General features: G+C 33.1%; 18 protein-coding genes and 1 pseudogene across 27 annotated transcripts in view; 16 read left to right on the forward strand and 3 right to left on the reverse strand.

Moving 5' to 3' along the window:
* Positions 1–13,695: 13,695 nt before the first annotated feature.
* On the forward strand, positions 13,696–16,180 carry LOC114731066 (bark storage protein A-like). Its single transcript, XM_028918198.1, has 5 exons — positions 13,696–13,912; positions 14,045–14,112; positions 14,287–14,442; positions 14,972–15,214; positions 15,694–16,180. The coding sequence occupies exons 1-5, from the start codon at positions 13,696–13,698 to the stop codon at positions 16,030–16,032; spliced, it is 1,023 nt and encodes a 340-aa protein (XP_028774031.1). The 3' UTR covers positions 16,033–16,180.
* On the forward strand, positions 16,100–18,440 carry LOC114731046 (bark storage protein B-like). The gene is made up of 3 exons (XM_028918174.1): positions 16,100–16,135; positions 17,336–17,578; positions 18,102–18,440. The coding sequence occupies exons 1-3, from the start codon at positions 16,100–16,102 to the stop codon at positions 18,438–18,440; spliced, it is 618 nt and encodes a 205-aa protein (XP_028774007.1).
* Positions 18,441–22,099: 3,659 nt separating this feature from the next.
* Positions 22,100–25,760, forward strand: LOC114731048 (protein NRT1/ PTR FAMILY 1.1-like). The gene is made up of 4 exons (XM_028918175.1): positions 22,100–22,184; positions 23,016–23,233; positions 24,131–24,681; positions 24,860–25,760. Exons 1-4 carry the CDS (start codon positions 22,100–22,102, stop codon positions 25,758–25,760), a joined length of 1,755 nt encoding a protein of 584 aa, XP_028774008.1.
* Positions 25,761–27,372: 1,612 nt separating this feature from the next.
* LOC114731049 (protein NRT1/ PTR FAMILY 1.1-like) lies at positions 27,373–29,273 on the forward strand. Its single transcript, XM_028918176.1, has 5 exons — positions 27,373–27,607; positions 27,701–27,918; positions 28,290–28,660; positions 28,745–28,828; positions 29,039–29,273. Exons 1-5 carry the CDS (start codon positions 27,373–27,375, stop codon positions 29,271–29,273), a joined length of 1,143 nt encoding a protein of 380 aa, XP_028774009.1.
* A 40-nt stretch (positions 29,274–29,313) lies between these two features.
* Positions 29,314–29,928, forward strand: LOC114731050 (protein NRT1/ PTR FAMILY 1.2-like). Its single transcript, XM_028918177.1, has one exon. It carries the CDS (start codon positions 29,314–29,316, stop codon positions 29,926–29,928), a length of 615 nt encoding a protein of 204 aa, XP_028774010.1.
* Positions 29,929–31,596: 1,668 nt separating this feature from the next.
* On the forward strand, positions 31,597–34,914 carry LOC114731064 (protein NRT1/ PTR FAMILY 1.1-like). The gene is made up of 4 exons (XM_028918195.1): positions 31,597–31,767; positions 31,875–32,092; positions 32,692–33,239; positions 33,682–34,914. The coding sequence occupies exons 1-4, from the start codon at positions 31,683–31,685 to the stop codon at positions 34,586–34,588; spliced, it is 1,758 nt and encodes a 585-aa protein (XP_028774028.1). The 5' UTR covers positions 31,597–31,682; the 3' UTR covers positions 34,589–34,914.
* Positions 34,915–36,992: 2,078 nt separating this feature from the next.
* On the forward strand, positions 36,993–37,834 carry LOC114731043 (peroxiredoxin-2B-like; annotated as a pseudogene).
* A 3,517-nt stretch (positions 37,835–41,351) lies between these two features.
* LOC114731065 (nucleolar GTP-binding protein 1) lies at positions 41,352–45,097 on the forward strand. 2 transcript variants are annotated; one of them, XM_028918196.1, is made up of 3 exons: positions 41,352–41,451; positions 42,421–44,480; positions 44,799–45,097. In XM_028918196.1, exon 2 carries the CDS (start codon positions 42,435–42,437, stop codon positions 44,466–44,468), a length of 2,034 nt encoding a protein of 677 aa, XP_028774029.1. In that variant the 5' UTR covers positions 41,352–41,451; positions 42,421–42,434; the 3' UTR covers positions 44,469–44,480; positions 44,799–45,097. The 2 variants fall into 2 exon arrangements, with proteins under 2 accessions (XP_028774029.1, XP_028774030.1); XM_028918197.1 differs by having other exon boundaries at positions 42,421–44,476.
* Positions 45,098–50,500: 5,403 nt separating this feature from the next.
* LOC114731061 (rac-like GTP-binding protein ARAC7) lies at positions 50,501–52,517 on the forward strand. Its single transcript, XM_028918192.1, has 8 exons — positions 50,501–50,751; positions 51,043–51,130; positions 51,249–51,358; positions 51,608–51,671; positions 51,756–51,820; positions 51,910–51,975; positions 52,062–52,168; positions 52,259–52,517. The coding sequence occupies exons 1-8, from the start codon at positions 50,653–50,655 to the stop codon at positions 52,287–52,289; spliced, it is 630 nt and encodes a 209-aa protein (XP_028774025.1). The 5' UTR covers positions 50,501–50,652; the 3' UTR covers positions 52,290–52,517.
* On the forward strand, positions 50,865–80,330 carry LOC114731059 (protein tesmin/TSO1-like CXC 5). Of its 3 annotated transcripts, XM_028918188.1 has the most exons (9): positions 50,865–50,876; positions 69,255–69,922; positions 72,037–72,144; positions 72,950–73,127; positions 74,372–74,731; positions 77,028–77,128; positions 77,198–77,292; positions 78,787–79,206; positions 79,705–80,330. In XM_028918188.1, the coding sequence occupies exons 2-9, from the start codon at positions 69,657–69,659 to the stop codon at positions 79,941–79,943; spliced, it is 1,767 nt and encodes a 588-aa protein (XP_028774021.1). In that variant the 5' UTR covers positions 50,865–50,876; positions 69,255–69,656; the 3' UTR covers positions 79,944–80,330. The 3 variants fall into 3 exon arrangements, with proteins under 3 accessions (XP_028774021.1, XP_028774020.1, XP_028774023.1); XM_028918187.1 differs by lacking the exon at positions 50,865–50,876 and having other exon boundaries at positions 69,249–69,922; XM_028918190.1 differs by lacking the exon at positions 50,865–50,876 and having other exon boundaries at positions 69,249–69,922; positions 78,787–79,210; positions 79,705–79,859.
* LOC114731060 (uncharacterized) lies at positions 56,552–62,446 on the forward strand. Its single transcript, XM_028918191.1, has 3 exons — positions 56,552–56,873; positions 60,126–60,420; positions 61,067–62,446. Exons 1-3 carry the CDS (start codon positions 56,669–56,671, stop codon positions 61,677–61,679), a joined length of 1,113 nt encoding a protein of 370 aa, XP_028774024.1. The 5' UTR covers positions 56,552–56,668; the 3' UTR covers positions 61,680–62,446.
* Positions 80,331–82,669: 2,339 nt separating the features above from the next.
* On the forward strand, positions 82,670–84,514 carry LOC114731062 (uncharacterized). The gene is made up of 3 exons (XM_028918193.1): positions 82,670–82,844; positions 83,065–83,183; positions 84,219–84,514. The coding sequence occupies exons 1-3, from the start codon at positions 82,717–82,719 to the stop codon at positions 84,236–84,238; spliced, it is 267 nt and encodes an 88-aa protein (XP_028774026.1). The 5' UTR covers positions 82,670–82,716; the 3' UTR covers positions 84,239–84,514.
* Positions 84,515–87,683: 3,169 nt separating this feature from the next.
* Positions 87,684–92,237, forward strand: LOC114731058 (proteinaceous RNase P 1, chloroplastic/mitochondrial). Its single transcript, XM_028918186.1, has 7 exons — positions 87,684–89,438; positions 89,520–89,609; positions 89,711–89,892; positions 89,993–90,113; positions 90,344–90,412; positions 90,621–90,750; positions 91,784–92,237. The coding sequence occupies exons 1-7, from the start codon at positions 87,690–87,692 to the stop codon at positions 91,999–92,001; spliced, it is 2,559 nt and encodes an 852-aa protein (XP_028774019.1). The 5' UTR covers positions 87,684–87,689; the 3' UTR covers positions 92,002–92,237.
* Positions 92,238–95,715: 3,478 nt separating this feature from the next.
* On the forward strand, positions 95,716–98,247 carry LOC114731051 (protein ABIL2-like). The gene is made up of 8 exons (XM_028918179.1): positions 95,716–95,802; positions 95,905–95,987; positions 96,901–97,048; positions 97,181–97,280; positions 97,406–97,442; positions 97,568–97,716; positions 97,894–97,961; positions 98,049–98,247. Exons 1-8 carry the CDS (start codon positions 95,716–95,718, stop codon positions 98,133–98,135), a joined length of 759 nt encoding a protein of 252 aa, XP_028774012.1. The 3' UTR covers positions 98,136–98,247.
* Positions 98,248–98,746: 499 nt separating this feature from the next.
* LOC114731052 (rho guanine nucleotide exchange factor 8-like) lies at positions 98,747–101,189 on the reverse strand. Its single transcript, XM_028918180.1, has 7 exons — positions 100,907–101,189; positions 100,645–100,785; positions 100,373–100,527; positions 100,191–100,265; positions 99,699–99,959; positions 99,279–99,599; positions 98,747–99,172 (listed from the first exon to the last, which is right to left on the reverse strand). Exons 1-7 carry the CDS (start codon positions 101,187–101,189, stop codon positions 98,747–98,749), a joined length of 1,662 nt encoding a protein of 553 aa, XP_028774013.1.
* Positions 101,190–118,332: 17,143 nt separating this feature from the next.
* LOC114731044 (uncharacterized) lies at positions 118,333–122,714 on the forward strand. 5 transcript variants are annotated; one of them, XM_028918168.1, is made up of 5 exons: positions 118,333–118,738; positions 119,046–119,114; positions 119,215–120,890; positions 121,048–121,189; positions 121,755–122,714. In XM_028918168.1, the coding sequence occupies exons 3-5, from the start codon at positions 119,238–119,240 to the stop codon at positions 122,372–122,374; spliced, it is 2,415 nt and encodes an 804-aa protein (XP_028774001.1). In that variant the 5' UTR covers positions 118,333–118,738; positions 119,046–119,114; positions 119,215–119,237; the 3' UTR covers positions 122,375–122,714. The 5 variants fall into 5 exon arrangements, with proteins under 5 accessions (XP_028774001.1, XP_028774004.1, XP_028774005.1 ...); XM_028918171.1 differs by having other exon boundaries at positions 121,758–122,714; XM_028918172.1 differs by having other exon boundaries at positions 121,048–121,177.
* Positions 122,715–123,634: 920 nt separating this feature from the next.
* LOC114731045 (dynein light chain LC6, flagellar outer arm-like) lies at positions 123,635–124,399 on the reverse strand. Its single transcript, XM_028918173.1, has 2 exons — positions 124,178–124,399; positions 123,635–124,072 (listed from the first exon to the last, which is right to left on the reverse strand). The coding sequence occupies exons 1-2, from the start codon at positions 124,313–124,315 to the stop codon at positions 123,929–123,931; spliced, it is 282 nt and encodes a 93-aa protein (XP_028774006.1). The 5' UTR covers positions 124,316–124,399; the 3' UTR covers positions 123,635–123,928.
* A 9,347-nt stretch (positions 124,400–133,746) lies between these two features.
* On the forward strand, positions 133,747–137,730 carry LOC114731055 (protein LIKE COV 1-like). The gene is made up of 7 exons (XM_028918182.1): positions 133,747–134,067; positions 134,550–134,602; positions 135,317–135,426; positions 135,881–136,048; positions 136,130–136,227; positions 136,866–136,992; positions 137,240–137,730. Exons 1-7 carry the CDS (start codon positions 133,927–133,929, stop codon positions 137,341–137,343), a joined length of 801 nt encoding a protein of 266 aa, XP_028774015.1. The 5' UTR covers positions 133,747–133,926; the 3' UTR covers positions 137,344–137,730.
* A 1,137-nt stretch (positions 137,731–138,867) lies between these two features.
* LOC114731056 (50S ribosomal protein L24-like) overlaps positions 138,868–140,574 on the reverse strand; it is a 3,574-nt gene continuing 1,867 nt past the window's right edge. For all 3 annotated transcript variants that reach the window (XM_028918184.1, XM_028918183.1, XM_028918185.1), the window contains exons 4-6: positions 140,057–140,160; positions 139,830–139,966; positions 138,868–139,322 (exon numbers count right to left, since the gene is read on the reverse strand). In XM_028918184.1, the coding sequence (XP_028774017.1) occupies positions 139,240–139,322; positions 139,830–139,966; positions 140,057–140,160 (324 nt within the window). In that variant the 3' untranslated portion in view covers positions 138,868–139,239. The remainder of the gene's footprint in view (positions 139,323–139,829; positions 139,967–140,056; positions 140,161–140,574) is intronic.

Here is a 140,574-nt window from a genome sequence, read left to right on the forward strand (position 1 = left end):
ATATTTGTTTCTGACCATTGATTCTTGATAGCTTTACGTCGTCAAATTTGTCTAAGTTGGCTCTAACTTTATTAACCTATGATATGGCATTTGACTTGGCAACTAAAACTTGATGATGTGGCATGAGCAATGGAAGGCTACGGTCGAAGAGAATCTATGCAATCTGGGATTCACTTTTGTTAAAACACAGAGCTTCTGCTCCTATATTAGTGTGGAGGATGCATTCTCAGCTAAACCTTCTACCTCCTTTGCTACCTTTAGCCAAAAAGGTGACTTAACAGTTCATGAGAAGAAGAAGCCAGCTTCAGATACAAAACCACTCCCATTGAAGCCATCTTCTTCTAGTACAGACGATGATGAACCTCCCAAGAAAAAAGAGAAGCCCATTACCAGAGTAAGAAGCTTGAGAAGAAGCAACAAGAACCTCACCGGCAACTCTAACAAAAAGGCAGGCACGACCAGCAAGCCACCAGAGCCGCTGAGACCAGATAACAGCAAAGCAGAGGGTTCTACAGGAACAGATAAAAAGAAGAGGGCCTAAAGCTATCAGGGACCAAAGGCCAGAAACAGATATAATTTGAAGGACCAATACCATCAGTTTTAAATTTCAGAGACCAACACCAAAATGGTCCCAAATTTGAGGGACCAATATCATGTCCAGGTCATATGCCAACTCATCAGTTTAACGGTGTTAACGCCACGTCAGCAAAATTTAACGGTGCTAAGATGCCAGGGACCAACGGTCTGAAACGGACATAATTTCAGGAACTAATATCACACATTTTAAATTTCAGGGACCAATACCAAATTGGGCCCAAATTTGAGGGACTAAAATTTGTATTAACCCTATATTATATATAATTTTATGTAAAATAGAATAATATATATTTATTGGGTAGGGCCACATGACAGGGCAACACACCTAGCCTAATGCTTAGCTTGACCTGAACATCCCCAAATTATTTTCGGGCTGGACAACACATTTTATATGCAGGCTCGGGTGGATAAACTGGGCTACTAGGCTACACGAACACCCCTAACCTCTTCTTTCGTTGTCATTTTTAACTTTTAGGTGTTTGATCTGAAATATTATATTTTTCAGCTTTTTTATTTGTCATTTTCTTGAAAATCTAAATCAAAAAAATTTTGTAATAATATTTTGATACACATAATGGAATACAATATAGAAATATGACATAAAACAATGATTTTGCGAAATAAATATAGAATTTTCTTGGTACACAGAATAAAATTGAGTGAAAAAATAAAATTTATAGATAAAAAATGCATTTGGATATTATTACATGGTTTAACTAAAATTTTTTTCAATAATACGATAGTTATTAATAAATGATTATATACTTATTAAAGATCAAAATGGAAATAAAGCACATGCATCATCTTGTTTTTTTTTTTTTTGGTTGCAGTATACATCATCTTCGGTATCACATTTCCCCATCCATGAGACAGGGAAAAGGATATAAAGTTGTCCATGGGCCATAGATTAATGGAGTCCTAGTCCAAGTAAAGTGAATGGGTTGGCCCATATTCCATATGTGGGCCTAAAGAAAATCGACATGTCGAATTGACGATGATGCTCTGGCCCCTTTTCTATTAATTTTGTCTCTACCACTTTTGCAAATTAACTTTGTTTATTTATTTGGCCGAAGAAAATTAATCAGTTTTATTTTGACCAGTCTAATCTTTTGAGTTTAATCTTTACTTTTTTGGTGGACCAGACTCCTTGATATGTTTTTTTTTTGGTAAACCACTGCTGTTAAGACATTTCTTCAATTGGTTATTATTAAATCAGTGTACTTTTAATTTGATAAATTACAATATTAAAAAAAGGTTAAAATAACTACGAGTATTATTTAAGGTCACGATTTACTTTTTTTTTTAGTAAAAACGCATATTATATCAATAAAAAAAGGCAAACATTACAATTTATTTTATTATTTTAATTTTTCCGTACAAATTTATATAAATTTGTTTATTTGGTAATTTTGTAAAATTTAAACACACGTTAGTTTTTTTTTTTTTTTTTCCCGTTGCATTTGGATGATTTGGTGTATCTCTTTTTTCTGGTTTCATCTCATCCATTTGTTCAAATAGATAGGGTAAGCCAATAGACCTGGTAATATAGGTTGAGCCTGTGCTAACCTGCTATAAGGTAGCGGATTGGATTAAAGAAAATAGAAATTATTTTGATGTGATCTTTTTCAGCTTGCATCCGCTAACCCGTAGCTTGCCAACCCACAAGCTAACCCGCCGGTCCTTTTTTTTTTTAATTTAATTTTTAAAAATTTTTATTTTAATTTTAATAGGAAAAAGTTTTACTCCTTCGGTCCTTAATATAAGACCCATTTAATTAATTTGATTAGATTAAGGAAGTTAGGTAAGTTAGTTAATTATAAGAAATGTAACACATTTTTCCTAAAATACCATAATTATCTTTCTTAATACCCTATCTTCCTCTTCTACTTGATTATGGTTGAAGGAGTATTCATAGGGGTAATTTAGAGAAAATTGACAAATATGAGAAATGGGTCTTATATTTAGGACCAAAACCAACTCAACAATTGGGTCCTATATTAAGGACCGGAGGAGTATCATTTTTACTTAATATACATATAACTTTGTATTTTGTCAGAGATTTTAATTATAAATTTAATTTCTTATTTTTTTTTTATTATTTTACTATTTTTATACTAATAAAATAACTATTAACAATGATTTATATGTTTATATTTCAACTTTTGAGACTAATTTAATTATATAATTATATAAAAATATAAAAATAAGAAGGATTTGATCTGTAAAATTTTATAATCTAATTTAAAAAATTTTAAATATATGTGTAAAATTTTTTTTAAAAAAGGACGGAGGTTGGCGAGCCGAGCTGGCACAATAGGAGCTCGTCAGGAGGCAGTTCTTTTAGGATCAGCTTGTATGGTCTTGAGCCTGGTTATGGGCCAACCTGTTTTACCACCTCTACCAATAAGCTTGGAATTAAATGGAGCATCTAATTTATAGATCTATCGTCGTAACTATTAGTTTCGGTTTCGAATCTGCTGGTAAAAAAAGTTTAGGTTTCGAATTAAGGGTTTTTAAAGCCCGTAGGAACCAGAATAATATTCAAAGGTTACGTTGCAAAATAGCTTTATAATTTTTTTTGAGAGAAAAACCAACATTACAATATATAAAAACATTTTTTTTCCAAACAAGAAAAGGCAAAATGGTACATAAATCAGATCGGAATCACTGCATCGTGTGCTAATAGAAAGCATGCATGGGACCTCAGGTTGTAGACTACACAAACACATAAATCCCAAATTTATAATTTTTTTTTGGGCCAAAAAAATTTATAATTTTGAAAGTTTTTTCCTATTAATTGTGTATATTAAGAGGGAATAGTGTCTAATAGTTTTTTTTGTGCCGTTAGTGTCTAATAATAATTAAAACAGATACAGTCCTCCTGAATGCATAAAACACTTTTAGTAAAGCTATTGCCAGTTGTGCAAACAAACTCAATCAATCAAATAACCATATAAAAAGGAGATATTTTATGGAAAAAAAAAACAACATATCTTTTTAACAAATTGTTCCCTCTCATCCTTATGATAGGGCATTATCAACTAATTCTTACATAATGATAATTAAAACACTAAATCTGCCCTAAATTCATACTCCTCATGTCCTTAATACATGATCTAATTGTTAAATTAATTTTAATTCTAAATATAAGATTTATTTATCATATTTCTCAATTTTTCTTAAATTACCCCCATGAATACTTATTCAACCATAATTAAGTAAGGGAGGGAAGATATTTAGAAAGATGATTATGATATCTTAAGAAATACATGTTATATTTCTTATAATTAACTAACTCACTTAACTTTTTTAATCTAATTAAATTAGTTAAATAGATCTTATATTAAGGATCATATGATTATTTTTTTAAGATTACCCCTAACCTGAATGATGTAGATCAATAAACACGGAGTTTGATAAGTGTTTTAACATTAAACCTCAATTATTTATTATGATAAAATTGAAAAGTAGTAATTAATGAGTTGGTTAATAACTTATAGAACTGAAAATTTCTTATAAATGATGCCCTATAATTTATAGGAGAAGATGGAGTAACAATTAACTTCATTCAAGGCTTTACTCCAGGTAAGGCCACTCATTCTCAACTCATCAACGGGTCACGTTAGGACTCTCAGCTTTGAATACCAGATCTAGGATAACTGGAAAGATTGTTACTAAACACTCCTTTATGGATCGTGGTCAGATTCTATTTTCTAATGCACATGATCCTCTTAAAGAGGTAAGTGCAGAGCATACTTAGAATCTCTTGGCGACAGAAGAAAGACACTATAAGTGAGGCTTTCAGAAGAAGAGAGAAATTTAGAGAGAGCTCATGAGAAAAGCACACTAGTATTATACAAGGAAGTAGATACAACTCCTTCTGCCCGTAACTGATGGCAGAGTGGGGTTTATATAGACGCTCGAGGTCACTACATGACAAAGTCCTAATAGTACACCTCATTATGACGGGTAGATGTAATAGTAGACGTCATTATGACTTGACAACTACTCACAACTACCAACTACTCTCGTAATGATACCTAATAATGACAACCACTCCATTTATTACAAAAGGACGAAATAGACTATAGGACAAACTACTTTAATAAAGTAAAAGTAGATAACGACATAAAGTAGGATTTTGGCGGGTCCCGCTTTATCTTCAGAGTATCCCAAAAGGATATTTTCTGATAATGATGTTCCCTAGTCTTTATAGATAGGCTCGTGGCTAGGGGATAGGTTCATGATGCCTTCTGGGTCAGGATCATATGAGTCATAGTGTCTCCTTGAGTAGTAGTAGTCTTTGAGCTCTGGATCAGGGTCTTCTTGGTTAGGATCCTGGGATTCTCCTGCAAGGAATAGGAGGTTTGGCTGGAAACTTGGCTGAGGGAGATAGAGTCTTTCAGGCTGAGTGAGTTGGATCTGAGAGTCTTCTTCATAAGGGTCTTCAGAGGCTTCTGTCTGTGGAGGGACCTGTGACCTATTTGGTGGAGGTCTGACAACACTCATGATGAAATCTCTTTGGAATTCTTCAAGTGTTGTATTGCTGGCTCATGGTGAGATTGGAGGGAAAGGTCCAAGAGAAAGGCACAAAGTGTCTTCTCCTGTGTCAGGCTGGTTTAGTGCAGTTAATGTCTTCCCAATTTTTTCCATTAATAATGCTTCCTTTCTTGGCCATGAGGGGGTGGTGACTTGGAGGATCAGACGGTTGTCTGTGTAAAGCCTCTGGTCAGCACTTATACCATAGTTCCTGAAAAAGGTATACAGACAGAAAAATCTTTTTTGTTTGGGAGTTGGTAAGTCCCAGATATTATGTTCCTTGAAAATTTTCCAAAGTTTCCCTCTCCAGTAGGGAAGAGGAGCAAGCATCTCAAAGAGTGTGGTAAGAAGAGAATTTTCATTTCTGAAGTCATTCAGGTGGTCATGAACGACTACAACTGAGAAGGCTATGGCACAGGTATAATTGGCTGAGACAGACCAAATGTACCATAAAAGTTCCTCTGGTATGGGTCCTTTGATGATGGGAACAGTGAGGTAAGGAGCATCGGCATCGAAGTGCTGGGGGTAAGGATGAATTCCGGTGTCTACAAAAACACGGTGAAGCCAGTAGAACATAGTACTCCTGGCAAGGTTTTGGACATCTGCTGGAGATTCAGGACGGGATCCAGGAGGGAAAATGGTGGCTCTCATTCTGTGAGGCATTTCTGGTTCAGAGATAGTTAGGATGAAAAGAAGTTGAGGTCTGGAGAGTGACAAGAGTTTCGGAGGCTGGGAAACTTTATGAGGTCTCGTGAGGAAATCTGCTATGATGTTCTGGTGACCTTTGAGATGATGAACGGTGAATTTATAGCGAGAGAACCAGTCTTTCCATCGGAGTAACTGGCTGTCTGGCAAGGTCTTTCCCTTAGGATTAAGCATTCTGGGAAAAGACGTATTGTCCATTTCTACTCTGAATTGATAAGGACTAAGATGGAAACTGAACTTCTTGATTCCTCTTTTGACAGCAAGGATCTCCTTGTAGGTAGCATGATAATGCTTTTCTGACTCCTTGAATTGTTCGCTTGCATGTCCACAGTAAAATCTCTTTCCATCTATCTCTTCAATTAAGACAGCTCCCCAAAAGTCATCACTGGCATCAGTCTGGAGGATTCGCAGTCCTCTGTTAGGGATCTTTAAAGGAGGTGGTTGCTGTGCAATTCTTTTGAGGGTCTTGACAGCTGAGGTCTGCTCTGTCCCCCACGTGGGAGGATTCTTTTTCAGAAGTTTGGATAGCTGGCTGGTATGATTTGACACATGAGGGATAAAATCCCGAAGGTAATTAATAATCCCCAGAAATTGTTGGATTTGCTTTGTTGTGAGATTATCGTATGGGAATTTGAGTAATTCTTCTGCAATGTGTGGTCCAGGATAATACTGACCATTTTCAAAATGCATTCCAAGAAACTCTATGCTTTTGACACCTATTTCTCCTTTCTTTGCCGACAACATAATCCCATATTTTTCAATTATTTCCCCGAACTGGGTCAATAAAAGTTTATGGGAATCTTCGTCTTTTGAGAAAAGCAAAAGATCATCAATGTAAATGAGAAGGTTATCAAGCATAGGTTCAAAGATTCTAGTCATGGCCTTTTGGAATAGTGATGGGGCGACTTTAAGCCCAAATGGCATGACAGTCCATTGGTACTGGGCATTTAGAATACAGAAAGCAGTTTTGGGTCGATCTTCTGGGTAGATACCCAATTGCCAAAATCCTGCTTTGAGGTCAAACTTGGAAAAGATTTTTGCATCTCTAAGATGGACTGTAAGTGAACTGGGCTTTGGTAAAGGGAATTTGTCATCTTGAAGGAAAATATTAAGAGGCTTATAGTCAATGACTAACCTTTTCTTCCCTCTTTTGATTTCTGATCTTTTTTCAACATAAAATGCCTGGCAAGCCCAATTAGATTTTGTTGGTTCAATAAGGCCTTGTTTGAGAAGTGCAGCACATTCTTCTTTAGCGAGCTTGAGATCCTCTGGATTCATTCCTGGATGAGAGGCTTTTGTAGGACTGATATCCTCATTTTTCTTGAAGGGGAGTTTTATGAAGAACTCTTGATTTTTCCATAATGGAAATGGATGAGAGAACTGTTGATGACTATCAGCGCAAAACTTGAGAAGATGATCTCGAATATTTTCATATCCTGGTGGTGCTTGTTGGATTTCAAAGAGGTTAGGAATTTCAGTATATGCACTAAAGAAATTTTTATATCTAATTCCTTTAGGCAAGACTTGAAGATTCCTAGTATGGTAATAAGCATCGAATCCAATAAGAATATCTTTCCCCGGGAGATCACTACCAAGAACTTTCATCCATAGAACACATCCTGGAAAGAATTGAATACCAATCTTCCTGCGAGTGATCCATTCAATCTTGAATGGTTTTGAATCGGCAGTAAGGAAAAATTGATCACAAGGGATCCATGCTTCGGAAGGAAGAATATCAGGATTCATGATGGTTCTGTATGCTCCAGTATCAATAAAAGCAATAACAGGAATTGGCTTTTCATCTCTTCCTGGAAGGATATGAATTTTGATGTTTGGCTTGGGAGTGACTTTGCTGTGATTTGGCTGAGAAGCCAGGGAACAAAAGAAAGAAGACGGATGCACAGGCTGTTCAAGGGAATATAAATACCCTTGAGGATCATCATCTTCTTGGGATAAGGATTCAGAATCAAATTCTTCATCTTCAGAGAAATGAAGAACATATTGTGTTTCTTCATTCTGAGCATCTTGTTCTTCAATCACAGATTCTATATCTTCATCTTCGTTGATCATGAGAACAGTCTGCAAATGTTCCAGCATCTTCACATCCTTTTTTGTCTTGTTAAGACAATTTTTTGCAAAATGTCCTTTTTTCTTGCATATGTAGCACCTATCAGATTTCTTTGAATAAGGCCTGCGCCTCCTAAAGTATCTCAGGAAAGGCTTTCTGAGTCTTCTCCTGGAGTAAGAACCCTTTGGATATCTGAATCGACGATAGTGAGATTTTCTCTTGGTAGAACAAGAGCAATCTTTATCATCTTTGCAATTTATTTTCAGATGCGGTTTCTTGCAAGCATGCCTGAGCTTTGACTGTCCTTTCAGCATTCCTTTGAAGAACTTCTGTTGTTCACAGAGCTTATCCACAGTTGCTAATGCCAACTGATATATTTCTCTAATGGAAATGTTAGCCATGTTTCTATGGAGTGCATTGATAGCTCTATGAAGTTCTGGTTGTAGTTCATCTGGAAGAGAGGCAATAAAAGTATGCCTGAGATTGACATCATTAGCTCCTCCAAGCATGTAATATTTTTCAGACATTCTCTGAAAATGTTTCTGCAAGTCTCTTTTGTCCAAAGAACAGCATTTTATCTCAATGTATTCTTGACGATGCCTTTTGTTAATGATCTGGAAATCGCCAATGAATTCTTTGTGAATGAGTCCTAGAAGAGTTCCTGCATTATCTACTTTGGCTGCTGCTATCTTTTGGTAATCACTGAGACTTTGATACCATTCTCTTAATGTTCCTGTTAGTCTTGAGAGAAATTCTGTAAGAACTTCCTCAAGAGTTGCATCATGCCTGGCAAGCTGCAGATCAATCCATGCTCCGAACTCATGGAGTCTATCTCTCCATTTTTCTGGAGGGAGATCATCAAAAGTGAACCATGGACCTGTAGTAGGTTTATAGTATGTTCTTCTTGGCTCAGACATATGAGGTACAGATGGTTCTTCATCAATAGGATCTTCAACTGTAGGATCTGGTTGGACCATTGCTACCTTAGAGATGTCAGCATGGTATGTCTCAGGATCAGCGTTAGAACTGTATTCAATAGAGGAATCAGACTCAGTTTCAGAGGTTCCATCTGTTGATGATTGATCTTTGTTCACAGATTGGAAAGTGGCTATGGTTTTGTTTGGGTTAGCAACTTCTTTTCCTTTTTCTCTGTCTAGAAGAGAAGTTTGTTTTGGTGGAGATGATGGTGGAGTTCTTATTACGACTCCTTGAGAAGACAGTGTTGGTTCAATAGGTTTAGTGTATGAGGATGATGGGTAGAAAAATCTTTCAATGAAGGAAGTGAGGTGGTCTTACTGGAGGTTTGGGAGGAGGGTTTGGTTGGACAGGTGAAAGAGTTGGTTGTCGGGATTTTCTCAATTGTCTTAAAATAGGATAAGACATTTTGAAAACCTTGCTGTAATCAGATTCTCTGGGATAAGAAGGAGGTGATGTTGGATATGTGGGAAGTTGGAAACTAGAGGGGTAAGACGGATAAGGGTCATAGATGGTTTGTGAATGATCCTTAGCAATGTCTGACTCGATCCTTTACAAATCCTTTCGGATCTGTGACAGTTCTTGCTCTTTTTTGGTAAATTCTGGTCCAATATACTCTTTCTCGATAAACCGCTTCAAATCTGCATCCAGTTGATAAGCTTGAGAAGTCAGAGTCTTATAAAGCTGCTTGACTTGATTAGAGACTTGGTCAAGCCTGCTCGTCAGAGTATCAGTTCTAAGAGTCAGCAAGTCAAGCTTTGAATCAATCCTTGTCAGAGTTCTATTCTGACCGATCGCATTCTGGGTCTGCCAGTTAAGAACTTCTTCTGCTACTGAGACTGGTCTAACTTCACTAGTAGGAGAGATTTCTGTTGGAATAGAGAAAGGTCTTGCTGTAACCTTTGTTTCCCTGTTGGTTCTTCTTTCAAGAGGAGGAAAGTCCTGTTCATACGGATCCATCATTGCTATACACGGGATGGATTGTTGGATGATAGGAATCACTGGATCTGCCTCTGTTTAGGGAGGAGATTTTCATGACCTGTTTCTTTAAGAAGATCATACAGAGATAATCTGCTAGAAGGAACAGTAGGGACAGGAGGCTTCCAGTTTCTAGCTTTCTGCTTTGGACCATGATCATCATCATCATAGTGGCGATGGTAACATTTGTGGGAACAAGGAGATGTATTCTTCTCCTTTTTCTTCTTTTTTATGGCATATCTGATAGGGTAAGACCATCCATCTTCATCTTCATCGTCAGATGCTTTCCACCAGTAAGGTGTATCACACTCACAGTCAGGATCACATTCTTCTGGTGCATGATCCCAAATGAAGTAGCCATTTATGTGAGACACATAACATGGCTCGGCATTCTGATCTACCCAAGCAATTGGAGGGTCACTCTTGAATGGAACATAGGCTGGAGTGATGGTCAAAATACGTCCAGAAGGTACAGAAGAACCTTCTTGGCTTGGCTTGGTGAAAACAATTTTGACTGTGCCATCTGAAAGCCTTTTTATCTCAGGAGGAGTAGAAGTATGGACATCCCTCTGAACACTATGAAAGTGTTTTTCATAGTTGGTGATCCACTCAAGAGGCATCAACTGAGCAAGCTCTTCTTTTGGGATCTGTCGAGGAATCTGGATGATAGAGGTATCATCAGCTCTATCAGAAACCACATAAAGAGCATCTTTAGTGGAATTTGGAAAATGAAGATCAAGAGCACGGTTCTGGAGTCTGTAGAGGACTTGATGATGAAGAGTTGCGGCAATAGCTTTGGGATCTTGTTCTGCTCCAACTATCTGGACCTAGATTTTTAGTCTGTCAGTCAAAGTTGGATCTGAAAGCTTGATGTTAAAGTCTGGGGCCATGGTAAGGATGACACTACCGTTGCTAAGAGTGGTTAAGACAGCACCAATCAAAGCATTACTGTAGGTAGTATATGTAGTATCGACTAGAGCAACTTTAGCAGTGGCTGGGATTCCTTTTCTCCCATGGAGAGTAAGGATAAGACGTCCAGTACCAATATGGAGATGGGTATAACCTTGAGCTATCCACTCGTTGATCAAAGGTTGAGGTATGTCAATATTGACATATTGTTCAGAGGAAGAGGCAGGAAGACCACAGTTTTCTAGTTTGGTAGATTGGACAACTTCTTTAACATGGGGTCTTCGGGTGGAGATCGGGTTTCTAACATTTCTGGTGACACGGTTGGTACGGTAATAAAGACTATAAGGACTGAGAAGAGGTAGATCTGTTTTCTGAACTCTAGCATCTTCAGGAAGATGATCTATCTCAACAAGGTTCTCTATTTTTCTGGAGAGAGTTCTACGAATAGAGGAAGGAAGTCTTTGTGAGATGAAGGAAGAAGAAAGGCGAACGGGTTCAAGGCTGTTTGAGGTTTCACTCATGATAAGATTATATCTTCTTACTTACCTTCACAAATAATATCTCACTTCTGTCAAAAATGTGCAGGCTCTGATACCACTATTTATTGTTACCATTATTGATATTCGCCCATCGGATGAAAGCCTTGTTCCTCTTCCCATACAAGGAGGCAACTTGATTCGCGTGCCATTTGCGTGAAGCAACACACTTCATCGCAAAACTTTCGGATCAACTCATCAATTACTCTTCTGGTTTTAAATATAAATTTTTTATATTAATATGTATAATAATTTTATATTTAAGATCAAAAGAGTATATTATTTGGAATCTTATACATTTAAGTAATCGAATGAAAGGACAATTGAGGGAGGATAAAAGAAAAGATTCATGCATGCCATTATAAGATTGAAATTCCTTACCACTTGTCGAATTTTTATAAAAAAAGGTGTCTCAACATTTAATGCTTAATTGAATGTGATTGCGTCGAATAACGATACACTTATGCCTAGTAAGAAAAAGTTGAATTCAAAATCAAGGAGTGCTTTTTTGCTTATCCCTACCAATGCATAACGAATATAAAATTAATCATATTATTTATAAATCATAGACAATACAATTTTTGATGAATTTTAAATTTAAATTACATTGAAAATAAACTCTATTTTGAGCGGACCTCTATTTATAAAGATTCCGATAGCCCGTTGGATTCTCCGGGATCCAGAAGCGAAAAGTCAGGGTCTTATGGCGGAAGCAAAGGATACTTAATTTTAGTTTGACCATCCAGCAATTGCTCGCCGCACATTGGTTTAGACTTTTGACTTTTGAGCTTAGACAGATCAAAATACTCACTTTCAACGTGTTCCTACAAATTAATTAAGAATTTTTTTTTAAATTTCATCAATTTTTATTTAAAATTTAATAATTTATCCTTATTTAATATAAATTATACCTTATATAAATAAAATCAATACAATACTACCTCCGGTCCTATAAATAAAAATTTTGTATAATTAGAAAGTCTATAAATAAAATCTTATAATCAGGATAGGAAATAGTAATAAATAAAAGGTAAAATTATATATTTATATATAAAAAATTTTCTCATTACACTTTAGATAGGATTAAAAAAATATTTTTTATTTTGGCCAACCGGAGGAGTACTTCGCATGCCCTTCCATCCACCACGTAAGATCAAACTCACTTAACTCGTGTACGTTTACGAATATATGGTTGACCAGCAAACACATTTAGTTTGATTATTCATGTTATCTCTTTCTCCACGTAAGGGGATGAAAAAAACAGGAATTGCTATCAAAATTTTAGGATCGAAATTTTTTTACAAAAATATGATATATGAAAACTGAAAAAAAAAATTCCGAGAATTGATTGTGTGAAGGAAAAGTATTAAGCACCCCATAATACTAAATGATTTTTTGACCAGTATAATACTAAATAATCATACCTAGTTGATTATCTAAAGTTAATGTGGTCTTTAAGCATATTTCAATGACCAAAAAAATGAAAAAAAATTATTTATTTACTCAGACTTGACCTAGCCCAAAAAACTAGTGCCTATTTATCCTTTAAAAGATTCAAGTCCATGTAGTTCAAAGCATAAATGCGTTTTCATTTGGGTGGTGTTTTTTAGAAAAAGATTTATTTTATTTAAAAAATTTACTTTTTTGTTTATTGGTTAGATATCTTTTATTTTATGAAAATAATTTCTTCCTTCTTATTAATCCATGATGAGATTTCCTAACTTGAGGCCCAATTATGGGTGATTAGAGATTTTTCAGTTTTAATTTTTAATTTTCAATTTTCAATTTTTCCTCAATGGTATATCCCAACTTAAGACTCAATCAACATAAGTGAGAGACTTTTATTTTTAATTTTTAATTTAATTTTACTGTTTATTTTTAATGGCTCCACACCATATTTCCTAATCAAACGACCAATCAATATTAATAAATTTTTTACTAATTACTCAAAACCGCATTTTCTAAGTCCGGAAGCCAATCTACATGTAATCCCATCATCAATAAGTTTTTCTTTGTTGTCATTTATTGCAAAGGCGATTTTTCAAACTTAACTTTCAAGAAAGAATCAATGAGGATTTTCCATTACCATTTATTTATTTATTATCTATTGGTTTTTTTTTTTTTTTTGCCGCACCAATCAAAATGAAGTGTTCACAATTTAGTATTATTGAATTAAATTAAAATATTATTAGACTTAATTAAATTAAATCAAATTAAAAAATATTATTATAATGTAATTTTTCCCTATCTACAAGGTTTAAACTAAATAAACAAGAGGATTGATTGATTAATATAATGACATTAATTAAGTACTTATAAAAGGGGTCACGTATAGATCTGCAGGGATCGTGCAAAGAGAAGAAACCCCCCATTGAGACTTTGAGAAAAATGAGGCGGCTGTTGGCTTTTCTGGTGTTGCTGGTACTGTGCGTTAGCAGGAGAATGAATGGTGAAGTTTCTGGGCAAAACTGGAAAGAGATTAACAAGATTAATAGGAAAGGGCCATATACTGGAATAGTGGTGCCAAATGCCTTTGAGATGAACCCTCTTCTTCAATCATCATCCTTCCACGCTGATCCCAAGTTACCTTTCTTTGATTTTGCAGGCAAGTTTTTTTGTTTTTTGTTTGCGTTTCACTGTACTTTCTTCTTCTTTTTGGATTCTGCAGGCAAGTTTTGTTGTGTTTTGTTTAGGTTTCAATGTCTTCTTCTTCTTCTTAATCTGGTTTTCATCTCAGGAAGACGATTTCGCATAGGGGAACTGGAAAAGAAGAGGGTTATAATTGTTATGACAGGATTGAGCATGGTATGCTATCTTGTTATAATTATAACAGTCAAAATCATGGTTTTTTTCTTTTAAATATCAGATCAACCCTTTATGTTTTAGCATGTATAGGGGTTATTATTTGCTAACTTAATTATAAGATAAGCGTATTTAATTTGTTTCACTTAGTTCATATGGGTCATTATGGAATTGCAGTTAAATGCAGGATTTGCAACACAGTTGTTGGTGACATTGTTCAAAGTGAAAGGGGTGGTTCATTATGGAATTGCAGGAAATGCAAATCCACAACTTCAAATTGGAGATGTTACTATCCCTCAATTTTGGGCTCATACTGGACTTTGGAATTGGCAGGTTCTTGTTACAAATTTAGAATACTATTAATTATTCATTATATTTATTTGATGAATTCAATTTTTTATTTTAAAAATTAATTACTACAATTTTCGCATTTTTTCTATATTATATAAATTTCTCGTTCTCTTTCTTTTCCATAAAAAGGAGCAAATTCAAAAAATTTTCCTTCATATATATAAATAAATTACGCAAAGATTTGAATTTGTATTAAATTTACATGAATGATTAATCTATTTTCCAAATAGAAGAAAGATTTCAAAATTTCAGCAAATTAAATGAGAATTTTTTGCGTTGACTTTGAAAATAAAATGAAGATCAATTTTTGATTTTTCGGGAAAAAAATTAGAGAAGATTCTTGTAATTTAAGTCTTTGTTTTTGAGAGAGATCTTTGACAATTTTTAAACTAGAAAATTTTCTCTATAATCTTAACAAACCTTTTGTCTTTATGATAGAAAAAAAATCTGAGTTACCCTTCAATTGTAAGTGTTCGTTATCTAAAAACAAAAAGCAATATTTATTTGGCAGAGATTTGGAGATGGCGCTGAGGATGAACTAGCTTTAGAAGCAAATGGAGACTACACCAGAAAATTGGGTGATCTCAAGTTCTCCAATTTCAATAATTACACAAAGTCAGTGCCAAATCTGTTGAACAGAGTTTGGTACCAACCAGAGGAAGTTTTCCCACTCAACAGCATCCCAGAATTGAGGCAGCATGCTTTCTGGGTTCCAGTGAACAACACATACTTTAACATTGCAGCAAAACTGAAGGTCACTATACCTCACTTCCTCCAATTTATTATCATAGACTAATACTTTTTTTAAGCTTTAAAAATTATTTTAAAAAATGATTTTCATGGTATCAAAATCCAAACCCGAATCAGTTGATCAAATCAACGAACTAGTAAATTATATTAGTCTCTTGGTTGGTTTGATCGGGAGTTTTGAATGAGTCGACTGAATTGGATTTTATATTTTTTTTTCCTTGTTGAGTTTGAAATGACATCATTTTATGTAGAAAAAAATAGAATGTTTTATTTATCTGTGGAGTAATGGTTTTTGTATATTTTAATTAAATTATATTATTTTAATCATGATTGGATTGACTCCAATTCAACCATAGTTGGACTTTTAACCCTTGAATAACTATCTTAACTAATTTACTTATTGGTATGGGTTTCATCATCTTAAGTGATATTTTAAAAGATATAAGGATATCATAAGAGTGTTTGCCATTTTTGTCCCTGCAGAATGTGACGTTGGAAGGGTGTGTGAACACAACTTGCTTACCTAGAAAACCTACAGTGGTGAGAGTGAAGAGAGGGGTTAGCAGTAATGTGTTTGTTGATAACAAAGCTTACAGAGAGTTCTTGAGCTCCAAATTTAATGCCACACCAATTGACATGGAAAGTGCAGCCGTTGCCCTGATTTGCCTTCAGTACAAAACTCCTTTCATTGCCATTAGAGCCTTGTCTGATTTAGCAGGTGGTGGTTCTTCACTCTCCAATGAAGCTTCTCTTTTTGCATCCTTAGCTTCTCAGAATGCTGTCATTGTACTCATCAAATTCATCTCCTTGTTGGTCTCATAGCTTCTCTCTTTCTCTGTTTGCACATGGGGAATTTGAAAAGAAACAGAGATATTGTAAATTTCCCGCAATGAAATTTAAGGACAAGGAATTAGGAGCGAACGGTGTATGAGAAATCATATATGTATGTTATGCTACACATTTTCTTGTTTGCCGATTGCATCAAGTTCTTCTTTGCTTGCAATCTGCTGCGTCATCATTTCATCTCTACATTCTCATCTCGGTTGCCCCTATTTTATATTCACATTATCCTTTTAAAATCCATCATTCACTGCCATATAATATTACAATAATATTTCTCTCTGACCTTGTCAGATATTTTTGTGTCACAAGTAACTTTGGTAGCTTTTTTCCTTTTTCTTTTTTCCCATTTAAACCATCCAAATTAAATTTTATGAATGATATAAATCAATTTTACCATCTTTTGCATACTTGATATCAAATATATGAACTTTGCTACTTGTGAATAATTTAATCTCTCATTTTAACCTCCAAATAACTTATCTCTTATCAAAATTACAATGTATATATATTTTGTCTTGCTTCTGCCATAAAATATAAAAATATTGTCTTGCTCCTATTTAGATGAACAAATCCTTTGATTCAAGGGTCCTCTTTCATAACTCAAATTTAGTGTTAAGAGATATCTTCTTTTAACTCAGCCCAAAAAACTATACCATAAGCATTAAGCATGCACTTAAGGATTTCTTTTTGAATAGGCTTATCAATTTGAATAGCCAAAGGTAATCTCTGATGTAAGCCAAATCTTATAGGAAAGTTTTTTTTTCTTCTCACTTTTAAGTGTTCTTACATTAGTTGTTATCAACCCATATATATATATATAAATATATCTTGTATGATTTTGATATATGCATATCTACACCTTTATTTTTAAAAGTTTTCCAAACAGTTCACAATCATAAGCTTTCCGGAAAAAAAGAGCAATTTTTTTTTAAAAAAATCCTTCAAATAAAAATAAATGATGTGATTTTGTATTAAATTTACATGAATATTTTATCTATTTTCGAAATAGAAGAAATGTTTGAATATTTAACAAATTGAATGAGAAAATTCTGCGTTGACAAAATAAAACGAAGATCAATGTACTTTTTTGAGGGAAAAAAATAGAGAAGTTCCTTGTAGTTTACCCCCCCCTTTTTTTTGAGAGAGAGAGACCGGTGAACATTTTTAAACTGAAAAAACTTCTATATAATTTTAGCAATTTTTTTAAAAAAAAATCGATGCGAGTTACCTTCAATTGTAAGTTTTTGTTATCTGAACCCAAAAAACACTACTCATTTGGCAGAGATTTGGAGATGGTGCTGCGGAGGAACTAGCTTTAGAAGCACATGGAGACTACCCCAGAAGATTTGGTGATCTCAAGTTCTCCAATTTCAATAATTACTCAAAGTCAGTACCACATCTGTTGAACAGAGTTTGGTACCAGCCAGATGCAGTTTTCCCACTCAACAGCATCCCAGAAGTGAGGCAGCATGCTTTCTGGGTTCCAGTGGACAACACATACTATCACATTGCTGCAAAACTCAAGGTCACTTTACTTGACTTCTTCCAATTTGATTTTCATAAGTTGAACCTTTGTTTAAGCTTTTAAAAAAATTGTTCTAAGCAATTTCATGGTATTAAAACCCATTCTAAATAAGTCAGATTAGTGAACTAGCGAATCAGTCTCTTGACTAGTTCAGTTAGGAGTTTTAAATGAGTCGATCAAGTTAGATTTTATATTTTTCTTTGTTGAGCTTAAAATGACATCATTTAAGTAGGGGACAAAAAAATAGTAGTTTGTCAAATTTGTACTTTAGTAATTATGTTTTGTTGGATTATGTGTGGTTTGTATGTCAATGTTTTATTTATTTGTGAATTAATGCATTTTGTATCCTTTAATTAAATTATTTTAATCATGATTGAATTGATCCGATTGAACTATGTTTAAATTACTGACACTTAAATTACTATCTCAACTAGATTAATTATCAGTCTTGTTTCAGAACCCAAGTGATTTTTTTCCCAAAAAGGGAGAGTTTTGAGTGTGTTTGCCATTTTTGTCCCTGCAGATTGTGAAGTTGGAAGGGTGTGTGAACACAACTTGCTTACCTAGAAGCCCTGCAGTGGTGAGGGTGAAGAGAGGAATTAGCAGCAATGTGTTTGTTGATAACAAAGCTTACAGAGAATTCTTGAGCTCCAAATTTGATGCCACACCAATTGACATGGAAAGTGCAGCCGTTGCTCTGATTTGCCTTCAGTACAAAACTCCTTTCATTGCCATTAGAGCTTTGTCTGATTTAGCAGGTGGTGGTTCTTCACTCTCCAATGAATCTTCTCTCTTTGCATCCTTAGCTTCTCAGAATGCTGTCATTGTACTCATCAAATTCATCTCCTTGTTGGTCTCATAGCTTCTCTCTTTCTCTGTTTGGACATGGCCAATTCGAAAATAAACCCAAAAAAAAAAGAAGTTGTAGTAATATTTCCCGTGGTGGGATTAAAAGACATGGAATCAGGAGTCACTGTTCTACGCAAGCATGGATGTTATGCTACACATTTTCTTGGTTGCCTTTTGCATTTGGTTTTTGACTTGCAATCTGCCATGGTAAAAACCAGTAAAGAGGAAAACTGTTGTGCGCGCGCAAACACACACTTATTTACAAGCTACTCTCTTTGCTTCAATATATATATAAAGTTTTCTCATTCAAAAAGAAAGTTTTTTAGAAAAAATTTTGATCCGAAATATGAGAGGTTAATAGGTTAATGAATGATAGATTTTTACTTGTACCCCTTGTTATAAGGAGTAGAGAAAGTTTTAAATGCAGAAGAGATATGAGAACATTTTTTAACCCCATTATTTAATAAGGGTAAAAACAGCAATTTTTATCAATTTAGAACATATTTAATGACTTAACTAATATTTTTTTTTTGTAAAAAAAAGTTTAACTAATGTCTTATGTTGTGGACAGAAGGGAATACAGACCAAGAAGCAACAACATAAGGAAATAACTAGGAGAGAAAAACATACAGAGGGAAAGGAAAGAGCACGTAAAGAGTGAAAATTGGACAACAAATTCCACCTCTCGACCTGAACTCGAATGCTTACTTTTTATATCATCTGAAAACTTCTATAGGCCTAATTGATGAAGCCTCTGGTTCATTTCTCATTAGTTGCCTCTTGTTTCAGGCTCATTGGAAAAATAAAGCATGTTCATGACATAATTCCAGGCAAATTATTAGCAACGTGTGCTACTCTATTCCTATATATCACTTCTATCCCATTTTTGCGTATAAAAAATATGTTAAACTGATAAATTTTGGAAACATTAATCATTTGATTCCTAAACTTTCAACTCGATCACAACCCAGTCCCTAGACTTTAACTCCTAAAAACTTGGTCCTCCAAGTTCATCCGTTTAATAAATCCATCCCTACCGCCAGTGAAGCAAGAAGAAGCTAGCCCATGGGTCTCGAACGGTGTTAACAGAGCTAAATGTTGCATCCATTTCATCCTTTTCAGCAGTTATACGTCAAAATGGTTAAAGGAAATTTAAAAAAAAAAAACAAAAATGAAAAGAATGGAACGAGCTAACTCTGTTCCTCTTTCTTCTCGATCTGAGGGATAGCTTGCAACCTGCATACTTTGCTTGCCATCTCAGATCTTCAACCCAAGCTCATCGTTCTCGATCTAAATATTTAATATAACGTGGGTTTTGTTTTGAGTTGTGAGTTGGGCCTTTGAAGGATGGAGGAGAGTACCACTGTTGAGTGCTCTGTTTTATTGGTTTGAAAACAGAGCATGGTGAAAATAAGCTTCCAATTGTTATTCTCTGCAAATCTTGAGCTCCTCATGCTTTTACTCTACTCTTTCCTTTGTACATATCTCATTTATAAAAATGCAGAATTTTATTATAAACCCAGTTGAATTATTGGTACGTGGGTTAGGAGCCCATTTATCATTGTCTTCACTTTTTATCTCTTCTTCCACATTTGACGCCAAAAAGAATCCATTTATTATTTGATCGTTACAAACAATGGCACACTCCTATTATAGAGCTAAACATACCCTGCAAGTGATTAAGAATAATACTCCTTTGATGCCAAACTCGTTAACATGTAGCTTAATGTTTACGGCCCTAGCTAAAATAAGTACTCCCACATTTAATGCACTCTGACCTGTGGATGACGATGAGAAGAAACACACCACTTTTGTATGGACTACGAAGATAAAGAAGCGTTTTATGTCAGCCAAAATAAGTAAAAGAAATTTTAAAGGAGCAGGCAGCAACGTTGGGCTCAGTCGATTTAATAAATGTATTAAATCTGCAGATCAAGAAAGATGAGTCTGGGTTAAAGATCAGAGATGGCGAGCGAATTATGAAAGCAAGCGACGTCTGAGAATGAGAGGAAGAGCGAGAGTTACCGACTCTTTTTTTCATTTTTTTTTTAATTCTTCTCTCATCCTGATACATAATCCTAAGTGGTGCTGACAAGAATGTCACGAAGACAACTCTTAACTCTCTTAACACCGTTTGAGACACAAGGGCTGGCTTCTTCTTAGTTTACTAACGGCAGGGTTGGATTTATTAAGCGGATGAAATTTGAAAGACCGAGTTATAACAGGTTAAAATCTAGGGACTGAGTCCTGATCGAGTTGAAAGTTCAAACACTAAATAATTAATTTTCCCATAAATTTTTCATATGTATCCTATTAAAAAATGTATGGAAAAAATATGCTATAACTTTTTTTATTAGGGTGATTTTGTTTATGTTGTACATTCCCTCTCTTATTCTTTTTATTTTATTTAATACGAGCAAAATTAGAGACAATGTTATTAATAATCCTATAAGTGACTTACGTATGGAAACATAGTGGTAGAGTATTTTTTTATATATAGTAATTTGTTTGTTGGCAAATATGTATATGTATATGTATATGCATTTTATTTTGTTTTGTTTCCATTGAGAACCATTGATTACTAAATTGTGGCGCCTTTAAGTCCAAGACACAAAGGTTTGAGGGCCGCCGGCTCGCATGTAAACTACAGAACATTGTATATGAAACCCAACCTACAATAATAAAAAGAAAAAGAAAAAAAAAGAAAGGAAAAAAAGGCTGCCAAAAAAAAAAAAGAAAGAAAAAAATTCAAGTTGACATTGACATCATCGACAATTGTAAATAAAGTTTTTTATGATCATTAAATTAACATCCAAGAGTCAACGCCGCAATTAATGTAATTTTACATTTTATACAATATTACTGCTATGATTCTATTTATTGAGCAGAGAAAAAAAATATATTTTTTGGTCCTATTTATGGGTTACTGAAATTTTTTTTTATATAAATATACAATTTTATCCTTCATTTATTATTGTGTTAATTTTGTTTATATAAGGTATGCTAGATATTAAATAAGAATAAAGTTGAAAACTTGTTGAATTTCAAATAAGAATTAATGAAGTTTAAGATTTTTCTTAGTTTATATAAAACATGTCAGAAGTGATTTATAAATAGAACTAGAAGATTATATATTTATATCAATACTAATTTTTCTTTGTGGAAAGTCAAAATGAATAAGATAGAACTACTAATACAAGAGTTGGTAAAATTAATTACGCAAACTTAAAAAATGCACGGTTAATTTTCTGTTTTAAATTACTACCTCCAGTCCAAGACATAATATCTAATTTATAATACAAATTGCATTACATACTAGATTTTATATTTAGGAGGAAAGGTGGTATAAACATTTTTATATGTTTTAATTTTTACGTTGTTTACAAGGGCTGTACTTTTCCTTTTCTTGTAATTTATGGGAGATAGAGATGGATACAGCATCTTTTTGAGAGGCAGCAGCAAAAGGGGATAAAAACTAGGCACACATACAAACCTTGAAAGAGCATTAACATATACCTGAGATATTAATGTGTCTGCAACAACTTTATTTGTGGTTCACACTTTCCCATCACAATAATCAATGCTCCAATGAATTCCTAAACTACACATTCATTCATTCAGATTACACCAGAAATCAAGAATCCATACATCCCCATTTGCAGACGTACGTCCATGGAGGAGCAAAAGGAAGCCAAGGACCTCCTCCAGATCACCGCCGCCAGGAAGGGTGGCCTCATAACCATGCCTTTTATCATAGGTAACATGACGCTTTTTTCTCAGAGGTTTACAAGTCTTTTGACACCGGTTCTTCAAACAATGCAAGGGGCAAAAAAGTGTTTTACACCAGTTATTCAACCAGTCTAGTGAGTCTACATTGGTTCAAGAACCGGCGTAGAAAAGTATTTTTTTTCCTACACTGATTGTTTCTAATCGGTGTAGAAAACAATACGCGAAAAAACACACACAGGGTTTATGCTTCTAATGTGTGTTTCTCTGATACTATCTAATATTCTTCCGGTCCTAAATATAAAACTCTTTTTATAATATAAATTACACTACAAAAAGGGTCTTATATTTAAGACCGGAGGAATACCATCTGTAATACTCCTATTTTTTTTTAATTTCTTTTAATTATTATATTCTACGTAAAATTGGTGACATTTCGCATGAAATGATGTAGTTTTATTTTTTATATATATTTTTTTTAAAAAAAAAAAACCGCACAGTTTTATGGTATTTTTCTTTTGAAAATTTATAAAAAATTTTAAAATTGCGTCACCTCACGATTCATAAGATACCAAAATGTCACTCATTATATGTAGAATTTAATGATAAAAGAAAAGGAAAAAAATATTTTGAAGGTTGGGGCATTACAGAGAGCATTAGAGAGTGGCATATTAGAAACCCCAAATTTGCATAGCATAGTGATGATTGTCATTCATCATATTATTTGTAATGAACATGAGTTTGTTATGAGTTCTAGATCAGAGTCTTGTTACAAGAGAAGTGTGGTTGTAAGGGGGATGGATTTCTTGTTTGGATTTGCGTCCCTTAATTTGAATAATCTTTTTGTGGTTTGGTGTTGCAGCAAACGAGGCATTAGAGAAAGTGGCCACTGTAGGTTTGAATGTGAACATGATCATTTACCTGATGCAAGAGTATCACTATGACACTGCAAGTGCTGCCATAATAATGAGCATTTGGAATGCCGTCTCTCATTTCATGACCATCTTTGGTGCTTTCCTCTCTGATTCTTACCTCGGACGATTTCGTGTTATTTCATGTGCCATCATCTTCCAGCTACTCGTAAGTAAATTTCTACTTTTTCTTGGCATGTGGGTTTGGATTCCTTCATTCCTCAGCTTCATAGTTTTACCCACCTTCTTCAAGATCACATAATTCTCTAAGATCTGCACTTCTTTTAGGCTTAAGTGCCCATTTGAATTAGCTGCGAAGAAGAAAATTTTTTGCTATACAAAGTAAATATGTGAAAGGAGTTTTATCTCATAAAGTAGAGAAGCATTTATTTTAGAATACAATGAAGATTTCTGAAAGTGGTCTGGATTCTCAAAATTCAAGCAAAGACAAGAAGGACGTTTATGAAAAAAAATTACTTCTCTCTTTTGTGCACTAAACAAATGAATTTGTGTGTCTTGAATGAAGTGGTGGGAAAGGCAAAGAATGAATTCTCTTATAGAAGTTTGCCCTTTACAGCCGATGAAATGCAGTAGTGTCAGTGTCTTTTGAAGTAACATAACTGTTTAATAGAGGCATGAGTTTTTATATGAATATAGTGTTTGATGAACCAATACCTGTTTCAATCAATGGTTATCAAACCTAACCTTTTCGTGATCAGTGATATCCTTTTAAGGTATGTAAGATTTCCCTAAACTGACATTACTGTTCATTAAGTGGTGGTTATGACATCTTTTTGACTATGAATTTTCCGGGAGATGTCTCTAGGTGTAATAAGAACACGATCTTAGTGATTGTTAGTCTTATGACTTTCTACATAACCTTTCACACATGTCGTTGACTAAGAGATAACTCGTTTCATGTTTAAAAATCTTGTCATATTTTTTTATAAGGTGGCCGAATTGAACAAAGAAATCGACTTATTCTAATTCATCTCCTCTAGAAAATGAAACATAGAATATGAACTATAAGAATTCAAAGTTGCTGTGGTTTTTGTTATCCTTTCAGGGATTGATCGTACTGTGGCTCACTGCAATTATTCACAATGCAAGGCCTCCACACTGCAATTCCTTCACAGAATCAAATTGTGCAACTCCAAGTGCTGGACAACTGTTATTCCTTGTTTCATCGCTTCTTCTCATGGCCATTGGCGCAGGTGGCATCAGGCCTTGTTCATTAGCCTTTGCTGCAGATCAAATCAACAACCCAGAAAACCCAAGAAACGAGAGAATCATGAAGAGCTTCTTCAATTGGTACTATGTTTCAGTTGGGGTTTCCCTTGGCCTCTCAGTGACATTCATTGTTTACTATCAAATCAAAATGGGGTGGAATAAGGGATTTGGGATTACTGTGGGCCTCATGTTCTTCTCCGCCGTCATGTTCTTCTTGGGCTCTCACCTTTATGTCAAGCACAAAGCAAACAAGAACCTGTGCTTTGGCTTGGCCCAAGTTGTTGCAGCATCCTGGAAGAATAGACACCTAACTCTCCCTCCCAAGGGTTTTGGAAATTGGTATTTCAAGGATGGTGCTAAACTTGTTGAACCTACAGACAAATTAAGGTACCATGTTGTCTTATTCAACTACTAGCATACTTTGTGTCACAAGCCATATGTCTTTAGTATCACACCTACTTAAATAGACATTTACACTCACACACACACCCCTCTCAAGGTCTCTTGGCTGAGATAGATTAAAAGACTTAATTAACCAATGCAAATTTAATCTAAATGTCCTTAGGTTCTTGAACAAGGCTTGCATGATCAGGAATAAAGCCAGCGACTTGGACTCTGATGGAATGCCAAAGGACCCATGGAGTTTATGTACAGTGAGGCAAGTAGAAGAGCTAAAAGCATTGGTCAAAGTGATGCCTCTTTGGTCTACTGGCTTCATGGTTGCAGCAGGCTTGAACCAACTGGCATTTCTTGTGGCTCAAGCAGGCACAATGGACAGACACCTTCTCTTCAACTTTGAAGTCCCGCCAACTAATTTCATTATATTTTCAATCCTCTCTATGACCATATGGATATCCATCTACGACCGTGTTCTAGTCCCTTTACTCTCAAAATCAAAATACAGCAGAATAACAGGAGGATTCACTCTCAAGCAAAGAATGGGAATTGGGATAGCACTAACAATTTTAGCCAAAATAACAGCAGCAGAAGTCGAGAGAAGAAGAAGAAGCCTTGCCATTAGAGAAGGCTTATTAAGAAATCCCAAAGAGATAGTGAGTATGTCTGCTTGGTGGCTAGTGCCTCAGTTATGCCTAGCTGGTCTAGCTGAGGCCTTCAATGCTATTGGACAGATAGAGTTCTATTACAGTCAGTTTCCACAGAGTATGTCTAGTATTGCTGTGGCTTTTTTTGCTGTTGGTTTTGGGGTGGGCAATCTGTTAACTGGTCTCATTGTGACCGTTGTAAAGGATGTTACACAGAGAGGAGGAAGACAGAGTTGGCTTGCCCGCAATCCCAATAATGGTCACTATGATTACTATTATAGGCTACTTGCCATTCTAAATGGGGTTAATCTGTTCTACTTCTTTTTCTGTTGCTGGGCTTATGGGAGCACTCAAGACATACAAACTTGGGATGATGAGATTGACGCAAAAGTAAAACCTGCAGAAGATGTTGAAGATACATGAGAACTAAGACTCAATAAAACCGTTCTCATGTGCATTTATCAAATATTTTTGTTTCATGTGGTATATTGATATTAGTTTTTCTGCAAATGCAGCTCAGTTTCACCAAAGGGCCCATGCCTACCCAATACTCCTTATATATTTTGTGATATTTATAATCCAATGGTCACGTTTTGCAGTCATTGAGTCTTACATTAAAATTACTTAGAAATATAAGATTTCAAGGAGAGCCTATTGGCATAGTGGTGTCACAAACCTTTGAAACGAATTCTCCACTTCAATCACCTACCTTCAAGCAGTTAACTCTTATTTCAATGTGTTTTCCTTTCATTATGCTTTCTTTTCATTGGATTGAAATAAAATCATACTCCCATGTATTAAACTTACATAGGAATCATCATTACATATATAAAACTAGAATAAAAGCATTAGAATCATTATTTTTCTCACATCATACGTACTTTTTTCCTTGGAAAAACACGTAAACTTAGAAATCATTATTCACTGTTTTTGAGAAACATAGTGAAAGATGACCTTTCCCCTTGCAGAAAGTAAAATTAGGTAGCTGTGTGAACAGCATCTTCTTGCCAAGAAATCCTAATTGGAATGCAAAATGTTGCTGTTCTTCATTATTCAACGAAGCTTCTCTGTATGCATCCTCAAAAAATGCCACACCATCATCTTCTTTTATTGCCATCATTTTTCTGGCTTTCATGATTCACATAGGCAGAGGGGAAAATACAGATCTTGCTTTTGCCTCTTCCCTTTTGGTTCTCAATTAATGACTTCCAGTCGAGAACAATTCGTCAGATGAATGACTAGCAAGGCAATTTTCCCATTTTTCTTACTAGTTTTTAGTTAGGTGAGAATTGATAATAAGTCTGTTAAGCATTGATTTCATCTAAATTCATATCAATTTTGTCTCTTCATTAATTGTTAAGTAGAGTAGTGGTTTCAAAGGTCAGTATGGTTTTATAGTGATGAATAATAAAGTGTGTACTGCACTTGCTAGTGTCCAAGATAGAAAGATTGTGATCAGTCTGCATCTAAAACTCAGCATATGTAAAGGTCAACCACATAAATATATATATATATGTAATGTTTAATTTGACATCACATCCAAGTAATTTGATTTCCTTCGTATCTTTTCATAACTAATTTGTAGGATTCGTGTTTTACAGGGAGGTTAAGGTAAAACATATTAGTCATGCTTATGAGCCGATTCCGTAAATTTTTATCACATATACATCAATGTGATTTTTAAGTGCCAACACACATAATTGTCGCAAAAGGGTATTCTAATCGTTTGCCGGCGAGGCATCTGTGCTTCAAGCCTTCAAGAAAAACAAACAAGAAAATCAGCTTTGGTGTTATCCTTTCGAATTGAAATGATCGCGCGTTCACAAGATTCTATGTAAATAACTAACCTACTCTTTTGTCTTTATAATTGTAAGACAAACCGTATAGTCCAGAATTTTAAAAAGATTATAAGATTTTTTTTTATCAGTTTTATGTGTTTAAATTTTACGTGGGGTTGTTTACAAGAAGTTTATCTGTCTTGTAATTACTATGGCAGATGGAGGTATATGGCATCTTTCTCAGATATAAACGAGGGATGCCTTCAAAGGGCATTTATACCTTAGTCCTTATTGAGTATAGAAAACATTACCCAGTGTTCACGCTTCCCTATCACAAACAAAGCTCTGATAAACTTCTGAACTACATACATATTACAGAAGAAATGAAGACACACACGGAGACTTCAATGGAGAAGGATCAAAAGAAAGCCAACAACCTCAAACAGATTAGCAACAAAAAGGGTGGCCTCATAACCATGCCCTTTATCATAGGTGACACTTTTTAAGTTTTCTAGTGACAATGGTTACGCTTAATTATAATCTGTGGTGAGACATGAGTTTAATCTTTGTGATTTGGTGTTTCAGCAAATGAGACTTTTGAGAAAGTAGCAAATATAGGTCTGCAAGTAAACACGGTCGTTTACCTCATGTCAGAATATCATTATGAACCCGCAAATGCAGCCATCATAATGAACATGTGGAGTGCAGTCTCTTTTTTCATGACCATCTTTGGTGCTTTCCTCTCTGATTCTTACCTCGGACGATTTCATGTTATTGCATGCTCCACCATCTTTGAGCTACTTGTAAGTATATTTGCACCTGTTCTTAGCATGTTGGTCCATGTTCACATAAAGAAGGCCTAATTTGTGGGAACCTTACGTGGCTAGGACCCTTAAACTTAGACAACCCTAGTCCTACAGGTTGGTCTTTATTGATACTCAACTTCATACCTAAACCTACCTTCTTAAGGATCATATACTTCCTTGAAATCAAGCATTAGACTTAAGCTACGCCAAATATACTCATTGTTTGTTAGCTGGGGGAAGGAAACAAAGAAGTTGACTTTTTCTAGTTCATTTAACCTTGAAAATGAAAGGTGGTAGTATATGAACACTATGAGAATTCCAAAGCATTGGAATGGGCATAGTTGCTATGGTTTTTGTTTTCCTTGCAGGGACAAATTTTGCTATGGCTCACTGCTATTATTCAACATGCAAGGCCACCACGCTGCAATTTGTACGTAGGAACTTGTGAAACTCCAAGTGTTGGACAACTATTGTTTCTTGTTTCCACATTTCTTCTCATGGCCATTGGAGCAGGTGGCATCAGGCCTTGTTCTTTAGCCTTTGCTGCAGATCAAATTGACAACCCACAAAAGCCAAGAAATAAGAGGATAATGAAGAGCTTCTTCAATTGGTACTATGTTTCAGTTGTAGTTTCAATTGCCCTTTCAGTAACAATCATAGTTTACATTCAAATCAAAACTGGGTGGATTGAGGGCTTTGGGATTACTGTGGGTCTCATGTTATTCTCCACTGTCTTGGGGTCTCACCTATATATCAAGCCCTAAGGAGACAAGAACTTGTGCATTGGCTTGGCCCAAGTTGTTGCAGCAGCCTGGAAAAACAGACACCTAACTCTCCCTCCCAAGGGTTCTGGAAATTGGTATTTCAAGGATGGTGCTAAACTTGTTGAACCTACGGACAAGCTGAGGTACACAGTTGTCTGAATCAACTACTAGCTGACTGTCATAAGCCATGTTATATAAATCTTTCTGGTATGTCACTTCTACTTGAAAGTTGTCTAGACAGAGAAATTTGTAAATGACCAAATATATATATATCTCTCTCTCTCAAGATCTCTTGGTTGACATTGGTTACAAGACTTAATTAACTAATGTAAAATGAATCTAAATGTCCCTAGGTTCTTGAACAAGCCGTGCATGATCAGGAACAAAGCCAGCGACTTGGCCTCTAATGGTATGCCAGCGGACCCTTGGAGTTTATGTACAGTGAGGCAAGTAGAAGAGCTAAAAGCACTGATCAAAGTGTTGCCTATTTGGTCCACCGAGCTTCTTGGCTTCAACTGGTCTGAACCAACTCACATTTTTTGTGGTTCAAGCTGGCACAATGGACAGACATCTTATCTTCAACTTTGAAGTCCCAAAAACTAACTTAGCTATATTTGCAGTCTTGTCTATGGCCATATGGATAGCCTTCTACGACCGTATTCTAGTCCCTTTGCTCTCAAAATCAAAACACAGCAGAACAAGAGGAGGATTCACCCTCAAGCAAAGAATGGGAATTGGGATAGCACTAACATTTTTAGCCCAAATAATTGCAGCAGAAGTTGAGAGAAGGAGAAGAAACCTTGCCATTAGAGAAGGCTTAGTGGGAAATCCCAAAGGGACAGTGACTATGTCTGCTTGGTGGCCTGTGCCTCAGTTATGCCTAACTGGTCTAGCCGAGGCTTTTAATGCTATTGGACAGATAGAGTTCTATTACACTCAGTTTCCAAAAAGAATGTCTAGCATTGCTATGGCTTTTTTGGCTGTGGGTTTTGGAGTGTGCAATCTCTTGGCTGGTCTCATTGTGACAGTTGTGAAGGATATTACACAGAGAGGAGGAAGACAGAGTTGGCTTGCCTCTGATCCCAATATTGGTCATTATGATTACTATTATGGCTTACTTGCCATTCTAAGCGGGGTTGATCTGCTTTACTTTTTTGCGTGTAGCTGGGCTTATGGGAGTACTCAAGACATAGACATGTGGGAAGATGAGGAACTAAGGATCAATAAAACGGTTCTTATGTAATTTTATCAAATATTTTTGTTTCTTGTGGTACAATTAACATTAGTTGTTTTTCTCCCAATGCAATTCAATCTCACCAAAAGGCTGATGTCTACCCAATATTCCTTGTAAATTATCTGGTATTATCACTCAATAGTCACCTTTTTATATTCATTCAGTCTCATATTAATATTATTTAGAAATATAAGATTTTAAGGTACCCTTCAAATGAATCCTCCACTTTAATCACCTACCTTGTTTCTTTCATTATGGTTTCTTCTCGGCTGATCTGTAGGCTATAGATGGACGTTATACCATATACACAGACACAAAAATATCTTCCCATAACTACTTTCAAGTTTCAATTGGATTGAAGCAAAATCATACTCCCATGTACTGAAAGGACATAAAAAATCATTAAAAAAATCATTGCGTATGTAAAACAAGAATAAAAACCACTCTAGAATCAGTATTTTTCTCACATCAGGTGCACTTGTTTTCAAAAGAAAATTATATATCTTGTGTCATACTCTTTGGTAAAATATTGTTTATATAGTATTACCTCCAATCCTTAACATAAAAACTAACTGGGAGTTGAATTTAATCTTAAATATAAGACATAAATTCACTTTGTCTTCCATATTGATAATTTATTCTCTAAAATATCCCTATTGATTACACATATTAAGGGAGTTTCCCTTCAAGGATAGTTATGACTAAAAATGGTACTTTAAAGAGATCAAAGTTATGATTAAAAAGGGTACTTTAGAGATATCAACTCATATTTGTTATGAATAACTAACCTATGTAATTTTCTTAATCTAGTTAAATTATTTAAGTAGCTCTTATATTTGGGACTGGAGGTAGTATTTAATTAATCTATAACATTATTGTGTTTTTGGAAATAAAATGTTTTTGTCTAATTTTAGTCATTGTGTCTCACAAATATTCCATTGTAATTTAATTCTTTGAAACACATACTAAAAGTTGATCTAGAAAAAAAGAAAACGAGAGAGTCCAAGTTGAAACTTGATGCTGACATCTTGTAGAATTTTGAGAGTACCAAATGAAGTTTTCATGACAATGGGGGGACCAAATATGTTGTACATTTTGATGCACATGAAAAGGCCATTCATTTTCATTACGCAAGTCCTCATCTTTTACTTGTTCACACCGTTTTGTTGGACTAACCATCCACGTTTCCCAGAGCCACTTAACTAGGACCGTCTATTAAATTATTCCTCATCATCAAGTTAATTCCAAGAACAAGATATTAGCTAATACAACATCTTAGTTCAAAACTCAAATCCTGGCTTGAGGACTCTCATAAGTGAAAGTTATATTTAGCAGAACAAATATCGAGAAAAGCTCTTATCCAGTTAGCTTTCTGAATGAATGTTATCATACATTACAGACCCAGCTAATAGAAACAAAACTTATTAATGTGATAGTGATATCCACCGTTTCACACTGCAGAAAACTGGCAAGACAAAGAAGTAACGTGTGTAGATAGATATCTATATTTGATTATACATATATATATCTTAAGCAATATTTTTACATAATTAGACTACAATCTTTTAGACAGTAACATATCAAATTTATGAGGCGGCAAGGAGTTGAATAATAACGAGGGTCGAGGGATATATACCTACAGGGCTAGAGATATTGTAACTGAGATTGTGTGTGAAGAAAACTATTGTCCACACACATTCCTATCAAGAACAAAGCTCTAAGTTTGTCTTAACCGTCATTCATTCTGCAGAAGAAAGATCGACATGGAAATTTCAGTGGAGAATGATAAAGGCACCCAACAAATTAGAAGCAAAAAGGGTGGCTTCAGAACCATGCCCTTTATCATATGTAATACACTTACTTCAAGTTTATTAGTGATGATATGTATATGTATATACTATACATGTATAGCTTATCTTGAACGTGGCTCAAGCTTTTGGTTTGGTGTGTTGCAGCAAACGAGACATTTGAGAAAGTGGCAAATGTGGGGCTACATGTGAACATGATAATTTACCTCATGACAGAGTATAATTATGATGCTGCAACTGGGTCTATAATAATTTTCCTGTGGAACGCCCTCACAAACTTTATGCCAATGTTTGGTGCTTTCTTGTCTGATTCTTACCTTGGACGATTTCGAGTTATCATGTGTGGGACACTTTTCGAACTTCTTGTAAGGATGCTTTTTTCTTTTCCTTTCTTTCTTGGTATAGTTCGTCAGTATATTTTTGTATTATTTGTCTTCAGTGATGAAATGTTGCGATGTTAATGGAAAAAAAATATCTGAAGTAACAAATGGATTAACATGCAAGGGAAAAGAATATCGAGGCTATGAGCTACTGAATTTAAGAAACTTGTGTATGACTGTATTCTGTGCAGAAATTTATACTTAGAATTGAAAAAATGAACTTCTTTGAATGAATTGGACAACTCTGACAAATAACAAACACGTCTGTTTATTTGGCCTGTACGGGTTTAGCATCTATATTTAGAAATATGTTTATTGAACTCAAAGGCTAGGCCTAGATTATGAGGCCTGTTTTCCAAGTATATTCACTGAAGAAACCAGACACCATTACTGCTTTCTGCTGGTCTATATATATATATATTTATATATAAGCTATAGCAATATATTCTCCAACATGCTACCTTGTCTACAGTAGCTTCTTGTCAATAACTTCTACTCAAATAACATGTGCACATGATGATGTTTTCTACATATGAATATAAAAGTGCATTATCAGACTTATGGTGGTGGTATTTTCCTTACAGGGAATGATTGTGCTATGGCTTACTGCAATTATTCGCAATGCAAGGCCACCACACTGCAACTTTTACACAGAAGCTTGTGCAGGCCCAAGTACAGGCCAAGTGCTGTTTCTAGTTTCATCACTTGTTCTCATGGCCATTGGAGCAGGTGGTATCAGGCCTTGTTCTTTAGCCTTTGCTGCAGATCAAATGAACAACCCAGAAAACCTGAATAATGAGAGAATTATGAAGAGTTTCTTCAATTGGTACTATGTCTCAGTTGGAGTTTCAATTGCCGTCTCAGTGACAGTTATAGTTTACGTTCAAATCAAAACAGGTTGGGTTGTAGGCTTCGGGATTACTGTGGGCCTCATGTTATTCTCCACCTCCATGTTCTTCTTGGGTTCTCCCCTATATGTCAAAACCAAACCAGAAAAGAGCTTGCTCACTGGCTTGGTCCAAGCTGTTGTAGCAGCCTGGAAAAATAGACATGCTACACTTCCTCCCAAGGGTTCTGGAGATTGGTATTTCCTGGAAGGTGCTAAACTTGTTGAACCTACAGAAAAATTAAGGTACCAAGTTGTGCTAAACTTGTCCTCTTTGTAAGACCCTGTTGACTACTTTCCTGATATTAGAGAAATTAGTTAAATTAATTAAAGTTGAACGTTAAAGCTTCTTATAAATTAGTTAAATTAATTAAAGTTGAATGTTAGAGATTCTCATAACTTTCCAAAATTGCTCTCAATTAAACTAAAGTCATTATTTGAGGAGGAAAGGGACAATGGCCTTTTTGAAAATGACCAACAGATGTTTCACTAAATTTGGTATATATACTCTTATATTAAGGATTAATGAGTACCGTTTTATAAAAAGAACAGGAGGGAGTATTACTTCTTTCTTAGATTAAAAGACATTCTTATAGAGGAACTCAGATTTCTGCAACAATGTCAGTGTTCGGATGTATTATATTACCAGACTTATTTTATGTGCATATTTCACTTTGATCTTCCATAGGTTTTTGAACAAAGCCTGCATAATCAAGAACAGAGTGAAAGACTTGGACTCCAATGGGACCCCAATAAATCCATGGAATCTGTGCACTGTGAGACAAGTAGAAGAACTGAAAGTACTCATCAAAGTGATTCCTATTTGGTCCACTGGCTTCTTAGTTTCAATCATCATCAACCAATACACATTCTTGGTAGTTCAAGCAGGCACAATGAACAGACATTTAATCTTCAACTTTGAAATCCCAGCACCCAACATCGCTGTATTCTCAATCATCTCAATGACTATTTGGATAACCATCTACGATCGCGTTCTAGTCCCTTTACTGTCAAAATCAAAACACCCCAGAATAAGAGGAGGCTTCACTCTCAAGCAAAGAATGGGAATAGGTTTATTTCTCACAGTTTTAGCCACGGCAGTAGCATCACAAGTAGAGAGAAAAAGAAGAAGCCTTGCCATTGAAGAAGGATTAGTGGGAAACCCGAAGGGCGTTGTTAATATGTCTGTTTGGTGGCTTGTACCTCAACTCTGCATAACTGGTTTAGCTGAAGGCTTTAACATCATTGCACAGATTGAGTTCTTTTATAGTCAGTTTCCTAAGAGCATGTCAAGTGTTGCTGTGTCATTCTTCTATGCTGGCTGGGGTATAGGCAATGTGTTGGGCAGTGTTATTGTGAAGACTGTGAAGAATTTGACACAGAAAGGAGGAAGGCACAATTGGCTTGAATCTAGTCCCAACAATGGTCACTATGATTACTATTATGCGCTTCTTACCATTTTGGGAGTGATAAATCTGTTGTGCTTCTTTGTGTGTAGCTGGACTTATGGGACTACTCAAGATATAGGAAATTGGGATGATGAGTTTGACTCAAATCTACAATCTAAGAAAGAGGTTGATCCTAGAAAGAATTAGACAGGCTGTCATGTGTAGTTGCCATAAAAAGATAGTATTTTGTTTTGAATTAAAGATTGGAGGGTCAAACTTAAAACCCCTCAGCTGCCAACAACATTGTGGCCTAGTGGCATAGAAGCTCTTCTGTAAGTGAGAGGTAATACATTCGATCTACTTGTAATTTTAAGCTATTAGTATCTATTCTGCCCGTTTAATTCGGGGGAAAACCTCATAAAATAGAATTAAAAGAAATAGGATGAAGGTTATTGTATATATTATTATCACGTTGTACTAAAGACACAATCTATAGTTGTTTCTCTTGTGGAAGAAATGCATAGATGTTTTATGAATTTTTAATCCAATTGTAAGTATTATTGAGATTTTTCCAACATTAAAATAGAATAAATCTTTTAACTTTTGCACTTGAATAAATTTTAATTTTTGTCTATTCTCTTAACGATGTGAGCTCAAACAGTACATCAAAATCTTTAATATTCTAAGTTCTAATTTGTTTTCATCAATAGTTTATAGTTGTTTAAAAAAATACTTGATTTTATTAATAACATATTCATTATAGAGATTACAAAAATAGAAAAATTATCTCGATTAATTATTAAGTCTTTTTAATTAATAAAAGATTGGAATTCATATTATCAATTAAATTTATTATAAATTTGTTGAGGTTAATCGTTTAGGATCAAAATATATTTTTCTAATTTTACCATTTCAATATAAGTACTTAGAATCTATGCTGAACATACAAAAATGCAAATAAAAAGTTTAGATATTAGAATAAAAAATTAATTTATAATTTCAAAATATGTTTTATTAATTTGGCAGGAGATAAGAATTTCACCAACGATGACTTGTTCCGAAAATTTCTCAATGTCAACAATGCATCCACTTCGTCTAGATACTGCAGCTCTTTCAATTATACTACTATTAAAAATAGAAAACAAAAATTCGGTATTTTATTTATATTTTTTGAATTAAAAAATACGTATTTGAAATGTAGTTATTTTATAAGTAAATTAATATTTTAAAATGTTTCGTACCGAATATCAAGTCGTAATTTAATCTCCAAATCATTCGTCTCAATAAAATTCTCTGAATCAAACAATAGCATTCAAGAATTTTGTGATCATTCGTTTGGATTTAGCTTGTCTTGGATTCAGAAGTTTCCAATAATATCTATTTTTCCTCTAAATAACAATATTAATTACAATCAATTTGTTTAATTATTAAGAGAAATATTTTTTGAAAATATTAAATAAATTTCCAAAATATTCTGACCATTAGTTGAGATTTAGGTTATTCTTTATTCCAAAGTTTTTTTTTTTTGTGCCCAGTGATTCCAAAGTTTCAAATAATATAATGAATTAGATTAATAACTAAAAATGAATGTTCAATAAATATAAATAATTTATGCAATGGTTGGTTAATCTGTTTTTTATTTTTATAATTTATCGAATTTTATATTATTTTATTCTGTATTTTGAGTTATAACAAATCAAATCAAAATATCTAAATAGTTTTGTTCTCATAATGACGTGAGCTCAAACGTCACATTTAAATATTTAATTTGGAAAATTGAAAGGCATATTTTATAATTTTTGAAAAGGTAATAACAAAATATTTAATTTGGAAAATTGAAAGGCATATTTTATAATTTTTGAAAAGGTTAATACAAATTTTAGTTCTTCAAATTTATTCTCATTTTGGTTTCTGTCGTTCAAATTTCAAATAATAAGTTGTAGTCCTTCAAGTTTTTTTTTTTTTATTGAAAACATTGGCCCTTACAGGGGGTGTTTGGATTACTAGAAAAGTGTTTTTACTTTTTCTCAGATCCAAGTAAACTCCTCTATATATTTACTTCGTACACTGTAAAAACACTTTTAAAATCATGATTTTGTTTCCACCCAAACATCCCTATAATCTAATAAAAACTTGGACAATTTTACTCGATCAAAAACTTATGATTTGAAATTTGAGGGACTAAAACCAAAATGAGAGCAAACTTGAGGGACTAAAGATTATATTAACTCTTTTTTAAACATGGAAAACATTTTCCTTTTCACTAATAAGATTTTATTTTTATAAAAAAAAATTCATAACCAAAGAACATATCTCCCTATTTTCAAAACGATACAATTAAAATACCCAATGAATTTAATAGAATCTGTCACTTCTCAGGAATAAGAATACCTTGAAAACTTAAAGTTAAAATTGCCAAAAGATTACCTTTCATTTGAAATCAATACATTTGAGATTATTTATTTGATTTAACAACTCTTTGATCACAAAAAGATGACATGGTAGTCCTCTATATATAGAACTCATACCTTTGGTTGACATTATCATCATCAGCTATAATACTCAAATCAAGTTGATCAAATATCATATTGGTTCATTATCTCCTTCTAAAATGGCTCCAATAGCGGCAGGAAATTAGATTCCAGACGGCACATTATCATTCATCAATCAGGAAAACACGGTTGAAAATGTCTCTATTCACAGTCTAGCTGCCAATAAGAAAGTGGTAATCTTTGGGGTTCCAGGTGCTTTCACTCCCGTTTGCAGGTTTTTCATTTAACTTATATTCAATCTTAATCTTTACCATCTAGCCCTACTATTCATAACCTTTAACTCACTGAAAATTTATGCACAGCTTGAAGCATGTTCCTGGCTTTGTGGAGAAAGCTGATGAGCTGAAAACAAAGGGTGTAGCCGAAATTATCTGCATTAGTGGTATTACACATACACCCTTGAAAGGGTAAAGGTACCTCAGTATTTTGATCTTATTTTTCAGATGTGCATCTAATACCCTGAAGATAATATCAAATAAAAAAACATAGGAGTTCTGGATGCTCCATGAAAATAATATCAAATATTGGATGTATTTGAGAAATAAGATCAAGGTTTTGAACATACCTTTACCCGTTTTTAAAATTTCTTAGAAAGATTTACATGTTAATGAGTAAATGATTTGAATGTTGTTGTGTGATTGGGACAGTGAACGATGGGTATGTGATGAATGCGTGGGGGAAGACATTTGCAGAGAACAAGAATGTGAAGTTTCTGAGTGATGCAATGGGGAAATATACACAAGCTTTAGGTTTGGAGCTTGATCTTACAGAAGCTGGACTTGGTGTTCGATCAAGGAGGTTTGCTTTGTTGGTGGATGGTCTTAAGGTTAAGGTTGCCATTATTGAAGAAGGAGGAGAGTTCACTGTATCCAGTGCAGATGAAATTCTCAAAGCTCTTTAATTTATTTTCACTTTGTTAATAATTTTATTAGTTAGTTATTCATTCTTTTGATGAGTTTAGGTGTTTTCCCTTTTAAGATGAGGTTTTCTTTATTTTCTAGCTACTAGGAAGTTCTTCATAATTAGGTTATGATGTCAAGTCAGTTTCCGTTTATGTTATATTCATCCGGGGATATTATTTGTTATTTATTATTCTTTTTTGAAAAAAATGACGTGTTCCTTCTTTTTATAAGATACACTTACTTATCAATAAAAATTAACATGAATTTAGGCTAAAAAATATTACCTTCAATTCTTAATATAAAACTTAGATAACTAATTTGAAGAGATTAAAAAAATCAGTTACATTTTGTAATTACAACAAATATGTGTCGGTGACCTTCTAAACTACCTTCTCTAATAACATGCATTGAAAAAAATTTCTTATAATTAATAGAGATATTTTAGGGGGAAAAAAGATGTCCATGGACATTAAGGACAACAGTCAGAAGTTAGCAGTTACTTTTTTTGTTTTTGAGATCTAATTAATGCTTACCCCATCCTGTTTCAAACATACCCTATATTGTACACTCGGTATCAAGAAAATATACACTATATCAAACTTTTATATATCTAATTACATTTTTTCCTTAGTAAAAAAAATTACATTTTTTATACTCATGCCCTATTACAAAATACTCCTCTGGTCCTTAATATAAGACTCATTTAACTAATTTGATTAGATTAAGGAAGTTAGGTAAGTTAGTTAATTATAAGAAATGTGAAATGTTTTCTTAAAATACCATAATCATCTTTTTTAATACCTCATTTTCTTTTTCTACTTGATTATGGTTAAAGGAGTATCCATAGGGGTAATTTAGAGAAAATTGATAAATATGAGAAATGGGTCTTATATTTAGGACCAAAACCAACTCACCAATTGGATCCTATATTAAGGACTGGAGGAGTATGTTATTTTTGCATGTTTTGAAGGCTTTTTTTCGTTTGTTTTAGTGGAGACGTTGACAGAGAAGACATAGATAATAATTATATATTCATCTGTTTTAAAATGGAACAAAAAAAGTGGAAATTTGCATATTGTTGGTTTTTATTCAATTTGCAATTATAAAAATATATATACAGCAAAACTAAAACAGATTATAGCAAATAATAACAGCAATTTAGCACAACCAAATCATATTTCTTCTGTGCAAGTAGAATTCACACAATCCACAATTTTAAGAGTCAAAACATTTAAAACAAATAACATTCTAATTAATTAACTTACATAAATTAGTCATATAACATAAGTAAGTTTTAAAACCAAAATATCTAATGACATCACAATTTAGTTAAGCAACAAGAACTAAGCATCAAAACGAAAAATCAATTTCAAGCGTACTTGTAATATTAACTAGGATTATTGTAACATTCAACTCAAGCTTTTTAATATAATTTGAAACACACTTCTCCTCACGCTATCTACTTACAAAGTAACAAAAATAAAGTTATATAGTAGATAAGTTTGAATAGCATTTAAAGCTTTCTAAAATTCAATATGAAGATTAAACATTGAAAATACTTAATTAACTATTATATTCCAATCAAATTGCTTTCTCAGACATTTTCATAAACACCTTATGTGCATTAAGGTTTAAACAAGTTTAGCAAGCTTTTTAATCATCAAAATGTAACCCAATCAATGTTGAATAATTCTTAAGTGTGATTCTTACAACAATCAATTGAAATAGAAAACATACACACCCACAAATAATTACATTAATTCCTTTCAGCATCCAAAAATCCACATAATATAAAAGACACACCCATGCCACTTACCTTGTGTTATGAACAAGCTTAAATTGGACGAGAATAGCAACTTTCGTGGAAGAAAACGTTACTCCTAGTCTTGGGATGACATGGATTAAGAACAAGAGAAGAAGAGGGAGAAGAGAGAAGAAGAAGACAACGAGCTACTGGTTAGAGAGAGAAGGCAAATTTAGTCTTGGGCATCGGCGCTGAAGAGAAGAAGTAGAAATCTAAAGAACAGTAAGAGAGAGCTTGTTGCACATGGAGGAGAGAGAAGAAGAGAGAAGGTATATATTTGGGATATATTCAAATCTGTACGCGGCAAAGATGAAATTTGAATTGAAAAAAATATTATTCATCTGTTCTTAAGAGAAACAAACGAGTATGGGGAATCTATACTCATCTATTGATCATGACTGATAAGTATGGGAGCCCATGCTCATCTATTGCAACATAACAGATGAGTATGGGCTCCCATACTCATCTGTTTCTTTTTAACAGACGAGTTTAAAAACCCATATTCTTTTATTTTTTAAAACAAACAAAAATAGGTGACGAAAATGATATTATTTGTAGCAGTGATGCATTAATTATATACTTTATAGAGGAATTTGAACTTATAATTTTTATTTGGTGTCATTTGGTCTACAAGACCCCAACTATTAAAAAAAAATACATTCATCTTATGATATTTTACAAAAGTATATATGAAAATATTGATAATTGAACAACACACTATACTTTTTTTTTGCCAACCATATATACTTGATGTGTACTTTATATTTTACACTTTATGAATCAAATAAAATCAATCTAAATTAATTTAAAGATAAAGATTAAAAAAATGTGATAACATCAATTGTTCTTAATTTTGAATTTCATTTGTGATAAATTTAGAGCGCCACTTCTAATATTTGAACCAGATTATATATACACACACAATAAAAAGTGGTTAATATCTACAAATTTAGGCCCCTAATAATAAAAAAGTGCTAAAAAGAGAGTTGTTAATATGAGTCACAATAATTGTAAATGTAGACGGTGATAGTTGTCAATATTGCATATTTACTTGTCAATTTTTATGCCGATATAAGTTTAGAAAAATGTGATTTAGGGTTATATAATGACAAGTAATATTGACATATCCTGTGAACTAATACTTTTTTAAATAATGTGGTATAATGTCATTATCAAAAGTTAATTATCACTTATAATGTGAAGAGTTAATTAAGAGGTGATTTCATCATTTCGTATATATAAATGGTAATTGACTTTTAATAACAATATTATACCACATTATGACAAAAAAGTATTAATACATATGATATGTTAATATTACTTGTCATTGTGTAACTTGAAATAATATTTTTTGAAATATATATTATCAGATAACTTGACAAGTAAAACAGTAATATTGACAATTATCACTGCGTATTAAGAATTCTCTTTTTCATTACTAGGGGCAATAATGTCTTTTTAATTATTGCAATCAAGTCTTTAATACTTCAGGATTCTCAAAGACTTTTTTTTTTTTTAAGTATTTTATTTCAGTGCAATTTTTCCTTTTTTACTAATTACTTTTGAGTTTTGATGGAGGCGGAAGATCAAATAATCCCCGTTTTCCAAGCCTCAGGTAGATGGGATTGGGAATTGGGAGCGATGGAGCCCACTAAAGACAAACATAATTTTAATACATTAGTGCCTTTAGGTTTTTCGGACCTCATCCGTCGTCACTTTCACTCCCAGGCCCGCCCTCACTCGCGAGCGGCGTTCTCATCTCCTAAGTCCCAACTTCCCATCTCCAAAGTTTTCATACTGCAAGTTTTCTCGGTAAATTGACTACAAACCTAATCCCTTGCACTTTGCGATCAATGCTAACCTCTTCTTTTTCAAATTTGTATGTGTTTCCAGTTGTTGGGTTGCCCATTTCAACTGAGTCTATAATTTCCATAGATATGTTTCCGTGCGATCGCAATAATTCATAGCCTGGATGTTTACTCATCATCCCCTTAATGACTTCTAAAGATTGATTTTTTAAGCTTTTGTTTCTCCTTTCTTTCATGCCCATTAGCATTTGGATGTTGGCTTATTGGCCTCTTTTCTTCTTGTTATTTTTCACCATCGTTTTGGGTTAAGTTTGGACTGATGCAAATAGAGAAGGGGAGGGAAGAGTTGGTTTCGAAACATGTGCCGTTAATCAAATCAGCTGCTTGCTTTCCCTCTGCTCTATCCTCGATTTGGAACCTACCTAAGATTAATCTGATTTTTCTCTGTTTTGCTTGACTTCTTTATATAACTTTCCTAAAGAGCAGAGTATCAGCTCATATGCTTCCTCCTTCTCATGATGACTTGTTATAGAATTAGGCTATGGCTAATGTATTGTATCCTTAGTGTGAAAATTCTATATTTTGTTACTTAACAAGCTATATGCAACTTTCTATTCACTTTTCCAGATGGCACTGTACTAATTAAAGCTGTCTTATAAACTGAGAATTACTGCATGGTCTGTTTGTTCTATGTCATTATTATACCTAATGATATCACTTTGCCTTTTATTTATAAAAAAAAAAAAATCAATCGCACTCCAATTCTCAGTTCCTTGCACCACTCAGGTTGCACCCCATGATACACCCAAGAATCTTACTTTGATTCGATTCGTGCGGATCTTCCCTTCCTTCTGTATGGGTGCTGCTTCGATTGTTAGAGGATGATGCATGTGATATCTGTTCTATGTTTTTTTTTTTTCCTTCAGTGCTTTCCCTTGAAAAGAAATTGACTTGATTGGTGTTTCTGATACAGGCTGCTACGTAAAGATGGTGCAATATAACTTCAAGAAAATAACTGTAGTACCTAACGGGAAGGACTTCATTGACATAATCCTTTCTCGCACTCAGCGTCAAACACCAACTGTCGTGCATAAAGGATATAAGATTTCCCGCCTCCGTCAATTTTACATGCGCAAAGTAAAGTATACTCAACAAAATTTTCATGAAAAACTCTCCACTATCATTGATGAGTTCCCTCGGCTTGATGATATTCACCCATTCTATGGTGATCTCCTCCATGTACTCTACAACAAGGACCATTACAAGCTTGCACTTGGACAAGTTAATACTGCTAGAAACCTTATTGGGAAGATTTGCAAGGACTATGTGAAGTTATTGAAGTATGGTGATTCCCTATATAGATGTAAATGTCTGAAGGTCGCTGCTCTTGGCCGTATGTGCACTGTGATTAAGAGGATTGGCCCAAGTTTGGCTTATTTAGAACAGGTGAGACAGCACATGGCAAGGCTCCCATCAATTGATCCAAACACGAGGACTGTCTTGATTTGCGGTTACCCTAATGTTGGCAAGAGCTCATTCATCAACAAAATTACAAGAGCTGATGTGGATGTGCAGCCTTATGCATTCACTACTAAGTCACTTTTTGTTGGTCATACAGACTACAAGTACCTAAGGTACCAAGTAATTGACACACCAGGTATTCTGGACCGGCCTTTTGAAGATCGAAACATTATTGAGATGTGCAGCATTACTGCCCTTGCTCATTTGCGGGCTGCTATATTGTTTTTCTTAGACATATCTGGATCTTGTGGCTATAGTATTGCACAGCAGGCAGCTCTATTTCACAGCATTAAATCTCTGTTTATGAACAAGCCGTTAATAGTAGTCTGCAATAAAACTGATTTGCAGCCACTTGAAGGGGTATCTGAGGAAGACAGGAAGTTGATCATGGAGATGAAAGCTGAGGCCTTGAAGACTCTGGTTGGTCAAGGAGGTGAGCCCATAAATGATGAAAGTGTGTTGTTGACCATGAGTACTTTGACAGAAGATGGTGTAATTGCTGTAAAAAATGCCGCATGTGAAAGATTGTTGAATCAAAGGGTGGAGATAAAGATGAAATCCAAAAAGATAAATGACTGCTTGAATAGATTTCATGTTGCAGTTCCAAAACCACGTGACCAGAAGGAAAGGCCGCCTTATATTCCCCCAGCAGTCTTAGAGGCTAAGGCTAGGCAAGCTGCAGAAAAGGAAAAGAGAACAACTGAAAAGGATCTGGAAAATGAGAATGGTGGTGCGGGAGTATACTCAGCAAACTTGCGGAAGAACTATATTTTGGCTAACGATGAATGGAAAGAAGATGTACTGCCAGAAATTTTCGAGGGACACAATGTGTATGATTTCATTGATCCTGATATCCTGCATAGGCTTGAAGAATTGGAAAGGGAAGACGGGCTAAGACAGGCCGAGGAGTTAGACGATGACTTTGAGATAGACGGAAATGAGTTGACTCCAGAGGAACAGGAAGCTTTAGCTGCAATAAGAAAAAAGAAAAGCCTGCTGATCCAAGAGCATAGGAAGAAAAAGAGTACTGCGGAGAGCAGGCCAGTTGTTCCGAGAAAACATGACAAGGACAGGAAGTTTACCACAGAAAGAATGGGAAGGCAGCTGTCATCTTTGGGGCTTGATCCCTCTTTGGCCATTGACAGAGCACGCAGCAGATCTGTTTCTAGGAGAGGTAGGAAAAGGGAAAGATCTCCTGAAGGCAGAGGTGCTGATGGTGCGGATGTGATGGATATAGATGTTGACTCATCCAGCAAGAAGCAGCGTACTAGATCTAGATCAAGGTCCAGGTCAGTTTCACGCCCACCAACTGAATTCGTGCCTGGTGAGGGCTTGAAGGATTCTGCTCAAAAGATCAAGGCAGTAAAACTTGCAAAGAAATCTGTCAAGAAGAGGAACAAGGATGCTCGTCGTGGAGAAGCTGATAGAGTTATTCCTACTTTGAAGCCCAAGCATTTGTTTTCCGGGAAGCGTTCAATTGGAAAAACACAAAGACGGTGAAAGAGATAGTAAGTGATGTGATTTATTATCTTCTATTTGTCATCATTGCCTGCTTGCTTCATTTTAATGTACCATCTTCCCTCCCAAAAGTAATTCTTGAACATTGATAAACTGACTTTCCTGAGCATCTGTTTTGGTTCCATTCTCATGTAGCCCTTGACAACCAATTTTCCAAGTATCAGACATTAGCTTGAGATGAAATTTATCACTAGTCGATGTTCCTCGGCATTTCTTTAATGGCGGTCGCATCACTAATTTTTGTCCCTTTAGTCAGGTTTTATATCATTGACTAGTTTTCTGTGAGTAATTTTTGTCTTTAATTTTCTGCAGACAAGGTTGATTTGCACTTCTTCGAGACGGTATCCCGATTCTGGGAATGGCTAGTGACTGGGGCCAAATTGTTTTTGGATTGAGTTACTGAAGGACGAGTTATTTATAGCAATAGCTTCAAATTCTGTAATGTAAGCTTCTTGGGGGATGTCTTTTAATCCCGCGTAATTTTACCCTGCTTCCTAGTTTTCTCCTTTGCTTTGTACAATTTGAGACCGTGTGATGGCCGTGGCCTCCCAGCTGCTGCTAAAATTTTGTGATGACAAATTTACTGAAACCTCTTGTACATGCTCTATACCTTTTTACCTAGCATGATACCCCTTTTGAGTATGTTGAAATTAATTCCATTTGCTTCATTAATCAGATCCATTATTCATGCATTTAAGGTGTTTGGATTAGCTTTTGGAGAATAACTTCCATAAAAGTGATTCTAGAGACTAAATTGAGGGGTTGTTTGGATAGAAACCAAATCATGTTTTAGAAGTGATTTTATGTTACGAAGCAAGCTGTTTGGATAAAAATCAAACTATAGTTTTAAAAATGATTTTACGTCATGCGAAGTAAATATATGATAGAAGTTCTCAGAATTTGTATGAAAACACTTTTAAAGTGTGTATAAGGGTTGTCAAACACTCTCTAAGTATATAAAAAGAGTGTTATCTTGATTTTTGTGAAAATATTATTAAAAAGTATTTTTGGAGGTATTTAAACACTCTTGGGTAGGATAAGATTTGTGGGAAAACAAAGTAATTGTGATAAAAATGAGTTTGGATAGTTATTATTATAATCACTTTTTTATGTGTTGGCAAAAAAAAAAAATCACCTTTTATGTGCGGATTATTAAAACATTTGTGAATAATAAATAACATATACATGTGCAAAACTAATTTATTATTTATATAATTAATTAGTAATTAATATGTATACATATGTTGATAAATTTATGGCTTTTCAACTAAAAGTAGAGCTGGGAAATGGGCCTGGTGGTTGGGTTTAGAATTTTCCCTTTCAAATGGAAAACAGGTTTAAAAGAATCGGTCCTGTAGGGTTGAGGGCTTAACAAGTCTAGCCCTACACGATTGAGGGTTAGCCTGTTTAGGCCCTTTTTATTTTATTTTATTTTTTAATTTTTTTGTGTAATTCTAATATTATTAATTTTTTTATATTGTTAATGATATTTCAAATATTTAGTTATTATTATCATTTTGAAATTAAATTTCACAAAATTGTTTGATTTATTTGGTTTTAGACAATAATTTGTCCGGTTAATTTTAAAAAATGAATTAATTTAGATTTTAATAATGATTTGATTTATACTATATGTGTTGATATTTTTAAACTATATATATATATCTGATAAGAGAGTATTTTTATACTTATATAACTTGTGATTCTATAATTTGAATTAAAAATTTATGAGTTTCAACAACAATGCTTTTCAAACTCAAGAAAAATAATCGCCAGAGTACAAAATTTAAAACTAAATTCCCATAAGAAGAAAAAAACTTGATATTTTTATTACGAAAGAAGAACATAATCACTAAGAAGAGCAATTGATTATAGTGACAGTGAAGTTTCAAAAATTAATAATAGTGTTTGTCTATTACACATTTGTAGTATTGATAAAACTTTTGGATGTTGTTGTCTATTTGATGGATGTTTTAGATATTCTTAGCTGTTAATAGATATTTAGATATGACGATATTTTGTATCTGTGACTTAATTTTATTCATATTTGTATATTTTATTAATAACTTTATTGGTTTGTTTTAATCATTCGATAAAAAATAAAAAAAGAGAAATATGAAAAATAGTTTTTTTTTTTCCTAAACAGGTCGAAAGCCGCTGGCCGGTCTAGAACCCGTTAGCTTAAAGGCCGAATCTAACAAATTGGGTATTTTTGAAACTTAAACCCTGTAGGATCAGTTCTTTTAAGCTCGTAACCCTGCAGAGCCATACCCATTTCCCACATCTACCCAAAAGGTAGAAAAAATTAGCTTCATAAAAAATCATGGTCAGATTTTTTTTCAAAACCATGATTTGAGAAAGCATCCAACGCTGTTAATTATTCATAAAATTCATGAAAATTTTCTAATATTTTTTTGCCAATAAAATAACAACTTTTTGTGAATTGGATTTTCCAAATGTTGAAGCTGGGGCCTAATAAACTAACTTATTATGTGTGTTGGACATTATTGTCTGTGGAATGCAAGGAATTCTAAACTACATAATCATGGTTCTTTGCTTCTTTTGATCCAATCCAGGTTATTAATACTACCATTAAATGCATTAGGTTAATGAAACAGTTTAATGCCCTCCCGCTATCAAGACTCCCCAGAGTCCAGATCTCCAAATCTCTACAGATAAATCCCCATATTAACAATGGAGAACAAGAATGGCTTATTAGTATCTTCAAGGTCAGGAGGAAAAAGTTAAATAATGAACAGTTTTCTAATGCTTTTGCCGTTGTGTTTTTTCAGGGACCAGTTAAAGATCTCAAGAAAGAGGAGAGTTAGTAAATGGTTCATTCTGCTGTCATTGCTTCGGAGCAGCTTTTGATTCATAAAACAACAACGCGTGATTACTTCCCCAACAAATTTTGGCATCAAAGTACAATGTCAGGATCACAAGTTTGCCGACTATGGTGGAGTCATAGGACTAGCTCGGGATATTTTGACAGTTAAGAGGGATCGTAGTTAACCTTTGAACAGTTTAGATCTTTTCATGTATATTGACTTGTATGTAATGCTTTATTGAGGGGGAAAAAATTGAAGGGGGTGTTTGGGAAACCCAAAACCATAGTTTCAGAAGCATTTTCCACAAAACGAGGTAATCTCCTCCACATATTTACTTCGTAATCCGTAAAAGCACTTCTGAAACCATGGTTTGGTTTCTATCCAAACACTCCAGAAATGTGCATTCCAATGCTGGAACATGACTACCTTTGCTAAATTTGCATGACAAATAAAATAGGGTTAATATAATTTTTAGTTTTTTCTTTTATTTTGATTTTGGTCCTTCAAATAAAATTTCTAATATCTAAATTGCGTTGATTTTTTTTTATAAGATCTTACTGTAGTTGTCTAAACATTTAACTTTGTTATCATTTTTGTTCCTAATTAATTTTATATATTGCATTAATTAAAACGTTTATTATATTTTCTTTCATCTTTTCTCCCTCTTACTTGTCTTTTATAAACAATGACATACATAAAAAAAATATTTCTTATATATTTTATTTCTTATATAGTTATTAATCTCTAATAAAAAGAAAAACAAGAGAGTATAAAAATACTACTAGTATTTAATTAGAATACAATATTTTTTTCTTTTAAAAAACACATATATACTTTATTTATAATTCTGTATCGTCCTTTCCCCTTCGTGATTAATTGGGGGATACGAAGAACCTGCTTAACCCATTTCAGAGTGCAGATTCAGACAAGGCCTTAATGGTTACATACATTTGAATGTGCTAGGGATCCGAGTTCTGCCACTTTGCATCATCACTGGAAATTCATGAGGCCCTCACAGACGACACATGGGTCCATTCGCTCCTTCCGTCCAAATCTTCTCCACATGCATTACCAGAGGACTCTGAATTTACCCCTTTCTTTTCTGGGTTTTAATCCCCCATTTCTCTATTTACTGTATTATATGCTTCTTTCTATCCTTCTAATTTGGCTGACTTCGAAACGGATTGTTGGGATCCAACTTACTTATTTCTGGTTCTTAATATAAGACCTAATTGTTGAGTTGATTTTGGTTCTAAATATAAGACATATTTTTCATATTTATTAATTTTTCCTAAATTACTCTTATGGATACTCCCTCAATCATAATTAAGAAGAAGAGGAAGAGAGGATATTAAGGAAAGATGATTATGGTATTTTAGAAAAAGCATATTATATTTCTTATAATTAACTAACTTGCTTAACTTCCTTAATCTAATTAAATTAGTTAATAGGTTTTATATTAAGGACCGTTGGAGTATTATCTTTTTTTTTTATTTTGAGAAAAATAAGAAAGCATATAGTATTAACATTGCTTCTTATTTGATGATTAAGCTACAATTTAATGGGTCCGTTTGGATTAGTGGTAGAAAAAGTAACTCATTTTTAATCTGACTTTTAAAAAAATAAAATTTGGTAAAAGTTATATTGGGTAATGTGATCTGTGTTTAGATTAACTTTTATAAAAACTAGTTTATAAAGTAAAAAAGTTAGTTGGATTATGATTAAATAAGTAAGTTTAGTTTATAGAATGACCAAAATGGGAATGACGTTTATTAAATATAATAATTTTAAATTATTATAATAGGAAAAAGTTATATTTAATGAATAAAATATATTTAAATTAGAAATCATGGGAATGTGAAAAACTTTGAACCAAATAACATTACATAATTAATTGGATAATATACTATGCATAATTTATGTAAATATAAGATGAAAAATAATATTAACAATTAAAAATATTATAAAAACTGTTAAAAATTATTTTCACTTAAGATAGTATTAAAATTAAATAACTAAAAATTTATTGGGAAGCACAAAAAATATATAGAGAGAAGTATAAGAACAACATAAATATAAGTTTGAAATATTTTGCAATAAAAGTTATATTTAATGAATAAAATATATTTAAATTAGATTAAATTAGAAATCATAGTAACGTGAAAAACTTTGAACCAAATAACATTACATAATTAATTGGATAACATACTATGCATAATTTATGTAAATATAAGATGAAAAATAATATTAACAATTAAAAATATTATAAAAATTGTTAAAAATTATTTTCACTTAAGATAGTATTAAAATTAAATAACTAAAAATTTATTGAAAAGCACAAAAAATATATAAAGAGAAGTATAACAACAACATAAATATAAGTTTTAAATATTTTTGCAATACCAATATAAGCTACTTTTATCCTTTCAAAACCTTTTACAAAACAGGCTGAATGTTTGTTGTTTTGTTGTTTTTGTTTCTGCAGTTTGCATCTGGTGATTATGCAAACAAGCCTTATAATTGGGAGTCGTCTTCTGCAAGATTGGGAGATTCTTCTTCTACGAGAAACAATCGGTCAAAGAGTTGGGATTGCCAAGCGAAAAATCTGTTACTTTTTCAATTTTTAATGCATTTGCAGGATATCTGTCGACTACTACTAAAACAGAACTCTGCTTTCTCAAACCTAAGGTCTAAAGTCCCTTGTTAGGGTTTAAAGTTGCTATTGAAATCCATCCAAAAAAAATAAAGACTGCTGCTACTCTGATAACCTTTGTCTCTTGTAGTGATGAACATTCCACAGCACCCTTATCGGCAAACAGTTTCCGAAGAAATGGCTTGCTCCATCAATAACATTGATCAATCAAGAGCTAAAAACTTGCTTATAAACTGTTTGAACTATTGTTAATGGAAAACATTATTAGTTGATCGGTTTATGGTTGGACGCCAACCTTATTAGCTATAGCCTATGGGCACCGTTTGGGGGCAGAGGGGCCCGCTTGTAAAATTGAAAAAAGTATCTGTTAGGTTTGAAATTTATTGAGAAAGACGAAACGTGGGGTTAGACCATTTGACTCTGGAAAGATACTGTCTTTCTCTCACTCATTTTTTTAAGCTTATTTCTTGAGACCAGGAAGGAGAAAGAGGCATCTTCATTATTTCACTCGCACCCTTATAAAGTCCGACCCCAGACCAGATTCTACTCAATCTAGACACTGTTGTCTTTCTTCTTTTTATTCACTTTTGGGTTTTCTAAGTCTCACCTTTTGAAGGTTCATTCTGTTTTAATAATAAGCTCTGCGCAAGTGATTCTAGCTCCAAGCCCTTAAAAGTTTCAGTAGATGAGTGCCTCAAAGTTCATTAAATGTGTAACTGTTGGAGATGGTGCTGTTGGGAAGACCTGCATGCTCATCTGCTATACCAGCAATAAGTTCCCCACTGTATGTCCCTTCAAAAATCTTTTCTTTTCGGTGCATTTAATTGTCTCCTTCCATGTTAAGGATCTTGCTCCAGTCCATCTAGATGGTGTACGGAAAAAAGATTAAAAATTGAGCTTTCGTTGTGAGTAATACCTGGATTTATCACTCATAACTCTGTCGGCTCTAGGGCATATTATACGTTCCCTGCAGATATATTTTGCGATTGAAGACAAGTATGCTTCTTATTCACTCCTTTTCTTTTCTTTGGCTTTTTTTTTTTTTTTGGTGGGGGGGGGGGTTTGGGTGTGGCAGGATTATATACCTACAGTATTTGATAACTTTAGTGCCAATGTAGCTGTGGATGGGAGCATTGTGAATTTAGGACTCTGGGACACGGCAGGTACAATGTTTGCTTCCAAGCACTAAGGAGCAAGATGCTCCTCTGCATTTTTAACCTTCATTATGGTCCGGGAAAATGGTTTGGTTATTCCTCTCTAATATTATTATTCTCATTACAGGCCAGGAAGATTACAGCAGATTGAGGCCACTTAGTTACAGAGGTGCAGACATATTTGTCTTAGCTTTCTCCTTGATCAGCAGAGCCAGCTATGAAAATGTTCTTAAGAAGGTACAAGATTCCTTTTAATCTTTCCTCCTCTTTCTATTTTTAGACTTTTAGATTCAAGTTCTTAGAAGTTAGGCATTTTTCTATTTTTAACCGTCCATCATTGTCTTGTTCTTCACATAACTTTTACTTATTGGCAGCAAGTGACCGTTTTCATCATTAAGACGACCATTCATGCTAATCAAAGATTTTGTTTTCAACTTTTCATTTTTTCTTTTTTTTTTTCAATCTTTTCTTGTTTGTCTACTTTAGTGGATGCCAGAACTGCGTAGATTTGCACCAAATGTTCCCATTATTCTTGTTGGCACAAAGCTAGGTAAGTTGCAAGACATGTTAAATTTTGTAAGTTTGTTATGCTGAAGATGCTGCAGAGATCAATCCATTAATTATATTCTCTCAGATGTTCGAGGAGATCGCGGATATTTAGCCGAACATTTGGGTTCTAATGTTATAACGTCAGCTGAGGTTTCTATTCTTTACATCAACTCTGCTTTGCAGATAAGTATTTTGTATTGTGGATAACCGAAATGAGCTCATTTATGAATCATGAGCAGGGTGAAGATCTAAGGAAACAAATAGGTGCTGCAGCTTATATAGAATGCAGTTCTAAGACGCAGCAGGTAATGCTCATGAATTTGGCCTGAAAACACTAACACATTCTCTTAGGAGGCAGAGACTTGATAATGATGTCTTTTTCGTTGTTTAGAATGTCAAGGCAGTTTTTGATACTGCAATTAAGGTTGTTCTGCAGCCTCCTAGGAGGAAGGAAATGACAAGGAAGGAAAGGCACAGAAGGTCTGGTTGCTCATTTGTGTAAGCACCTGACTCTGACTATTTCGCTGGGAAAATATACCATCTAATCTATAATCCCTTTTGATTGACAAATATGTTTGTGGATGACAGAGGCATTGTGTGCGGAGGCTGTGCTGCTTAATATGGATGTTGTTCAAATGCTTCAAGTGTGGAGTTCTGACATCTGATTTCCATACCTTTTTTTTTCTGTGCTTTGTATTGTAATTGATGTAAGTCAGTATATCACTTGAAAGACCCGTTAGAGAATAGATCGGAGGGAACTTTTCATTCCCTCTTAGTGGCTGTTACTACTTCATGTTATGATGTTTGTATATTTTAAATTGGAAGCAATGAAACCACTTCTGCATTTCCAGTGCTGTAGGAAGTTTGTCTTTTTGTTGACAGATCCAGATCCTCCTTATCCGTCATTCCTTGAAATTGGCATCATCAATATCATCAGCATCATTATGATCAATCAATATATACATAAAATTTGTAGGAAGTTGCATTGGTGACAAGTCATTAACAGTGCTTCAAGTTCTATGGGCACTCTAATTACGAAGTTGAAGCCATGCAACTTGCATTACGGACTTCATCATCAATCAATCAATCGATATGTTTATAAAAATTGCATGAAGTTATACTATTTACAAGCCGTGAACAGTGCAATTTATCTTAGACTCCCTGTAAATTTGTATGGCCCACTCACTGTAGTTATAAAGAAAAAGTCATTGAAGTTGCATCATGAACTTAGGGGGTGGTTGGCAAAATCAAAACCACGGTTTCAGAAGCACTTTTCCGTAAAACGAGATAATCTCCTCCACATGTTTACTTCGTAATCCGTAAAAGCACTTCTGAAACCATGGTTTGGTTTCTATCTAAACACCCCCTAAAAAGCAAGAACATGTCACGTGGGTTTCATAAATATGTTGCAGGAGTACTGGAGATGGACGAACCGAGTTAATAAAAAGGGTTAGAGGGGTGATATAAATGCTATTGGATCTGTTTCTGCTTGTAGAAGAAGCCTATTTGATGATTGTGAGGCAGACAAACAAGGCAGGTGAGTCCTTGGGGCAAGTTTCTGCAGTACTTCCTGTTGTGTCCTTTTGTTGCAGTTGGCTTCATTGAATTGTGTCCTATGTGCCTTCATTGTTTTGCAGGACCTACACATCGTCTATGCCAAGACAATAATTCCAGAGAAAACATCCATTTTCAAAATGAGAACATGCTGCCTTTTTTTCGTTTGACCAAAAGAGAAAATCCTGCTTATACCATTACCATGAAACCAAGCAATTGGGCCCAGACCATTTTCCTTAATCAGCTTCGCATACAGAGAATTTCAGAGTTTGCTTGAAACCGACTTCGTTTTTTGAAGGCACAATCTTCATACCCAGGTTTTTTTTGTTTGGGGTACAAATCTTCATACCCAAGTTGACAAGGAGAAGTTATTAGACCTCCCGCTAGCCCACCATAAATGGTAGGCTTTTGCCAACCCGTCAAAGTGCGAGCTACGTGTAACACTACTAGCAGGTTAGTGGGGTTAGCCCTTTTTTTATTTAAAAAAAAAATTCAATCTTCATACATGGTCTCATCTAAATACACATTATCTAGTATCTAGTCCAAGTCTAACTTTAACATTTCAGATTTTAAAGCCCAACTCTCGTTCCTATGCCAATAATAATATAAAATAATAAAATTGTAATCGTAAAATTTAAAAAACTAAAAACTAAAATTTTAATAATAAGAGAGAGAATTAATGCACATCTTCTTCTCAACATGTTATTTTTATTTAATGCCATAGGTTTAGTTTACACTCTGACTTTATCCTCAAAGCATTATGATAAGATACATGTATGTAAGATTTTTCTCCCAGTAACACGGGTTAATCTTGTACCTTTCCTGTTGCACCCATATTAGTGCACTAATATGTACAATTAGCATTGACATAAAAAACTCAATACTGCATCGAATAAAAAAAAATAACACTACAGCCGGTACTATTTATAGCATTTATTTAGATAATTCACATGAATTGAAGAAATATTTAAAAAATTTTCTATTTAAATGACAAACTTATATTCAATAATAAATTTAATTATTGTTGAACAATTATTAACTTGTGCTTAGAAATCAAGTTTGATCCTCTTAGCTCCTTGGTCCTTGCTTCAATTATGTAACAACAAAATTTTCTCAGAAAAAAAGCACGCTGGCAGGTGCGGGCTAGTATTTTGCGAGCCGCTTTTAGCCTGCATCATGACAGGCAGGCCTGTATCCCGCACTGTCAAGCACTTTATCATCTTTAGAAATTATCCTCTACACAGTTAGGATCATCATTTAATCTAAGCTGCCACAAGCTGAAACCGAAAAGCATTTTCTTCTAATATAGGATTAATTTTTTAAATATTTAATATTTGCTCTTATATGTATTAGAAGGCAACAACTTCTATGCATTCTTGATCATTTTTGCAAGGGCCTTGTTTTTTTAGTATTTTTATAATTTGTTTGATACTCCGATTTTATTTATAAGATAGAGAGAAAATATTTTTGTTTGTTTTATTTATAGGTCATTTTATTAAATTTTTAGCATGAATATACTATTTTGTGTTCTATTGTTATAGAGTAAATAAGTATTTTTTTAAAGGTATATGTACTACTTTCGTCCTCGATATAAGAGATAGTTCGACCTTTATTTTAATCATAAATATAAGACACTAACTTATTTTGTCTCTCATATTTATTTATTTTTTTCTCAATATAGTTCTTATAATAATGATAATTCTAGTTAATATACTTGATTAATAAGGATATTTTAAGAAAGATAATATCTGTTTATTATAAATAACTAATTTAACTAGTTTTTTAATCTAATCAAATTAGTTAACCAACTCTTATATTAAAGACCGGAGTTAATATTAAATAGAAATAGAGTTGAAAAGTTATTATATTTTAATAGAAAGTTAATATAATTTAAATAAAATTAGTGAGAAAACTTATTATAAGGCGCCATCGAATTGATTTCTCCAACAATAACCAATAATAAATCCATTGAAATATCAGGACTTCATTTTACAACCATCACCGTATATTTTCTAACTTGTGCGTTTCACTCGTATGTATATGAACTCATCTTTATACATAGGTTGAGAATCAAAAGGCAGTCATTTTTTTTTTTACCAGAGACTGAAGGGAAAACCACCTAACGCGGGTGGTACCCAAACAACTCGAATGTCCTACTTATACACACTAACACACTCACACACCCATATGATGTGGGGCTTGAGAGCACCCACAAGAAAGGCAGTCATTACTAGATCCAAATATCATTTAGGATTGTACTTATTGGCCAAAAAAGGAAAACGAGAAGGAGATTGTACTACACTTTTTTAAGGAGGCACTAGAATTATACTTCATCCAAAATAGAGATTAATTACTCATACCAATGGTAACATAAAAAATAGAGGTGTGCATAATAAAATTGATGTGAAAATATTATAAACTAAATTTTATTTTTACTAATTTATTATTCGTTGAAAAAACATTTTTTTGAATATATAGATTATATATATTTATTACTTTTGAATTATATATATTTTATAAACATTTTATTTTCATCAACAACATATCTTAAAAGTGTATGTGAGAATTCATTTTTTTAGGTTAATATTATTGTTTGATTGAATTTTGGTTCAAATCACAGATTTTCATTCCAATGATTTTTTCATCCGAAATGTCAATTTCTATAATTTTATAAGAATTTAGACGTAATTTTAATAGTGTTACTACCATTAACATCGCTAATTATATGGATTAAAATTAAACTTGTTAAAATATAAATAAAAAAAGTAACTTAAATGTGTGATGGAGGACAAAGAATAGATTTTGACTTAAAATCAATTTTGAGTGAAAAAAGTCGATCTTAAAAAATGTTGATATTAATTTTTAAAATAATAATAGTTATAAAAATATCATTTAATATTTTATAAAAAAATATTAGAATTAGAAAGCTAAAAATATTTTTTTTCAAACTAGGAAAACAAACTCCGGTAAAATAAAGTCAAAAGATCAAACAAAAATGATAAACTGTACCTTTTTTAAAAAAATTTCTTTACTTTCAATTTTTAATTTTTAATTAAGTTAATATAATTTTTAGTCTTTTAAATTTATTCTTATTTTAGTTTTAATCTATCAAGTTTTTTTATTTAAAATATTAATTACTATAATTTAATAAAAACCTGAACTATTTTACTATTTAAAGGTAAAACTTATTGTTTAAAATTTAAAAGATTAAAACTAAAATGAGAATAAATTTAATAGACTAGAAATTATATTAAATTTTTTTTTAATTTTATGGAATATATATGGACATAACAGGTATGTCCGTTCCTGTAATTTCATTTTTGCGTGCGGAAAAGAAAACTAGAAAAGGGCATTCTCGGTCTAGGGTTTATAAGCACCTTCGCTTCCCTTCGACAAAATATCGGACCTTGCAGGGTTCGGTTCCATAGTAGAACGTTGAGAAGGATGGCTTCCAGAGACAAGGACCCATCGGCACCGCACCATCATCAGCCTCTCTTAAGCAGTCTCGTTATCCGGCCCTCCAACAGCGATGGCGGTGCTGGCGCCGGAGGAGGCAGTGGAGGCCGTGGTGGTGATTACGAGTCCGGCGAGGTTCACCGCGATCCCCGTCCTCCGTATTCCCGATCCGATCGATACGCTGATGACCCTGGTTTGTTTATCTTCCTTGTTCTTTTGCCGGATATCCTGATTATACGAGTAATTGCATTCGGTTTCGTAATCTTTATGAGGAAACTGGTTGACTTTGCTTTTTATAGTTGGTTGCGAAAGGAATGGTTTGTTCCCACCTTCTAAATTCTGGAAGATTTTTTTTTTTGGTAGTTTTGGAAAATTTTCGGTGGTGGTTAGTAAGCACTTGTTAAACCGAGTAATACAGTTTCTAGAGTCCTAATATGATTGAACTTGTGGCTTCTGGCGGTGGTGATGACACAATTTTGGGAATTCCAATGTTCTTGAAGTTGAATAAGATTTTCCACTCCCAGGGCTGGCCGGGGTTTTGTATCTGGTGTTTGTATTTGACCTGAGAGTGAAATAGGAAGAATTAGGTTATAAATGTCTTGCTCTCCTCATATGATAATCCCCTATTTATTTCTTTAGAGGCAAATATTCTTCGCAAAGCAAGCTGTAGTAATCTACCGTGTTATTTTGGTGTTATTTGAACCCAGCCCTTGAAGCTTGAATTTACCCAAGGTAGACAAAGGCAAAAGCTGCCTTTAAGGGACTAGATTCCTAAAACGCTTAGGTTTGAAGCATTAAAAAAGCACACACCCGAGTGTACAGCACGTGTTACAGTTAGAAAGAAACATTGCATAAACTAAAACTAAATAAAGATCTGAAATAACATCTATATATGATCGCTATTGATGGGCCATGAATATATATACGTGTAAAGATTTGGAATTGGAATAACATATGGATATTTATATATAATATAAAAGTTCTAACAAGTCATACCATCCATGAGCCATGAGCAATATGACACGATGACTCATTTGTCAAATTTTCTGTAATGCACAAACCCACACTAGTTTATCATCTAGATTTTTTTTTTCTGTGCACTGCATGTGGATATTAAAATTATTTTCAAAGAGATTTAGTGTCTGTGTATTTTAAAAAAATTAATGCATAGTAATGGAATATCAATAGATGATCTGATCTTATATTGATGTCATATTAATGAATAATAATTGATAATTTTGATTTTATATAGCATGTTGATTACTCTTACATAATTACAAGTAAATAAGCTTATTAAGTCGTTAATATCTCTAGTATAACGTTGTGTATTAATTCATAACTCATAATGATATCAATTGCACTTGTAAAATCATAATATAAGCTGCATGTCAGAGTATGAAGTTAACTAGAAAAACTTTGCAATTAAAAAAAGTAAGTGTCTTTGATTCCTTTAGGATGGTTATTGAAAAATCAACATGGGCAGTTGCCACGGAGTTCTTATTTGTTTCTCCTTTTACTAAATGTAATACTAAATTCACACATTAGTGTGATTATTGATCACACCAACACATCACTAATACAATGTTCAGCTGCAGATTCTTGTTTGACTTTCCCCCACACTCAGTGCTATCTTTACAGAGATGGGTTTTGCTGGACCTATCATCTTCCTTTTGTGCATGCAAAGCATATGGATCTCTTAGCGATTATAGAGTGTAAATCAGTATATAAATTTTGCATTTGTGTGTTACAGCTCTGATGTTGCGTGCAAGAACTTGGGCCTTGAGGAAGGCATGTTGCAATGAATGCAGCCTTGGATCATGACCTGGGAATTTTTCTATTAAGAGTTATTGAGTGTTTTGGATGTGTACTCCTTTCTGCATGATTTTTTTTGGGGTTCTGCAGCACAAATTTTGTTGCCTCAGGTTTCATGTTGCTGATTCGTGGTCATTTGTTTAGTTTGGGTATTTGCGGAGCTAAACGCAGTGTGAAGTTAAACTGAATCTGAGATTGAAGTTATTGCCAAACACGAACTGTGATACAACACGGACAATGAAGTAGGACATCAAGGTGGTCATGGGAATTTTAGAGGACCATAACTGGCCATTGCAAATGGTTTTAGTGAATCACCTTAAGTTATAATTGGTGGTTGGCTGGAATAGCTAGGGTTTACAGCGAGAAGTTCTCATGGTTGTGTACATGGCTGCTTTGGTGAAAGCTGACCTTGACATCATGGAAAAATGATGATACTACACAGAATTTCTTAGTGTCACTGGTTATGCCTGGTTGTTCTGTTCTGTTATTGAACTCTTGATAATTGCAGTACTGGATACACATTCTATGGGAATTTTCTTTTGGAATTATCTTTGCATTGATTGTTTAATGGCTGGTGGTTGTCATTTTACTTTTTTTGGGGGGATTTTTTTTGATTTTTGGGTTGGTTAATTAGGGGTCAATCAGATGGTTATATATCTTCAAATTAGAAGGCCCCTTTCAGAGTATTTGTTTCACCAGTTTGGGACCTTGCACTTCTGCTATTATGTGATTGGGTGACTACTGCTGAGTTCTATATATTTTCCATACCAAGGCTTTGACTGGGAACGATGCTGTAACAGAAAAGGGTTGGATATATCCAAAAATTTGGGATGATGTTACTACAAGCCCAATTTCGTCTCTATTCTTGAGGTTCATTGGGGGTGGAGTGACAAAAACATCAGTGAACTGGTTATTGCCTTGCTGACATTGCACTACCTGGCTTAAATGAATTTTTCTGTGGCAAGGTTTACTGTAAAATTGCACTTTGTTTCATGAATCTGAATTTTGGGTGTCACATCAGAGGTAGATTTAAACGATTCTAAAACATGGTGCATGATCAAGTTAAACACTGGGATTGTGTGCGCTCCAGTGGTGGTTATTTCCTTGTGGGATATATGATGGTGGATTAGCATCTTTTAGGCATGTAGCTCATACTTTTATGATCCGGTGTGGACATAGTGCCATGGTTGTTGCTCCTAAATTTGAAATTTAAATCCTTAGGTTAATTATTTTTTGTATTTAAGTATATTGTGGTCTATGCAATAAATGGATGTAGCCCTCCGAGGTAGCAAGATATGGGTGGACTTGTATCATGGGAATGGGTGAGGTAGTTTAAGTTGAACGAAGGACCTAGCTTGTGCATGGCATGCATCAACTCTGTTGGTTTAATGGATGATGTGTTTTGGAAGTGGCAGTGAAAGCATCATATGCAAACCTCCTGCACTCTTCATACTTTCAATTTAGATATGCAAGAGGAAAAAGAAGCCTGGTTGGCGGTAACCTATGAAATGTTACATCGGTCATTGGGCTGTTGCCTGATCACAAAATTTTGGCTGCTAAAGTATATTGCAATATTAAGTTTTCTTTCATTGTATATGAACAGCTCAAAAGTTTATTGTCTTTGCTTTCCCAGGATATAGGATCCGTGCAGGTTCTCTCTCTCCTGTTCATCGTAGGGATGCAGATCATCGCTATGGTTCTGATTATAATCATATGTCTCGTAGTCGTGGATATGCTGGGGGAAGAGACCCTGGTAGATATAGAGACCCTTCACCCCCATATGGCCGAGGAAGACCTGGTGGCAGGCCAATGGGTAGAGCTTTTGATGGATCTGGCTATGGTGCTGGGCCAGTCAGAGGGGAAGGCATTGGTAGAAACAATCCTAATGTGCGTCCCAGGGAGGGAGACTGGTTCTGTCCTGATCCTCTGTAAGTTCTCTTCTTTCGTGTTGTTTTGAGGCCTTTTATTTGTCTATCTTGTTTTTGATCTAAAGGTTTTGTTTGTTTATGCATTTAGGGTTAATACAAACTTTGGTCTTTCAAATTTACCGTCATTTTGATTTTGGTCTCTTAAGTTTCAAATCATAGGTTTTGTTCTCTCAACTTTCTTTTCATTTAAAATATTGATCCCTATAATCTAATAAAAACTTGGATCATTTTGCCCATTAAGGGACCAAAACCTGTGGTTTGAAACTTGAGGGACTAATACCAAAATTAGGACAAACTCAAGGGACCAAAGCTTAGATTAACCCATGCATTTAAAATTAGATAACAGTTGTGATGTTGACTGAATTATCAGCAAGAAAAGGTTTGTCCGTTTTGGCTATGATTGTGCTTTTGCAGATTTAATGATGTCAAGTATTATGTGTAGATTTGTTTAAGTTAGCCTAACATCTTAATTTGTATGAGCTGTGGGTTGCATAACTGTCCTATCTAGAAATAGCTGGGTGATTATCTATTCCAGTGTAGTGGGTAGTATGCATGTGATGCTTACGAGACGCTCTATAATATGGGATCTCTGACTTTATTTTATTACAGTATATTTCCTTTATGTCTTATCTTCACAATTTTCCAGATGTGGCAATCTTAACTTTGCAAGGCGGGACTACTGTAATAACTGTAATAGGTATCGTCATGCACCTGTTGAAAGTCCACGTAGGGGTTATCCTGGTCCGCCACCACCGCTTCATGCTCCTCCTAGACGGTTCCCTGGACTTCCTGTGGACCGCTCCCCAGAAAGGACCCTAAATGGTTATAGGTCTCCTCCTCATGGCTTGGGAAGGGACGGGCCTAGAGATTATGGATCTGCTGCTATGGCTCCCCTCAGGAATGAAGGCAGGTTTCCAGATGGTATGCGGAGAGAGCGGATGGATTATATTGATGATGCCTATAGGAGAAACAAATTTGATAGGCCACCGCCAGTTGACTGGGATCACAGGGATCGTGGCAGAGAAGGTTTCACCAATGAAAGGAGAAGATTTGACAGGAGGCCACTATCACCCCCTGCACCTCTGTTACCGACACTTCCTCCTCAGCGTGGTCGGTGGGCACGTGATGTGAGACAAAGGAGCCGCTCTCCAATTAGGGGTGGTCCACCACCTAAAGAGATGTACATGGATCGTGTAAGAGATGATCGTAGAGGTGGACTGGATGATCGTCGGAGGGACAGAATTGGAGGAATGTATTAGCTAGGTTCTGTGATGTGTGATAAGAGATTTAGCTTCAATAGATGTGGATATCTATTAGAGGTTGATGGTTCCTTTTTATGGTCGCTCTGAGAAACAGTTTCAAAAGTAATCCTTTTTTTGGTTTGGCATTTTAACATTAAAATGTTTACGGTTTATGCTATGTCTGCTTGTTTTTCCTCCCAATGAATGCTCTCTTCAGGTTCGTGACTGCATATGAAATTTGGAAATGGAAATTCAACTTGCTGCTTGTGAAATTTGACTCCAAAATTTAGCCAGAAACGTGTGTGATTTGTGGCGGATATCTGGCCTCTGTTGGACTAGTCTTTTTGGACGCAAATAAACTGTCCTAAGAGAGCCAATTTTTTTTACCTGGGCATCCTGAATTGGAATTTCTACAGATTTTGAGGACAAAAAGTCGAGCTAAACTGCTTGAAAGCGAGTAGGATTGAGACCATGATTTGTCACAAGTATGGTGAACTTGGTGCTATTAGGTCACAAGGCCGTCAGATTTCTATGCATTTCATTTCAGTTCCGCTGAGGGATGTTGCGCATGCGTTGTCCAACACTCAACAAAGGGGATTATGTAGGAATGGGTTGTCCGTGTGGCCTGCAAGCTAGAGCCCCTGCCATTTGGTCTATTGATACTGTATGTAGGAATGGGTTGTCCGTAAAGACAGTTCTAAATCTACATGATCAGTCTATTGATAATGGGTTTTCTATTTTTTGGAGTCCTGAGCAAATGATCCTAGTTGAATTATTGATGATCATTCTCCGTTGTGCTTACTGATTTACTAGTCGATTCCATTTTTAATGGAATAAAAACTTTGTATTTACTGATTTACAAATAGAAATTTCAAGGTGACTTGTGAGTAGAGCCGGGAAAACAGGTCGAGCCTGTTTAGGTCCTGAAATTATGAGGGTCGGGTTTAAAATTTTCTCTCTTAAATGGGAAATAAGCCTTGAAGGGTTGAAGGCTTAAAAGGGTCGGTCTTAGAGGGCCGAGGGTTGAGGGTCAGCCCATTTAGGCTTTTTTATATTTTTTAAAAAAATTTTTATGTAATTTAATATTATTAATTTTTTACATGTTAATAATATTTCAAATATTTAGTTATTATTATCATTTTAAAATTAAATTTTACAAAATGATTTGATTTATTTAGTTTTAGACAATAATTTATCTAATTAAATTTTAAAAAAACGGGTTAATTTGGATTTTAATAATGATTTGATTTATATTACATGTGTTGATATTTTTAAACTATATATATATATATTTAATAATAGTGTTTTTATACTTGTATAACTTGTGATTCTATAATTTGAATTAGAAATTTATGAGTTTCAATAACAATGTTTCTCACATTAAAGTAAAATAATAATTAGATTGCAAAATTTAAAAGTAAAATTCCTATTAAAAAAACTTAATGTTTTTGTTACAAAAGAAAAGCATACTTATGAAGAAGAGTAGTTGATTATAGTGATAATAAAGTTTCAAAAGATTAATGATAATGTTTATTTATTACACAATTGCATGAGATAAAACTTTTAGATGTTGTTATCTTGTTAATGAATATTTTAGATGTTCTTGGATGTTGATAGATATTTATATATGATGATATTTTGTATTTGTGACTTAATGTTATTTATATTTGTATCCTTTATTAACAATTTCATTGGTTTATTTTTATTTTTTTGATAAAAAATATGAAAAATATAAATAAAAAAATAGTATTTTTTCCCCCTAAACGGGTCAAAAGCCCGCGGGCCGGTCCTGAGCTCGTTAGTTTAAAGGCCGAGACTAGTAAATTGGGGTATTTTTAAAGTTTCGGCCTTAGAGAGCCGGTCCTTTTAAGCACGGCAATCCTAGAGGGTTCCCACATCTACTTGTGAGCAAGGAAACTCCTATCAATGTGTGTGTGGGGTTATTCACAAATTGTGATGACGACACTTCGGCTCACTATTTCGAAAACAAGGATGTTTTTGTATATAAAGAAGCTTTTACTATTTGATGTCCATGGGCAGAGTGCGTACAAAACAAAACAAGTGCTTTTCCCGCAATTATATTTTGACCGAATAAATAGGAAATTACTTCATTGAAAAGATGATTATTGTTTCCGAAGAAACACTAATGGACTTTGTTACAAATTAATACCTCATGTCTTAATTATAAGACCTCGTTTGTAATATATAAGACCTTGCTTGTAGATTATGAGTGATCTTATAATTAGAATTGGAGGCAATATAATTAATTCTCCGTGTTGCATGGAGTTGGCTGTGTTGAATTAAGGGTTAATTCTTCACAATTGTGAACTTGGAATTTTTACTAAGAGAACTATTCATATTTAGTGTACGATAATATCTTAAATATAATTGCTTCCTGTAAGAAGATACATGTGTTGAGCAAAAAAAATCATTATTTGTAATGTGGTAATTAATATAGCTTGTTATAAATTATACATATAAGTGTTTTCCGTCGTTAATATAAAAATTAGGTCACTAATTTTTTGATATCAAGAAAATTAGTTAAATTAGTTATTTATTACAAATATGTGTTAATTTTTCTAAAATAAACTTTCTAAAATAGTGGGCATTGTAACTATCTCTTGATGAAAATTTTTCTTGTTATGTGCAATTAATAGGAATGCTTTTAAAAAAATTATAAATTTGGGAGAGCAAGTAGATAGACATCTTATATTTAAAATCAAATTAAATCTCTTATCTTTTTTTTTTTATCAGAATTAAATCCCTTATCTTACTCTTATATTTGGGAGATAGTAATATTTTGATGATGGGCTTAATGCAGATTACTATATTGAACCTTAATATAAAATCTTGTTTGATTTTTATTTTGGTTCTAAATATAATATCCCAATCCACTTTGTCTTTCATATTTATACATTTTTTTCTAAAATAGTCTTTCTAATAATGGTAATTCTAGCCAATATATTTGATTAAAAATGATATTTTAGGAAAGATAACACCTATTTAAGACAAATAACTAACTAAACTTACTTTCTTAATCTTTTCAAATTAGTCAATTAGCTCTTATAATTAGGATTGGAGGTAGTATAATCTTAAGAGTATGCCATATAAATTCGTGATATACTTGGTTAAGAAAGCCACTTCTTGTACTGTCTGTCTTTCACGTTTTTAAAAATATTAATATCAAGGATAATTTTTATGTTCAAAATTTTTTTTCTTATTTATTTCCTTTATTGTGTCTATCCAATATAAATTCCACGAATCTCTTTCGAATTAGGAGATGTTTCTTATTATACCGAAACCAAAATAGATGTATGCATAATTTACTACTCTTCCGGTTCTAAATGTAAGATCCTTATACAAGTATGTATAAAGGTCTTATATTTAGGACCGGAAGAGTATTATTTTTAAAAATGGATGAAACATGTATAAGTGCAATTCATTTTTAAAAGTACAAACTATCAGGTGGCACTGAATTATACAGCCACAGTCATAAGTCGATTAAGAGCAAGATACTTAAAAAAAACATAAAATTCAGGCAAAAAAAAAAAACTGAAAAAATGATATTCGAAATTTCCATGAAAAGTTTATTATGTTGTATTCACATATTCAAATTTCGTAAGAAAGATGTTACGTGTAATGCCTCAAACAGCATTGTTCCGATAGGAGGATATCGTGTGTTTTAAAAAAAAATGTATTTACAGATTTTTATCTTATTGGCCCCTTATTTAATGATTAATTAAAATTCTAAGCCACTTTTCCTTGAGTTTGGAAACTGACATCAAAATATAAATATAACTAAAATTTATGATAAGATGTTTGTTCATAACTTCTTCTGTTTTAAAAAAAAAATGTTAAATACATTTTTTATGTATAGGGTGATTTGTTATTCTTTTATGTATGTATGTAGAGTACATGCATTATTATTGGTTAGCTCATTGTAGTGTATTAGTATAAAATATTCTTCTGTAAATAAAAAGTGGTTCCAACTTGCCTATAATCTTAATCCATTAATGTATACTTCTCCAAAAAACTTTTATTAATCATGATAATAATAATAATCATCTATTACTGCTACTACTATTATTATTATTATTTTATTATTATTTTGCTCAGAGGCTGCGAACACGTGCAAGTGTGCAACAGAAGAGCTTCCCTCCTACTCTGTTTTGGTGGAATAAATTGGAAACTGCTCCTTCATTCTAAGAGATCCTTAATGTTTTGTTTTCCCCATTTTCTGGGGCTAAGTAAAAAGATGCTTAAAGTTTTCAGAGAAAAACTAACCAGCTTTGCACTGGGGAAAAAAAAAACTAATAAGCTTTTTATCTCAATACATTATTCAATAATATCTATCCTGCTTGAAAAAAATCACCAAAAAAAAAACCTAAGAAATTAAAAAATTACATACAATGACCCATTCACAAAATTATTATCTTTTTTTATTAATTATTACCAAAACCAATATTAATAATTTAATATTATAACGGGTCACTATTTACAATTTTTCTATTTTTAAGGTCTTTTTTGCGATTTTTTCTATCTATTTTTACATTTTGAAAATATTAATATAAATATTATTTTTTATCTTTAAAGTTATTTTTTAAGAATAATTAATATGTAAACTCTTATAGTTTCAACCGTTTTTAATCAAATTCCTATAATTTTTTTTCTTTTTATAATGTCCTTATAATTTCACATGTTTTTAATTAGGTCCTTATCATTTTTTTATCAGGTCGTTATTCTTTTACTTTATTGTTAATTAAGTCCTTGTAGTTTTATTTTTTACTTTATAAATAATAATATTTTATAAATAATAAATTATTATAATAATATTATATTAATAATCTTTTAAATTTTTAGTTAAACATATATATTATTTATTTTTCAATTTCTAATTTTTATAACTATAAAAGTCAAATTATAATAATAAAATTTTTTAAAATTAGAATATTATTATAAAAAATTTATAGTTAAGTAAAATTTATTATTCTGATTAATTATTAATTAATAAATGATTATATTAATTATTTGTCCAACTATACAATTACTTATTAACAAATAAAATTAATTTTAAAGAATAAAGTTAATAAATAATTTTTTGAAACTACAAAGGACCTAATTAAAAAATAAGTGAAATTATAAGGATCTGATAAAAAATAAAAAAATGGAGGGGCCTAATTAAAAATATGTAAAAGTAAAAATATATATAAAAAGAAAAATTTTATAAAGACCTGATTAAAAATCAAATAAAACTATAAAGACTAGGAGATTAATTATTCTTATTTTTTATTTACTTCTTTCTTTAATGGTGACGATCAAACAAAATGTTATATTCAAAAAACAAAAAATTATATAACTTAAGATGCCATTATCATTTAAATAAGTGGTTAAAATTACGATTTCTCAGGCATTATATTGGTAACAATCATAACTAAGAAGAGCAAAATAAACTTTTTGTGTCTCACAAAAACATTGTAAACAATAACAATAAATCATTTAATGAGTTCCTGTATAATTTATTTCTTATTTTATATCATATTTTCTTGAATATCAAATTATACACAAATATTTTTTGAAGGGAAATAAAAAAATTCTATACTTTAAAACACTTGTCGTAGGATAACTTTTTAGAAAAATTAATTGATGCCTGCGTAATTTATGTCAACTTTTAAAACGCGTTACATAAAATTTTTAAAATAAGGAAAGATTCATATAAATTAAACAGAATATAACTTCCAAGCAGGCATGAGAACATAGATAATTAATATCAATATATATTATACACACAAAAATTCATATACTTAATGAGTTATAAATAAGAATAAATAATAATCATAATGCTAGTAATATACTATCTCTGGTCCTTAATATAATATAAAATCTCAATCCACTTTATCTCTTATATTTATTTTTTTTCAAAATAATCCTTATAATAATAGTAGTGCTAACTAATATGTTTAATTAGTAAGAATATTTTAGGAACGATGACACATATTTATTATAAATAACTAATTTAATTAGTTTTTATTAATCTAGTCAAATTATTCAACTAGTTTTTATATTAAAGATAGGAGGTAGTACTCTATACTACCTCTGGTCCTTAATACTTGTTAACTAATTTGAGTAGATTAAAAACTAATTAAATTAGTTATTTGTAATAAATAGATATTGCCTTTTCTAAAATATTCTTACTAATTAAGTGTATTGGTTATAACTATCATTATTATAAAAACTATCCTAAAAAAAAAAGAGATATAAAGTGAATTAAAATCTTATATTTTTAACATAAATGAAAGTCAAAGTGAATTTACTGATTCTGATTCCGACATAACAAATAAAACTATAGATGCCGCTGAATTTCCTGAAATTGCAATCATATGTTGGCACGACCGTGTTAAAGAACCACCTCCTCCAATTACAAGTCAACACCTTGCCACCAGCCTTTGCTTTCAGCTCCAAATTTTTTTCTTCTATAGGTGAATTTATTTTCATCCTGAATATAAAATTTAAATTTATTTTACTTCTCTGCTTTATTATGTTCTCTAAATTCTTCTGATTAATTAAACATATTAAAGAGATTTTTCACTAAGACAATATTACCTTTGGTCCTTAATATAAAAACATGTTTAAATTTTATTTTAGTGCTAAATATCAGACCCCGATTCATTTTGTTTCTCATACTTATCTTTTTTTTTTTAAGATAGTCCTTGTAATAATAATAATTCTAACCAATACATTTGATTAGTAAAGATATTTTAGAAAAGACAGCACTTATTCATTATAAATAACTAACTTAATTAGTTTTTTTAATCTATTCAAATTAGCCAACTAACTCTTATATTAAGAATTAACGACCAGATATAGTATTTTTTCAATACAAATTTAAAAACAGTATTTAAAAAATAATATATAATTTTTAAAAATTAATTATCTAGTTTATTGGATTGGAGAGAATATTTCTTTTTTTTTTTGTTTACTTAGATTTAAAAACAGTATTTAAAAAAATGACATATAATTTTTTACAAATTAATTATGTAGTTTATTGGATTGGAGAGCATGTTTTTTTTTTTTGGTTTACTTTTACTAAAATAAGGGTGAAGACAATTCAAGAAATTCTCCAATATTATGAATATAATAATATTTTTGTGGAAAAAAAATTTATAGATTTTATCAAAAATGTAATGTTGTAACTATAAATAGAAGTTATGTATAATGTATTGAGCACTCTTAAATAAATAAAAATACTCTTTCTTATTGTTTCTCTCTTTTTTTTTTATAACATCCACAAATATTTTTCTTTTTTTGAGTGATCAAGAAATATTTTCAGGGGAAAGGAAACAAAGGAAAAAAAAAAAAACCCTTTTACTCGCATTTGTGGGTAATGAAGAAATTGTTACACCCTCAGTTATACTTGCATCCAACGGTTCATGAGGGATTGTTACTGATCCTTCTATGAATTTCCACCGTCCGATGAATTGTTCATTGTGGACCGTACGATGCACGAGAAAGGGCGATCTGGCCGTTCAATATTTACAAAATTGAATTTCAAAAAGCTCGGGGGAGAGAGGGAGGAAGGAGGGCGAACAACGAAAGTCCCTCTCTTCTTCTCTTGTTGCTCAGACTGTGTCTCAGCTCCTATCGTCCTTCCTTTTCCCGGCACGTTCCTCTGCAATCACCTTTCTTTTGTTTTCTCGCTCTACAATTTCTACAATCTCTTTCTCTGTCATCGCCTGTTCAGAAGTGTTTTTTTTTGGATCCAAGTCCCTAAAATTCTGGGCACTATACTCCGAACTTGGGTTTGCATCCAGGGTGTTGTGTGTAGCTGTGTTTTCTTTTGACTGGTGATTCGGAAATAGGTTTGGGATCTGAAAGTTAGTTAATTTTGAACTGATTTTTAAATTTGTGGGATTATGAAGGAATAATTGGTGGATTAAGTTGTTATCTTGGAAGGAGGAAGAATTTGAAATTCCTGGTTGATTGTTGATTGCTTATCTCATGGGAGAAGGTGAGGGGGCAGATTGCCCTCCCAAGAATGTGTCATCGGATGCTTCAGGAGCAGCGTTGCTGTCTGATGTTCCGGCAAAGAAGCTGGCGAGGCAGCTCGATTTCACGGGTTATAGTGGCGCGGCCTTGCCTGAACACCCGCAGCCTCAGTTGCAGGTGCTGGCGCAGAGTCAGCCGCAGCCACGCCCAGTTACAACGCAACCGGTTGTTGTGATGCCTATGCCACCGCAGGCTCCTCATTCTTCAGCCAGGGTTGGGTGAGTAAATGGAATTACGGCTGGCACTCGATTGTGAATTTTTCTTACGTACGTGTGTGTTGATATCTGGAGAACATCATTTCTAGTTGGTGTGATTCTGATTTGGAAAAAAAAAAAAAAGAACAGTTTTACCCTTTGGAATTTCTGGACTTGGAAGTTCACGTATCGAGTTACTGTTTTATTTTGGTTGATTTTTAATTACTAATTTCATTTCTGATTTGTTCAAGAAAATCACGGATTGTTTGGCTGCATTTTTTGTTTCTGCATGGGCCTCGAATGCATGTATAATGTTTTGGGTTACCGTTGGCAAAGTTTGCATGCACATTACCATTCTCTCTCTTTTCTTTTATCCCCAATCCCATTATTATTTTCTTCTATTGTTCAGTTGTATTATCTCTTTGATTTGAGAATTGAGAAACGATGGTGGGAGTTTAATTTCTGAAGCACGGGATAGCATTTTGTGGGAATTCTAAGACCTTTGGTTTTCTTGTTAGAAAAAAAATATTAGTTCTATAGGGCAATTTTCAATCCGTCCCCTATTTTCTATGATTGGGAAGTTGATGTGAGTTTAAATTAGTCTAGCATTTTGGTTGATTGAATTTTATTCTCTTTTAGCAAAATACTTAGTATAAACTGATTTATATCACTTTGGGTTTGGGGGCTGGTGTTGTGTTTGCCGCACAGTAAGTGTAGCTGATGGCACGAAGCTGGAGCTATGGCACCTGGTGGCATTGAAGTGCGATGTCATGTAACTTAACAAACAAAAAAGACAAGTTGTAAGCATGTGTGTATGAAAGGTTCAAATTAAAGCCCAGCTTGTAATAACTCCAACAATTATCTAATACCCAATGTATCAAGCATAAATAATTAATGCATTCTATTTCAAAATTGGTCAAATTGTAATATATCAATTTTCTTGTAAGTTCCTAACCATTACTATTCATAACTGAAAATTTATGATTTCTTCATAAGTTCATAAAACTGTCATAACCAAAACATTTCCTTTCACCTGCAACTTACTGGATAACTGTGCTCTAGGGGAAATGAACATTGGGGAAAATTGCAATGAAAAAAAGAGAGACTTGACAACCAACAAGCTGTTGTTGGAGATGGTAAGTGGTCTCATTTTCATAAGGAGGAGAATACAAGTTCAAATCCCGGGAAGTGCACTTGTTGAGAGGGCTATAATCTTAACGTTCCCAACTCAATAGAGATTAGTCTTAAGCCCAAAGTGATTTGAGGATACTTTGACTTATATAAAAAAAAAACAGAGAGAGAGACTTGACAGGAACAAAGAAGGGCTGGGGAGGGGGGGATGAAAACAAATATTGAGTCTGCAGAGAGATGTTGGGGCATGTGGATTTGTGACAGAAATGAGCTCCCTCCTAATGGGCATGCTTGCCTAGTGTACTGTGGTGCTGTGCCCTGGCATGCCGTTAATTACTATGATTAGAGTTTGTAAATATACCAAAACGATCCATCAGTCTTCTTCCATTAATAACATGGTTCGAGTTGATCTTTACTGCTTCTGTTTTCCTAGTTAAAATCAGAAAGGGATGATGTGAACCCAAAGTGGTCACTGGATGGGGGTGTGTGAGAAATATAATACAATGCCATTCATGGATCTTCTCCCAGCCACTTAATCTTTTAGGAGAATGAAAAATGTCACATTGCATGGTGAAGTGAAAATTTGCCATATCCTACAGTTTCAAAATTTGCAATGCTGGCTCTAAACTTTCCTGATATTTATTTTTATGCCATCAAACTTCGTCTAACTTTTCTATGCGAAATTTACTGTTATACAACTGATCTTCATTTTATTCTTTTGAACTTCATTTTAATTATAGTGAGGCTTATGTTGTTTTGAAAACAGCTGCATGAACTGAGGCATGCACTATAGTTCCTAAGAAAGAAATGCAGTGTAATAAATTATGAGAGTTCTGAAGTGAGCAATATCTTAGCATACCTAGAACTTATGGATATTCATAGAGTATCTACATTTCTTCTTTGGTTTGACAAGCTCAAACTTGTGGATCTGTTTGCTCATAAATGGATAGAAGTTTATGTTACTGCTGCGTCTAAATTTTTTTTTTTTTCCTAAAATTTTTTTCCAGGAAACCAGAATCTCCAAAATCAAGATCACGACCCAACTTTGATATGAAGGATGTTACTCCAAAGAAGCAAAAACAGTGTAATTGCAAACACTCAAAATGTCTAAAGTTGTAAGTTAATTCAATTTTCCTCTCTATCTCTGTCTGTATTTACATGCCACTGATGATTCATAAGGGCATGGTGTTCATGGCCCGCACATTCACAATACTGAAATGCAAAATTCATCATAACTAACCTCCCAGGATTCTGAGCATGTGGTCCTTTTTGTAACTGCATCTTAATTTTGAAATTTTCTTGATTGATGGATTCATAAATTAATTGTCTCAAGGGTCAGTGACCTGTGCCAAGCATGATAGCATATTTTACTTTCTAGTGGCTTTAGTTTAGGATCAAACACTTCTAACACTGTAAAGAAAACAAATATTCTACGAGTTCAATCAGCAATATTGTTATTCTAGTCATGAGCAAATGGAAAAAATCTGTATTGAGCCAATGTACAAAGACTGTTGTTGCTACAACTACGGGATTGGATTGAATAATGTAATTTTTTTCTCCTCATTTCTTTCAACCACCGTTTTCATCTGAAAATTACTCAATGGATCTTCAGGGAGAGATATTTTCATTATATTGATAAGATGTTCTGCTAGCATCATCAAATGTAGTGTTAAAGATGTGCAATGGTGGTGTCAAAGTGGATGTCCATGCTTTAAGCTTAATTTCATCTAAGTAATAGCAGCTCAATTCGTCAGCCATATATTCTTTCACTGGAAGAGGAGCATAAAGAATGCTCCTTATAACAATTTGATTTTGCCACTCTTGATATTACTTCTTCAGTACAGGTCATAGCATGCTCGCAGCTCCAAGTTGGCATAAGATCTTGCTCATATGAAGCTAATTTCTCTGTGTATTGAGCAGATATTGTGAATGCTTTGCATCCGGAATATATTGTGATGGGTGCAACTGTGCAAACTGCTATAACAATGTTGAAAATGAAGCTGCTAGACGAGAAGCTGTTGAAGCCACTTTGGAGCGCAATCCAAATGCATTCAGGCCAAAAATTGCAAGCAGCCCTCATGGAGCACGTGATAGCAGGGTATATTACTCTAACTCACTACACTTAATTTCTGTCATCTGTTTGTTTCATTTAGTGGATGTTGAGGACAACTTGAAATAAAGTGTTGATACCAATTGGAAAATAGTTTCGATTATTTTTTTTAATTGAGAGCATATCAAGTTTCTTTCTATAATTTATTTAGGGAGTGTTTGGACAACTCCACAATCACATAAAAAAAGTACTTTCATGTAAGCCAAGACAAAACTTCTCTCATATGCTTATCTTGTACACCGTAAAATCACTTTTTTTAAAGTGATTCTGAGGGTTGCCAAACTCCTCCTTAATAGTGCATAGCATCAGTTTATATGACATTTATACAAAGTGAGTTTCAAAATTCTGGTCCTGTCGTTTATGAAGTTCCATTTTATTTTTATTTTTTGACAACAAGTTCCATTTTATTTTAGTTGGGAAATATTGCCCATTCTGTCAATTGCACCCTTAGTAATAATGGCTTTTGATCTTTTGATTACGACTGAAAGATGAACTTCTTGGTGCTACAAATTTTAGAAATTACAAGTTCTTTTGACAATAAATAACTAGAAACTTTTTCTCTGCACAGAAGGGATAACAACTTCAAGGCTTCTTGAAGCCCCCCCCCCCCACAACATTTAGACCCCACTAAAATATGTGGAGAAATATTGAAGGAATGAAAAGCATAATTGCTCAGAGTCCAATTAAATGTGGAGAAAACTTGGAAAGAATAAAAACTTTTGGGGAGTTGCATTGTTGATGGCATAAATAGTACAGATCCTTACCGGATTGATTTACATTGATATTGATGATGTTGCTGATTTTCTACTTGCCTCCAGCCGCTTTTGTATCAGTATGTTGATTTTATTTTCAAGTAGTGATACTGTTTAATGAATGCTTTTTTTGACATTCCAAATTTTCTTATCGATGTCACTTGTGCATTTAATTATTTATCGATTTTAGTTTTGCCTTTAACTTTTGAGGAATGAAGATTAGAACGTGAGTATATGCTAAACTTTAATCAGAAGTAATTTTGATGATATTTTCTGAACCAAGTGTCTGGACAACTAATTGAGCTTGGACAGGAAGTTGCTGAGATCTGGCAAATCATTTCACATATACTTCAGATTGAGAAATATATGTTTCTGAACTCGCTAGCTTTATTCTATGAAAAGAAATTTTAAGGTGCTCAACCTTTTTTATGGTATATCTAATCTCTAAACGTCACAAATCCTTCTGTGAAATAAATATAGGAGGATGCTGGTGAAATTTTAATACTTGGAAAGCACAACAAGGGGTGCCATTGCAAAAAATCTGGATGCCTCAAGAAGTACTGTGAGTGCTTCCAAGCCAACATTCTTTGCTCTGAAAATTGTAAATGCATGGACTGCAAAAATTTTGAGGGAAGTGAAGAGAGACAAGCTTTGTTCCATGGAGATCAGAATAATAACATGGCATATATCCAGCAGGCAGCAAATGCTGCCATAACCGGAGCAATTGGATCTTCTGGTTATTCATCCCCTCCAGTGTCCAAGAAAAGAAAAGGCCAGGAACTCTTCTTTGGGCCAACAAGCAAGGACACATCTGTTGGCAGGCTTGGCCAATTTCAACAGGTAAACCTCTCTCTTAGGATTAATTGATCTGGAGTAGATTTTGACTAAGGTTGTTGGTTGATTTATGGGGCATTACCACATGTAGTGCTTGTTTGGCATACCTTTTGCAAGCCTAGAACCTAGGTTATGACCCCGAAAAGCTTGTTGGGTGTAAGATATTATGTTTGCAATTACCATTGGGCCAAATGACTTTTTCAGCCAAAACTTAAGTTAGGGCAAAAGCTACTTCTTGTGGCCTTTGGCTTTTCATTTACCAATAGTTGGGTGTAACGCATTCTAGAATTTTATTGTTTCTAATTTATATATATTTTTATTTATTAAATACATGTAATTGTATATCATATATAATAACTAAATCCTATATATGATTTTTTTTTTTAGGATTTACAAATATTTTTGTCAATAATATATTAACTCCTTTTTATTTTTATAATTATAATTCTAATATTTTTTTCTTCATGTTATCAAATTATATACAAGTTGCAGTTTGTCAAATTGGCTTTTTTAATAAAAGAGTATCCAAACATAAATCATATTACACTAACTTTACTCCATCTTCAGTTTGCAAACTGTAGTTTTTACAAATTTCAGTTATATTTATGTTAATCCAAACAAACTCAGTCAATAGTCACATAACTTTTTCTCCTCACGCATTTTTTTTAACGCTTCTGTTATTTTGTTTAGAATATGCAGTTAATAAAGTTGACTAGGTCTCACTAATCTAAGCTTGGTCGCTCTCTAAGATTTATAAGAATCATATTTGTGGACTCATCTCGGGAGAAGTTACAAACTTTCAAAAAGCTTAATTTTATGATAATGCAGATTTCTTGTTTTATGTTAAAACTTGAAAGGCTTATCTCCTTTTGGGGCCTGTTTGATATGTTGTATAGGACAAAACTGAATAAAATTTCAAGACTGTACTGTACGACGCTATTAGATAATACATTGTATGATATAATATGATCTTACATTTGTTGTTCATGCCTGACCTTGTTCGGTTCAGAATTTAGCTAGGCTGTCCCATTTTCTTTACCAAAGTTTTTGATAAAAATTATGACTGGACTCTCAAAAAAGAATCACATGTGAGTCCTTGTAAATTATTTTGTCTGGTCTTTTTTATAGGATCCATTTTATTGAATTAGTTCAATCCTTTTTATAAGATACAATTTGGAGTTGTGTAAGCATTAAATGCAATTTTTACCAATTTTATTCCTAATTAATTGCATTATCTTTTTCCCATACTTCCTCTTTCATCTTCTCTCTCACCCTCTTATAAATAAAGGTTTATTTGGAAAATAATTGTACACTTATTACATATTTATTACTTTTAATTAATTTTAAACCACACAATTTGGTTATTTGGATAAGACTCGAGGGAGTATATTTGCCTTGAAAAATAATTTCTCAAAAAATTGTAATACTAGACCAAGATGTATAGAACTAGCCAACATGGCTGACGCAACGCTTGACTCAATCTGCTTAATTTTTTTGGTTGGGTCCTGACCCAGCTTGTTTCGATGCAACTGAGAAGATCAAGCTGCTGGTTAGTGCGCAGCCTTATGGGTGAGGTTAAGAATGTAAAAGTGTTGAGAAGGCCTTATCCATCAAAACCTCATCATACTTAACTCCTCCTCCTTAGGCTTGATTAGATACCATTTCTTTGATGAGTAAGTTTAAATAATTTATTACTTTCACCGAATAAGATAAGCTCGTAATGTATTGTACTCAATCTGTTCTTTATTATAAGACAAATTTACATACTTTACACAAACCAAGAAAATTAGTTGATGTCTTTATCTTATCTTTTCACAGATGCCCTTCATTAAATGCCCTTCTCTCTCTCACACACACACACCCTCACTCTTAATTAATTGAAAGCATTCTTTTTAGGGGCATTTTAAGAAAAGACATATCAATCAATGCCTAAATTTTGCAAAATGATTTGTATAAATAAGAAAGCTAAAATCTTCTAAAAGATGTCTTATAGAAAGGACTGGAGGGATTATCAATTTATACTATGTGGTCTGATTCATTGTATTAAACGGGCCCTTAGACTCAATAATTACTTTCTTGTTTGGCCACATGTTTAACTTTCAAATTTGAAATAGGCTGGAGCAGAGGGAAGCTTTATCTGGAGTTAAGACTTTGTTTATGATGTCTTTAACTTCTCAAAAAGTTTATCAACTATATTGTTGTATCATAATGACCTTGTGCAGTTTATAGTGCATGTTCACATAAAATATATTTCATGTCTTATTCAGCAGTGTAATTAATTGTATAATTTTAAATTAATCAGGCAAACCATATCAAAAGTCCTACACCGTCCTCATCCTTGTCTCCTGTCCCTGGTGCCCGTGTTGGAGCTGCAACATTAGGGCCTTCTAAATTTACATACAGGTAAAATTATCTTCATGTGATTGAGATAAGCATGCTTAATGTGGTTACTGACTTGAATTTTTGTTGAAGATCCCTTTTAGCAGACATCATACAACCACACCACTTGAAGGAGCTTTGCTCCGTCCTGGTGCTAGTATCAGGACAAGCTGCAAAGACTCTTACAGGTATCTTAATCACTAGTCATGCTAGTTATGTTTAAATGACCAGTATGTTTTCATGCATTTTTTTGTGTGCGAATGTGTTGGCACAGATGCAATAGTATATGTGCCTGAGTATAATCTGTTGGAGACCAATAATTCTATTTATTGTTATTTGAACTTGAGGTTTCGTTTGAGCTATTACAGCAAATATTTTAGAGGATTTAAAACATAAGATTGTAACGGTGCTCTTGTGCGTGTGTTCAGAAAATTTTTAACAATTTCTAGTTTTACATCTGTTGGACAATAGCCATCTGCACCAATAAGTATTTTGTAGTATTATCTTTGCAGAGGGTATTTAATTTTGGGGGACTTGCTAGAAGCATAAAGAGAACATGCGTGTATTTCTTTTTTCTTTTTGTCAGTGCCTTGAAATAATTTATCGGGATTTACATGGAATACATATAATGTTCATTGTGCATGTACGTTAAATTTACTTAACTTTGATTGTTGATTAAATGACTCTTGTGTTGAATGTTGATACGCGAGCAAGTATGTTAACTTGAATATGTCTAGCTATCTTGTTGAGCTGGCTGCTGAACGACTGACTTCCTTCTGTTCTGGATGGGCTGTACATTAGTTGTAAAATATTAAATGTACATACTAGTTCTGTTCCTATTTATAGGAACTTCTTTAAGTGTAGTCAGCTTCCTTAACTCTTATGAATTAGTTAACTGAGACTTATAAATAGGAATGGAGGGGGTAATTTCTATTTTGCTCTAGTTCATACATTAAACCGCTGTTGTTTGTTGATTGATGGATGGATGGATAGATAGATAGATAGATGTTGTTGCCTTCTTTATCTCACAATACTATATGCCTGGGATTATTGCCGTCCTTGAGTTGAGTTCAATTCCTTGTTGAAGTTGCATTCCCACAAGATATATAAATAACAAGATATCAAGATTACTGAATGGAGATGAATGATAGCATAATGTCACAGACTCAAAATGCTAGAGCAAGGCCTATTAAGGTTTTGTTTTCTATTTTATTTTAATTAGATTGAATTTGATTCTTCTGAAGTTGTATGTTAGTATATAAAGTTTTAAAAGCTGTTATTCCTGAGGGGAAAAGTATATTTCTCTTTCAACAGCCAAGAAGGCATTTATGGACATGGTATGTATACTTCTTGAGGATTTAGGTTATAAATGAGTGATTACTGATTTCAAACACATTCAATGGACAAGTATGCTGAAATCACTAGTTTCCTCTATGATAAGAGCAGAAACGGGAATCAATTGCTTTAGACAACTGGTTTCTGAACCAAAATATGTGGTAACCTTTACCTGCTTCTGAATTTCTCAGGAGTAGATATTAATATATGTTAGGCAAATAAGTTTCTTTGGCCTGAACCTTGTACTTTTAAATTCAATGCATGCCTTTTGTTGTTACCTAGAGTTTGGTGTGACTGGCCTTTAGTTCTCTGTCTAATTCATAGTTATTGATGTCTAAAATGAGCAGACCAGAAAATGTTAATGGAAAAGAATGCAGAAGATCAGGTGGAAACTTCCGTGGCTTCTTCAACTCAAGAGCAATTGCCAAGTCGAAAGGAAGGCGATGTTGAGAAAGCTATGGCTGATGACTGTTCAAGTGCAAACCAAACAGATAAAATCAGCCCAGATAATTCTAGTTCAGATGGGGCTGATGCCCCAAAAAGCAGGCCAATGTCTCCTGGAACCTTAGCCTTGATGTGTGATGAGCAAGATACAATGTTCATGACAGCTCCATCCCCTAATGGTTCAATGGGTCATGCTTGCAATACATCTTTGCGTTCTCCTTACGGACAAGGCATGACAGAGGTTTATGCAGAGCAAGAAAGGATTGTTTTGACAAAGTTCAGAGATTTTCTTAATCGGGTCATCACAATGGGAGAATTAAATGGCAAGTAAACATTCTCTCATTCTGAAACTTTGGGCTTTGACAAATAGATCATTGACTTTCACTTGCCATTACTTTCCCTCAACTTTGAGACAACACTCGATAGCCTCTTTTTATGCAGTTTCTATCAAACAGTTCATCCTCGTTACCATCCCCTACTTGAATGTTTGGTCATGAATCTATTGAGCAGATCATATTCTAAATGAAGATGGTTCTTTCTACAGTTGGAAAAATGGGAATTCCGGATTAATAACTAATAGTCAGCTGTTTATAAAATTTTCATGCTTTGAACGGTGGACTTCATCTGACATTATCGTATGGAATGGTTCTTGATTGAATGGCTTCCGATAAATTGAATTTAAATATGTAGTCAGGGGGCTCTTAGTTAATTTGGGCGGAAAAGTACTGTTGTGCTACGACAGACTTGTATTGTCTTTTATCATTCTTGCATGACTGTGTTGTGAAAAACTGACTTAATTTTCTATTTATTGTCAATTTCAGAAACAAAATGTTCTTCATTAACCAGAAGTGAATTAGAGACTCAGAAGGAGGCAATCAACAATGGCAGTGGAAATGCTGATGCTGAAACGGCGCATCAGCAGGGAGCCACCGGTAATGGAGCTGTCAACGCTGTTGTGCCACCCATGGCCTCTAGTATGAACATGATTGCTTCAGAGGCTCCTGGTAGCCTTGTCCCTGAAAATGGGGAAAGCAAGGCTAAGAGTGAAAAGGAGATGTAAAAGGGATTCTAACACAGAATAATGTGCAATGGTACCCATTGAAGTATCCATGAAGGTATGCAACAACTTTTGCCTCATTTTATAGACACTGCCATCTTCATTTTCTGGCATGTCATTGGCGAGAGGGTTTCATACAAGCCCCCAGAGCGTTCATCTAGGATCAATAATTTTTTTCCTTTTACAGTTTCTCTTGCTCTGTTTTTTATGATTCATATAGATCTAAATTAATTTTTCAGCTCCTCATCATAGCTTGATCAGAATGTAAATTACAAAGTTGTAATTTTATATAACATTAGTTAGATTCTGCAGTCTGATGACTTTTGTAGCTTAAACTTGGGTTATTTTTGAAAAATAATAAGTTAGTTTTAACACTTTCCCTCTTATAAAGGAAAATAGTTTATCGAGCACAGTACATAAAAATATTTTCTATTTTTAATTTTTGTTTCTCCAAAGGGGTTCGGATTGGATATTGCTTTGCCTGAAAGTCCCTTAGAAGCAATTTTGTACCCCAAATAATTCAAAATTGCTGTCTTCGTCGTGGGTCATGGCTGACTCTGGCTTAAATCCTGGGTTAGTGTTTATCATTGAAGATTTTATATTTTCTAGGGAGAATGATAACTTTTCTTATTCTTATTTTATTTAATATTTTTTTTATTCTAATAAGTGCAGAATGTAAGCTGTGCTTTGAGCGTATCATAATCATTGCTCTTTTAAAAAAAAAAAAAGCTAAAATGTTATAACAAAAGAAAAATGAGTATAAAGTCCAAGGAGAATAATATAATCACCAAAAAGTCTAAATGACACTTGAGCAGTGTGAATATTATTGTCATTTTACATGCTAAAATTTGTCGTTAATTTGTCATGAGATTTTTTAGTGATTATATTATTTCTTTAGGACTATGTAGTAATTTTCTCAAAAAGAAAAAGGGGAGGAAGAAGAGAGAATTATGTACCAACGAGACATTTGAGGAAACCTTAAACAGGGAAGAAAATTTCCTTGGCAATAGGGTATATTGCCACATTGGTCTTGTATTGAGGCTGATGGTTCAGTTTTTTTTTTTTTTTGCTAAAGCATAGGTATTCTCCTATGGAAGTAATTCTATTCGAGACACTATTGGGCACTAAATGTGAGTACATCTCCCAGCGGGGATTCGAACCTTAGTTCGCCACGTTATGAGGAACTAACCCATTCTACTTGACCCAATTCCCGTTGGTTGATAGTTCAATTTTGTAGACATGAGATGATAAAAGCATGGAAAGATTAATTATTTGATTTTTATAGTTCCATTGAATTTGTAACTTAATTTTTGTACTTTGACTCATTGCCACTCATTCCTTATAATTTTATTGAGGTTGTAATTTATCTTTATTAGTGCCACATCAGATGAAGATGATTTTCATGTTATCAACTGATGTGATACTATTGAGGATGAGTTATAAAATTAATGAAATTATAAAGATTCAAATTGATTTACAAACTCAGAGAAATTATAAAGATCAAATGATTAATTTTTCCTAAGAGAATTCATCTATGAGTTTGCTTTTGAATTGGGACCTGATTTTCTGAAGTCAGTGGAGCCTAACTTTGCTAACATTTGAAATATTTATCTTGTAATTATGATTTGCAGAAGTGCAAATGCTTGTTCGGTATATGCGTCCAAAAAAACATTACAAAGAAAGAAATTGCATGAGCAAGTTTTGTTTTTGGAGTAATCAGATAACAATCCGTTTCATTTTTTAGTACTTGCATGCCAAAATTGTTAGAATACATCAGATTTGTAAATGAATAATGTCAAAGTTGCATTGCATATATCTTGCCTGGAGATTTTCATGAATGCACAAAAAGATGCATTTTTTTTTATAAAAAAAAAACTGCATGTGGAATGACTATTGACTGGAATCTCAACAAGTGCTTGTTGGGAGTTGCTTGTGATTGGTGCTTATAAGTATGTTTACCTAAATCGAGATAAAATTTTCATCATATATTTATATTGTATGTTTCACTGTTATTCTAAACAAACCCTAAATTATTTTATATAGAAGTAGGAAAAAAAACAATACAAAAATTATTCAAAAAATAAAAGTCACCCCTTGGCATCACTTGCTTCTTCTTGCTTCCCTTTCCCCTTTTTTATTACTCCTTCCTGTTCAAAATATAAGTTAAATTTTATTGAAAAGATTTGATTTTTTTTTTCATAAGATAACATTCACTTTTGTCTGAATATTTAATGAGCTTTTTTTTTTAATTTTATTCCTACATATTCTATTTCCTTTTTAACTCATTTATTTTTTATTTTACTTATTTTCTTCATTATAAAAACATATTTAGGGGAAAAATATATACATTACATATTTATTGTTTTAAATTGATTTTAACTAATTTTTTAATAAATGTAAATAAATAAAATTTGTCCTATATTTTAAACCGACAAGAGTATATGAATTGCTCATTTGGTATCGAAAGTAATGCTTAACGGAACATTAATCCCGTTTTTCTTTTGGCCATCAAATTTTGGGAAAATTAATTCTTGGTCCTTATAATTTAACCTGCTTTTTAATTAGATCCTTAGAATTTTTTTTCCTTTTAATCTACTCCTCCTAGTTTTTCTCGATTGCCCTAACAGCTTGTGGAAGCGGACTAGCGGAGACAGCAAAACGACACCGTTGCCGCGGTCCCAGCCCATCGCGGCCTGAGGCATTTCCTTTGGGAGAAAAAAGAGGGCGAAGAGGCGGCCAAAGGTCGTAGTATTGGCAGAAGCCACTCGGCTCAACAATGGCAACTTCAAAGCTCGTGTCTAGGTTGTCGTCTCGGCTACATCCTCTTGCTCTTAGACTCGCCAAACCCACTCTTTCATCCCCCCTCAACTCAGCCTCTCTACGACGCACTTCTCGCATTTCACGGTCAGATTTTTCTCCCTCGCATTTTTCTTTCAACCTGATTATTTGTCTTGGCTCGGTTTTTGTTGGGTTCCCGAGAAATAAGATATGATTTTCCCCTCATTCTCATAACCTTCAAATTATTTCTTTTAAAAAGCTTCATACTGGTTTGATATTCATGGACTGCCCCATGAAAACTTTTGCTGGGATTTTTTTTATTTGTTTTTTCTCCCCTTTCGACCAGGTTACCGGTGGAGTTGGGTTGCTTGGGATCAATGATGCCGTTGCATAACGCAGTAGCTTCGGCTCGGTTAGTATCAAGCTTGTCCACAGAATCCGGGAGTTGGGGATTAGTTCCTCAAGGTGCGTTCATTAATTTGATGGGCAATGTTGCTTGGTAGTTGCTTCATGTGAGATGAACCTTCATGGCGAAATATCATTTAGGAGATCTCTTAGCATAGAAATTCACCTCTCCGTTGCTGCATATTATCTGTTTGTGTTTTGGACCCAGAGAAATACTATAATATTATCTGTGGATTTGATTGCTGTTTTCTCTATCACAACTGAAAATGTAATAATTTGTCCCCCGGAATTGGGTACTCCCACTCCAATTTTTTTTTTTTGGTGCCTCATCTGAGTAACTTGGCTTAATGCTATGGTCCTTTATACTCAACTCTGTGTTTGGCTTATTTAATGTTCTTCGTTCGAGGGGGGAAAAAAAAATTGGGTAGTTGAGAATGAAGGAATCAAAAATTGGGAGGACTTCGAACACCTTAGAAGTCTATATACTTTGACATTCCTACTTGGATTGGTTAAATTGAGGTCTGTTTTCCAGGCAGCTTGATTGGTAGAAAGTAAGGTGGCGGTAAAGAGACGCTTAATTGTTTAATTATTTATATAATTTTCATTTGATTGTATATAGCTTCAGTTCGAAAATTAGAAGGATGGAACGTGTTATCCAAGGTTGTTACTGAATTTAATTGATAGTAGTCGCACTATGATTTTCTGGCTTTTAATAGTGTAGGAAAACTCTGTTCATTGTCTATTGATAACTTCAACTGTTCTCGGAAGTCAACTCCAAAAATATGATTATTGTGAAGAAATATTATGCACTAAGGAACTACAATAACTAATTTTTGGTGATTGCATTTGTTTCTGAAAAATTCCGCATTGCAATAAACGCTATTTTGATGTACCTTTATACACTGTGAGAATTTCAAAATCAGGCTGGCCTGCATAGTTAAATAGCTGTTGTGGTATTGGCATAATTAAATTGCGAATTGATTAATAATTGTTGCTCTATAACTAATACTTGATAAGATAATTGTGTTTAGATGCATATTTTCCTTGCGGTTCAAGAGCTTCACGGATCCTTTTCTTTCTTTCTCCAATTTACAGGTATTTCCATGCCTTTATGACAGTACCTATCTGCTGCTAATTGGTGCACCGTGGCTTTTTCCCGTTGGTGGTATGCTAGGGCTCACGTTGGCATGTTTGCCTTTTATTGTTCTCTTAAGGTCTTTGACATTGTATGCTTCATCTGACATTGTCGAGGAAAACGTGGTGCAACCGATGTTGCTTACTTGCTAGATAGGTTCATTTTATGATAATCTATTTATGGAAAGGGATTTTCCTAGCACTGGCTAACCTTTTTGTCAAAGTAATAATGTTATGCATTGCATATAAGGTTTTAATTTATTGGTACAAACTATGACATTTCTAAATCATTATCAAACTAGAGATGACATCTTCAACCACATTGTCCATTGAGGAAGACGTCACAGTGTACTGTAAAGGCTCTGTTCCCATGGCTGGAAGTTAGAATTAGCGTTTTTTTCTTTTTGAGTACAAATGGCTATGGAAAAACAGAAACCATAGAAGTGTTGGTATAGGGGTCCATAAGCATGCTGTTGATCTCCTATATCAGATAGAAAAGCTCTCTGCAAAGCAGAGAAAGTTAATTAAGTACAACAAATCACTCTCATTTGAATGAGCGTTGCACGTCAATCAATTTTTCTCATTCATTAGCTTCTCCAATTTTGTGTTGGATTGTGTGGCTTAGGATACGCTAAACTTGGCAACTCTTTCTGCATACATCTCATAGAGTTGTAATTATTCCTATCCACTTAAGGCTTGTTATATGATGAAAAGGCCCTCTCTTATCTTTGATAACTTGTACTCATCACTACTGTTCTCCCCTTTTAAATATAAATATAGGAGTTTGATAACTAATTTATGAAAATTTAAAAAATTAGTTAAGTTATTTATGTAAAAAAAAATTTATATTGGTTTTCTTAAAATACTCTCCTTCAAAAATTATCCTTATTGATTGTATACCTACAGTAATTAATAGAGGTAGTTTTGGGAAAAAATGACAAATATAAGAGATAAGATAAGTTGATGTCTTATATTTAAAATTAAAGTTTGTCCCTAATTAAATTTTTTTACATTTATGACGGGCGAATATGCTCTTTCGTGCCTATTTACATTTTCAAATTAAAACATGCGAGTATATAGTTCTCCAATAATATCATTACAAGTGTAAAATTTAATTATAAAATTATATAATTGTTTGTGAAAATTATACACTTGTTCTGATATTATTAATTTTTTTTATAATTAAAGAATTTGGTAATAATATTATACCCAACAGGAAAAAAACAAAATGGTAATAAGAACATAAACAGGAGAAGATACATTTTGTGTACTAACTACTTTTGCGTGTATGAGTGATATATGTCATTAGTGGAATGCTCCTCTTAAAAAAAAAATTTAAATTGTTAACTCTCAAAATATAATAACTTTTAACTTTACTCTTATTTAATATATTATACATCTTTAGGGAAAACAAAACAAAATCTATACTGCAATAAGTAAGGACAAAACAGTATATTTATGTTAAAAAGCTAATGAGATATTAAGAAAAAATTTTTCTCTCTCCACTTTATAAATAGGATTAAACTACTCCTCCGATCCTTAATATAGGACCCAATTCTTGAGTTGGTTTTGGTCCTAAATATAAGACTCATTTCTCACATTTATCAATATTCTCTAAATTACCCCTATAGATACTCCTTCAACCATAATCAAGTAGAAAAGAGAGAGGAGGTATTAAGAAGGATGATTATGATATTTTAGAAAAAATGTGTCACTTTTCTTATAATTAACTAACTTACCTAACTTTCTTAATCTAATTAAATTAGTTAAATGGGTCTTATATTAAGGACCGGAGGAGTATGATTTAGTGCTTGGTTATAATTAGTTCCTCGAAGGCACATTTTTCAGTTCAAAAAAGGTAATTCAGATTAGAAGAAGTAGACAGGTCCCTCTTAGCAAGAGCCTTTGCAACACGGTTTTTTTGGTTTTTTCCTGCAACATGGTTTAATTCGCTAGAAATATGTTGAGGCTTGAGATCCCAAGAGAAGCCCATTAATGTCCCCATTTCCAAAAAAAAAAAACAAGAAGAAGAAGACAGCAAGATTCCTCCATCTTATTTTTCAGCGGCATGTCCATTAAAGTGTTAGAATTCGATTCTAATTAAGGATGGTCTTAAAATTGATTTTATGTATAAGAAGCGAGTATGTAAAAAAAATTTTATTTCAATTTTCATGAAAATACTGTTTAAAAGTGTTTTTTGTTCCATCCAAACACCCGTTAAAATGACTCTCCTAAACCAATGTCCCAAACTAACTTGAGGCTTCTGGACACGGCCCATGCTTCAGTTTCAAACGGGTGCTCTCATCATGTCATCATATTTAGATCATCTAATATCTAATATAAATAGTTCAAATTTAAAATTTTTAATGTGTAATTTGTTAATGATAAATTTATTTTTTTAAAAAAGTGTTATTTAAAATATTATCTTTGCTTTGAATTCTATTCAAAATTAATTTGGATGGTTCAAATTAAAATAAACACTTCATGCTTATTATTGTGATGAGTATAGAATATGCTTCTATTGTTATGGTACAATCGTCACGTTCTTCTTAAGTAGGCATGTCTCGTGTTCATTTTAAGTATTCACATGCTATAAAGGAAGAATTGTTGTAAAGCCATAATAAAAGAACATAATTTTTAAAAGATCTCAATAACAACAACAATCCATAATGACTTTCAATGAAAAAGACAACTTCTCATTTTTTATTAAAAATTTTTTATAGTTATTTTCTTTGTACAGAAATTCATACTAATTTTTCTTATTATAAATCCTTGTACATGATGAACAGAAGCATCTCTCAAGTAGCTTTTTTTTCTTTTTTTTAGGTATAGGTATTCTTTTATTAGAGGTAATTCTGTTTAAGACATTGTCGGACACTAAATATGAGTACATTTCCTATTTTAACAAGTATTTGAATCTTGGTTCACTGCATTGTGAGAGACTAATCTCTCTTATTAGGCCCAACCTTTTTGATTCATGGCGTAGCTATGTTATGCTCACTTGTTGAAATGCCCCAGATTTACGCACGAATGCCCATATCTAATTTCAAGAGCATATTTCCTTGACGATTGACAAAGAGGAGTAGCATAGCAACAAAGAAAATTAAAAAGAAGGAAGCAGGATAATTGATGGAATTTAGTTTTGTTCGATTTGTTAATTTCTTAAACTTGTAATTTTCTTATATATTTTTATCCACTTCCTCGAGATATATTCCTTCCTTATCTTGACCCATGTCAACGGAGATGCAAGGGTAATTTAAAAATTGCAGACTCTTTTCAATTCCTCTCTCTCTCTCTCTCGTGCCCTCCAGTTCCTCCCTCTTTTTTTTTTGGGTAAAAGTAGAGGACATTTTTATCATATCAAGTTACCAGCCTGCCACGTATAAGACGATATCGACATTTTGAGAGGAAGCTCTCCTCCAACGGCCACATATGGCCTCCTTTACCTTCATGTCTCTGCAGCTGCATCAAGAGAAATTCATCCCCTTCTCTCTCCCTAGGTACCATCCCTCGCTCAAAACTTCTAACTTTCAGTTTTTTTCTCTTTCTCTCACTTCCTTTCCTTTCAAAACCAACCATAAACGAAAACTTCATCATGTGAAATCTCAAGCTTCAGCCCCAAAGTTTAGTACTTTAGAACGACGAACTTCCGTAAACACTAAAAGTATCGACAGAAAGAAAGAAATTAGACGTGGGTATTCTTCAGCGAAATCTATAGATAAAAAGGTCAGTAAAAATACAGTGAAAAATCATGTTGATTCAGTTCTGGAGGAGAAATCTGGAAAGAGGTTCTCGAGACATACCAGGGAAACCCCAGCTTATCGAGAAACGAAGGGAATGAATTCTGGGCATTCCTCTCGGTCCTCTAAGGGTAAGTCTCTGGAAGCTAGTGGTAACTATAGAATTACTGAGGAAATAGAGAAGAAAGACAATGGAAATCAGGTAGTAAAGGGGAACAAGAAGAAGTCAAAGAAGGATAACGAATCTCCAGAAGTCAAATTGCGGGTTGCTTTGGATCAGTGTTCCAAAAGAGGGGATGTAATGGAGGCATTATCTTTGTATGATAAGGCTCGAAGTAAAGGAATCAAATTGGGGCAGCACAACTATACAGTGCTGTTGTATCTTTGTTCTTCTGCAGCCGTTGGTGTTGTTCGACCAGCTAAAAGTGGAAGTGGAAGTCGAACTTCTGAAAAATTGGCTTTGCCTAAGGAAGTTGTGAGTCCCCTAGAGTTCAGGGAATTAATAGATAAAAATGAAAGGGAATTAAGTAGGAGTAATACGGATGAGAGACTAGTTGACACAGCGAAGAGTAATGAAACAATCAATAGGACAGAGTTGAACTCGAATGATAAAATGACCAAGTCCTGCAATGGATTGCTAAGACAGAATACTCATCCTAGGAAGGAAGGTGATGAGTTTTCAGCTGTTCAAGATATTGAATACAACCAAGAGGACCATGAAATTTTGGTAAGTGAAGATGTCAAGAAATATGCTCTAAAGAGGGGGTTTGAGATATATGAGAATATGCGCAATGAGGGGGTCACAATGAATGAAGCAGCCTTAACGTCCGTGGCTAGAATAGCCATGTCAATGGGTGATGGCGACATGGCTTTTGAGATGGTGAAGCAAATGAAGATGCTGGGAATTAATCCCCGGTTGCGATCTTATGATCCTGCTCTCTTCACGTTTTGCAATAATGGAGATGTGGAAAAAGCAGTTTCTGTTGAAAAACAAATGCTGGAAGATGGTGTCAATCCAGAGGAGCCCGAGTTGGAGGCACTTTTAAGAGCAAGCATTTTGGCCGGCAAGAGTGACAAGGTCTATTATGTGTTGCATAGACTAAGAACTACTGTTAGGGAAGTCTCAACCTCTACTGCAGAGGTGGTTATTAATTGGTTCAAGAGCAAGCAAGCTTCAAGGGTTGGGAAAAGGAAATGGGATAAGAGATTGATGAAAGAAACAATAGAAAATAATGGTGGAGGCTGGCATGGGCAGGGATGGTTGGGTAAGGGACAATGGGAAATTTCCCATACAACTGTTGCTACTGATGGAATGTGTAAATGCTGTGGGGAGCATTTGGCCACTATTGATCTAGATCCCGTTGAAACAGAGAAATTTGCCAACTCTGTTGCATCTATTGCTATAATGAGAGAGAAAAGGTCAAACTTTCAGAAGTTCCAAGTAAGAAACACTAACAATGCAAATGAGTTATAGTTTTATTATTAATTGAGGAAGCGGAACAAATTAATCTGTCAAATGCAGAAATGGCTTGACTATTATGGACCTTTTGAAGCAGTGGTTGATGCTGCAAATGTGGGACTTTTCAGCCAAAGGAGATTCATGCCATCCAAGGCAAGTTACTGAATGTAGGAAAATCCTGGTTTGCTTTGTGGATTCTTGTTTTCATCTCTATTGTGTTTATTAATTTTTTTCTCCTTGTATAAAACCTGTAGATAAATGTTGTTGTTAACGGAATACGTCAGAAGCTGCCTTCAAAGAGGTATCCACTTGTTATTTTGCATAATAAGCGTATTACAGGGCACAAGATGGATGAACCATTCAACAGGGAATTAATTGAGAAGTGGAAAAATGCTGATGCACTTTATGCCACACCTACCGGATCAAATGATGACTGGTAAGAAACAAAATTCGACAATTTTTATTCTCACTTCCACTTATTTATTTATTTTACTCATTATAGCTTACAAGTGCTTCGCATGCTAACCCTCCTTCAGGTACTGGTTGTATGCAGCTATAAAATTCAGGTGCTTAATTGTGACCAATGATGAAATGAGAGATCATTTATTTCAACTTTTGGGAAATGACATCTTCCCCAAGTGGAAAGAAAGACATCAAGTGAGTAAAGCTCTTAAGGGAAATATTTTTTTTTTTCTTAATCAATATGATGCTGATGTCATATATTTTTTGTGGAAAAAAAAAAAAAGGTTTAGTATTGTTTTTTATTCTACTGTGTCTAAAGCTGGGCCTAGTTTCTTTTTTTTTTGGTCTCTTTTCTCTTTTTTAATCCAAGAACGGGTACAAATATGACCATTCTAACATGGATCTATCTCTTTTCCTAACTCAAGGTACATTTTAGTTTCTCTGATACTGGTCCAGAGTTTCACATGCCCCCTCCTTGTTCTGTTGTAATTCAGGTAAGTGACCCATATAGTATTGGAAATATCTTGTGCTTTTTCTAAAAGAACAGCATTGAAAACACAAAATAATTTGATTTTTCTGTAAGCCTTTGTTGGTTTGAGTTTTAAATATTAGAGATACAGAGTAAAAGGAAAAAATAAATAAATACAAGCAAGGAAAAAGAAAATAAACAATGGAAATATAACATTGCAATAGCTGTAGCAGGAATCAGAGGAAGGCCATTGGCATATTCCGGTTAAGTCTGAGGACGATTTTAAATCAGAAAGAAGATGGCTGTGCATCACCCGTTGTAAATCAGATAAGGCTTCACAAAATTTTTCAACAATATCTGAAGGTAACTGCTGACACAGCAAACAATCACTCGAGACAGTATCTAGTTCATTTACACTGTTATTCTTCAAACTAGAGTCTTCACTCAATGACGTACTTATTATTGATTTCAGCCTTCTTTGATAATTTTTTTTTAAAGCAAAACTCTATAATTTTACTGTAAGCTGTTGAAATATTTGGTGGCCTAGACCAACAAATTGTCCATGTTATGTTTGGATTCAAGCTTGTCACCATGCATCTGACTTCACATCTGCTCATCAATCACTATGCTAACCTCTTGGGATGGATCATTGGAAGGTGTCCGCAAATGTTACAGAAACAATATCTTGAGTTGGCTTTTCCTTTTTTCGAATCGTCTCTCGTAACTTGTTTAGTAATTATATCTTATATATATATATATATATATATATATATATATTATCTAGGTTCATATTTCCTATATTTTACATTTTCTTTCTTTTCCTTTGACATGTTAATGAAAAATGGGAGAATTTGGGAAAATTTGTTCTAGGTGGAGGAAACTTTAATCTTCAGATATTTTAGTTGTGTGTGTTGTATATATGATCTTATTTTATGTATTTTCCGACTTTTCTTTAATTTTTTTAGGGCATCTTTTAAAGAGCCCCGGTGTAGTGTATGTTAAAAAGGATTTGAGATGTTAAAATTTCACACCAGTTGTCAGTTTTCTCCCCTCTTTTTGTCTCTGTTTCTGCCAATTTCTTCTTCACCCTACTTTTTCTTTGGCCTTTCTAGATCATCCAACTTCTTGAACCCACTTAATTTCTTTTTGTTATATTGAAAATAAAATCTAGTTTTCTTCTTGAGCCATTCATAATATGGTGACGGTGGCTGTATTATAAATGCTCATGTTTAGTGCAGAACTTCTTGTGTCTGCTGACTTCGTTTATGCTATCTCATCCTTCATTATCTTCCATTAAGTAGACACCTTATTCATTTATGTTTTGCATCTCTCTCTCTCTCTCTCTCTCTATATATATATATATATATATATTGATATGGATTCTCAACTTGTGAAGATGAAGAATGCGTGGGATCTTCTCCTGAAGCTGCATCTACTGCGGAGTTACAACATGAGAAGCACAAAGGAATAAAGGAGGAACATCAAAAATTGTACAAAAGTCTGAGGGATATATTTTCAGCATCAGGGTCACTGGAGTCAGATCATAGGACCTTGTTAACTGAAATTGAAGCTGCAGAGTTTCTTGGCGGCTGTACCATTGATTTTCAGATATGAATTTCATTATTTATATTCAGTTCCATGAATGATACCCTATTAATTTTGACTCCTAGGTATAATGTAAAGCTCCAATATAAGTTGTATGTATAGCTTAAGGATGAGTATAATAATGGTAGTTAAGAAGGGGATAAAATAGTTCTAGCACAATTTTTTGAAATAATCTCACAATGGTTTTGGATAACTGCTTTGTCAATTGGTCCTCAATTTACTGTGCTGATAAAGGTAAATTCTTGGAAATTACCTGGCGGGTTTGTAAGGTCAAACAAATTGGGTCTTGTATGTTGCATTATAGTTATACTACCTTCGGTTTTTAATATAAAAGTTAGTTCACTAATTTGAGTGGATTAAGAAAACTAATAAAATTAGTTATTTGTAATAAATAGGTATTGTCTTTATTAAAATATCTTTGTTAATCAAGTATATTAGTTAGAACTATCATTATTATAAAGACTATATTGAAAGAAATAGATAAATATGAGAGATAAAATGGATTGGGGTCTTATATTTAGAACTAAAATAAAAATCAAATTCTTATATTAAGGACCGGAGGTATTATCTCATATTTATGTTTGTATTTACATTATTCCTACTATTTAGGTCCATTATATTCAATTGTTTTTCAATTGGGGGACTTCAAATCCAAGGGGCGAATCGTTTTTTTCCTTGCCAGGGGATGACTTGAGCCAAAAAAAAAAATTTTTAAATTACAAATTGGTAAATTGGTAAACTTTTCATAAAGATGTATAAAGACTGTATAGATGAGTATTAATATATTAATAAAATAATAACAATTAAGTCTTGTATAATTAGATAGGGTTAGCTGCCTCTTCATCAATGACAAAATCCTTAAACTTACTGTTAACTAACAAATCATCAACAGATCTCTTCGAAGTCTTTAGATCAACTTGATGAATTGAATTCTTGTTCCTTCACAAAAGTTGTTGCCAAAAAAAAAAAGGGGCTGTCCAGAAAATCAAGTTTTGCCATATATGCATTTTGTATGAAGCTCCAAAAATTGAAGAAATGAGGGAAAGGAAAAAGCCAGACTTACATTCCTTGGCCTTTTATATGGCTTTGTTCAGATCTGCTTTGAATTGGATCTCAATTTTTCCTTCCTTTTAGGCCCTTTTGTGTTTGTGATAGCCCTCTTTTTACCTTCTCCTTCACAAACTTATGCTCCTATTTTCCAATGGGGAGAATCGCAAGTTAGACGGCAAATTGAATTTAGTTCTAAATATGAAATTTTAATTCATTTTATTTTTTAAATTTATAATTTTTTTTTGTATAACTCATAATACTCTCAAATTATTTTAAATTTGAGACTGATCTCTATTAGGCTAGGAGTATTAAAATGAAAACTCTCTTAACAAGTGTGCCTTCTAGAATTCAAATTTATAAAATTGTTATCAAACTATCTAAATTGATTATACATATTGAAAAAGTATTCATTAAATGATATCTCTAATACAAATGATTAAAAAAGATATTTTAAAGAAATCAACGTATATTTCTTACAACAAAACTAATTTAACTAATTTTTTTGAATTTCTTCAATAAGTCATCAAGATTGAAAGAGTTGATTGAAATGCAATATTTCTTTCCAAAATATTATATTTCAGAAAGAAATATTGCATTTCAATTTCAAAAAAACCGAAACATCAAAGAATTTTAATTAAAAAAAGCCAATTCCAAAACAAAATTAATCTAACTCTTATATTTAAAATTAAAAGGAATGTTTGATTTTAATTTTTTTTTTAAAAAAAGGGAGTCTTTTTATTTCTTGCATGTATTTTGTTTTACCACAAAAAAAGCAAGATCTTGTCCAACCAAGGCACAACCAAAAGGTTGACTTATTTTTGTGAGTACTGAGAGGTGTTTGGTGCAATTTAGAAACCCTTTTAAAAAATACTTTTACATAAATCAAGATAAATTTTTTTTCACATACTACCTCCGGTCCTAATTATAAGACCCAGTTGACTTATTTGAGGAGATTAATGAAGTAAGTTAAGTTAGTTATTTGTAATAAATAAGTGTTGTCATTCCTAAAATATCCTTGCTAATTAAGTGTATTGGCTAAAACTATCATTATTAGAGGGACTATTTTGGAAAAAAAATATAAATATGAGAGACAAAATGGATTGGGGTCTTATAATTAGGACCAAATAAAAAGTCAAACGGAGTCTTATATTAAGGACCAGAGGTAATATTTATTTTATATATCATAAAATTACTTTTAAAATTATGATTTGGTATCTAAACACCCCTAAATGAAAAACATATCAAAGATCATCACTTTAGGTTTGAGAGCTTCTTAAGATTAGCATTTCTCAGTACTCAACGTGTACATTGACATTCCTAATCTGAGTCGTGTATATATATATTTAAATTAAAAGGAGACTATTTTATGCTAAAAGATATTTAAATTATTTTATACTATATAAATAATATAATACGTATAATTTAGACAAATAAATATTATCGTCATTGACATTTTGTTGCATCAAACTGATAAAAACATCTTTTTTATTTAAGAAAATGCATATTAATAGTAATCATCACCGACACCGTGCTTCGATCTGTGCATGTGAAGCGCCCTTTTAGGAGAAGGGAGCTTTATATATATATTCTCACCTATAATGTACGTTAAGAAAGTTTAGGACCATACTTACATATATTTATTATATTAAGTTTTCTACTTATGCTGACTATACATATCTTCTATTTTTAAAATATTATCATTTTTATTAATAAAAAATTATTTCAACAAATTTATTTCATATAATCATCTGTAATTAAAAAAATTATTAGTTAGAGCAATTTAGTTAATCAGTTATGAAATTCTGTAATTAATGAAAAATACTAGGTAAAATAAATTAATGATTCAAACAAAATATCTTATGTTATGAAACATTCAAAAATCTTTATAAAAAGCACATGGGGAAGCAGTATATAATAAATTTTCAGTAGAAATGTAGTTTTTTATTTTGTTTTTTTTTATTCTCTAGTTTTATACAAAATTTCAATTTGATTTTTTTAATTTCATAAAATATATTTTTAGTTGTTTAAGTCCAAAATTGTTAGCGAAAAATAATTATTAATTAGTTTTGAAACTTAATCTATCTGTCTTTTTCTTGGGTTACAAAATCTATCCAAACTCTTGTCAATATTTGAGGTTTCAATGTCAATAGTGTTTGTCAAGGCTGAAGAGGCAGTTTATAAAGTGAAGCATCCAAAATCAAACTTTATGTAACTTCTACCTTTCTTATCACAAATGAAGCTGTGCATGTGCCGTTTAATTCTCGACCCATGAGCTCTCCAGGCCATTGTCGTCCCCATTTCCCATTCAAAAAGCATTTAATCTTGAGGAATGAAATTATTTGTTTTGTATTTATCAGACCATGCTTCAGAATTTGCAGCAATAACCTTGTCTTTATTACAAGATTCCCAGCTGATAATCTCACTGCAGTGTCCCAAATGACCATTGTTTAGCTGTTTCCCGTCTTTTTGAAAGACTGAAAGCTCAGGAAATAGAAGAACAGAATATCACGGGACTGAAACTTGTTATGTCACTTTCTGTCTGCTGATACTGAATCTCAGATTGTTCATAGTTTTGTTTCTCACCGTTTCACAGAAAACCTCCCATAGCTCGCAAAACCCATCTTCTTCCGTCTGTGTCCAGAAGGGAATTTTATGGCCCAGAAGAACTTGAATATGGAACCCATATCTTCTGCATTGCCCTGTGCAAACCCAGAAGCTGAGGTAGAAGAAGAAAACTTGCGTTTTGCCAAGTCCCTTCAGGTTCGTATCTTACATGCATTGCTATAGAGTACGGGGTTCGATTTTATTCTGTTCATTTTTAAATGTTTTTTGCCTTTTTCTTTTGGTTCATGGTGGTTGCAGGAACTTCGAGGACTTCAGTCTCAGCTTCGTGATGCTGCATATTACTGTGAAACGACATTCTTAGAGAGCAAAGTGAAAAGAGAGTAAGTCATTTCGCACCCCTCCTCCATAGCCATATAACTTGCTGTTTTGAAGTTATCATGTGATGCATTCATTGTCTCCTTCATTTTATTGCCCTTTTTTCCGTTGATAAATGTACTTTCTTTCTTTATTTTAAAATCATATATTTCAACTGTTTGGTTCCAAATATTTCAGCTAGAGACGATTTCTCTGAATGCACAGGATGTAAGTGAAAATACTGTTGAAGAAAACAGCAATGATATAATGCAGGGGAAATGTTTAAAGAATTATAATGTGGAATGCAAAAACAATGAGTTTATTACTATTTCAAAATCGATTTATAGTAATTAAGTTTCGACTAGTATATTATATGTATATGTTCTCCAATCTTGGCCAATTTACACCTGAGTTTCACTCCTTAGTGTGTATATTAAAAAATATAGAGAAGGAACGAGACTTCATATTCTTAAGCAAGGCCTTGGGTTTATGTCTTATGGACGAAAAAAATTACGTTGGGAAAGTCACCCTTATGTGGATCAAGAATGGTCAAATTTAAATCAGTCAATACCAAATAACAGACAGTTGTTGGGTAGAAAAAGTAAATTTAGAGCCATGTAACTTCACATAATGCACAAGGGCGTGTTAAAATTAAACAATTAGCATCTTAAATTTTCTGCTGTTCTTTATGTTGTTCCATTTTCAAACTAAACCCAACTCTGAAAGCTCTAGGAAGGGCAGAAATGGAAGCTATTCTAGCAGCACAAAACATAAAGTTACTCATTTGTACACTTGAAGTGTTGTGACTTTGACTCTCACATTGAGCCTAACCAGAACATGCTGAGCGGTTGATATTCTTTCTTGATTCTTTTTTCTTGTTTTGGAAGCTTTGTTTGGCTTCTGGATGTTGTGACAGACTAGGATTTCTACATTTTGCAGAGTGCTGGAGAACACAAAAGAATACCTATGCGGGGCCATGGTAACTGTCGTTGATCATCTTGGGAATGTCTCAGCCAATCTTGATTCCCTTATTTCTCAAACAAGTGCATTTTCTGAGGCTGAATTACGCATCAGCTGCCTCAAACAAGTGAGTAGATATATAGTATGTTTATCAAATAGAGTTGGCCAGCATAATAAGCAAAGACGTAGCCTTTGCTGCAAAAACATTAAAATGAAGTGAGAAGAGTTATTAGTTGCTGAAGTTGGTGTCTTTTGACAGAGACTGCTTTCATGTGAAGAATATGCTAATAGCCTTGCCCTCTCCAAAATGCAGTGGAGTGACAATTTGCCAAGATTCCATTCACGTTACTTATCACCTTGTAAGTATTCCCTGATAGTCCTTTATACTTTTCAGAGGCAGTAAATTTTTCTATGCTGTTGTTATTTTCGTGCACTTATCTAATTCTTTTTTATTTTCCTTTTTCTACTTCCATTCTTTGATCAGCATCAACCTGTGAGGGGTCACGCGGTGAAAAATTGAGGTACTTCTTTCATTACTTAATGCCCTGAAGAATCCGATAGTTAAATGATGTTAGGCCATATGTTAAGAGGTTGCTATAATTCCTAGGCATTTCTCATTCTTTCTTCTCTTTTAAATCTTACTCAGGGATTCTGGAAGTGAAGTTCCTTCAAAAATTAAAGATATGCTTTTGCTTGAGGAGGAGGATTTGCCACTTTTTATGTACACACAGAAGCCAAATCCAAACTTTAAGTTAACCACTGCTACGGCTAAGGGGCACGCCAACTTGGCCTTAGGTAAGATATTGGTTTCATGCCAAACTTACCGCTATCAAACATGATGAGATCTTTCGAAAGTTTACTCAGAGTGTCATGTGTTTATTGAAAAAACTATTAGCGAAATCCTAAAAAATTTACTTTAAATTAGTCATAAGTTTCTTCTGCTTTCTGGATTTGACAATACTTGATCTGCAGATGTGGTACCTGTTCAGGATGTACTGTCGGTTTTCACAAAAATCCCAAATCAAACATTTCATTTCCAAGTGAGTTTGGCTCATGAAATCTACCTTATTTGAACTGGCTTTGCTCTGTGGCTCTTAATTTCTAATGTCCAATGACTTTACATGTAGGTGACCGAGAAGGCTGGACGCCATAGAAAATCATTGCGTAATAGTGACAAGTTATGGCTCATACGGCCAAGAAAGCACTCACAGTAATTGAACCGGAGAACCTGTTTCTTCATTTTCCAGTCCTCTGTGTTTTTTTATGGTGATATTTATCTTTGGTCACGTGCTTTTAGAGGTTTTTACCTCTGTAATTATGATAGGGAAGACCTTCCTGATACAGAGGGACTTGGATTTAGCATATCAGACTGTTAATATTCGTTGAACTTGAAGATTTTCTTAAGGAATAATCAGGTTCCAAATGCCTAGAAAACTATATAGATTTATTATTGAACAAAATGACAATAAAAGTATAAAGAATATACAAACAGCCAGCACTGACACAATCTATTGGATTCTAAGGAGCAGAGGAAAGAAGACTACTACACAAAAAATATGGGGCCGAGCCTGAATATTTACACCTGCACAGTGAATGTTTTCTTCCTGGTTTCCTTTTTTGCTGTGAGTTCCTCTCCTTTTCTCCTTCCTCTTCGGCATTGGATCTTCTCAATTTCACTCGTACATGGACAGCAAGAATGATGGATTCATTGGAAGTGTAATTCACCCCATAATGTGTGGGTTGGATATACCGAAATCATCTTTTTCAGAAAATTATGTTGTAAATTCAGAAGAGAAATTGAGAATATCCAATTTTTTCAATCCGGTCATTCATATCGATGGCGAGGTATGGGACTTTTGATGGCATACAAATGCTCAATTTTGTCCCAGTAGGATTTCTTGGGGTACTTGGGAGTTTTATTTGAACTCTTTTCCTCGTTTTCTTTATAGTTTTCTTCATCCAAGTCTCCAGAGTTATGCATATCATCCCTTCCATTAGAAGAAGGCCAATTCATGAAATCTGAGAGAGTCATGGAGGATGACGTATCTGATGAAGAATTAAACTTCTCTGCATCTTCCTCAGGGCTTCGGCCCATGTCATCATCCACTGAAAGCCTCCTGTTATGTCCTGCCATTGATGGATTTAGGGCCATGGAATCAGCATATAAAACATCCTCAATCCTTGATGACACTGTATAGGCCAAGCTTTCTATCACTCTTGAATAGCTTTCTAGAATGGACTGTCCTACATCCTGTGCGAATTTTTACAACAAGAAGTCCAATCAACAAAATGAAAAACCTTATTGGATGAGAAGGTGAAAAAACAACGATAAGTTGCAAGTAATGGTGTATTTTTACCTTATTGTACTGGATCTTGCTTATTTCAAGTGAGGATTGTGGAAGTCCTGGGAACTTCTGTTTAATTAACAACAATATGGTCTCTGCTCTATCCTCAAAGAGCTCCCTCTTCTCATGGCTGACAGCTGAACCCCAGGAAGATTTGCTGTCCTTGTTGGTCATCTTTCTTCTCCATATCACTATAGAAGCTTCAATTCTATTCTTGAGGTCAAGAACCCTGTGCTCAGAGGACAAGTCCATAGTTGAGAGGAACTGTCCAGCATCAAAGTAATCCTCTGTTATATATTTATAGATTGAATCACCAAGGCTTTCTCTACCGTTCTGCCAAATATACCAAGGCAAAAATTAATCCATATATTTCATGAAACAGACTGACTCCTTGTTAACTCTTGATAAATTTTCATCAAGATATGTATTTACTTTAGGAAGAGATTCAATGTAGTTTTCAGGAATCTCCATCTCAGATAGTACTTGAGCATTAATAGCCATGGCTGCTTTGAGTACTTGGGTGACAGAGTCCTTTTGGATATACAGCCATTTTCTTCCTGCATCTGATAATCCATCTGGGGGAACTTTAACAGTCGGTAGCCACCATTTGTCACTCTTTTTACCTTCAGGATCATCATCACACTTTTTAACATACCAGAATTCAGTCTGATCTTTGAAATTATCTAACGTGTCCTGTTCCATCGTAATCCAGTTTGTTAGTGGGAGTGTGAAATTGACAGACTTAGAAGTTACCTGTAAATTTTAGAGAGAGAGAGAGAGAGAGAGGAGAGAGTCTACAGAATCTATACACATTATAGGATCCACCACTGATAGAATTAATACTGATGCACGTTCCAAGATCATATACCAGACTAATTCAAATGGATTAGGAGGACAGAAAAAAGGTAAAATTTAGCTACTTACAATAAGCATTGCATCAAGCTTGCGTAAGGCAGGTATGTTCATGAGCAGATCAATTCGTTGCCGGGTAGTCATGATCTATAAAGTCAAATACTGAAATTATTATGTATGTCTGACCAAACTGAAACCGAAATATAACATTTTTTGGCTCGAAGAGATGAGAGAATGAAGGTCCAGATGATCACCTCCATGCACGTCCCATCCTTTCCTATCTGTTTTGAAGGAACAAACTCAACAATGTGATCAGTCACAGATAAAATCCAGTCAGCTTCTCTTCTCCACCTTGCTTTGTTTTCTGCAGACATTGGCCCCAGTTTCGATTGTTCTCCAAAAACAGATGCTGCATGTGCAATGTTTCACAGCCAAGCAAAATGTTGCACCAAATATTCAGTAAGGCTTCATTTATTTTTATAATGAAACACTTTGGAACCATTTTTCCTCTTGCAAGTACGCATACCAGCTAGATTCGTTATTGCATTGGACAAAGCCAAAGCAGAAGAAACTCCCTTTCCAGCACCTGACATATCTTCTCCCAGAAGCAGCTTAGCAAATCTTTCCTTTATCATCTCCACTTCTGTAAGTACAAACACGATAGAACATCACGTGAAGAAAAAACATTTACACTATTCTAAAAGTTTTGATTATCATCTTGTGTAACACCTAAACAATTTCAAGGAATAGAACTCCACAATGTCGAGTTGAGATGTTTAGATACGAACCAGTTTGTGGCTTGGAAGGTTTAGGGCCAACTGCTTCCCCATGAGTAGGTGAAGGTGAAACATTATGCCGTTGATGAATCGCAGATTCTACTTGACGATTTCCCAATGAGGATTCACTCTCATTGCCATTAGAGCTGTTTGGCATTTCATTATCAGATTCTGCTTCACCCCTATAATCCTCCTCCTCCTCCTCCTCGTCGCTATCGTGACGAGAACCATCAGAGATTAAATGGTGGATTCGTTTCCCAATCCGCCTGAAATGAAAAGACCTTGCCTTCTGCATTCTGGGTTTACGAGGAACAAGCAAGAATCATCATTCACAGAGCTGCATCTTTTTCCTGCAATGATTAAAACCTCGTTTGGACAAAGAATGTGATGTTAAGTAATGGGTACGTAGAAATAGAATGCCCAGTGTTTGAAATTTGAAGCAATGTCCGTGACTATAGCATGAAATTTTTCTTCCGGCTATTTCTCTGCCATTCATCTTTTGTGTTCTTGAGTGGTTGTTCTTTGATACACTCTAAAGAAGAGAAAATGCAAATAATGGAAATGATTTGAGTGATTAATGTGGGATGGAGTTAGATTGTTGGCGGAGATCCACAAGAGAAAGTGAACTATTATTAGAATAGATGACGTGAAGCTTAGGTAATTAGAATGCCATTCATCTTGTTTTCACTAAGCCACGTTAAGATTTGATTTCACTATTTGGAAAATTCAAAGAAGAAAAACTCGTTAATATAATATACATACAAAGGAAGTTACATTACGGATAAATTTATAAATAAATATATTGCTCTTATCTTATTCATAAGTCACTTCCAAGATGTAAAAAAAAACTTTAAACTTTATTAACTCTCATTTAAAATTTAACAACTTTTCAACTTTATTCTTATTTAATATACATTATACCCCATAAAAATAAAACCAACACAATAATAAATAAATGATAAAATTATATGCTCATATAAAAAATTTCTCTTTACTCTATAAATAGGACCAAAAACCTTTTTTTACTCTGCGTTATAAATAGAACTAGAAAAATATATATTTTGACTCACATATAACTGGAGACCTTGTAACCCCATGACATCAAACGTATCTCTTTAATCTTTCTCAAGCATGAATTGTCAATAGGAACCTCTCCCATAATAATTAATAGGTGCATAGGTAATAGGTTATGGTTATACTACCTTCGATTCTATTTATAAAATATTGTTTATAGTTGATAAACAATGTCTATAATCATTTAGTCATAGGAAAAAGAGATTTGGGGTTTTTATAGATTTAAATTTTTTTTTTTTTACTTTCGTGATTTAGTTCCTATTATTAGGTTATCGTAATTATGTTATCATTCTTTAAACATTACTTAATATCCTACTACTTTTGAAGTCGTAATCCTAAATCTTTGGCTAAAAAAAAATTCCTAAATCTAAGTCATTTTTTCAGTTCTAAGATTCAAAATACTACCTTCGGTCCTGTTTATAAGAGCTAGTTGACTAATTTGAAGAGATTAATGAAAAAAGTTAATTTAGTTATTTGTAATAAATAAGTATTGTTTTTTCTAAAATATTCTTACTAATCAAGTGTATTATCTAGAACTATTATTGTTAGAAGGACTATCTTAGAAAAAAAAATGTATAAATAAGAGAGATAAAGTAGATTGGGGTCTTATATTTAGGACCAAAATAAAATTCAAACAAGATCCTATATTAAGGACCATAAGTCGTCTCTAATCAATACTTTTATTTTAGACAAATATGAAATGCCGATCGTTATCACTAAATGCTTATTTTGGGAATAATAAGTAAAGAAAGAGAAACATTGATTAGTGTAGAGTATATAATTGCAATTTATACTACCTCTAGTTTTTAATATAGAATCTAATTTGTGGGGTACAATTTGCAGTATAAATTAGATTTTATATTAGCAACCAAGGATAATACTTGGCATTGAAGGTAGTATACTGAACACCGAAATTTGGGGGGGTTTTTTTTGTTTTAAAAAATTGGGCCGAAGTAGCCCACTTTCTTCCCCCCCCCCCCCCCCAAAAAAAAACCAGAAGGTAGCCCGCTTACTTAGATATGGAAAGGAAAACCCCTCATCATAAAATACCCTCTCAAAGCTCAATTCAAACATAGTAGTACCTCCAATTCTTATTAGATAAGAACTATTTAATTATTAATTTGGATAGATAAAAAAATTAAAAAGCTTAATTAATTATGATAAATGTAATATGATTTTTCTAAAATATCCATGTGTGGTCATCATATCATATGTCAATTTGAAATTTAGATAACCATTAAGAAACAACTCATTAATGTTTTTGCTTGGGTATTTATGAGATCTTATATTTAACATTCTAACTAAACTAATTTTTAAAAAATGATAAATATAGAAGATAAAATAGATTAAAATTTTATATTTAAAACTACATCCAACTTTCCAACTAGCCGTTAGATTAAAGATAGGAAGGAATATATAATAAATTCTTATTTATTTTTAAAATATCCAACATTCTGGAAAATACCAAGAGCCGCAGCAATTTTCTTTATTTTGGGGGGATAAAAACTAATAGGACCATATGGGTCATGATTCATGCACGTTCACAGTAACTTTATAAATTATAACAACAGTAATATAGTGATGATTTTTTGTTGTGTTTTTTATTTAAAAATTTTATTACCCTTGTTCGGCTTGCTGCTACACGTGTCTTATTATATGGCCTCATCATCATTTCACAGGTTTTTTTTTTTTTTTAGTGAAATCATTTCACAGTTTTATTTCCTAGTCAGGTGATAGTCATTCGCTGGTTCACTACATTTGTTTGTACTATTATATGCTTGTGATTAATTACTGCCACCTCCAGTCTCATTTATAGCATATAAACAAAATATTGTAATTAGAACACGAAGTAGTGGGTGTGTGTATAGAAAATATGAAAGCTTAATTTAATTAATCTTACACTTCATATTTATTTGCTATTCAATTATTGTCAAAACTTATCTTAACATAATACTACATCCAGTTATAATTATAAAATCTCGTTTGCAAACTATAAATAATATTTTATAATTAAAACCAAAAATAGTAATGATTAATCACAAGTTTACAACTTTATTTAAGTATATAATAGTACAAACAAACATAATGGACCTGCGAATGATTATCATCTGACTAGGAAATAAAATGTGAAATGGTGAGGTTGTCAAATTAGACGGGAGAATGGATATGGAAGAGACTTGTGTATCTCCTCTCTTCGTATAATATTACCTCTAATTGTTAATATAAAAGTTAATTGACTAATTTAAGTATAAAAAAAATTAGTTAAATTAATTAGGGGAAAATTGCAAATAAAGACCCTCTAATATATAAAATAGCTATTAGGGACCTTGAATTTGGAAAATAGCTTCAAAGGACCCAGTCCCAAATTGCAAATATGAAATGATGGTAGAATGTCCAAAATGCCCTCTGTTTTTTCTCTTTCTTCCTCTCCAAATCATCTTCTTCCCGACCTTGCCTCCTTATTTTCCTCTCCCTCTTCGTTCTCTCCTCTCCAAGTTTCCTTCCCTCTCCTCACTCTTTTCTCAAAGTATATGGAACTCACAATGTCTTTTGGTGGTCCTCTCCTCATTGTCATCCCCCGTCACTTTCTTCTTATCTTGCTTACCTGCTCTTTCGTCGACAATGAAGCCTCTTCCATCATTCTCTCTGTTGCTATGGAAGGAGAGGAGAGTCGGGAGTTTGAGGGAGAGTGACATTCATTTGCAATGCTTGTAATGTTTGCTTGCAATGTGTGCGGTGATTGCTTGGTGCTGAGACAACGCCCAATAAATCTGGATTTTTATTCTTCATTTCTATTTTGATTTTCAGCTTGTGTTCATAATTGAAAATAACGAGTTTGATAAGTTGTTGAAAATAACAAGTTGACAAGTTCTGATACCCACTTCACGACAAGTTCAGTAATGCGAATAACAAGTTTAGCAAGGCAATAACAACTTCTGATAAGCAATTCATAGAAATTTGAGTTTCTGTGTTAAAATGACAGCATTTTCAGATTTCTTTAGCAGATGACAAGTTCTGATACACAATTCATGACAAGTTCAGTAAGGTGAATGACAAGTTTAGTAAGGCGAATGACAACTTCTGATAAGCAATTCATAGAAATTTGAGTTTCTGTGTTAAAATGACAGGTTTCCAGTAGGTTTTCATACTTTTTCTGTTAAAATGACTGGATTTCCACATTGATTTATCAAATGACAGGTTTACAATAGAAAATGACAAGTTTTCATAAGATTTTTATGCCTTTTTTTGCTGGAATTACAATTTGCACATTTCTGACAGCAACAACTTCTGATAAATACGAAATGACAAGTTCAGAATAAAAAATGACAAGTTAAGTATAGCAAATGACAAGTTCCCACAATGTTTTCATACATTTTCATACCTTTTCTGTTGGAATTATAATTTGCACATTTCTAACAGCACCCACTTTTGATAAACACGAAATGACAAGTTCATAATGGAAAATGACAAGTTAAGTATGGCAAGTGACAAATTCCCATAATGTTTTCATACATTTTCATACTTTTTCTGCTGGGATTACAATTTGCACATTGCTGATAGCAATCACTTTTGATAAACAGTAAATGACAAGTCCACAATAGCGAATGACAAATTAAGTATGTAAAATGACAAGTTCCCATAACGTTTCCATACAATTGTAAATTTCTCTGTTAAAATAACAATGTGCAGATTTCTAACGGCAAGCACTTATGATAAATAGTAAATTACGAGTCCATAATAACGAATGACAAGTTAAGTGTGTAAAATGACAAGTTCCCATCACGTTTTCATACAAATGTAAATTTCTCTACTAAAATAATAATGTGCAGATTTCTGACAGCAACCACTTCTGATTAACATCTTTCATCATCAACTTCACCTCTCATTTCCTCCTAACGTATAAAACTATAGCACCAGAACTCTCATAAGCCCCTCAAGAAGCATGCTCATATCAACACCAGTGGCAAATGCACTACGATGATCATATCCACTCACAAGTGCATCCTCAACCATGAAATCCCAAATATAAATTGCCATATCATATGAACAAGAAACCATCAAATTCTACATATAAAGCGAGAACTTTATTCGTTTAGCACTGTATTTAGGGCTCGTTTGTTCCTCACATAGCACACCTTGATCGATTTTTCCACCGAAATACAATTATCATACTTGATTTCCACAATTTAGAGCTTGTTTGCAATTATCAAAAATGGGTGCTGTCAGAAATGTGCAAATTGTAATTCTAGCAAAAAAAGTATGAAAATGTGTGAAAACGTTATGAGAACTTGTCATTTGCCATATTTAACTTGTTATTTTTCATTGTGAACTTGTCATTTCGTGTTTATCAGCAGTGATTGCTATCAGAAATGTACGAACTGTAATTCCACAAAAAAAGTATAAAAATCTTATGAAAACTTGTCATTTTCTATTGTGAACCTGTCATTTGATAAATCAATGTGAAAATCCAGTCATTTTAACATAAAAAGTATGAAAACCTATTGGGAACCTGTCATTTTAACACAGAAACTCAAATTTTTATGAATTGTTTATCAGAAGTTGTCATTCGCCTTACTAAACTTATCATTCGCCTTACTAAACTTGTCATTCATTATTATGGACTCCTAATTTACTATTTATCATAAGTGCTTGCCGTCAGAAATCTGCACATTGTTATTTTAACAGAGAAATTTACAATTGTATGAAAACGTTATGGGAACTTGTCATTTTACATACTTAATTTGTCATTCGCTATTGTGGACTTGTCATTTACTGTTTATCAAAAGTGATTGCTATCAGCAATGTGCAAATTGTAATCCCAGCAGAAAAAGTATGAAAATGTATGAAAACATTATGGGAATTTGTCACTTGCCATACTTAACTTGTCATTTTCCATTATGAACTTGTCATTTCGTGTTTATCAAAAGTGGGTGCTGTTAGAAATGTGCAAATTATAATTCCAACAGAAAAGGTATGAAAATGTATGAAAACATTGTGGGAACTTGTCATTTGCTATACTTAACTTGTCATTTTTTATTCTGAACTTGTCATTTCGTATTTATCAGAAGTTGTTGCTGTCAGAAATGTGCAAATTGTAATTCCAGCAAAAAAAGGCATAAAAATCTTATGAAAACTTGTCATTTTCTATTGTAAACCTGTCATTTGATAAATCAATGTGGAAATCCAGTCATTTTAACAGAAAAAGTATGAAAACCTACTGGAAACCTGTCATTTTAACACAGAAACTCAAATTTCTATGAATTGCTTATCAGAAATTGTCATTCGCCTTACTAAACTTGTCATTCACCTTACTGAACTTGTCATGAATTGTGTATCAGAACTTGTCATCTGCTAAAGAAATCTGAAAATGCTGTCATTTTAACACAGAAACTCGAATTTCTATGAATTGCTTATCAAAAGTTGTTATTGCCTTGCTAAACTTGTTATTCGCATTACTGAACTTGTCGTGAAGTGGGTATCAGAACTTGTCAACTTGTTATTTTCAACAACTTATCAAACTCGTTATTTTCAATTATGAACACAAGCTGAAAATCAAAATAGAAATAAAGAATAAAAATCCAGATTTATTGGGCGTTGTCTCAGCACCAAGCAATCACCGCACACATTGCAAGCAAACATTACAAGCATTGCAAATGACTGTCACTCTCCCTCAAACTCCCGACTCTCCTCTCCTTCCACAGCAACAGAGAGAATGATGGAAGAGGCTTCATTGTCGACAAAAGAGCAGGTAAGCAAGATAAGAAGAAAGTGATGAGGGATGACAATGAAGAGAGGACCACCGAAAGACATTGTGAGTTACATATACTTTGGGAAAAGAGTAAGGAGAGGGAAGGAAACTTGGAGAGGAAAGAGAGAACGAAGAGAGAGAGGAAAATGAGGAGGCAAGGTCGGGAAGAAGATGATCTGGAGAGGAAGAAAGAGAGAAAAACAGAGGGCATTTTGGACATTCTACCATCATTTTATATTTGCAATTTGGGACCGGGTCCTTTGAAGCTATTTTCCAAATTCAGGGTCCCTGATAGCTATTTTATATATTGGAGGGTCTTTATTTGCAATTTTCCCAATTAATTATGTGTAATAAATATTTACTGTTTTCTCTAAAATACCCTTACTAATTACATGTGATTTAATAAAATATTTAACATATGTAACTACTATAAGGATTTTTTAAAAATATAGATAAATACGATAAACAAAATAGATCAGGATCTTATATTTAAAATCAAATTGAAAGTCAAGCTAACTGTTATATCAAGGACAAAAAATAATACTCCTTCAGTTCCTAATATAAGATCCAATTGTTAAGTTGGTTTTGGTCCTAGATATAAGACTCATTTCTAGGGGTGGAAACAGGCCAGGCGGCCTGTCAGGGGCCTATGGCCTGGCCTGCATTTGGCCTGGCTTAGCCTAGTCTGTTTCTCAAAAAAGACAGGCTCAGGCCTGTTTGAAGGCCTGTTTAACTAAACAGGCCAGGCTTAGGTTTTTTAAAAAGTCTGTTAAGCCTGTTAGGCCGGCCTGGGCCTATTAGGAATTTATAATCATAATATATGAAAAAATTCATTAATGCTATTATTATTAATGTGCTCTTTTAATTTATTTTTTAATTTTAATATATAGTTAATAGCTTAATCTTTTCTTAGATTTTGAAGTTTAGATGACAAGTGAAGATAAAAATATAATTTAAAATAATAATATCAATAAATAATGTGATTTTTAAATCTTAAAAATATAAAGAAAATAGGAAAGAAAAATTTTGTTCCAAGAATGATAAATTAACTAACTTACGTATTATGTTAATTTAAGTATGATACCCTCTTTATTCATTATAAAATTAGTATTTTTTTCTCTTTATTTATTTGTCTTAATTTTAATTTTTTGTGTGTACTTAAACGTAGTCTTATTCCAAATTTTAACATATAATTACAATTAGTTTTCAATAATATTCTTATAAATTATAATTAAGATTTAAAATAGTACTTATGATACTAAAATTTAAATAAAAGACAAGACTAAAAATTTAATTATTATGTACGTTTTTTAATCTTGGCTTTTTTTTAAAAAAATAATTATTATAATTTGAATTTTTTAAAAATACAGACTTTTTAACAGGTTTCAGGCCAGGCCAGGCTCAGGCTGAAAAATAAGCCTGTAACAGGCCACAGGCCAGGCTCAGGCTAATAGGCTCCAAAACAGGCCTGGCCTGTTAAGAGCAAAGCCTGGCCTGGCCTGGCCTGTTTCCACCCTTACTCATTTCTCATATTTATCAATTTTCTCTAAATTACCCCTATGGATACTCCTTCAACTATAATCAAGTAAAAGAGGAAGAGGGGTATTAAGAAAGATGATTATGGTATTTTAAGAAAAATTTATCACATTTCTTATATTAACTAACTTACCTAACTTCTTTAATCTAATCAAATTAGTTAAATGGATCTTATATTAAGGATCAAAGGAGTATTATTCAGAGTCCAAATTTGGGAAGTCTCCCATTAAAAGTGCGAGACATGTGAGTTTGGGTTTTTTTTTTTTTACACGGAACAAACTACTTTTTTGGGTTTTTTTATAAATTGCAATATGTAGTTGTTTAAAAAATTAATTAATTTTTAAAAAAATTTTATCCTGAATTAATTATATGTCCCTCTCAAATTTTTTTTCCTAGCTTGTCGTCTATTTTCTTGCTCATTCTCTTGAAAAAAAAAATCATTTTTCACACATTTATCATACTACCTCCACTCTTAAATATAAGAGTTAATTGACTAATTTGAATAGATTAAACAAATAAATTAAGTTAGTTATTTGTAATAAATATATATTATCTTTCATAAAATATCCTTACTAATCAAGTTTATTGACTAAAACTACCGTTATTAAAAATATTACCTCCGCTCCTTAATATAAGACCCATATCTACTTTGTCTCTAATATTTATGCCATTTTTCTTAAGATAGTCCTTCTAATAATGATAGTTCTAGCCAACACACTTAATTAGTAAGGGATATTTTAGGAAAGACAACACATATTTATTACAAATAACTAACTTAACTTATTTTCTTAATTTCTTCAAATTAGTCAACTAGCTCTTACAATTAGGCTCGGAGGTAGTACTATCTTAAAAAAATGAATAAATATAAAAGACAAAGTGGATTGAGATTTTATACTTAGGATCAAAATAAAAGTGAAGTGAGGTCTTATGTTAAGGACCAGAGGTAGCAAATGATCAATTTTAACTATGTTAATTTGTAATTTGGTTATTTGTACATTTGGGCTTCTAGATGCAACAAAAGCTTTGAGACAGAAGACTCGGTTGATCAATCAAATGCTCAATCTGGCTTGTTCAGATCAAAACTTGATAAGAAGGCGCAAGTTCTATAAGTTCACTCAAACTTTTTGGGGGGAATTGCGGCAACTTCCTAAGGATTTGTCAAGGTTGAAGTGGATGGATCTATGCTAGATGATGGAAGGAGTGATTGTGGAGGAGCCATTCATGATTGACAAAATAGATAGATATGCAGGAATAGTTACTATCTTCGATTGTTAATATAAGAGTTTATTTGATTTTTATTTTGATTCTATATAAGACCTTAATCTATTTTGTCTTTCATATTTATCTATTTTTTTTCCAAGACAGTCTTTCTAGTAGTTCTAACCAATATACTTGATTAATAAAGATATTTTAAGAAAGATAACACCTATTTATTATAAATAACCAACTTAACTTTTTTTTTTAACCTACTCAAAATAATTAACTAGTTTTTATAGTAAGGACAAGAGGTACTACTATTATTCCTCCAGCCATTGCAGAGTTAACAAGAATCATTCATGATCTTTATTTATGCGGGTTAAAAAGCCTTAGAAAAATCTTTATTATTCTTTCTGACTGGGCGTAAGCTATTAACTTGCTTAATTAGGAGGTGCGATACTTATCACCCTTTTACAGACATTATGGTTGAAGCTGGTTATTAGTCAATAATGATTGGCATGTCCTATGCTGTCATATACCAAGGAAAAAGAATTTTCTGATTAATAAGCTAAATTGTCTTATCAGATTAATGGGAACTTTTATATCCTTAATCAATCATTTTGACTGAAGAAGTGGAAGGTGATTAATGAAACTAGAGATAAGTCGTATTTGTTGTTTGATCTCGTTGAGTTAATAAATTTCAATTTATTTGAAAGAAAATTCATCAAATACATACATCTACCAAGTACGTACTCCTGTCTCTTATTATAAAATCTAATTTTTTTGAATGGGTCTGTTTATTTTTATAAAATCCTCTTTGAGTTTATCTAAGCATTTAATATATTATTACCTATTTTATCTCTAATTTAATGCATTTAATACATTTTCTTTCTTCATCTATCTCTCTATTACTCTCTCACGTTTACCCATTTATATATAGGAGTATATTTGCTATATATTAATTATTTTTAACTAATTCTAACTATTTTTCTGAACAATATAATTTAATTAAAAAGATCTTATAATAAGAGACGAACAAAATACATTCTTAGATGTCTTTGCATTTAAGCCTACCAAAAACGTTGACTCTGAGGGAGTAAAGTTCCCACCTCTAAATTAGTCTTTTCGCTCTAAAAACTTCATCCAAATTATTAAGGGAGAGATTCCACGTTACTTGCAGGTGCCTGGAAATTTCGTCAATTACTCAAACGATTTTTTTTTTCTCAACAACTTATGAACTGTGACAGTGTCTTTTTTTTTTTTTTTTTGGGCCATGTTATGCTGTATCTACCTTATTTTCAGGTATATAAATTATATGGTTGAACCAAAAATTCAAATTGATGGATAAGAATGTTCTATATGGGGGAAAAAATTAAAGATATTGCTGTTCTGAGTAAAAAAATTCAAATTCTTGTGTCCGCCCATAAGTGTACTTTTGAGTCCCAGTGAAAACACTGCATTTCCCTCTCCTCACCTCCTTTTAGTACCTCTTTCTTTATTTCTCTTCATCCTTTTTCTTCTTATCCCACAAAAAGGAAAATTAATTGATATATTTATCCTCTTTTTATTTTCTGGGGTCACTTTTTAATCAATGAAATTAGACGACAGGGATGAGACAAACGTTATGGGAAAAAGGCAAAATAAATATATGAATTTAATGCGTGGGAGGATGTGAAGTGCCAACCATAATCCCACGGAAAGCAGAAAAAGAGCAAGCAGTATAAGACGAGGCTTCACCTCATTCTTGGGTTTTACAACTCAGTTGGGAGATGAGCCAAATTTGCACGTCATTTCTTGTTTTCCTCCTTTCTCTAAACCCAAAACTCAACTATTTTCTCTCAATTTAAATTAAATTTTAAAAAATTGTTTTTGATTTTTGAGAAAATTAATTTTTTTCCTTATAATTTATGATTCAGCTGTAATTTAATCTCTTGGTCAAAAAAAAGTTGTAATTTAATCTTTAAATTTTAAATCGGTGCAATTTAATTCTTATAATTTTAATTCGGCTGTAACTCAATTTTTAAACTTTGATTTAGTGATTTTGTAGTTCAGCTATTTAAAATACTAGTCCACATATTATAGGAAATAGAATTATATGGTACCCACTTTGATCCTTACTATTTGTCACTTATAGGGAGAGTTTGGTCCTTTTTATTTGTTACTTGTATCTTTGTTAATACTACATTTTTAATTGTAATAAAAGCGAAGAGAGATCAAATGAGTAAGAAAAAATATACTAATATTTAATGCTTTTCTTAATGAGGGTAAAATTAAAAGATTTAATTTATATAATGTTCTCTTTGATATATAAGAAACTCTTATAAATAACAAATAATAAGGATCAAAGCAGTCAGAACTAAAAATTTTAAATTATTAAAAGTTAAAATTATATGAATTGAGTTGTAGTACGTAAAAGTTTAGGAATTGAATATAAACTAAGTTAAAATTATAAAAATTAAGTTATGTTGAGCTAAATTTTAACCAAATCAGTCATGGGAAATTTAAAAATTTGTTTGAAAATGAGTTAGTATGAAATGCATAAAGAAAATCCAAATTCAATATTATGGTTCAAGCCTAATTTAAAAGCAAATCTGCTTCAATTTAAATTTGGGTTCTAAAGAAACCAAACAAGCACAAGCACAGTCATTGTTACTTTGAATTTAAAGGTCTCGCAAAAAGAAGAGTGTAAACATGTAGCCTTATCATTAGAAAATTTGAATTTTCTTAAAAAGGGTGAAATTTTCCCTTTTGGTTTTTAAATCTTAGCATATAAAGTTCTATTTTATATAAAGCTCAACTAAATTGACAGGGTTATCTTATATTTAACTTGGACGTTTGCAATTTTTAATTTCAATTTATTATTTGACTTTCTTTAAAAAAATTGGCTTTCTTTTCTTTGGAAAAAAATTTTAAACGACAGACGCCCCCAACTATTTTTATCCTTTCATCCTCACTTTAGTTTGTTGTTTAAATATCAATTTAAAAAATAACAATGTTAACTCTTTTTTTCTTTTGATGGGATAACAGTATTAACTCTGCTTTAACATTTTTAAGTTAAAGCATTTGCGGAAAAATGAACTAAAACATTAACCAAATTAAAGTAAATTAGGTACCAATAAAATTAAGAGGAGAGAAATTTTTTTTTGGGGATCATATTAGGAAAAATTAAAAAAAGGCTAATGAATTACTCCACTAGTACTATTTATATGGCAGAAAGAAAAAATATTTTTTGATTCTATTTATAGGACATTGAGAGAAATTTTTTTGTATGGATTTACAATTTTACCCTTCATTTATTATTGTATTGATTTTTTTACATGAGATATAATATACTTCATGTAAAATATGTTGGTATACTAAATATGAATAAAGTTGGAAAGTTGTTGAGTTTTAAATGAGAATTAATGAAATTTAAGATTTTTTTTTGTTTGCATAAAATATGTTAGAAGTCATTTATAAATATGACAAGAGAAGTAGGAATTATTCCTAGCCAAAGTTGATGAATGAAACTGAAACTGAATATACCATCAAAAGGACCAAATTAAAATTAAGTGAAAATCAACAAAGGAAAATGAAACCGAAGGGGACCAAAATTTCCACATCATAATTAAATGCTTGTGAGAAAAATTCAAAATCTTGTAACAAAACGGCACAATTTTCAAATTAAGAGAGAGTGATGATTTTGAAATTAAGGAACACCTAAGGAAAGGAAATGAAAGTGGTGGTGAATTAATTAAGACATTTATGAAGGGGGCAGTTAAGTGAGAAGCAGTTTTGGGAAATGCAAGAGTCCTGTGACTGCATTTAAATACAAGGAAGCCTTTTCAATGGCTTTCCAAACTGTATAAACCAAACCAACCAGCCTTTCCAATAGTAGTATATGCACAGTATATATATATTATTAGTATGCTTTGGATTTATTGTGGATAGTGACACAAAGTGGCAACGTTTTGATTGTTCGTTGGACTCTCCTAGCAAAAATGCCATTAGCCCTTCAGTTAATCCTGAAAAGAATTGCTTTGTAATCCAACTTGGAATTTACTTAATGAAATTTGGATTATTTAAAATCAAATCTGAATGGTTTAAATTTAAAGTTTTAAATTTATAATTTGCTAATGATAAATTTATTTTTTTTACAAAAAAATTTTGGTTATAAGATCATTTTTATTTTAAATTATGTATTTATTAAAATAAAAAAAATCAGATTGAAAAACATTTAAATCAAATATAAACAATTTAAAATCAATTTCAATAATCTAGATTATGATGAGCACTCGATGCTCATACAAGTTAACTTGTTTTTTTTTCCCGCTTTACGCCAAAAAAGTTTTCTTAAACTTAAGTTATTGTTCACGTATAACTATGAGGTTATTTTTACTCTCAAAGTTAATTATTAGTTATATATAATATTTTACAAAATTATATTAAAGAGTATAAGTAGTTTTTTTTCCAAAAAAGACTATAAATAGTCTAATGGTTTTTTTTTTGGTGGGGAAATCAAGTTATTTTAGGTTCTAATCCTACCAAGACTTCATGTATAACCGAATCTCCTGCGATTGGTGTAGAGAGGTTAAAAATTTTATGATAAAACAGAGATATTTTGGTAATGGAGACTTTACTAGCCATTTGTACATTTCATAGGGCCGTTTTTTGTATTTAAATTGCATGGGACTTCAAAATAATTTCCCAAATTGTTTGTTGAAAATGACAATAAAATTAATTTTCTAATCCGAAATAAAAAATTTGTTGAAATTAAATTAATGAGTTGACGAGGTACACTGGCCGGCAGATTGCCCGTGGAATGAGGGAAGCTCATGGCCGCCATATGGCAGGTTTTAGCTGCGTGTTACCACTTCATATTTGGATACTACTCTCTCCGTTTCTTATTATAAGAGACAAATAACTAAATTACGTTGATTAAACAAACAGTTAAAATTAGTTGAGGACAATTAATGTGTAAAAAGTATAATGTTTTTTTTAACAATACCCCTATTAATAAGGAGAGAGAGTATGAAAGAGAACAATTAAATTATTAAAAGAAACAGAAGTAGGAGGGAGAGAGAGTATGAGTAGGAGACAATAAATAGAGGTAAAATAGTAAATCAATACAAAAAATTAAAGACAACTTTTAAGTGTCTTTTATATATGGGAACATGCCATAAGCATCAAATGTCTCTTATAATAAGGAACGGAGGGAGTATTACTTTAATCTTCAATATTATATTATACCGTGCTGGTCAAAAAAATATTATTCCCTCCGTTCCTTATTATAAGAGACGAATAACCGAATTACGTTGATTAAAAAAACAGTTAAAATTAGTTAAGAACAATCAATACGTAAAAGGTATAATTTTTTTTCTAAAAATACCCTCATTAATAAGGAGAGAAAACATGAGAGAGAACAATGGTAAATTATTAAAAGAAAGAGAAGTAGAAAGGAGAGAGAGTGTGAGTTGGAGACAATAAATATGGGTAAAATAGGAAATCAACACAAAAAAGTAGAGACAACTTTTAAGTGTCTCTTATATATAGGAACATATCATAAGCATCAAATATCTCTTATAATAAGGAACGGAGGGAGTATATTATACCAGCTTCCGTATGGAGTTTTCATTTACTTTTAATGCACAAAGAGATATTTTTAAAAAAATAATATTTATTTATTATAAATAGTTAATTTTTTAATATATGTAAGTTAGTTATCTAACTCTTGAATTAGTGATAGGAGGTAATAATATAATATTACTTCTGATCTTAATTATAAGACCTCATTTATAATCTATAAATAAAGTCTTATAATTAGGACTGGGAATACTATTTTTTTAGATGTATTCAACACTTCAAAAAATTTTGATACATCCAACACCAAAACAAAAAAAAACTTGTGGTCCTTAATATAAATTCACTTTAATAAAGAAATTAAACTAAAATGAAACTTATATTAAAGAGCAAAGATAATAATGAGTACTAATGTCTACAAATTTACTTCATAAAAAAATTATTTCTATATTACCTAATCCTCCTGTTGACTGCTACTCATACTCCCCCTTTTATATCCATACTCTGGCGTATTTTCAGAAGCTTTTTCATTCATCAAATTAATGCTAGTAGGATAAAGATATGTAGCGGTTGTGTTTTGATCAGTACTCGTATTCCTCTGGTCTTATCTATAAATTACTCTTAATATATTTTATGCATATTAAAAAAAATATAAAATTTATTAACTCTCATTTAAAATTTAATAACTTTCTAATTTTATTTTTATTTAATATGTATTATATTCCATGTAAACAAAGTCAACATCATTATAAATAAAAAGTAAAATTATACATCTATATAAAAATTTCTCTCAATATCTTATAAATAAGAACAAAAAATTCTCTTTTTCTATCCTATAAATAAGATCATAGGAGTATTTTAGTACTTAAAAATTGGGGTCAGTAAAATAAAGAAAATAAAAATTGGTAGAGATCTGAACTGAAAACCATGTGGAAAGCAAAAATAAAGAAAAGGTGTTTTATTCCGGAGTGAAGCAAAAGCAAGAAAATCATTAGGTCACTAAGTTCGAGAAAGAACAGTTCAACCCACATGAAGAGCCTAATGCTACTCCACATTTCCATAAATATTTTTTTATTGCCTAATCATTTTATTTATGTCTTAATTAAGTATCTCTATTTCTCCCATCCTGCAATAATCCATACTAAAGTATAAACCGGGTGAAGCTACGCGACAAAAGCCACAGATTTTGGGGCCTTAAAAAAAGTTATAATGAAATTACAATAATTGGACCGCACACAATATGGAATATAAAATAATAATTGGAATGTTGACTTATTAAAAAATTATTGATCATTTTTTTTTGCAACGGGATTTCTCTTGTTGCATTTAATATAGTTGATGTGGTCTTATTATTGTCGGGTTCACTAAATACAGCTAGATGTTCTATGTGACTTATTATGGTAAAAGTTAAAAATATATTTCATCCCTCCAAATTTACCTGTCATGATTTCAATTTCATTTTATTTTTCAATATGTCATGTTTTAAATTTTAAAGTATAATTATTATTTATTTCTAATAATACTCTGATCATGCTTTTGTATGATATGTATTTTTTGTCCTCTATGAGGACAACGAATGTATATTTTTTTTCCCTATGAGGACAAGAAAAAAACACATGGAGGAAACATTTTCTTAATGCACATTTACTATTTTAAGAGTCTTTTTTTTTTTCAAAAGAAACGATTGTCACCTTATAAAGTTAATGTAATACTAATTTTCTTTTATTTCACCCTTTCTTTACTCCTCTCCATTTAATTAAAGAAAGAAAATGCTTTTGTAGTCCTATTTATAAGTCACTTCTAACATGTCTTATATAGACCAAAGAAAACTTTAAACTTTATTAACTCTCATTTAAAATTCAATAACTTTCTAATTTTATTCCTGTTTAATATACCGTATACCTCATGTAATCGAAATCAACACAATAATAAATGAAGGGTAAAATTATACTTTATGTAAAAAATATCTTCTCAATCTATTTTATAAATAGGATTAGAGGTGTATTGAATACCTTAATCCTTAAATATCTTTAAAAAAGTATTTATGGGTATATGATATGAGCAGAGAATTATTATTACATTTTATTAATTATTTTTTTATAAATTATATATGTATATCACTCATATATATGTCTGTGTGAGTGTGTGTGTGAAGATTTAATGGAATATATAATATATATTTAACATCGTGAGTTTCCAATCAAGTTGCGTAACGCCAAATCTCCACTCTGTGACTGACTGATCTTCCCTCTTCTGCTTTTGAAAAGCTTTTGCTTCTGCGGTACTCTGCACCATGTGTACGACCACACCCATTTCCTCTCCCTCTTCACCTCCCTACTCTCTCCCTCTCTCTCTCACCATCTAATCTGATTGTCTCATAATTTCCCGATTTTCTTCTGCTCATCTCAATCCAATTCCGGCCCCTCACCTCTCCCTTGCTTTGCTTCCTTCGGTAATCCATCGCTTCTTCCTCATTTTCACCCCAAGCAAAAAGGTCAATGCACCGACTCGTTTTCTCTTTTCTTGTGGATCTGCGTTTCTCCTCGGAGCTCATTCCCGTGTCTGAATCTGTACAAATCTGTCCCGGGTTCTCACAAGCGGAGTTGCATCTTTGAATGGTTTGTGAGTTTGTTCATGGGGTTCTGCTTCTCTTCTGATTCTTGCATTTTTCATTTGGGGCCTCAGAGGGTTGCGGCTTTTGTTCTGAGAACGAGCGGCTGATACGAGGCGTAAGTGAGCGTGAAATCATGACTTCGTTTTGAGTGGTTCTGATTTTGGATGCGTTTTGTCTTCTTGTTGGGTCTCCGAATGTGAAACAGAGGATAGAAAAATAGATTCTGGCCTCTATGAACTCGTTCGTGCTTTTACTTACAAGTTTGGACCTGGAAGTTACTTCAAAATTCGGGTTAAATCATATGTCAGAGGCTTTATTTTTCTGAATTCAATACTTATTCTTCCTTCTATTTGTCTTTGCCTTGATCTCTCTGCATTTTAATTGATGATGGAGACTGATTATTTAATTGCATTGGGTTGCAGTTGCACAAGCAAAGCGTATTATTTTTGTCTGATATAGACAAAACTAGAGCATCCAGAGGACAAGAGTATGTGAGTATTTTATAAGAATTAGCTTTTGTCTTGGTTCTTAGTAGTATCTTATCTTATTAGCTTCTCAAATCTCAACGTTCTCATGAAATTTCTGCCACAGAATATCCCCCTCAGGACCCAGTCATGTACAGATCATTCATGACATGTGATGATCCAAAAGGAGTCGTGGAATGTGGGGCAATCAGAAAGTCCAGGTCTGGATCACAGAAGATGAAGGACAAGATGAAGAGCCGGAGGACGGCTGAGAAATCTGAAGCATCTTTTCCAAAAAAGTCAGACAGAGAAGAAATGGTCCCAAAAGGATCCACACAAAGTTCTGTCGATCCATCTTCCTTGCAGCTTATGGAGGTCTCTAGAGGGGCTCAAAGGTTGAACAACATGATTGATACATGGTCTAGGGATAGGAGATGTAATGGAAGGTCTGGAGATATCGCAAAAGATTTGTTGAAAGGAGCTCTTGATCTCCAAGAATCTCTAGTCATGCTTCGCAAGTTGCAAGAAGCTTCACAGCACAAGTCCTGTTCGAAGAAAAAACAGAATGAGAAACCTCAAAGAGGAAGAATTGATGCAAAGATGATGGATTACACTAACAAAGTCAGTGAACAAAGCTATCCAATGGGATATGAAAGACCTTGCCTTTCTGTTGATGGTTCTTCAAGAAATTGCACAGAGGAGCTTAAGAAAGTGATCAAAGACAGTCTGGTTAGGCAAAATCTGTTTACTATGCCAAGTTCTGAAGGATTAGATTCAGCATCTGAAATTCCCTCGACAAGCTCAAGCCAATCTTCTGGGATTCATACTGATAGGCTTTCTGATTCATCTTTTTCATCAGGCACTTCAAAGGTGAGGGGAAACAATCTAGTTGCCAAGCTAATGGGTTTAGAAGAAGCCCCCTCAAGACCACTTCCAGCTGCTGCGCAGAAACAGTTGCAAGGTGAAAAGATTCTGAATCAAAAGAGACCTACATTTGAGATAGATATCCCCAAGTTAAAGAAGACTAGTAATGTAATTGAGAAGGTTGATCCAGAACGAAGGAAGACCCTGAGTGAAATTCTTGACGCTATTCATTTCAAAGGATTCTTGAAGAAGAGTTCTGTCCTAGAGCCTAATCTTTGGATTCATCATTCCGATGATTACCATCCCAAACAAAGTGATGATTTACCGCCAATTGTACTTATGAAACCTCGATGTTGTTCATACCAGGAATCAATTAAATCCCCTGCACCTGTTCCTCCAAAACCAGAAGGTCTATCCCTCAGAAAACCAAAAGCGGAGGTAGTCCCTTCCAAATCATTTAAACAAAAAGGTTCCACCAGCATGGGGAGCAGTATGAAAGATGTAACCAAAAGGCTTACACATGAGGAAAAGCCTAGAATCCTCAACGAGTTCGTGAAACTGGATGAGAAAGCAATGATGCCCGTTGAAAAGTCTCCAAATATGGTGAAATCATATAGTCATATAAGTCATAAACCACAGGTACAGGAGGCAATTGAGAAAAAAGCTAAGGTGAAAACTGTTACAAAAAAGCTGCCAGAAAAGGAGATCATAAGGCCTAAAATTTTGACAAAGTCCCAAGATCGAGGAGAAATTACCTCCACAAAGTCGCGGACATCACCTAGTGAATTGACCATAATCAAGGAGATTCCCTGCCAGCATAGCACAGCTTTGATCATCAGCTCAAAGACAAAAACAACAAAGCATAAAGATTTCAAACAGAGAAAGAATCAGAATAATAGCCAGAAGCTCATTCCAGAGCCTGAAGCAGCTAAACCTATTGTAAGCCTATTTTCCTGTGTTTTGTTCCTCTTGGGTGATGTAGAAGTATTCAAAGTATCATGTAGAACCGAGTTTGATAGCATTATTACTTGATGATAAATGACTCAGTGAAGCAAGAATTTAAGTTTGAGGATTGATACAGTATTCTTCTGTACAGGATGAACAATCAGGACGGGAAGAAGAGAAGAGTGTTGCTGTTCCTTGTAAAGATGATTGCGCTGAGATTAGAACTATAGCTGAACATGCAGTTGAATTTCCAGTGGAACATGAAGTAGATGCCTCCCCGAGTAAGATAGATGGTTAGTTTTGCGTGTCTACTCACATATCATATTTATTGACAGTAATCCTTGTATTAATTTGAGAGTGCATCCCCTTGTTAATTTACAAAGCAATTTTGAAACAAGGTTGTTGGTTGAAATTCATAAATCATTCACCTGTCAGGGTGTCTTTAGTAGCAAATTCATTAATTATCAAAAGAGAAGTTCCTAGGTTTTCAGTGACTAGAAAGAATCAACATCAAAGGATACTGTTGGATGGTTGGAACCCATTCTAAAACATTTCTTTGAATAATATGTTAATGTTTAGCGGACACATGTTTAACCTTGGAGTTCTATCAAAACTGAGTAGATGTTTGGTAAATACTTATTCTATACATATAGAGGCAGTGCAATGGAAAGCTACTACAATTTATGTGAACGTTACATGGTGACATTAAGCACTATATAAATAGCTATATGCTGTCATTATCATCACAACAGCAATGAGCGAAGACCTTCTTGATTACATGACTAGAATTTCTTGCACTTCCTATATCCTTGTATAAATATTTGTTTGAATTTTCCCTCCCTTTGTATTATCATGCAGAAGATTGTTATCAGAGCTCGAACTCTTTAGGTAATGATGTTGCACCATTAAAGGTTGAGCACGGAATTGATGCTACTTCTGCTGAAGAAGCTTACGGTGGGGAGTCAGATAGCAATGCTGACAAACAAGGGGCTGAGCTGAAATATTTTCTTTTAACCAACCCATTATTTATTGGCCATGCAGAGGAGCTCCTCAATCTTGACGTGGATTGTCCCATGACCCAGCAAAAATATGAAATTAATGGGATAGCCAATCCCAGACTCTATTTGGATTGTGCGAAAGAACTCGCTGAGCGTAAAAGCCTGCAAGATTCACATCCGATCTTGCTAACTCGGGCAGGGAACTCAAGAGTACAGATCTCTTTAGACAAGTTGGTTGAAGAAATCTATAATGCCACTGAGAAGCTGAAGTTTTACACTATGATCTCTGCGGACAAATTCTCTGTAGATAATGTTTATGCCATGATGAAAAGAGATATAATGTGCCATGGGCTGATAAATGGAATATGGGACTGGGGTTGGAGGTATGGATTTTCTGCAGATGAATCTGAGCAAGTTGTCAACGAAGTAGAAGGCCTAGTTTTAAGTGGGTTGATTGAGGAGCTTATTGTGGATTTATGATTACATGTTATGAAACATGTGGATATGCAGTTTTCAATAGTCAACAACTAAACTATTGCATGTCATATAATGTCTGTACACGGAACAGTTTAGATTGAATTTGCATACATAAAACTCGTGCGTGAATTCAATTTTAGCTGTTCAAGTACAAACACTAGGCATGCAAAAAATTTCATATCTTACCATCTATTGGGGGTTTCTTTTAGGCCTAAACATAGAGGTTGATTAAACTGACCCAAAAAAGAAGGAATAGTCCGCTGACTGTGATATTCTGCCTTGGAAGGAACTAAGAGGGAGATTATATTTGTGGATTACATATCAAATGGCCGTTGAAATTTTAAAAAGAGAGGATTTAGTTAGAGCAATTTAGTTAAGCTTTTATGAATCAAGTATATTTCTTGTACCCTTCTCAAGTTGCCATATTCTTTGTGGCAGTAGTAAAACCGAGATGAATGCATATCAACATCTATTGCTTCAGTCTAGAAATTATCTGACTCGTAAAAAAATAACTAGCCAATTATATTTTTGATAATGAACTAGCGAATAATATTGTTTGCATAAATTAAAACTTACGCTAATTGTTGAGGGCATAAATTGATAAATTAGATAAACCCTTTAACCATAATGATGTGAATTGACGGAAAGAGCCATGTTTTCTCTTCTATTTTCCCAAAGTACTCTGCAAAAAGGTATGAACGAGTCAAAGGCTCCGTGCAGATATTACAACAATCAGACCTCCAAATGAAAGTGAAATTGTGAGCTACACCGTGTTGTTATCTATTCTCTTTTTCATGTCTTATGTTCAATACTGCTCTGGTTCTATTTATAAAATAGAGAAAATATATTTTTTAATCCTATTTATAGAATACTGAGAGAAATTTTTGTATAGAGGTACAATTTTACCCCTCATTTATTATTGTGTTGGCTTTATTTATATGAAATATAATTGATATTAAATAGGGATAAATGTGAAAAGTCATTAAAATTTTAAATGAGAGTTAATGAAATTTAAAATTTTTCTTAACATGTGTGAAACATGTAAAAAATATTTTATAGATAGGATCAGAGAAGCATGTTATAGAAACGTAAACCAAATATTTGAATTGGACAGCTTAACAAAGACAGTACTTGCATTTATTGCCACGACTCTCCATTCTTATATGCCAGGTAAGTTTCCCACCATGGGGGGGCAAAAAAAAACTCACTTGATAATTGCATCTTTAAAATAAATATTTGGAGGAGTGCGTGAAGTTTTAGAGATGGATTTGAAGCAGGTAGGCAGAATATGTATTAATGTCAAATTCGTTACAAAGTCTCTCTGTCATTTTGACGTAACACTCCTATTTTGGCTAACACACTTGAGGCAGAGAGGATAGGAATCTGGAAAGTGAAAACTCTGCTTAGTGAAGATGATGGAGACAGTTCAACCTTCAGTCCCTTTGTGATATACACAAGTCTTATATCTCTCTGTACAAGGTTCATAATCATCCTCTGCTCGCCGTTCAAGAGAATCGAACACCGCCTATGTAATATAGCCTCTCTGATGTTCCCAGATTAAGAAGAGTCTCCTTTGAAGATCAGGAAATTAAGGGTTTCCAGAGAGAAGAAGATGAAAGTTCCAGGTGAGTGACTGAAAAAGCACCCAAAATTGGAACCCACCACACATTGCCACCCACCTCCATACATCTTATCAAACGCCTGAAAGATCCCACAACAAACCCATGAATCGATTCAAAGAAATAATCGAACCCCAGAAGCAAAGTTTGGATCTTGTTAAGCTGAAGCAAACTATTATTAGTTTACCTTCTTGATGTGAGCGGCAATAGAGACGCAATCAGAAACGTCAAAGAGATCAAGGGCATGAGAAGCAGAGGACATGGCTTGGATTTGCATCTTCAAAGGCATGTCTGCTTCTTTGACTGTAGCTTTCCCTTCCAACATCCTTTTTTTCGCCTATCAGAATCACTCTCAGTCACCGAGGAGTTCAATGAAAACACACACCTGTTGTTTTATGCGAGGATGCTCTGTCTCTTGTTTAAAGTGGAGACGGAGATCAAGGGGTGGTGGGGGCAGATTCTATGGATGAGATTCTCGCAGCAAAAACTAAAACCAGCAGAGCGGAGATTCGTGCATAAATGGGAAATTGACCGATACGATAAGGTGGCATCAATTTGAGGGGGGCACGTAACTCAGCTATTTCTGCGTGCAATCCTGTCAGCATCTGCATATTTTCATTATTTTGCGAAGTGCTTGGAATATTGTATGGGGGAATGGGAATTAAAGTGGGGATAATTGAATAAATAATAGAAAAAACTGCTGAAAAATGCTCCATTGTAAATTTTATTAAACAAAGGTATCGAGTCGGGTTTACAATGTTAAGTGCAGTACATTTTCAGTTAACGTGATTCTTTTTTAAAGTATACAGTTTATCCTTATCTATGTACTACTTCCGGTCCTAATTATAAGAGCCAGTTAACTAATTTGAGGAAATTAAAGAAATAAGTTGAGTTAGTTATTTGTCCTAAATAAGTATTGTCTTTTCTAAAATATCCCTATTAATCAAGTGTATTGACTAGAACTATCATTGTTAGAATGGTTATTTTGGGAAAAAAATGTATAAATATGAGAGACAAAGTGGATTGGGGTCTTATATTTAGGATCAAAATAAAAATCAAACAAGATCTTATATTAATGATCAGAGGTAGTAGCATGTAACAGATAAAAGACATTTGCTGGTAAAAAAAAAAAACAGATAAAAGACATTTGTATATAATTAAAGATGCTTTATATACAAAAATGGTTGATCCTACTAAAAATAAGTTATATTCCTTTAAGGACCTAGATATTAGGTACCTTTTAGGTGATAAATTTGGTAATAGAGAATTTTTTAGCAATTTTCGGGAAATAATAACACCTTGAAAACTAAAAACCAAATAACCGATAATCTGGCTAAAAAAAGTTTCAAAAATATAATTTAGAAATTCTTAAAGCTCATTTAAAAGCGTTGCGAATTTAAGTAGATTTACTTTCCGTTCAAACATTTTCAATTTATATATAGTTTAATCTTAGTTTTCAATATTTCTAAAATTAAAAAGTAAATATACAGTTGCCTGGATAAAAACCATATTTTTAAGATTATCTTATGTTCAGTGTTATTGGATCATATTTGAATATTGACACATCTCAAATGGAGATAAGATAATTATTCTAAAGATATTCTTTATATAGAAATAAACTCAAATCCTAGCTCTGTAGAAAGTATAGTTTGTAGTACAAACTCAAATACTATTTTAATTTTAAATATAAGATCTAAGTTGTAGTTAGGAGTAGTAGTATAACACTTCCTAAGACAGGAATTATAACACCTTTTGGTCAGATAACTGTAGCACTTCATGTTTAAACATTTATAACCCGTTTTATAAAAAACAAAAAATGTTGGTTCCTTAATGAAACAGCATTTTATTACAATTTTTAATATTTTGAGTTTAATTTAATTTAATTTTTTTATTACTTTCAATATGTATTGTATATAAATAAGAGATTGTTTATTCAACTAAGGTGGTTGGTTGAGATTTCAAAACCTTGAAATGTTACAATGTGATTATTTCCTTATTTATTCCCAATATCTTTTTTTTTCCCGGAGAATTATAATGTGACCTCTAAGAAAGAAAATAATAACTAAAAAATCTCAATAACAAATTAAAAATTGTCATTTCATATGCTGTAACTTATTATTATAAGTTATTTAGTTGTTATTAAGATTTTTGATTAATTGTAATTTTTCCTATTTTCTTGGAAAATTTCTAGATAAATCCTTTCGAATATACATAATTCGAGATTGAGTCCTGGAACTGTGTAAATGACAAAAAGGGTCAATGACCTAATTTGTCATTTATAAAATCAAGAAGAATTGACAATTATGTCCTCATTTGTATTCATTCACTATAATAATTTAAGAAATCACTATAAAGATTTAGGTGTTATCTAGATTTATGTAGAGAATAACTATTTATTTTTTTCATAGTCAGGAATGTCCCATAAAAAGGTGCCTTGTTATTAACTACAACTAATCATGTAATCACTAGAACAGTGTAAGTATTACCTAGATTCGTTTAGAGAATAACTACTCACTTTTGCCTTCATTTGTATTTATTCACTACAATAATTTAAGAAATCACTATAAGGGTTTAGGCGTTATCTAGATTCGTATAGAGAATAACTACTCATTTTTTCGTAATCAGGAATGCCTCATGAAAAGATACCTTATTATTAACTACAACTAATCATGTAATCACTCGAACAGTATAAGCGTTACTTAAATTTGTTTAGAGAATAACTACTCACTTTTGTTTAATCAGGACAAAATTGTCAATTTCTTTTAATTTTACAAATGACAGATTGGGTCATTCATTACACAATTTCAAGACCCAATCTGAAATTGTGTATATTTGAAGGGTTTTATCTAGAATTTTTCCTATTTTCTTTCCCTTTCATAAACAAAAAGAGGAAAAATGGACAGAAACAGATAGAGATGGAATGACCGGGATCCGTGACCCACGCGTCTGAAAGCACGTGGACCACCTCCCCAGCAGCATAAATAATTTCGGCAAATTTATAAACTGATTCTGCTGACTCAATCCATCCGACAAAGTCTAATAAAACTAAATATATTATAATTATTTAATTAATATTTATAATAATTAAAATTTTTGTAATATTTTTAAATATATATTATTGCTATTATTTTTTAATAATTTTTTGTCTTAGCATGGGAGTTTATTAGTAACCAACTCAACACTTTATACGTGTGTGCCTATTATATGCATATGGAAAAATTTCATTAAAAGTCATGAATTAGAAGAATCTCAGATCATGTTGATAAATTTCACAAATCCTTGAATGCAGCATCCTGAGGGGCCAGAGGGCGCCGACCGAAAGGTTCCTTGCAAGCCCTCGATCCGGATTAGTCTGGGGACGTTGTCACGGCTGAAAGACGCCTATTTCCCTGGGATACCGGAGGAGAAATCCAAAAAAAAAAAAATTTCACAAATCCTTAACTGGTCCATATAGGGAAGATTGGGATAAATCCGCATTAAAAATTTAATTAGCAAATGGGACTTAAGAATTTTGTGCAACTCAATTTCTTTTTGTGCAACTTATCTTCTCTTATGTGTGCAATGTCTTTTTTTGTGTGATGTACAACTCAATTTTTCTTTGTGCAAATAAAATTCTCTTATATGCAAGTCATCTTCCCTATGTGCAAACTAATTCTTTATATTCAAATAATGTTTTGTGTAAATTATCTTCCCTTTATGCAACTTATCATCTTTTGTGTGAAACTAATATTCAAATGAGATTTATTTCTAATTTTCCCGTCCATATACTCAAACTAAAATTTGTGAATTTAGGCATTTTATCACATCACTCCTTTTTTTTTAAAAAAAAAAATAACCTCTTTTTTAACTAAAGGGACTCCTGGCACAACTAGCAGCCTGCCACCAGTGCTCGGGGCTCTTGCAATAATAGCCAGTGATCGACCTAAGCGGTATTGATAGTTGATAAATTGCAAAAAAAAAAAAAAAAAATGTTAACAGTAAATAAAAACTTGTGAATGGATAAATTGTATTGTTAATTTCTAAATTATTTTGCAATTGAATAGCAATAAAAATTTAATAAAAATTACAAAAATTTTAATGTGAATAGGTGATAAAAAGTTGCGAATTAATTGTTAGACTTGTTAATTTTTAAGATTGTGTTGCGATTGAATAGCAATAAAGGTTTATTAAAAAGATTTCACTCATCAATAAACCTTTATTATCATGGTTTAGCAATTCAAAAATTTCCAATGACAAGTTGAAATAAACTTCTTATATTTATAAATAAATAATGGTAATTGGATAAGCTAATTATATAAAGAGCACACAGTCATAGTAATTCTTGGTACAGAGATTGAAACCGCCAATGGATAGGAAGCACACGGTGAACATGATTCTGGGTGATCCTATGGAGAGACATGACAAATGAGATAATGAAATTTCAAATTATAATGAGGTGACAACGTTGTGGAAATCAACTCATCTTATCGTCGCCTTTTACTTTCTTGTAATGCTTATCACATTTTACCAAGGAATCACTGCCTTGTCTTAATTTAATTATTAGTTGCCATAGGCTTCAACAAAACCGTGTCAATGTCAAAATCTTCACCGCCAAGCATTTCGATTGATAAACCATGAACGTGACTTGACATCCCAAGGGGAATTTGGACTTTATCCGATCTATTCCTCGGATTTACATTATCATTCCTTCCTTGGCTTCATATATTGCACTAACTCCTCGGGTCTTTAATATAAGAGTCGGTTGATTAATTTGAATAGGTCAGGAAAGTTTATTTAGTTAGTTATTTGTGATAAATAAGTATTGTTTTTCTTAAAATATTATTATTAATAATATGTATTAGTTGGAAATAATCATATGAGGTCATATGTATTAGCTAATCATATACCCTTGCTAATACATAGAAATAAAACTCTTTTTAGTATCTAAAATTTGACCTCATTTTAATTTTGGTTTTTAAAAATTAAAACAAGTGATTTTTTTTTTTGGGGTAAAAGAGAGGGCCAAATAAAAAGGCTCAAACAAATAAACTCAGGTTCTGAGGGAATCAGATCCCACTCTTTCTCTGGCCACTCAAACCAGTTAATCTGGTGGATAATAATAAAAAACAGAAGATCTAGAAAGACCCTCCTTTGTAAGTGCATCCTCAAATGATTATCTTCTTGAAACGACGCTCCCAAAACAAGTTGAGGCCTCTATAGATAGCCCACTCCTCGGCCTCAAAAACAAGTGATTTTGATCCTTAAAACTTTGTTTTGGTGATAAAAACACTGTTTCAAGCACAAATTTTTTTTAGATGGACCAAAAAGAAGACAAAATTTCATGGACTAAAAACCATTGGGTTCAAATTTAAGAAAGCAAAACCAAAACAATGTACAACTTCAAGAGCTAAAGATGATATTACATCCCATTCCAAATATAAAGGTTACACTACAAACTAGCTCTTATATTTAGAACAGAAGATTATATTAATCATAATACTATCTTAATTCTTAATATAAAAACTAGTTGAAGGGTTAAATTTGGTCCCAATGTAAAATCTTAATTTATTTTGTCTCTCATCTTTCCTCAAAATATTCCTATTGATCGTAAAGGCTTCTCACTCTAATGCATATGATTGAAGAGAATAGTTTAAGGAGATCAACATACATTTGTGACAAATAACAATTTTAACTAATGTCCTTGATATCCTTAAATCAGTTATCTAACTCCTATATTAAGGATTGGAAGTAGTATATACTCAGGAAAATCATTTTGCAATTGCCTATAATTTTCCTCGATTTTTAATTTGGTATTTTGTATTTTTTTCCTCTTAATTAAACACTCTAATTTTACTCTATTAGCTTCTGTAACTTTACTCTATTCGTACTGCTAGCCCCCGCATAAAAGGCCGATTATGCTAACAGAGCACAATTATAGTGCCTATTTAGAGCAGAAAAATACAAAGGATAAAAACCAATTTTAGCCCGCATATGTTCTAGCTGGGCTTGGGTAAGAAGACAGCCCCTATTTCTGGCTGGCTACCAAGAATTAGCTCGAAAAACTAATGGCCTGCTATAGTTCAGCCTGCGAGCCAGTCCGTGGCCCGTGGCCCATATTCTCAGTACCAGACTATGATGGAAATAGCAAATGCCTAGGGAGAAATAAAATTGAAATATGGCCATAATATTATTATTTTAAAAGAGTAATACGTTAAAAATAAAAGATGTAGGGAAAATAATGATGGGTAATTTTGACATTGCTCATTTACTCCCATGAATAATAGATGAAAAGTATTTTTATTACTAAGTTTGTTTTGCACTTTATTTATTTATTTATTTACAGGTTAAGATTTATTTTTGTCCAGGAAGTATAAGTATCTGAAATTTTTTTTTTAGGACAATGGAAGTAGCAAAATCCTAGCAATATTAATCTATCCTAACAGACCTAAACAATCAACATTTGCTGACTCATTATGCTGAGGTGGATGCCATGCATCTCCCGAGTTCCTCCTTCTCCTCTAATTCATCCTTTGTCCGGCAATAATAAATCTACAAGGCAGTCTTCACTGCCATCTCTTCCCCTTCCCCCACAAGAGGAAGCTTCACCAACAATTAGTTAGTTACAGTGTAGACGGTGCATCGAGCCATGTTGTGGTGGGGTGGAGGAGTAAAAGAAGTTGGCAGCAGGGGTGTGGACGGCTTCGTATCATTCTCGAATTGGTAGGAAGAGTTTTTTCTCGACTTATATAAAAATATTTTTTTAAACTTGATTTTCTCATCATGTTGGACCAGATATGCAACCAATTCTTGGTTCTTCAATCTCAATTCTCAATCGTAATACTAAATATAATAGGAGGAATGATGGTTAGGTTTTGAAATTTTAATTTATTAATAAGGTTCAAACAATTTAATTAAAAATGAGCTGCAAACACCAATTTAGATATACTTAAATATCAAAGTATTAATTATAAAATGATGGTGAAATAGCATTATAAATCACTAAAGTAACTTATGAACTTAACAATCTGACTTACATTTGATATTTGCAATTTCTAGCAATGTGAATTGATATTTATGATGCAACTTCCAACAAAGTTTCTCATGATCTAATTATTACTAACTTTTATTCTTAATACTCTATTTAGTTCTTATTATAAAATGTCATCAACTAATTCACACAGACTAAGAAATGACAGTTTTGTCATTAAATGTATTTTAAAATTATGAAATTCTCCAAATCTACTCTCATTTAATAATGTGATTTACATGAATGTTTCTTAATAAATATTATTATGATATTCAATAATTTGTAACCAGGGGTAAACTAAGAAAAAGTCGTTAATGACCCAGCTAATGTCTTATAGTAAGAACTAGAGTGTAGGATCTGATTTATATCTTATACTACTTCGTCTCTTATTATAAGATCTAATTTTTTGAATGGATTTGTTTCTTTTTATAAGATTTTTTTTGAGTTTGTCTGAATATTTAATACATTATTACTTATTTTATTTTAATTTAATGCATTTAATACATTCTCTTTTTTCATTTATCTCACTATTATTCTCTCACATTTACCCATTTATATATAGGGGTATATTTAAAAAAATTATATTTATTACATATTAATTGCTTTCAATTAATTTTAACTGTTTTTTTAAACCGAGTAATTTAGTTAAAATGATCTTATAATAAGGGACGGAGGAGTACTCCTCTGGTCCTATTTATAAAGCACTTCTAACATATTTCACACAGATAAAAAACGTTAAAATACATTAACTCTCCATTAAAATATAATAATTTTTTAAATTTACCCATATTTAATATATGTAACTTTTAAAAAAGATAACTACCTATTAGTGCACCGTAATATATGAAAGACAAAATAATACATTCATACTGAAAATTTAATAAAGTGAGTTATAAATAGGACTAAAAAATCTTTTCTCTGTGCCTTATAAATAGGATCATAAGAGTATTATATTTAATCTTAAATATAATATCTAGTTTGTAATATAATTCGCAGAAGGCATCAAGGAATAGAGACAGTATATTACCATATTATTTCTGATAATATTATAAAAATACATAATAACGTTTTTATGAAGCAGCCCACTACAGTCCACAAGCGGCTAAGACAACGAAAATTTATTGGCGACAACTCATTAACAACACTTGACACGTGACGCCACCCTATACGCAGCCCAATCAAATGGCTTCCTTAGGCTCCATTTCTAATCCTCCATTACTCATTTATCTTGTCTTCAATTCTTCCAATTATCCACCTACTACCCTTTTATATAATTTAAAAATATCCTCATCTCACATGAGCTCCTTCGTCACCCCTAAATTTTTAAGGGAAAATTAGCTGATTTCATGTGAAAAAAATTAAATAAAAATAATTTTTTAAATTTAAAACCTATTTATATTTATACTTGAGATTTATGGATAATTATTTTAATTATTAACCTTAAATTATTTTATTCCCAAGTTAGCGGCATGCCCCCCCCCTCATGCTTGATAATCTCTGCTCAGTCCGGTGCTGTAAAATCAAAATTCATTTGATTTTCTATATTGCTGATTTCTTTCTCATAAGATCCATATCTATTGAAATATTTTTATTTTCACGCATGAAATTCTAATTAATGATAGGACTGGTGCCATAATTATAAATGAGTTGCACTTTTTTTACCAGAAATTTTAACTATTTTTTTTATATCTATAAAATAATTACTACAAATTCTCTCCCATTTGATATCACACTTCCTTCCCTCCTAAATGTAACATCTAACTTCTTGTGCAAAGTAGTACCTCGATCTAGTTTACAGTACAATACAAGCTCAATATTTTTTTTTTTGGCAGCACTAAATATTATATTTAAAACCCAAAGAAGTATTATATAGTCTCAATTTTTCTCAATCATTCCTTTTTATTTACTCTCTCAACAAATAAAGGTATATTTAGAAAAAAAAAGACTGAAAAAATTAATTTTTTAGTTTTTATAATTTTAACTCATTTATAACTTAGTCATTATACTTTAACTTTATGTAATTCAGTCTTCATAGTTTGAGTTAGTTGCAATTCAATTTTTATAGTTTTAACAATTTTATAATTTAGTCTTGTTGTTTTAGAAAAATGAAACTATATATCTATACGTCTAATAAAGATAGGGATTAAATTATAAAATGTCAAAAATATAAGAAGTGGATTGCAACAAATCAGATTTCAGAGATTATGTTATAACCGAGTCAAAATTATAAGGACTGAGTTACACCGAACTAAAATAAAGAGATTAGATTTTAAACAAGGTAAAACTACATGAGTAAAAGATTAATTTTTCCAAAAAAAATTATATATTTTCTTATCCATTTATTATTTTTTACCAATATTTTAATCTACATGATTTGGATTGTAAAATCACTTTATTATCAAGGACGAAAGGGAGTATGTTGCATTAATAATTCAAGTCAGACATTGAATTTTCAAAAAAAAAAAAGTTCAAGCCGTACTTTATTTTAACTTATTCAACGTATTATATGTATACTTACAATTACAATTACAAATATATTAACTAGCAGTATATAGATAATATTTGTTGGATGAATTAAAAAAAAAAGAAAAGAAATCCGTGCTCACTTGAAGGCAAAGCAATCCGATAAATAAGATCATTTTTTTAATACTACATATAATTTTCAACCCCCAATAATCAGGGCAAAAAACCCCGAATAATAATATGGCAAAAAACAAAAACAACAATAATTGAAAATGAAGCAGTTGAAGCCGGAGAGAGATTCTGATTGCTGGAGTAGGAAAGATTTATTTTCGTTTCTTTGAAAATTTTGACATTTCTCTTTCGTTCCGACCGGGGACGCAGATTCAGAAGCGAGACCTGCGAGGTCAAGCTGTGGGGTTTTGATTTCTCAAGCGGCGCTGCTTGCTTGCTGTCGTTTCCTTCTCCCGATGGGCGATGACCAATCGCCGACCTTAATGGCTAACAGAGACAGAGATCGGGAGCTTCTCATCCCGGTGGCCGGTTCCGGCGACGACGGTGCCGGTTCCAAGCCTTCTCCCTCCTCCTCCACTCATCATGCTGGCCGCGAGGTGATTGATTCATTCATTGCTTTAGGGTTTCTATTTGTCCATGCGTGCTTACTTGGTCTTTGGCTGCTTTATCCGGCAATAGAAAATGATGGAAAATTCAACTACAGGCGATTCATCACGGCCTTGGTCGAATCGCCTGCTACTGTTGTGGGCATGGTTGCTACGTTTTTATGCTGAATTGAAGCGTGATTGCTTGCTAAGCACTTTTTTTAAATTGAACATATCATGACTTCAGCTGGTTTATTTTTTTTTAAATCCCGTAATTATTATTTCTCATGCCTGTTAATGTGATGAAATCTATTGGTCAAACCGTTTAAGCATCTCAATTTTCGCAAGATTTACATGGTTATATGTTTGAATTTAAATACTTTTCACAGATTTTAACACCTGACGAAAGTTATCTCTCTTGTTTAGGTGTATATTTTATTCCTCTGCCTGAAGTATTTGACTGATAGATTGCAGTTTTGTTTGTCCCTTTGTAGACGTTCTACAAAGTTGTTCGGAGCTGGGCGTCTAAAAAGTTCATGACTGGATGGTGCGTAATTCTTAGTTTTTCACGTCAAATTTTAATACCGGTATTATTGCCTTGGACGTATGCTATGCTATTGCTTATTCCTACATTGACAGGTGTGCTCGTATGGCCTAGTTAATTTTTACTATTATAGTTGTTGTCAGTCTGCTTTCCAAACTCTGTTGTCTGAAATCTAAACCAAATGCGCAGTGGCAATTTTTAGTCTTCATTCGTGTCTATACATACGGAGATATATAGGGCAACTCAGTCAGAAATATGAGAGCTGGAAGACATGAAAAGGCTAGGAAAACAGCCCTATTCTAAAGCAGATGAATAGATTAGGAGGGAGTGATGGATTTATGTAAATTTTTTTTTTTTTTTTTTTGAATGTCTTCTTTCATATGCCAAACAAGAGAAATTCCACCTCATCATATTAATGCCCGTTTATGCATTAATGCTGCTTTTTGAACTCCTGAGTATGGGCATTTTATCAATTAATTTAAGTTTTCTTTCTTTTTTGTTTTACTATTCTTCGAAAAATAGGTGATGAGCTAGGATGATTGTATGCGATTTTTGGAACACTGCTGTTCATGTTCTTCTCCTGGTGATATTAAATAAGACCTAGCTGCTACCTGCTTTAGCCAAAGCTGATTGTTTCATGAGACTTGTACTTACCATATCTGAAAATGCATTAACTTATTCTAATGCTCCAGAAGCTGACCATTACTTTGTTTGCAGTGTCATTCTCTTTCCAATTGCAATAACCTTCTATATAACATGGTGGTTTGTTCATTTCGTGGATGGATTTTTTTCTCCTATCTATGCTCAACTTGGAATCGATATTTTTGGTAAGTCTACTATATTCCTTCACCTCTCGCGGAACAAATGTATGTGATAAAGTGGCTGCAAATCACTGTTTTTGTCCATGATATTTTAAAATCAGCAACATCTGTCCAGTGCATAAAATGTTAGAAAAAAGCACTTTCTTGTACAATGTTTTCAATGCATGGCAATTCAGTTTTCATGGCTTTACATTATTGTTAATATTAATATTAATTTTTTTTTTTTCACTTCAATGTAGCCAACCTCACCTAATAGGATAAGACTTGTTATTGCTGTTCTTCAATGTTTTCTGTTTTAGTAACCTTGTGTAATTCAGTGCAACAAAACTAGTGAAGTGATTAGTGGAGAATAGAAATATGGCTTATTATTCTCTCCAACTTCTCAATTTACTAATCATGTGGCCTACTAGTAGTAAACATGTTAAAATTATTTGCCCATAACTTTTTTTTTTTTTATCAGGTCTTGGATTCATAACTTCCATAACTTTCATCTTCTTGGTCGGGATTTTCATGTCATCATGGTTGGGTGCATCTGTCCTGGGCCTTGGGGAGTGGTTTATCAAGCGAATGCCACTTGTACGACATATTTATAATGCCTCCAAACAAATTAGTGCTGCTATTTCACCAGGTCTGTATTCAAACATCTTTTGAGCTTGATTGGAATGTGATAGCGTGTCAGAGAATAATATATGTTAATGTGTTGTTACAGACCAAAATACACAAGCCTTCAAAGAAGTAGCAATCATTCGGCATCCTCGAGTTGGTGAATATGCATTTGGATTCATCACCTCATCTGTTGTCCTTCAGGTTTCTAAAGAACTTCAATGTGTCGAAAGATTTTTTTTTTCTTTTTTGTAATTTTTATGAGTAGAATGTTTCTTTTTGTAGCTATGATGTCCTTATATTCTATATTGTAATCCCGATTGTTTTCTGGCTGAGTTTTGTTGGTCTGAGTCTCTGCCTGCTTATTGATAATGCAAATCAATGTTTCTCGTGGGATTCACACTTCCCTAGATACATTTGCTTGTTTCGTCCGAAGCGCATATTGTTGATGCCTATACATATACATGTTGGAAGGCTGAGCCAATTGTTATTCTCCATTAGTGTGGTTCTTTTTTTCACCGTGACATGTTTGTTAACTTGCAAAATTGCATCTCCTATTGTATGCTGTTGATTGCTTTGTACTTCAAATTCCTTGCCCTTTGTTGTCTTTGAAGCTACGTGCAATGCAACAGTTTGAGTTACTCAGATTCTTGACGTACTCCATAATCAGTTGTCATTTTCTTGATGCCCACGCCACGTGTTTACAGTTCAGTAGGTGTAAAACTGTTTGTCTGTCAAGTTTAAGCTAACGATAAATGCTCGTTGATGAAAATTCTAACATTCTATTATCAGAGTTTTAAAGTTTAAGTAGCTTGTTAAATTTTCACATTTTTCTCTTGCAGAGCTATTCAGGAGATGAGGAGCTATGCTGTGTCTATGTTCCCACGAACCATCTTTATATTGGTGATATATTTCTTGTCAACACCCGTGATGTCATTAGACCAAACTTATCCGTCCGTGAAGGAATTGGTGAGTTGTTTTGGTTTTTATAGTTTCTTATAAGTCTCTCAAGTATAGAACCCAGATCAAGTCAATACTGACTTATTCTCTAAGATATCATCCTTGGGCATAGGCTGTTTAGATATTATGGATGTATGCAACTAGGAACATGTGTGTGTGTGTGTGTTGGCTGAAGAGCCAGGCATGGGTTGATCAGCCTTGAAGTTGTAACAGATAATCCTGAATTAGTAAGTTGAAATTGCTATGAACATTGCAGAAATTGTTGTTTCTGGAGGGATGTCAATGCCACAGATTCTGTCGACGATCGATTCTCGCGTGGTAATTACTACAAATGATAGAAGTAGACCTGACAGAAGCTGATGCTAGACTTGGTTGTGGTTCTTCTGCTACGTTCGTTCGTTCCATATGGAGCCATCAGATTGGCCATAATGCACTCCAGCATGCATTTGGAATGCAAATTTGAATTTGGTGGTTTATGAGAAAGTGTTTCAGATTCTGATGGCACTTGTAACATTCTTTCCTATGTAATATAATGTAGAATTTATTAGGCGTTTGCTTTGGAAGTCTTGTTTCAGAATGGCGCCCTTTGCCTTGCCTACTCCTATCGAAGAAATTGCGTTAGCTTGTTTTATCATTTTTGGTTTTTTTTTAAGTTGAGACAAATCTTTTTTTATCTTAAAAATGTAGTTAATGAGTTGCGTTAATATGAGACTCGGCACGGTGTAGAGAAATTGGGTTTGACGAAAAGTGAAATCAGTACTTGTTTGTAGTTTTTTAATCATGAATTACTAAGTAGGAGGCACAAATATGTGAAGCAAGTCGTTTCAGTGGCCATAATCACTTGATATAAGCAGTGCCAAATAAGTGCTTCTCTATGAAAAAAGGGGCAGGGTTCAAGTTTGAAAGTCCTGTAACAGGTGATATTTCATTAACTTCTTAATTTTCATTTTACGCCAAATAAGTGCTTCTATATGAAAAATGGGGCAGGGTTCAGGTTTGAAAGTCCTGTTTCTTAAGAAAATTTTTCATATACATAACAGGTGATAATTCATAAACTTTTTAATTTTCATTTTATACCAAACAGAACTTTAAAAATTCTTCTTTTAGTATATGACTATTTAAACAAATGAGATTGCTTTCACATTTTTTTTGCTCAATTAACATATCTAATTTTTGCATCTAGAACAGAATTAGAAACCTGCTTTTCGCTCTTTATGCTCAAAAAGGAATTTATTTTTCCTTGTTGGCAAAAAGACACTTCTAATCCTAAAAATAAATTTCAAGTTAACAGCTCAACTAATATTCAAATTTGTGAAGTGGACTCCCCCAGGGGACCCATGCAATTAGTCTAGTGCAAATGTATAAATATAATATGTACATATGTACTTCCTCTAGTCTTAATTATAAAATCTAGTTAATTAATTTGAAAAAATTAAGAAAATATGTTAAGTTAGTTATCTGTAATAAATAGGTATTGTATTTCTTAAAATATCCTTACTAATCAAGTTTATTACCTAGAACTATTATTATTAAAAGGACTATCTTGAACAATAATGCATAAATATGAGAAACAAAATAGATTAGGGTCTTATAATTAAGATCAAAATAAAAGTTAAACAAAATCTTATATTAAAGATCAGAAGTAGTATAATACTAAAAAATTTACTGTCAATAAAATATTTTTTTTTCTCAGTGAATGAAGTCATTGAAATATTTCAAGCAACAATTTTAACCAGAAACCGTGTGCTTAGTTCTCCTTCACATAACCACGTTACATATCGACTGCTCAGGCAACACAATTTTTCTTCTTTTATTTTTATTTTTGGGGGGGGGGTGTCGGAGGGGTTAATCGACAAGGAATATTTCATAATATATATATATATGTAATAGCAAGAAAAATCCATCTTCAAACATGGATTATGAAAGCATAGTCCAGCAGCTTCAATATTTTATGAAGGAAAATGACCTTCTGAAGGTGCCATCAATTTTGCTCAAAAACAAAAAAAAAACAAAAGAAGTTGCCATCAATTAAATAGACCTCATTCCACCTGGGAAGCTGAAGAATCATTCATTAATCGATTTAACTATTTGCTAACCTTTAAAGTCGCATTTGAAACAGGAACTTCCTTGGCATGACGGGGGTGATGAGGTACTAGACCTAAAGCACGGAAGTGGAGCAACAACGGTCCATTTCTATGACCATAACTATTCAAAAGAAATTTGCCAATCACTGCCACAGTAAAATGCATAATCTCTTTAAAGGTCAGGCATGCCTCTCCCTGTTTTGGCATCGTAAGTCTTCTCCAGCACAAGGTCCATCGGAGTATCTTTGGGACCAGCTGCAAAAAGAATAATGAAGGGATTTTGAAACTCAGCAGGATAATTTCAATTTCAATATACAAATATATAATAAACACCAGTGTTCACCCAAATTATATAAAGTACAAACATTCATATTTGCTCAAATTCTCTCCAACTGAAGTGTGACATTTGGGTTACGGGTATAATCAGATGCATCACCCACATCCCTCTGTTCAAAGAGGCATGTATTACACCATACCAATAAACATTAGCACTAACTTACATGCATCCAAGAAGTAGAAGCAAGTTGACAATTTAAACATGAAATTCAACAAATAACCCTCACTCCCTTCTTTTCCACCTGTCTTGTGAATTTATTCAAAAACAATTTGTGCATTTCACTAGATCTATGATAACAATTAAGATCAACAGAAAGTGTTACTGCTCAGGTCAGACATACTGAAGAGGAAAGAGGTAAGTACATGATTAGGACATGGAAATAAAAAGGCTTCAACCAAAAAGAAGCGTGATTTTTAAGTGTGTACCGACTGTAGGTCTTGGGGTAGTTCTTATCTTTAAGATCTCAGGCCGGGGGATTATGGAGCCAGATGCTCCCATACCTCTGGACACTCTGACTTTAGTACCATCTTCAAGATATCTAATTCCAACTTTGCAAGGCTTCCTGAACAAGAAAAGGCTTGTCATTTTAAAATTATCTGACTCCAAAACCTTTGCATGCCATCACCAGTTTAGTATATTAACATGCACACACCCTGTCACTGGATCAACAACTTGCACATTTGAGGCATGAATCGGGGCTTCAACGGTAAAGATCCCCCCTTCATGACCTTGTCCTTGTTTAATGTGTTTCTTTACCTAAAAGGAAGTAAAAAAGCATTGAAGTGAAAATATATCATGCATATGGAGAAACTAGACGCTCAAGGAACCATTTAATTCAGATTTTCACGAGGAAAATAAATTGTGATACACATAAACATACAGTTTTGTTTTGGTAAAATGTAAACTCCATTTACCAAGAACAAAATATATGCATCACCTAAAAAGATACTTAAGGAATAGCCGCCTTCTGGGAAGGGTTCTATTCCTATAGCATGAAAACCTTTGGATGGGCAAAATCAAAAGAGTTGCATAACAAAACCAAACCATTAGTATGGCAAAAAGAAAACCAACTATCCATCATGCTAAAAGATTCAGTCTTCTCAGATAATTCGCCTGTGCAAATAACACATACACATATAGTTGTCAAAATATGAATTATTTATTATTATG

This window comes from Neltuma alba, unplaced genomic scaffold, assembly GCF_004799145.2.
Source record: "Neltuma alba isolate B1F8T4 unplaced genomic scaffold, ASM479914v2 tig00012799_pilon, whole genome shotgun sequence".
In the NCBI taxonomy this organism is placed as follows: Eukaryota; Viridiplantae; Streptophyta; class Magnoliopsida; order Fabales; family Fabaceae; genus Neltuma; species Neltuma alba.

Coding starts and splice junctions, on each gene's coding strand:
- LOC114731046 (XM_028918174.1), top strand. CDS start 16,100: ATGAAATTTAAGGACAAGGAATTAGGAGCGAACGGT. Junction 16,136..17,335: donor AGGAATTAGGAGCGAACGGT/GTATGAGAAATC, acceptor CTCATTTGGCAG/AGATTTGGAGATGGTGCTGC. Junction 17,579..18,101: donor ACATTGCTGCAAAACTCAAG/GTCACTTTACTT, acceptor TTGTCCCTGCAG/ATTGTGAAGTTGGAAGGGTG.
- LOC114731049 (XM_028918176.1), top strand. CDS start 27,373: ATGCCTTCAAAGGGCATTTATACCTTAGTCCTTATTGAGTATAGAAAA. Junction 27,919..28,289: donor CCACCATCTTTGAGCTACTT/GTAAGTATATTT, acceptor TTTTCCTTGCAG/GGACAAATTTTGCTATGGCT. Junction 28,829..29,038: donor GAACCTACGGACAAGCTGAG/GTACACAGTTGT, acceptor AAATGTCCCTAG/GTTCTTGAACAAGCCGTGCA.
- LOC114731045 (XM_028918173.1), bottom strand. CDS start 124,315: ATGTTGGAAGGGAAAGCTACAGTCAAAGAAGCAGACATGCCTTTGAAG. Junction 124,073..124,177: donor TTGCCGCTCACATCAAGAAG/GTAAACTAATAA, acceptor GGGATCTTTCAG/GCGTTTGATAAGATGTATGG.
- LOC114731062 (XM_028918193.1), top strand. CDS start 82,717: ATGGCAACTTCAAAGCTCGTGTCTAGGTTGTCGTCTCGGCTACATCCT. Junction 82,845..83,064: donor CGCACTTCTCGCATTTCACG/GTCAGATTTTTC, acceptor CCTTTCGACCAG/GTTACCGGTGGAGTTGGGTT. Junction 83,184..84,218: donor TTGGGGATTAGTTCCTCAAG/GTGCGTTCATTA, acceptor TCCAATTTACAG/GTATTTCCATGCCTTTATGA.
- LOC114731048 (XM_028918175.1), top strand. CDS start 22,100: ATGGAGGAGCAAAAGGAAGCCAAGGACCTCCTCCAGATCACCGCCGCC. Junction 23,234..24,130: donor CCATCATCTTCCAGCTACTC/GTAAGTAAATTT, acceptor TTATCCTTTCAG/GGATTGATCGTACTGTGGCT. Junction 24,682..24,859: donor GAACCTACAGACAAATTAAG/GTACCATGTTGT, acceptor AAATGTCCTTAG/GTTCTTGAACAAGGCTTGCA.
- LOC114731051 (XM_028918179.1), top strand. CDS start 95,716: ATGGAACCCATATCTTCTGCATTGCCCTGTGCAAACCCAGAAGCTGAG. Junction 97,049..97,180: donor GCATCAGCTGCCTCAAACAA/GTGAGTAGATAT, acceptor GTCTTTTGACAG/AGACTGCTTTCATGTGAAGA. Junction 97,281..97,405: donor TTCACGTTACTTATCACCTT/GTAAGTATTCCC, acceptor TTCTTTGATCAG/CATCAACCTGTGAGGGGTCA.
- LOC114731055 (XM_028918182.1), top strand. CDS start 133,927: ATGGGCGATGACCAATCGCCGACCTTAATGGCTAACAGAGACAGAGAT. Junction 136,228..136,865: donor CCTCATCTGTTGTCCTTCAG/GTTTCTAAAGAA, acceptor TTTCTCTTGCAG/AGCTATTCAGGAGATGAGGA. Junction 136,993..137,239: donor ATCCGTCCGTGAAGGAATTG/GTGAGTTGTTTT, acceptor TGAACATTGCAG/AAATTGTTGTTTCTGGAGGG.
- LOC114731060 (XM_028918191.1), top strand. CDS start 56,669: ATGGCTTCCAGAGACAAGGACCCATCGGCACCGCACCATCATCAGCCT. Junction 56,874..60,125: donor TCGATACGCTGATGACCCTG/GTTTGTTTATCT, acceptor TTGCTTTCCCAG/GATATAGGATCCGTGCAGGT. Junction 60,421..61,066: donor TGGTTCTGTCCTGATCCTCT/GTAAGTTCTCTT, acceptor ACAATTTTCCAG/ATGTGGCAATCTTAACTTTG.
- LOC114731065 (XM_028918196.1), top strand. CDS start 42,435: ATGGTGCAATATAACTTCAAGAAAATAACTGTAGTACCTAACGGGAAG.
- LOC114731059 (XM_028918188.1), top strand. CDS start 69,657: ATGGGAGAAGGTGAGGGGGCAGATTGCCCTCCCAAGAATGTGTCATCG. Junction 77,129..77,197: donor CCTTCTAAATTTACATACAG/GTAAAATTATCT, acceptor TTTTTGTTGAAG/ATCCCTTTTAGCAGACATCA. Junction 79,207..79,704: donor CACAATGGGAGAATTAAATG/GCAAGTAAACAT, acceptor TGTCAATTTCAG/AAACAAAATGTTCTTCATTA.
- LOC114731058 (XM_028918186.1), top strand. CDS start 87,690: ATGGCCTCCTTTACCTTCATGTCTCTGCAGCTGCATCAAGAGAAATTC. Junction 89,439..89,519: donor CAAACTTTCAGAAGTTCCAA/GTAAGAAACACT, acceptor TGTCAAATGCAG/AAATGGCTTGACTATTATGG. Junction 89,893..89,992: donor ACCGGATCAAATGATGACTG/GTAAGAAACAAA, acceptor ACCCTCCTTCAG/GTACTGGTTGTATGCAGCTA.
- LOC114731064 (XM_028918195.1), top strand. CDS start 31,683: ATGGAAATTTCAGTGGAGAATGATAAAGGCACCCAACAAATTAGAAGC. Junction 31,768..31,874: donor AACCATGCCCTTTATCATAT/GTAATACACTTA, acceptor GGTGTGTTGCAG/CAAACGAGACATTTGAGAAA. Junction 32,093..32,691: donor GGACACTTTTCGAACTTCTT/GTAAGGATGCTT, acceptor TTTTCCTTACAG/GGAATGATTGTGCTATGGCT.
- LOC114731050 (XM_028918177.1), top strand. CDS start 29,314: ATGGCCATATGGATAGCCTTCTACGACCGTATTCTAGTCCCTTTGCTC.
- LOC114731052 (XM_028918180.1), bottom strand. CDS start 101,189: ATGCAGAAGGCAAGGTCTTTTCATTTCAGGCGGATTGGGAAACGAATC. Junction 99,600..99,698: donor ACATTGAATCTCTTCCTAAA/GTAAATACATAT, acceptor TATATTTGGCAG/AACGGTAGAGAAAGCCTTGG. Junction 99,173..99,278: donor GCAAGATCCAGTACAATAAG/GTAAAAATACAC, acceptor AAATTCGCACAG/GATGTAGGACAGTCCATTCT.
- LOC114731066 (XM_028918198.1), top strand. CDS start 13,696: ATGAGGCGGCTGTTGGCTTTTCTGGTGTTGCTGGTACTGTGCGTTAGC. Junction 13,913..14,044: donor ACCTTTCTTTGATTTTGCAG/GCAAGTTTTTTT, acceptor TTTTCATCTCAG/GAAGACGATTTCGCATAGGG. Junction 15,215..15,693: donor ACATTGCAGCAAAACTGAAG/GTCACTATACCT, acceptor TTGTCCCTGCAG/AATGTGACGTTGGAAGGGTG.
- LOC114731044 (XM_028918168.1), top strand. CDS start 119,238: ATGTACAGATCATTCATGACATGTGATGATCCAAAAGGAGTCGTGGAA. Junction 120,891..121,047: donor CTGAAGCAGCTAAACCTATT/GTAAGCCTATTT, acceptor TCTTCTGTACAG/GATGAACAATCAGGACGGGA. Junction 121,190..121,754: donor CTCCCCGAGTAAGATAGATG/GTTAGTTTTGCG, acceptor ATTATCATGCAG/AAGATTGTTATCAGAGCTCG.
- LOC114731061 (XM_028918192.1), top strand. CDS start 50,653: ATGAGTGCCTCAAAGTTCATTAAATGTGTAACTGTTGGAGATGGTGCT. Junction 51,131..51,248: donor AGGACTCTGGGACACGGCAG/GTACAATGTTTG, acceptor TTCTCATTACAG/GCCAGGAAGATTACAGCAGA. Junction 51,359..51,607: donor ATGAAAATGTTCTTAAGAAG/GTACAAGATTCC, acceptor TGTCTACTTTAG/TGGATGCCAGAACTGCGTAG.